The following is a 142,909-nucleotide window of genomic DNA, read 5'->3' on the forward strand; positions in this document are numbered from 1 at the left end:
TGCCCCTCCCCCCGCCCCGCTGTACACTCAAACTGCGTATTAACAATAATTTTCAGCATTACTGAGAAAAAATCCAGTTATGATTTTGGTGCACGAACAGTTATCAAACATAACCTCGAACAGCCAATTTTTTTTCAAAGCGATCGTGTTCACCGAACGGCTCGAACACCGCCCAAAACAGCTCGAATTTGAGATTGGCGAATAGTTCGATTCGAACACCGCTCATTTCTACTGTTTACTCATACTATAGCCTTGGAATAAGAGGTCGGCTCCAGAGCTTCTGTGAATCCAGACGAGGAAATGATCTGCACTGATGCCCAGAATCTTTGAGTCAGATCCAGGACCAGACGCAGAAGGTTCTGACCATAATGAAGACCTTCGTTCCCAAACTGTAACTCCTGTTGGTGGAGACAATGAGGAAGACGATGATGAGACTCAAATACCTGATTGGAGCGACAACTTGAGTTTTTTGTCAGGGCAGGAAGAGGTTGGCTCTGAGGACGATGTGTGTGAGAACACACAGGGTGATAATGACGAGGTTGGAGATCCCACTTACTGTCAACCCACAGTCAGCCAGTCGATGAGGTCAGCAGAGGAGGTGGAGGAGGATGCTATTGACGACGAGGTCAGGTTGCACCTTCCTGGACAGTGACGTAGTACTGGAAGCACGTCAACAACTGCATCCTCAAACATAACTCTGCCTCTGACCACAAGTCGTGGTGGCTCTTCAGGTCGCATGAGCGTTAAGCCTTGCATAGCCTGGGCATTTTTTCAGATCGATAAGGATGACCCAACTCATGTTATCTGTAACATTTGTCATCAAAAGCTAAGTAGAGGCCAAAAAATCCATAGTTTGAGTACTTCATACATGAACCGTCACATGGATATGAAGCATAAGTTGCAGTGCGAAGCTCACTGTGCTACAATGCGGCCTAGTGGGCCGGGCCAACCACCGTCTGCCCCATCTGGTGCATCCGCGGCCTCTTCATCCTCTGTGACTGGGGGGACAGCAGTCACACCTGTGTTGGGACGCAGACCTGCCACCTCTTTACCCGCAACAGCCAGCGTGATTGGCAGGTCATCATTTTATTTGGAGGTGGAAACACCAGCTGGTATTGAGCGCCCTCCGACACCGAGAGCACCACCTTTGGATCAAGGCAACCTAACATGTCCGCCTGCATAGACCGGCAGTTTGCCGGGGACACCCGTCTCAACCCCGTCTAAGCACAACAGCCAGCCATCGGTCCCTCAGATGTGGACAAGTAAAAGACCTTTTCCTCCTAGCCATGAGAAAGCTAAGAGGTTGAATTTCACCATCTGCAAGCTCTTGGATACAGAAATGCTGCCTTTCCGCTTGGTGGACACAGAGGATTTTCAAGACCTTATGTTCGTCGCAGTGCCCCAGTACCAGATGCCCAGTCGGCAATACTTCTCAAAGAAAGGTGTGCCTGGGCTCCACCAGCATGTCGCACACAACATCATCGCTTCTTTGAGAAACTCTGTGTGTGACAGGGTGCATTTCACCACAGACACTTGGATGAGTAGGCATGGACAGGGGCATTCTATGTCGCTGACTGGGCACTGGGTAACTATGGTGACAGCAGGAGAAGGGTCTGCTGTCCAAGTCTTGCCGTCCCCACGAGTTGTGCGTCAATCCTCTTTATCTCGAAGTTCCTCCACTGCTTCTGCCTCCTCAACCTCCTCTCGGTCCTCAACCTGCACCCAACGTCTGTCTGGTCATGCCAAACACTTTCTAACTGCGCAGAAGGGATCCTGCACACCTCCTTACTATGCTGGCAGCAGGGCTCAACGTCATCAGGCGGTTTTTACTTTGAAATGTCTGGGAAATGTGAGTCACACAGCTGAGGAGTTGTGGTCAGCTCTGGAGAACCAGTTTCATGAATGGTTGTCTCCACTGGACCTGAAACCAGGGAAGGCCGTGTGCGACAATGCTGCAAACCTCGAAGCGGCCCTTCGCCGGGCAATGTCACACACGTGCCTTGTATGGCTCACGTGTTGAACCTAGTTGTCCAGCAATTTTTAGGCTACCATCCTGGACTAGATGGCCTTCTGCAGAGCGCAGGGTCGCGGTGTGCTCACTTCCGCCATTCGCATCCCGCAGTTCAGCGACTTACATCTCTACAGAAGTCATTGGGCCTGCCACTTCACCGGCTAAAATGCGATGTGCCTTCCCGGTGGAATTCAACTCTGCACATGTTGCAGCGACTGTGGCATCACCGACAAGCCCTTGTGCAATATGTTCTAATGTATAGCCGGGGCCAACGGGATCTGCACAGATTTGAAATGGCGACGAAGAGGTTTAGTGCTGATGATGCCATTATCAGCATGACTATTCCGGTGATTTACATGCTGGAGCACATGTTAAACAGAATTCGGAGTCAGGTGGTGCGACAAGAGGAGGTGGAGGAAGTAGAGGAGGAGGAGTTGTATGCGGAAGGGCTAACATCTGCAAGGTCCAGATGGTCGGCAGCACCAAGGCGGCAGGCATGTGAGGGTGAGGGAGATGTATTTACCATGGCGCATGGTAGCAGCCAAACTAGTGAGGAAGGTGCAGGAGCCCAGGAAGAAGTGGAGGATGAACTGATGGAAGACTCATCAGATGAGGGAGACCTTGATCACATTTCTGTTGTGCGAGGTTGGGGGGAGAGGGCAGAGGAAGGAAGCATGATTGTTACCTCGCCACCAACACAACAGGGACTTGGTGCTCCTGGATGCGCAAGACACATGAGTGCCTTCTCGCTGCACTACCTGCAACATGACCCTCGAATTGTCAGAATTCGAAATAATCCTAACTACTGGGTTGCCACACTCTTAGATCCCCGGTACAAAAGTAAATTTGCCGAAATAATTCCTGCCGTAGAAAGGGATTCACGCATGCAGGAGTATCAGCAGAGACTGTTGCAGAATCTTACATGTGCTTTTCCACAAAACACCAGTGGTGCACGTAGTGAATCTCACAATTCTTACTTGCCAACCGTGGGACTGTCGAGTGTTCAGCCCTCAAACCGTAACAGAAACACAGTATCTGCTGGCAACAGCAATTTTGCGGAATCATTTCACAGCTTTTTTAGCCCATCCTTTGCAAGGCCACAGGAGACAAGAAGTCTGACACATAGTCAACGCCTAGAGACGATGGTACAGGAGTTCCTCCAAGTAAACATCGAAGCCATGACTGTGTCACTGGACCCTTGCTCTTTTTGGGCTTCCATTCTGGATAAATGTCCGGAGCTCGCCACTTACGCCTTGGAGATCTTGTCATGCCCCGCAGCCAGCGTTCTCTCTGAACGTGTGTTCAGCGCTGCTGGTGGTGTGCTGACAGATAAGCGCATGCGGCTGTCCAGTGAGAATGTAGACAGATTCACGTTCATAAAGATGAACAAATCATGGATCCGCAAGGACTTTTCTACCCCTGTGTCATCCTGGGGAGAGTAAAAGCTTGAGGATTTCATAAAATCACCTCACCAATCGTTTTAAGCTTTCAAATTACTAATAATTTTTAGCTGCCTCTTGTCTGGAAAATAATTTTGGGCCTGTAGCAGTGTGCGGTACTCATTCTATTATGCCATCTATACTAAGCTCCACCAGCTTTCAAATTACTAATAATTTTTAGCTGCATCTTGTCTGGAAAATAATTTTGGGCATAGTAGCAGTGTGTGGTACTCATTCTAACCAACTGTTTTAAGCAACTCTGGGGCAATTAATGCCACTTAAGTGGAAAAAATGGAGACTCTTTTTGGAGTTCCTTTGCTTTGTTTTACGTGACGTTGCCATCATCAATTAGAGGTGGGTTGGGTCTTCCCCCCACTTTTAACCGTAATAAAATGCATACACTATGGCTTGGGGTAACACAGATGGTTGAGTCTGAAGAGCTGTTTACTCAGAGGTCTGCTCCAAAGCTTCATTGTCTGCTAGTCAGCTTAGTAACCCAGCTGCGAAGCAAGCTCCACCGCCAGTGTATCTAATAATGATTTTTAAATGCATCTAGCCTAGGCAGACTGTGGGGACCCCCAACCAAACACAGACGATCTGCATCTAACCCAGCCAATCATTTGATAGTATTGCTAGTTGCAGAGTCGCATGGGCTCTAAACCTTGCATAGCCCGTGCATTTTTTCAGATCCCTAAAGATGACCCAACTCGTGTTATCTGTAACATTTGTCACCAAAAGCTAAGTAGAGGTAAAAAAATACATAGATTGAGTACTTCATGCATCAACCGTCACATGGATATGATGCATAAGTTGCAGTGCAAAGCTCACTGTGCTACAATGCGGCCTAGCGGGCCGGGACAACCACCATCTGCCCCACCTGTGTCATCCTGGGGAGACTAAAAACTACTGCGTAGCCTTTTCCAAAAATTTGAGGGAATTATCACGGGAATGGTTGGGAAGAGGTATAAGAGTTTAGGTAGGAGGTTCATTTTTAGTATTCTTATTCTGCCGAACCAGGAAAAATCCTTCACCGTCCAAGAAGTAAGATCTTTATGGAGTTGTTCAATAAAGGGCCCAAAATTAAGATAAAATAGACGGGAGAGGTCTCTATGAATACGAATTCCTAAGTATTTGATACTCTGTGAGAGCCAGGCAAAGGGAAAGTTGGACTGGATGGAATCCTGTATGGATTTGGGGAGGGAGACATCGAGGGCCTCAAGTTTCTCTGTATTGATTTTAAAATTTGACCATGTAACAAAGAGATCTATTTCAGCGATAACAAAAGGGATGGATATATGTGATTGAGTGATATATACTAGGACATCATCAGCAAATGCAGAGCACTTGTACTCGGTGCCTCCCACCTCAATCCACCTAATATTGGGGTTATCGCGAATTGATGAGAGCAGGTGCTCCATCACTAGGATGTATAAGAGAGGGGACAGAGGACATCCCTGCCTTGTGCCATTGGTGATTATGAAAGGTGATGAAAATGTTCCATTTATCTTCAGCCTAGCTGACGGATTGCGATACAGGGCCATGATTTTGGCTATAAAAGGGTCCAATAGACCCCTACACAAAGCTTTTTAAGAGAATAATATATGGCGTGCCAGGAGACTCTATGGAATGCTTTCTCAGCATCCAACGAGAGTATCTAATTACAAATTTTTAACTGCATATAGCCCAGGAAATACTTTGGACCTAGTAGCAGTGTCTGCTAGTCAACGGATTATCCCACCTGTTAAGCAAGCTACACCACCTGTAGTTTGGACACTTAATTTTTTCAAAGGAAATGGTTCTGGCCCCCGGGACACTCAGTGAAGAGCATTGGGGAGGCACCCCAAGTCACAGGGGCTGGGATTGGAGGTAGGACGCCTTGCGGTAGCCCGCCAAGCACGATCATTATAAAAGCTTTTTAACTACAGCAACTTTAGTGGACGCTACTGGAGCTGGAATTCCTGCAGCTGCTGGCATCAGACTTGCCCTACAATAGATCCTTGTAAAAGGATTTAAAGTGTACTCATTCAAATTACAGAGACAATTTAAATGAAAAAGCTTAGACCTGTCTCCACCCCAGGAGGGTTCGCTCGACCCACCAGTGGACAGGCACCAGTATTGGGAGAGGTGGGCTCGCCGTCAGGATCCACCGCGGCTCTGGCACAAATCCGGCGACACGGAGGTGGCACGGGCAGGAACGGACAGGCCATGTCAGCTTCGCACTTGCTTGGTTTTAGAAGGGCATGACATGCCTATATCTGTGTCTCCCCCTTCTTTAACTCCTCCACCTCTTTTCTTTTCGCATGACTATATGTACTTGTCACTTTTCCATGTGTTAGTTGTGTCTTCTGAGCAGTTTGTCAGCTTTTGGACACCTTTGAAGGTGTTTTCTATGTGTTTCTATGTGTATTTATTTTCCTGCCATTGGTTTTAACGGTGTCCGACGGTGTTCGACGAACAGTTCGACGAACATTTCGGCGAAGGGACCGAACTCGAACAGTACGGGGGTGGCTCAACTCTAGTCAGGATGGCCAAACGTTCTAAGGCGCTGCGTTCAGTTCGTAGTCTCTCCTGGAGGCATGGGTTTGAATCCCACTTCTGACATTAGCATTTTCTTTCAAGAAATTGTTCAGCTTCACTCCTGTTACTGATTAGTTGGGGGTCCGCTCTATTGGTGGCAATCTCAAACAGAAAACTAAGAGTGATGAGACTTAGCAAAACCAATTTTCAACGTTGGCACTTTGGCTGTATTCCTGCGGGTCCTTGAGGCAAATCTTAAATGTCCTGAATTTGTGCTTTCACAAAAGACTTCTGGGAACATCAAATAGTTTCTTTGTGCATATGTTAGTTGTTGTTTTGGCACCAGAAAAATACTGTGGATAGGAAAATGGGAGGGACTATTTCATCTCTATGTGTTCTCTGTCCCTATTAGGGCAGAGAGTGAACCTCCTAAGGTGCTGTCGTGGAAGATTCCTAGAAACCGTATTACCAGTAAGTCTCATTTCAGATTTTTCAACCTCAGGCATCAATAGACTATAAATATACTTAATAAACAAAAGCTAAAGGAGCAGATGAACATAGTTTAACAAGTCTGAAATGCGCATGTGATACTGACATCAAAGTTTCACCACATTTTGGGACAAATCTTTTCACTTTCAACATTAACAATCAGTAGAATATTTTCTCTAAATTTGCATCTCCTTTCTTCACTCCAATTGTTTGCAGCTAAGAAAAAATAAAGCTTGATGCAACATAATGCTTACAAATTGTGTTTTATGCTCTATCATCACCTGTCCTACAGAGACACAGTCAGAATTACCCTGGCAAATGGAGTAAAATTGAAAATGTAAAAAAAATGCAGAATTGCTGTTTTTTTCTATTCATTCACAAAGAGTTAATGAAAGTTCTTAAATATGTACTGCAAAATAGCGGGACATTCAAATATAGATTATTTTGCCAAAACCAGTCAAAGTAAAAATAAATACAACCAGTTGTGACATTTGCAGTGTGTTGATCATTCCTGAAATTAGATGTGTCCAACCGAAATAGATCATTTGGGAGAGCGTTAGACTGAAGATCTAAGGCTGCGTGCCCACGTTGCGGATTACAAGCGTTTTTGATGCGGAATTTTCGCAGCGGAAATGCTTGTAAAATGCTTGGTAATCCGCACCCCATGGTCCCCAAGGGGATTCCGCAAGTTCTATACACATGCTGCGGATTTTTCCGCAGCGTTTATGTTGCGTTCAAAAATCGGCAGCATGTCAATTAATTTTGCATTTCCGCAAGCGGAATTGCCTTTGTGCAATACATTAAAAAACGCAAGGCAAATCCGCATGTGGAAAACGCGCGATAAATGCACGAAAAACGCGCGATAAATGCGTGAGGAATTCCGCATGCTTTTTTCCGGGAGAGGACTTGCAGAAATGAAGCAGAAATTTTCTGCTTCATTCCTGCAACGTGGGCACATAGCCTAAAGGTCCCGGGTTTCGGCAAAAGTCTTCTTCTTCACCCATTAAATTTTAAGCAGAAAATAAACAAAGCATATGGACTGACTGCTTACAGAGAATGTAAAAGTCCTAATCATTATAACTATCTACAGGAAATAAAATGATAGAAACTTAAGAACTGAACACTTTTATTTTTTGAGAAAAATAATATTTTTTGTAATTTTTCCTTCATTCTGGATGTCATCATTTTGTTTTATTTTAGTTTGACTTAGCTGTATGAGGATTTAAAGGAAACCTGATAGCTAATACGGGCAGCATGTATCGGACACTAGCTGAATGATTTCAGCCATGTATGTTTGACTATGAATTGCTGTGGCATTAGTGAGAAAAATATGCTTCTAAAATATGCCAGGAACAAAGCTGTTTGGGGAAAAAGTCAGGAAGGCAAAAAACACAAGCCCCAACTCAGGACCGTCATCTTTCATTCTAAAAATAGGGGGTTTCCACTTTAATGGTAAGACAAAGAATCCACAGATTTGGCATTTCTCTAGCGAGGAGAGCCCACTTAAAATGTATGGGGTGCTTGTCTCCATAAGCACAAGCTGGGCACTAAACTGGCTTATTTGCAATTCTGGATGTTGCAGAGTGAAAACACCTGTTCGACAAAAATAGTAATTGCCGGTGTTGATGAATTCATTGTGAGGAGTAATTTATAAAATGGGATCACTTTGGAGGGGTTTCTGCTGTTTTGGTACTTTTGGAACTTCGCAAATGTCACCCGCAAAATATTTTCGCAAAATCTGCGTTCCCAAAACCCAAATAGCGCTCTTATTTTCAAAGGCCTGCTGTGTGACCAAACAGTAGTTTCTGAAGACATATGGGGCATCACTGCATTTCAATGAAATTGTGCAACTTTAGATATTTTCACAAGAAAAACTAAATATATATTGACCTAAATTTACCATTAATATAAAGTACAATGTGTTACAAAATAACACTATCAGAATCAAGGGGATATGTTAAGCATTGCCACATAAAGTGATACATGTCAGATTTAAAAAACGGTGCTTGGTCATCAAGCTCAAAATTGGCTGCAACTAGTGTTGAGCGAGCATGCTCGACACTGATCGGTACTCGCCCGTGCATCACGCTACTCGGGATGTTCGGCGAGCACCGAGCATTTCTGGGTTACTCGGGCCGGAGCTCGGGTCTCCGCCCTACATGTTTGGCTCTCTTTACAGAGCCAATGAACATGCAGGGATTGCCAGCCAGTCACTGTAATGCCGCAGCCTTGTTGTTTGTGGGCATTACAGTGATTGGTTGGCTGCACAGCGTCACCTCGAGTATTTAAAACCGGGCGCCGCCATCTTGGACACAGACGCTCCAGATCAGACAGTGTAGGGACAGCGCTGCTGAGCTAGGGAGAGATTTTTACTGTGAAATAGTTAGTGTAGGGTCTGTAAAGGCTGCCAGAACAAACAAACAGTCCTTCTAAGGACTAATATCCATTCCAGATATCAGACAGGCAGGCAGGCAAGCTGTATAGGAGATGCAGTGGTAATACCAGCAAATGCTGCATTACAGTCCTGTGTGCTCCACTTTCTGAAATTGCTGGACTTAGCTGCAGATCTCGGGGGCCAGTAAAAATCCTTTTTTTTCATCTAAATCCTCTTTTTTTTTCCTCCTACACACTGCACAAACACCCGTTTAATTAACCTATTGGTGTCCCTCCCCCCCCCCAAAAAAAAGTGTGTCTCTGATTTTTCAGACACAAATATATCTGTTGAAAATAGTCTGGTATAGGCCACTGAAACAGAAGTGTGGTTTTGCAGTTCCACGGGTAAAATCTCTGTAGTATCCAGTTTTGGGACTTTGGTATCTAAAAAAAAAACAAGTTGAGTGTGTTGCTCACTGTTCAGTCGCAAATCTTTATATTTTAAAAAGTGTGGTATACACCAGTAAACTAAAACTGTGGTTTTGCCATTTCACGGTAAAAAATCTCTATTATCCTGCTTTTCACATTTTTTGCAGTAAAAAAAAACAGTAGTGTCTACTGACTGTTCTGACACAAAAATATATCTGTTGAAAATAGTCTGGTGTACGCCTGACAAATCCCAGTGTGGTTTTGCAGTTCTACAGGTAAAATCTATGTAGTATCCAGTTTTAGGCCTTTGGTATCTAAAAAAAACAGTTTGAGTGTGTCGCTCACTGTTCAGCCGCAAATCTATATATTTTAAAAGTGTGGTATACACCAGTAAACAATGACTGTGGTGTTGCCATTCCACGTTAAAAAATCTCTATTATCCTGCTTTTCGCATTTTTTGCAGCAAAAAAAAACAGTAGTGTCTACTGACTGTTCTGACACAAAAATATATCTGTTGAAAATAGTCTGGTGCACGCCTGACAAAATCCCAGTGTGGTTTTGCAGTTCTATGGGTAAAATCTCTGTAGTATCCAGTTTTGGGCCTTTGGTATCTAAAAAAAAACAGTTTGAGTGTGTCGCTCACTGTTCAGCCGCAAATCTATATATTTTAAAAAGTGTGGTATACACCAGTAAATTAATACTGTGGTTTTGCTGTTCCACGTTAAAAAAGCTCTATTATCCTGCTTTTCGCATTTTTTGCAGTAAAAAAAAACAGTAGTGTCTCCTGACTGTTCTGACACAAAAATATATCTGATGAAAATAGTCTGGTGTACGCCTGACAAATCCCAGTGTGGTTTTGCAGTTCTACGGGTAAAATCTCTGTAGTATCCAGTTTTGGGCCTTTGGTATCTAAAAAAAAACAGTTTGAGTGTGTCACTCACTGTTCAGCTGCAAATCTATATATTTTAAAAAGTGTGGTATACACCAGTAAATTAAAACTGTGGTTTTGCCATTTCACGGTAAAAAATCTATATTATCCTGCTTTTCACATTTTTTGCAGTAAAAAAAAACAGTAGTGTCTCCTGAGTGTTCTGACTCAAAAATATATATGTTGAAAATAGTCTGGTGTACGCCTGACAAATCCCAGTGTGGTTTTGCAGTTCTACGGGTAAAATCTCTGTAGTATCCATTTTTGGGCCTTTGGTATCTAAAAAAAAACCAGTTTCAGTGTGTCGCTCACTGTTCAGCCGCAAATCTATATATTTTAAAAAGTGTGGTATACACCAGTAAACAATAACTGTGGTTTTGCCATTACACAGTAAAAAATTTCTATTATCCTGCTTTTTGCATTTTTTGCAGTAAAAGAAAACAGTAGCGTCTCCTGACTGTTCTGACACAAAAATATATCTGTTGAAAATAGTCTGGTGTACGCCTGACAAATCCCAGTGTGGTTTGCCATTACACGGTAAAAAATCTCTCTTATTCAGGCTTTGGTATTTTTTCCATAAGGAAAAACAGTAATAGTTTCTCCCTGATTGTTCTGATTGTTTAAAAGAGTCGGGTGAAGGCCAGAGAAATAGAACTGTGGTTTTCCTCTTCCACGGTTCTAATCTACTTTCTATTACTCTTTTTCCATTGATAGTGCGAGTGTAAGCTATTTTATTTCCTTTACAATGGGCAAGGCACGTGGCAAGGTACGTGGAACTGGACATTCTGGTGATGATGCGTGCAGAGGACGGGGCCGTGGCCAAGGTGAAAATGTGCCACAACCAACAGCCACATCTTCTCGCTCCCACTTCTTAACCGAATTTCTAGGGAAGCACAGTTCTATGGGAAGAGAACGAAAGAATGTATGTTATGCAAGAAGTGATAATAACATGATTTTAAAGCGAGTAGACAAAATGGAGTTTCTCTAGCATGAGTATCAATATGTCCTTTGCATTCCCCCCTAAAAATTATGTTATTATCAACAATAGAGGTGCTATCCCAGGGTCATGCTCTGAGGCTGAGGGACATTGGTCTTCACTCAATTAGTGCCCTTGTTACCAATTGAGGCTGTCGTGGCATGTCTATTCCCCCTTGTTAGTTGATATAATCATAAGCTCAGATCTGAGGTTGGTCGGGGAAAGCGGGTAAAGTTCATCATTCCCTTGTCATCCATGTCCTCAATGCTGGTTACATCTGGGAGGTCCGTGTATAGTCCGTGTATAGTAGCATGGATGTTGGTTGGCAGCGTCCTCCTTGCTCTCTGATGACTGGCAGGCTTTCCTCATGTAAAATGGAAAACAATAAAAGATTAGTTTTAGTAAAACATATTAAAAACAAGCAACAATATGCAACACTCTTTGGTCTTTAGTCCAGCACTAAAGTATGTTGATTAGCCATTATGATAAGCTGATTCTGCACCGCAACAGTAGTATTAATTACTTCCAATACACTCTAAATCTGGTCATCTAAGTAATTAGTGACCTCCACTAATTTGTCTCACATTTGTATTACCATAGGGTAGAGGAAGACAATACTGGCTATCTTATTGGGTATACGTATACTCATTTGTACTAAATGAGGTCTTCCTGATGTGCGTGGGGTGTTGTCTTTGGCACGTTTATAGATGGTATGAAGAGGGATGGTTCTCAACTCTACTTTACTATGGGGAATAAGATAAGTGGCTGAAGTTAGCCGGGCCAACGTACAAGTCCCCCCTACTCCGACTGGGAGCCATTTATACGCATTATTCCCACAGACCCAATATGTGGCTGATGGTAAATCCCATAAAGCAGAGTGCTGTAATACTAATTTATGTACCAAATCGATAAAAATGGTGTTATTTGAAAACATACATCATGAAGGCATTTGTCCCAGGGGGTTACAATATCAATATCCAACATTTGGATTGCCACATGTTGGATTACTAGGCTTATATTCAGAAAATTCATTACAAGGGACGTTACCAGATATTTTATAACATGTCATTGGTGCCTTTTATAAACAGATTTGTATGTACCCATGAATGATTATGAATATATCTTTCCAATAATGACAGTCTGGAAAGGGCATACTAGCGGCTGAAACTGGTGAGTGAGTACATATCCAACAGTCACTGATCTGGTTGTTTTCTAATTGTCTTAATTCTTGTACCAAAATCTGATAGTAAGTAATGAACTTATTATTAAAGGGGTCAGTACTCTGTTGTAGGCTTTTCTAGGTATTGACTAGTTTAACCATACATATTATCATAAAACATCTCAGCTTTTGGGATTGTCAGGAGCACTTGGTATGGTCCGTCATACAATGGTTCTAGTCCATGTTTCCGAACATGCCTCTTCACATACACATAATCTCCAGGCCTGAAGGTAAGACAACCTTCTGCATCAGCTGGATCTGGAATAGAAGATGATACTAACGCATGGGTGTTAGTTAAGGCTTTGGTAAGCTGAATCACATATTGCACAACATAATCTGTTTCTTCTGATAATTGTTGTGGGGTAAATCTAGCTGTGGCTGGTTGTGACCCAAACAGTATCTCATAGGGTGACAGTTTGTGTTTCCCTATGGGTGTGGTGCATATGTGATATAGTGCAATGGGAAGGAGCTCAGGCCACTGGGCCGTAGTCTCCTGCATCATTTTGGTTCACTGCCCTTTTAGTGTGCCATTCAATCTCTCCACCTTGCCACTTGACTGTGGATGGTAAGGAGTATGTATCGTCACTGTTGATCCGATCATGGTGCATATTTCTTGATATACGCATGAGGGAAAGGCTGGTCCTTGATCACTTTTGATAACTTCTGGGACTCCATACCGGCAAACAACTTCAGAGACCAGCTTCTTGGCGGTAGTCTTGGCAGTCATGTTTGGAACGGCGAATGCTTCTGGCCAACTGGAAAACATATCCACTACCACTGAGCAGTCCATGGCGCCAGGAGGCTGCAACGGCTGGATACAGGAGTCGAGGCAAACAGTACAGTTGTTTCTTCTTCCATAGCCCATCTATCAACTTAGCACCCGCCTCCTTCCACGACTGGCATTCTTATTTAGAGCATAGAGCATGTGGAGCGACAGCCAACTGTCTTGGTAGTTTCACCGCTTCCATCAATTGTCTGACGCTTTCAGCATTTTTCACAGGAGAACCTGCAGTCAGAGCTTTGAGCTCTGCTTCCTGTGCTGACATACTGGGAGGTAAGACTGCATCCTCTACCAATGTATCTTCAGTTGTGACAGCATATCCAGTATGAAACCTGCCAGAGGTGTCAGCATATCTGGATCATCCATCCGTATACAACGCAAGTTCTGGGTCATCCAAGGGTACTTCCCCCACTAGAGCAAGTGGAGTTGACTCCGCAGTAATTTGTTCCGGACAATCATGCGGTGGAGCCTCTTTCCCCTCTCCTTCAGGTGCTGGTAGCAGGGTGGCTGGGTTGATGGTGGTGAACCACCGGTGTAACTTCACATTTTCTGGCAAAATCAACGAAAATTGCAGCCACAGGTGTCTCTGTGTAGACAGATGTTTAGGTGGTTGCTGTGTGGCGTGAACCGCTCGTAGACAGCTGGGATTGTTGCAACAGTTCTTGGTGCTCCTTGTTGTTTACATCAGCCAGATTGTCTTCTCTTAATGCATCATACAGGGGCTGCATTAGACGTGAGGCGTCTGGGATCCATTGCCTTCAATGTGTACATAGTCCGAAAAACTGTTGCAGCTCTATGGAATCTTTTGGGAATGGTAGCAGGTAGATGGCCGTCTTCCTTTCTTCTGTGAGATGTCTGGCACCCTGAGTAAGGCAATGGCCTAAGAAGACCACTTGACAAAGGCAAAACTGAAGCTTCGAGGTTGAGACTTGACAATTCAGATTTGCCAGATGCTTGAGGAGGCTAACACTGGCCCTGATGGACACTTGCTCCGTGTAAATGTAATATGTAAATGCAAACAGAAACTGACAGTCTTTGTGTAGTGGAATGCTAATAAAAAACAAAACAAAAAAAAAAACAGACAACGTGTACGTGCATCTATTAGATGCTTAAGGATATATGACCATCTAGAAAATTAATTTAAATAAACACATATTTTGCTCTGTCACACACTGATCATGATGATCTTTCTCATACACATTCTGGGATTCTGGGTGTAGTGTGTATTGCGGCCTGTATTTCGGGTGTGCTGAGATGGCTACCACCAGAAGGAAGCATACTACAGGAAGGGTGCACCAAGATGGCCACCGCCAAAGGGACATGTGGTCAGAGGCTGGAGGTGATGCAATGGGTGTAGCAACATGGCCGCTACAGGAAGGGTTGGAACTTTGGGCGGACATAGGTATAACAGATGAGGATAGGAGAACTAGGAGTGACTTGGGTAGTGGCAAGGGGTGTGTCTCCTGGACGGGGCACGTGCCATGCAACACAATAATCTGCTGACAATGGATTCTGCTGGCCACAATTAGAACATTTCCACCAATTCATTACTCCGCCATTATCGGAGAGCAGTTGTTATGTTCTGCTACCAGAGCTAAGGAAAGAGAGGAGATCTGTCCCTACGATAGAACTCAGCTTAATCCCTACGATGTAACAGGGGACCTGATCCTGCGATCAGACCTGCTAAAGTCCTAAGCTAGTCTGTACGGAGACCTATAGATGTGGGGAAGGAATCCCTACAAGTACTAAGGACTGGGAGGAATATGGGACACCTCCTAACAGAAATAGTAGCAGACAGACGAACAAACAAAAATATATAGAACATAGAGGTCAGTAGACCAAGCAAACTAACAGAGCAAGACACAGAGCACAGGCTAGCTAGAAAGTAGATATACAATGAAGTCCAGCAAAGCCAGGAGGGCGGAGCAGGCTTAAATAGGCCAACAAGTTCAAGTGACCAGCAAAGGAAAAAAAAAAACTAAGAGCAAGGTTCTAACAGTACCCCCCCCTTCTAAGAGGATCCTCTGGATCCCCTAGGACCAGGCTTATCAGGAAATCTCCTGTGAAACGCTCTGATAAGTCTGGACGCGGAAACATCATCCGACCTCACCCAAGAGTTATCCTCGGGTCCAAAACCTTTCCAGGCCACAAGATACTGCAAACTACCTCTATACAGTCTAGAGTTAAGGATGCGAGAAATTTCATATTCCCCGTCCTCCACCACCGGAGGAACAGAGGCAGAGGCGTCACAATCCGATACAACAGCTTTTTTCAACAGAGAGACATGAAATACCGGATTAATTCTCCAGGAGGTAGGAACCTCCAACCTAACAGCAGATTGGTTGACAACCTGAAGCACCTTAAAGGGCCCTACAAACTTGGGACCCAATTTCTTAGAAGGAATCCTCAACCGCAGATTCCTAGAGGACAACCAAACCATGTCACCAACAGCGAACAAAACCTCCTGTCGTTTCCTATCAAAGTAGTCCTTAGATTTTCTGTTGGCCTCCTGAAGATTACCACGCACATCCGTCCAAACTCTCTCCAAATCACCAGAAAAATTCTCCTCCTCAGGCACGGCAGATCCCAACTTGGATAACGACCCAAACGACGGATGTCTCCCAGAACAACAAAAAAAAGGCGAACAACCAGCAGAAGAAGATGTATGATTGTTCAGAGCAAATTCAGCAAGTGGCAGAAACTCAGACCACCCCTCTTGATTGTCTGCCACAAAACAACGCAAGAACTGCTCAACATCCTGGTTTTTCCTTTCTGTCTGGCCATTAGATTCAGGATGATATCCGGACGAGAACGATAAATGAACTCCCAACCTGTCACAAAAGGCACGCCAAAAACGAGCCACGAACTGAGGACCCCTATCAGAAACAATGTCAGTAGGGACGCCATGAAGTCTGACAATTTCCTTGACAAAGGCCTTAGCGAGAGTTTTAGCGCAGGGCAGTTTGACAAAGGGAATCAAGTGACACATCTTGCTAAAACGGTCCACGACCACCCAGATGACAGTAAAACCCTCAGAGGGGGGAAGGTCAGTTATAAAGTCCATAGCCAAATGTGTCCAAGGAGCACTGGGAACCTCCAAAGGACAAAGCAACCCCGCAGCAGGAGTATGTGAGGACTTAGATCTAGCACATATAGTACATTGACGCACCCACTTAATGACTTCCTTCTGCCATCCAGGCCACCAAAAACTGCGACCCACCAGTCTCTTGGTCTCAGAGATTCCGGGATGACCTGCCAACCGAGATTCGTGACACTCAACAAACAAATCTCTCCTAAAGCTCCCAGGCACAAACAACCTCCCATGAGGAGTGTTAGAAGGGGCATTCTCCTGTGCTTTAAGAATCTCATTTTCCAAAACGGAGTCCAAAGCAGCTATCACAACACCTTCTTGTAAAATGTTCTCCTCTTTCTCAGCACCGACTATGGGAGAAAAACTGCGAGACAAGGCATCCGCCTTAACATTCTTAGTACCAGGGATGTAAGTAACGGAGAAATTAAACCGCGAGAAAAACAGTGCCCACCTAGCCTGACGGGCATTCAGGCGCTTGGCAGCATCAAGATATATCAGATTTTTATGATCCGTAAGAACCTGAACGGGAAATTCCGCACCTTCCAAGAAGTGGCGCCAGTGTTCAAATGCGAGTTTAATAGCCAATAATTCCCGATTACCAATATCGTAATTCAGTTCAGTCTCCGAAAATTTTTTTGAAAAAAAGGCACAGGGATGTAATCCATCCCCGTTATCCTGAGACAATACTGCGCCAACCCCCACAGAGGAAGCATCAACCTCAACCAAAAACGGCCTAGTAACATCAGGCTGCATAAGGATGGGAGCAGAGGTGAACCTCTCCTTGAGATACACAAAAGCTTCAATGGCCTCAGAAGACCACTGAACCGCATCAGCACCTTTCCTGGTGAGATCAGTCAGAGGTTTGACAATACTAGAAAAATTTTTTATGAATTTTCTGTAGTAATTGGCGAAACCCAAAAACCTCTGTATCGATTTCAAACCAATAGGCCTAGGCCATTCCTGCACAGCCTGAACCTTAACCGGATCCATCTCAAAACCTTTGCTGGAGATAATGTAGCCCAAAAAACTAATTCTCTGTACAGCGAACTCACATTTCTCCAGCTTAGCAAAAAGCGAATTGTCCATTAATAACTGTAATACCTCACGCACGCTCCGCCAATGAGACTCCAGATCCGGCGAATAAATCAAAATGTCATCCAAATACACAACCACATTTTTGCTGATCAAAGGTCTAAGGATGTCATTAATCAGATTCTGAAAAAATGCAGGAGCATTAGTAAGACCAAAAGGCATAACCAGATTCTCAAAATGACCCACAGGAGTGTTAAAAGCAGTCTTCCATTCGTCACCCTCCTTAATGCGCAACAGATTGTATGCCCCCTTAAGGTCAATTTTAGAGAACCACTTGGCCCCCATTAACTGGTTAAACAGATCAGGAATCAATGGCAGTGGGTAAGGATTGCGTACAGTAATTTTGTTAATCTCACGAAAATCCAGACAAGGACGTAAACCGCCGTCCTTTTTTTTTACAAAAAAAAATCCAACCACCACAGGAGACTTAGAGGGCCTAATGTGACCGGCGGCCAAACTTGTCTGTATGTATTCCTCCAAAGCCTTCCTCTCAGGAATAGTAAGGTTAAATAAACGACTTTTAGGAAGAGTCGCTCCAGGGACAAATTCAATAGAACAATCATAGTCTCTATGGGGAGGCAAAACCTGCGATTCCTTCTCAGAAAAAACTCTCCAAAAATCCTGAATAGGAACAGGCAATTCTCCCCTATCCAAAGCTGCAATACGCCCGTTACAACACTTGTCATAACATTTATGGCTCCAGGATTTAATTTCACTGGTAGACCAATCCAGTACAGGATTGTGAAATTTTAACCAGGGCAATCCCAATATTACTGGAGAAGGCAAGTTATTCAAAACTACCAAATCCAATTTCTCATGGTGAACACCATTAATAGTGAGAGGAAATTCACAGACCTTGAGAGTAATATTCTTCAAAGGGGAACCATCCACAGAAACCACAGCAATGGGGGATGATAAAGGTTCAGGTTTTAAATTGAGTCTTTCCACGAATCCCCCATCAATTACATTCAGAGTAGACCCACAATCCACAAACACCCGAAATTCCATTAATTTTTTCTGAGCAATCGTGGAAGCAGCTAAAAATATACCCTTGGAATTTAAACAGGCAATACGGGCGTGACTGACCATTTTTTTTTCTTTCTTCATACGAAGCTCACAGCCTTTAATCAAATGACCAGATTTTCCACAATAGAAACACAAGCCTTCAGAAAATCGACGGTCTTTTTCTTGAGAGCGAGGTGTCACCGATCCAATCTCCATCGGTTCACCACTGTTAGTACACACATTCTCATAACCAGAAACTGACATAGCAGAGGATTTGCTCTCATTAACCCTTGCACGCAGTCTTCTATCCACCCGTATAGCTAATTGCATAGCCTGTTGCAAATCTTCAGGTGTAGGATAAGCAATTAGCAGGTCTTTAACCCTTTCACTGAGCCCAGCAAGAAATAGACTTTTCAGAGCAGAATCGTTCCACCCTGTTTGAGTAGACCAACGACGGAAATGAGTACAATATTTTTCCACATTACCTGATCCTTGTTTTAAACGTCTCAACTCAGTCTCAGCAGATGCGACACGGTCAGGATCATCATATAATAGTCCCAAAGCAGAAAAAAAACTATCCACTGATCTGAAGCATGTATCACTAGGTTGCAAAGAAAAGGCCCACTCCTGAGGCTCTTTGCGCAAAAGTGACATTATTAACCCTACGCGCTGGGATTCATCCCCAGAGGACTTGGGTCTCAAACGAAAATACAATAAGCAAGCATTTTTAAATGAAAAAAATTCTCGGTGTTCACCAAAAAATAAATCCGGCAAACATACCTTAGGCTCCAAGAAATGTGCTCCAGGACAGTTACTCACGTGCTGACGGAGCTCGGCCACCTCCAGAGAGAGTCCCTGCAGGCGATGAGCCAAATCCTGAACCGACACCATGATGGAACAGAAAAATCTTTCCTTAGAGAATTTGCTGGCTGGACTTACTGTTATGTTCTGCTACCAGAGCTAAGGAAAGAGAGGAGATCTGTCCCTACGATAGAACTCAGCTTAATCCCTACGATGTAACAGGGGACCTGATCCTGCGATCAGACCTGCTAAAGTCCTAAGCTAGTCTGTACGGAGACCTATAGATGTGGGGAAGGAATCCCTACAAGTACTAAGGACTGGGAGGAATATGGGACACCTCCTAACAGAAATAGTAGCAGACAGACGAACAAACAAAAATATATAGAACATAGAGGTCAGTAGACCAAGCAAACTAACAGAGCAAGAGACAGAGCACAGGCTAGCTAGAAAGTAGATATACAATGAAGTCCAGCAAAGCCAGAAGGGCGGAGCAGGCTTAAATAGGCCAATAAGGTCAAGTGACCAGCAAAGGAAAAAAAAAAACTAAGAGCAAGGTTCTAACAGCAGTATCTTTGTAATACACATAACATAGCGTCTTTCCCTTATTTTCTGTATTTTCTTCCTCCATTCACCTTTTTTCCCTCTCTGCTCTGTATGAAGCCAAGGCCGTTCTGCTATGCTAGCAGCTGTAACTGGGCGCTTATCTGGCAGCGCGCATATTTCAGTTAACCATTTAAGTTCCTCCACATATCTACATACTTTTTCCTTCGGTCAACAAACTCAGTGCAACCTTTCCTCACATGTATTCACTACTTTCCAATATTTCAACATTCCATTGGTATCTGATATGTTACTCATAACCGTGGGTAGTGCCCCTAAGATGCAGACCTCCTCTATGTGTGCATCAGAGTTTGGATCTTTTAAAGTAAGGATCATCTGACCATTGTCCTGGAATTGGATTCTGGATTGGAATTTAGACAAGAGGTCTGCTCATAAAAGATTTACCTGGCAGATCGGGAATATGCCATTACTTCTGGAAATAGGCCAATTGGAATAGGTTTGGTGAAAGTGTGTTTGTTAGATCTGCCATCTACACCGATCAATATTAGATTATCGTTAGAAAATTGGACTGGGTCAGTTCAGTGGATTGATTTTAAAATGGAGTTGGCCGCCCCAGTGTCTACCATGAACTTAACCGGATGGATTCCCTCATTCCCTCCCACTGGGAGAACTACAGATGAACATAGCTCGGGGGTGATTACGGGCAGCATCACGATGGCAGACTCTGGTTGGCCTTCCTTTCAGAACGGGCGGTCCTGGGGAACATTTTCTCATGGCAAGTCCCGTGGGCCGGGTGTCCTCTTTCTGAATACGGGGACTTGCGTGGTGCACTGACCAGCAGGGGTGTGACAGTCTCTTTGGAAGTGTCCTGCTCGGCCACACCTCCAGTACTGAAGATGTGAATTCACTATTGGTCTTCTCTCGGGATACATTACTTGCTGATCAGGTACCACCATGAGGTAATAGTGGGGCTGTAAGGGAGGAGGATGATACCGGGGGAGCAAGGGGGGATACTGTGCTATGGGTACTGCGGGTGCAGCAATTACCATTGTACTGATTGTGGGGAGATCTTGGAGGTAGGGGAATACTGGAGGAGACCAGATTTCGGGTTTGATTGTGGGTTTGATTAATTGAGCAGCATAATCAACAAGATCCCTGTCGATGGCCAAGAGTCTTATCTCTCTCAATTTAGTTAGATGCATGGCAATACACTGCTTTATTGCTCCGACTATTATTTTGGCCGCAACCTCTTTTGGGCATCCAAAGATACCAGTGGAAATGAATGGCAGGGCTAGGGTTGGGGCCGCATGAAGCTGTGATGCGTATGCCAGGGTGTTTTGGATTGTTTCTTTAAGCAGGTGTTGTGACCTGGGTAAATCCAGGGGATCATATTTTGGTCCAACCGCATGTATAACAAACTGACATGATAGCTTTCCGGCTCTTGTAGCCACCACCTCTCCTTCTCTTAATGGTCCATGGTCACGGATGTAATCATTAGATGCAGCTTGTATTGTAGGTCCCACAATATGACATATCTGTGCAGCTAGCCCCCACCCATGCTGCAGTTTCGCATTTGCTGCGTTTACAATGATCCCAACCTGCTGTTGTGGTATACTCTCCATGCCTATTCTCAGTATAGTGGAGAAATTTGAAGGACTATTCAGTAAAACAGATGCCACTTCCTGATACTCGTGTCCATGTTCTATTTCCCCAGTTTGGGAGAGGGTGAATAGGGAAGAGTTCAGAGGACCCTGGGTCTCTCTGAATGGAGTATGGACCATGGCAGGGGCAGGTGGGGGTGGTGGTTTATAATACCCCCCGTCTACGTTAAGTAATGGGCAGGTTGGTGCTATAACACCGGGTTTACATGCTCCACAATTATAGCACGTCTTGCGCCATCCTGAATTAGTGACCCAACACACATTACAGAGCCAACCGTCTGGGTTATATGATGGTGGCTGACTCTCAGTGGGAAGTGCAGGGTATTTAATTTCATAAGGTATAAATTGCTCAGTTTCCGGATTCAGGGGCTGGGGTACTGCTACATTTGTGGGAGATGCTTCTTTTGGGGCTTTAGATTTGGATTGTGGACACATAATTTGGGAAGGGGGGGGGCTACTTCCTCCTGTACTTTTTCAACAGATCCTTCATCACAAATCTCATGTGCCACTTTCCTAAAGTTTTCAGCATCTTCCAACAATCCACAGTCAACTAATTTCCTCTATTGTGGCGAATTCCTTCGTCCCACAACACAGGCTGAAGCCTCCCCTCCACAGGAAAATGTAACACTTTAAACACTTTTGGCGCGTGCTTAAATTATCTTTTTCCCTTCTCGACTGATCATGATATTCTTCACATTCTCTCCCTCCCGTCTCTCTCTCTCCTCCTGGAGAGACAAATTCTTTCTGCTCCACAGAAACATTGATTATTCACTACAACTGACAAAAAGATCCTTAATTTGTGCACAGCAAAGTCTGGCCAGAGCTCTCAGCTGTTCCACTATTAACAACTCACCCCTCCCATTGGGGGAATTCTTTCACAGCACAATGAAAGGAGGAGCGCCTTTTGCATCAGCTTTGCAGCTCTTAGCAACTTAGCAGCGCTCCGGACACTCGATATACATATATCTACTTGCGTGTCCTACCCAATCTTCGATCACCTGCCGCAACTGAAGCTAACAATGTTCAGTCTCTTCTAAGGATTTTTGTCAGAAGCTGAGAAAGATTCACACAATATTCGCTTGTCAATCCGAGGTGATATTGCTTTGAAGTTAAATAATATCAGACTCCTAATGGGACTTCACCCCTTATAGTCTCACCTTTGACTACATCCAAAGAGGACATCCGGAGATACTGCAACAACCACACACCACGTGGAAACCACGCAAACGGTCAGTGTCACTAGTAAAGAACTTGTGCACTTACCATGGCTTTTTGTGGGGGATGATCAGTCCCAATTCCAGTGGGGGAGGCTGAAGGCAGGTCTCTCTTTGTGGACATCCAGAGGTGGAGGGGCGTCCCTGGTTAGGGATCCGAGTCACGGCACCAACTGTTAAGGGAGGGCAATAACCCTTCACGGTTGACCAAGTGAGTGTCAAATTATTAAATTATTATGTTGATTGCAATCCACAGAAAACCAAACGGAAACAATGTTCTGTATTGGGAGGTTTCAAAGAATCTCTGATCCCGTTTATTTTGCTAAGCATTTTATATTGTTTTGAGTATATCAAATAGCCAATCAACTCTACAGCCATACTACAATACTATAGGCTAACTGATGTGAGTACAATTATTACGGAAACACATATATGGTCATATTATCATTGTTAGTTTGAAGCACTATGGAAATTTTACAAGGTCAAACCTGGCCTAAACAAGTTAGATAACAGTGTCTGACAAAATGTCTCTTGAGAAAAAGTTAGTGTGAGATAAGTTCTATGCGAAGAGAAAGAAAGAATGTATGTTATGCAAGAAATGATAATAACATGATTTTAAAGCGAGTAGACAAAATGGAGTTTCTCTAGCTTGAGTATCAATATGTCCTTTACAAAATTAGTCTGGTGAACGCCTGACAAATCCCATGTGGTTTTGCAGTTCCACGGGTAAAATCTCTGTAGTATCCAGTTTTGGGCCTTTGGTATCTAAAAAAAAAACAGTTTGAGTGTGCACTCACTGTTCAGCCGCAAATCTATATATTTTAAAAAGTCTGGTAAACAATAACTGTAGTTTTGCCATTCCACGTAAAAAATCTCTATTATTAAGGTTTTGGTATTTTTTCCGTAAGGAAAAACAGTAATAGTTTCTCCCTGATTGTTCTGATTATTTAAGAAAGGGGGGTGTAGGCCAGAGAAATAGAACTGTGGTTTTCCTCTTCCACGGTTCTAATCTACTTTTTATTACCCTTTTTCCATTGATAGTGCAAGTGTAAGCTATTTTATTTCCTTTACAATGGGCAAGGCGCGTGGCAAGGTTCTTGGAACAGGACATTCTGGTGATGGTGCGTGCAGAGGACGGGGCCGTGGCTAAGGTGAAAATGTGCCCCAACCAACAGCCACATCTTCTCGCTCCCACTTCTTGACCGAATTACTAGGTAAGCACAGAACAACACCAGTATTGCGAACTGATCAGTGTGAACAGGTTATTAATTGGATAGCAGATAATACTTCCAGTTAACTGGGCACCACCACCTCCGGTCTGTCTTCCACACGGTCAACTCTTAGTAGCTGTGAGTCTCGACCGCATACTCCTACTCACCCTGATGCTCCTTCCTCCCATCATGCCGAGTGTCGTCAGCCAGCAATTGATCCCACACTTGGACACTCTGAAGAGCTGTACACTGGTCCATTTCCATATTTGTGCCCTCGCCTGCTACGCTTGAAGTAGTGGAAGAGGAGATCCCATGTAGTGATGCCCAAATATTTGAACAGCCACGGCCACAGGAAGTTGACGCTGGCAATTTGTCACAAGAGGTGGACGATGACGAGACACAATTGCCAGGAAGTGAGGAGGAGCATCGTGGTGAGCAAGTGGAAGTGGAGGAGGTGGTGGATGATCTAGTAACTGACCCAATGTGGCAGGAGGACATGCAGAGTGAGGCCAGCAGCACACAGGGGGAAGGAGGCAGAGTACCCCAACAGGCAGGAAGAAGCAGTGTGGTGGCCGCAGACAGAAGGCGGGCAACCGTTCCCTATAACACCAACACGAGGGATGTTGCCAGTACAAGCGGTAGGTCTTCCAGAGTCAGGAATTTTTTAAAGACTCTGCTGATAACCCCAAAAAGGCCATTTGTACCACCTGCCATGTCAGCATCAGCAGGGGTGACAAAACTACCCGCCTGACCACCACCAGCATGATCAGGCACATGGCAGCAAAGCACCACGACCAGTGTCAGCGGGTGTCACCACTGCTTCTTCCGCTGTTGTGCATGCAATAGAACCCCCTGTTGTGTGTGCAAGGCAATCCCTGTCCATACTGCATGTAAAGATGCCCCCTCCTCTCAGTCTTCACTTGTTATGGCAGTTTCTCAAGAAAAAGCATTAACGTCCACGTCCATGTCCCACCGCAGCATTCAATTGTCCATATCCCAGACCTTTGAACGAAAGCGGAAATTTGCAGCTAATGCCCCACAGGCCACAGTCCTAAATTCGCACATTTCAAGACTGCTTGAATTGGAAATGCTGCCTTTTAGCTGGTGGAGACGGAATCCTTCCGCAACCTTATGGCGGTGGCCGTCCCTCGGTACTCGGTCCCCAGCCGACACTATTTGGCCCGGTGTGCCATCCCCGCACTACACAAGCATGTGTCACAAAACATCTGCATTGCCCTCAACAACGCAGTTACTGGGAGAGTCCACCTGACAACGGACACGTGGACAAGTGCTTGTGGCCAGGAACGGTACAACTCCCTGATGGCACACTGGGTAAACATAGCGGAAGCCAGGACCCAGTCGGACCTTGGGACGGAACACATCCTCCCCACACCGAGGATTGCAGGCCCTATGTCAGTCAGAGTTGCCCCCACAGTGTACAGCTCCTGCGCATCATCCTCCTCCTCATGTTCAGCCTCCATCTCAGATATCACAACATCAGTTACAAGCTGGAAGCACTGCAGTACTGCCTCCGCCAAGCGGCAACAGGCTGTGCTGAAACTCATAAGCTTAGGTGATAAACCTCACACTGCTTGTGAGTAGTTTTGAGCCACCCCGGTAGTGTTCGAGTTCGGTTCGGTTCGTCGAACACCCGTATGTTCGCCGAACTGTTCGTCGAACTGTTCATCGAACACCTTCGAACACCGTTAAAACCAATGGCAGGCAAACAAAAACACATAGAAACACATAGAAAACACATAGAAAACACTTCAAAGGTGTCCAAAAGCCGACAAACTGCTCAGAAGACACAACTAACGAATGGAAAAATGACAAGTACATATAGTCATGCGAAAAGAAAAGAGGTGGAGGAGTAAAAGGAGGGGGAGACACAGATATAGGCATGTCATGCCATTCTAAAACCAAAAAAGTGCGAAGCCGACACGGCCAGTCCGTTCCTGCCCGTGCCACCTCCGTGTCGCCGGGTTTGTGCCAGAGCTGCGGTGGACCCTGACGGCCAGCCCCCCTCTCCCAATACTGGTGCCTGTCCGCTGGTGGGTCGAGCGAGCCCCCCTGCGGTGGAGGCAGGTCTAATCTTTTTAATTTAAATTGTCTCTCTAATTTGAATGAGTACACTTTAAATCCTTTTACAAGGATCTATTCGAGGGCAAGTCTCATGCCAGCAGCCGTGGTAATTCCAGCTCCAGTAGCGTCCACTAAAGCTGCTGCAGTTAAAAAGCTTTTATAAGGATCGAGCTTGGCGGACCACCGCAAGGTGTCCTACCGCCAGTCCCAGCCCCTGTGCCTTGGGGTGCCTCCCCGATGCTCTTCACTGAGTGTCCCGGGGGCCAGAACCATTTCCTTTGAAAAAATTAAGTGTCCAAGCTACAGGTGGTGTAGCTTGCTTAACAGCTGGGTTAATCCGCTGACTAGCAGACACTGCTACTAGGCACAAAGTATTGCTTGGGCTACATGCAGTTAAAAATTTGTAATTAGATACTCTCGTTGGATGCTGAGAAAGCATTCCATAGAGTCTCCTGGCACGCCATATATTATTCTCTTAAAATGCTTGGGGTTGGGGACCCTGCTATAGCCAAAATCATGGCCCTGTATCGCAATCCGTCAGCTAGGCTGAAGATAAATGGAACATTTTCATCACCTTTCATAATCACCAGTGGGACAAGGCAGGGATGTCCTCTGTCCCCTCTCTTATACATCCTAGTGATGGAGCACCTGCTCTCATCAATTCACGATAACCCCAATATTAGGGGGATTGAGGTGGGAAGCACCAAGTACAAGTGCTCTGCATTTGCTGATGATGTCCTAGTATATATCACTCAACCACATATATCCATCACTGCTGTTATGGCTGAAATAGATCACTTTGGTACATGGTCAAATTTTAAAATCAATGCAGCGAAGTCTGAGGCCCTCGATGTCTCCCTCCCCAAATCCATACAGGATTCCATCCAATCCAACTTTCCCTTTGCCTGGCCCTCACAGGGTATCAAATACTTAGGGATTCGTATTCATAGAGACCTCTCCGTCTATTTAATCTTAATTTTGGGCCCTTTATTGAACAACTCCATAGAGATCTTACTTCTTGAACGTTGAAGGATTTTTCCTCGTTCGGCAGAATAAATATACTAAAAATGAACGTCCTACCTAAACTCTTATACCTCTTCCAAACCATTCCTGTGGCAATTCCCTCAAATTTTTGGAAAAGACTACACAGTAGCTTTTGCAGATTTATCTGGGCAAGTGGGCGTCCACGCATTCGGGGGGACGTTCTGATCAGACACAAACAAAAGGGGGGCCTTAGCCTTCCGGATTGTAGAAGGTATTACATGGTAGGAGTAAGTAAGAAGTAGAATCCTGGACTTCTTCCATCATTCGGAGGGGAAATTGTGCTTCAAAATAGCTCAATCCATTTGTCCTAAAGCTCTTACCACTCTCCCATGGTGCGCCCATTTAATTGTCCCCTCTCTTGGTCTCATGTCATATATAGAGATGAGCGGTGTTCGACTAGAACTGTTCGCCAATCTCAAATTCGAGCTGTTTTGGGCGATGTTCGAGTTGTTCGACGAACCCGAACGATTTGCAAAAAATTCGGCTGTTCGAGGTTATGTTCGATAACTGTTCGTGCACCAAAAGCGTGTCCTGCATGTCTGGCGCTATTTAGAGCACCAATCATGCAGGGATTGTCTGCCACTCACTGTAATGCCACAGCCATGGTGGTTGTGGCATTACAGTGATTGCCCAAATCGATGGGAACAGTGCCAACAGTGAAACATGAAAAGCTGGCAATTCAGCAGCGGCATACACCGGTACCCGACAATTTAGAACCGAAAGAATAGAGCTTCACACATAGATTAGATAGATATAAACATGTCAGCCACATATATACGAAGTACAGTGAAAGTGCTGCTTACTGTACTTGTCATTTAGCGTAAAGGATTTATCAAAAAAAATAATAGTGTTTTCATGCACTGTCTCTTTAAAAAAGCCGGCCGGCAATTCAGCAGGGTACCCGACAATTTATAACAGACAGAATAGAGCTTCACACATAGATTAGATAGATAGAAACATGTCAGTCACATATATATGAAGTACAGTGATAGCGTTGGTTACTGTACTTGTCATTTAGTATTAAAATAAAGGATTTATTATTAAAAAAATTGGCGTGGGGTTCCCCTTAATTTTAGGCTCTAGCGGAGGTTAAGCAGACGGCTGGGGCAGATGTTTGAAGCCTGGGAAGGGGGTAATACCCACGGAGCTTCCCAGGCTACTAATATCAGCCCCCCAGCTGAATACATAGCCTTTACTAGCTATTAAAATGGGGGACCCCCCCAAAAAAATGACGTGGGGTCCCCCCTAATTTAATAGCTAGCAAAGGCTAGGCAGACAGCTGGGGGCTGATATTAATAGCCCAGGAAGGGAGCCATGAATATCGGCCCCCTCCCAGGCTAGAAACACCAGCCGTCAGCCGCCCCAGAAATGGCGCATTCATAGGATGCGCCAATTCTGGCACTTAGCCTCGCTATTCCACGCTGCCCTGGTGCGGTGGCAGGGGCTAATAGGGTTGGGGTTGATGTCAGCTTATAATGCCAGCTGACATCAAGCCCAGGTTAGTAATGGAGAGGCGTCTATAAGACACCCCCATTACTAACCCCATAGTCAAAGTTAAAAAAAACACAAACACCCAGAATAAAGTCCTTTAATTGAAATAAAGACACAATCCTTTATTGTTCTAAATTAAACCATACTTACCGTCACGCCCATTCCAGCTGAAGCCAACGATCTCCTGCAATAAAAGAAAAATAAAAAAGCAACCTCATCCTTACCTTTCCATGGTTCCCACGACAGCTTCAGCTCTGCTACATTGAGATGACAGGCTGGACCGCAGCAGAACGCTGCCATCCAGCCTGTCATCCCGCAGACACTGAGAAGCGCAGGCATGCTTGCGCTCTGCAGTGTCTGGCTGTGACGGCATCCAGATGAGCCGAGTTCATGTCCAATGAACTCGGCGCACCTCATGCACGTCACTGACAGCGTGGGAGAATTCTCCTGCACTCAGCACTTCAGCGTGAGAATTCTCCCACGCTGTCAGTGACGTACATGAGGTCAGCTGAGTTCATTGGACATGAATGAGCTCACCTCATGCACTTCACTGACAGCGTGGGAGAATTCTCACGCTGAAGTGCTGAGTGCAGGAGAATTCTCCCACGCTGTCAGTGACGTGCATGAGGTGCGCCGAGTTCATTGGACATGAACTCGTCTCATCTTTATGCCGTCACAGCCAGACACTGCAGAGCGCAAGCATGCCTGCGCTTCTCAGTGTCTGCGGGATGACAGGCTGGATGGCAGCGTTCTGCTGCGGTCCAGCCTGTCATCTCGATGTAGCAGAGCTGAAGCTGTCGTGGGAACCATGGAAAGGTAAGGATGAGGTTGCTTAATTATTTTACTTTTATTGCAGAAGACATTGGCTTCAGCTGGAATGGGCGTGATGGTAAGTATGGTTTAATTTAGAACAATAAAGAATTGTGTGTTTATTTCAATTAAAGGACTTTTTTCTGGGTGTTTGTGTTTTTTTTAAATACTTTACTAGAAATTCATGGCGGTCATGTCTAATATTGGCGTGACCCAATGAATTTCGGGCTTAGGGCCAGCTGATAATGCCAAGCTGGCCCTAACCCCTTTATTACCCAGTGAGCCACCGCACCAGGGCCCTGGATGAGTTGGGTACAGCGCCAGAAGATGGCGCTTCTATGAATGCGCCATTTTCCGGGGTGACTGCGGACTGCATTTTGCAGCGGGGGGGACCCAGAAAGCTAGGGCCTCCCTGCGCTGCAGATTCCAGCCCCCATCTGCCTAGTTGTACCTGGCTGGACACAAAAATAGGGCGAAGCCCCACGTATTTTTTTTTTAAATTATTTCATGAAATTCATGAAATAATTAAGAAGAAAAGGGCTTCCCTATATTGTTGTGTCCGGCCAGGTACAAATAGGCAGCTGGTGGTTGGGGGCAGCCTGTTCCTGCCTGCTGTACCTGGCTGGACACAAATATAGGGCGAAGCCCCACGTCAACTTTTTTTTAATTATTTCATGAAACTAGATGGTGGCCCGATTCTAACGCATCGGGTATTCTAGAATATGTATGCGGCAGACCCGACGCAATCAGCAGAGCGGTGTTTAAATTTGGCGCCAAAATCGCTGACTGGTCGCGGCCAGCAACCGCGACCAATCAGCAAAGCGGTGTTGAAATTTGGCGACTATATCGCTGATTGGTCACGGCCGGCGGTCACGACTAATCAGCAGAGCGGGGTTTAAATTTTGCGCCAATAATGCTGATTGGTCGCGGTCGCGACCAATCAGCAAAGCGGTGTTTACATTTTGCGTCAATAATGCTGATTGGTTGCCGTCACAACCAATCAGCAAAGCGGTGTTTAAATTTGGCGCAAATAATGGTGATTGGTCACGACCGCGACCATTCAGCAGAGCGGTGTTTAAATTTGGCGGCAACAATGTTGATTAGTCGCGGCCGGCGGTCGCGACCAATCAGCAGAGCGGGGTTTAAATTTGGCGCCAAAATCGCTAATTGGTCGCGGCCGGCAACTGTGACCAATCAGCAGAGCGGGGTTTAAATTTGGCGCCAATACTGCTGATTTGTCGTGGCCGGCAACCGTGACCAATCAGCCGAGCAGGGTTTAAATTTGGCGCCAATACTGCTGATTGGTCGCGGACGGCGACCGCGATCAATCAGCAGAGCGGTGTTTAAATTTGGCGCCAATAATGCTGATTAATCGCGGCCGGCATCCGCGACCAATTAGCAGAGCGGAGTTTAAATTTGGTGCCAATCTCGCTGATTGGTCGCGGCTGGAGTCCGCGACCAATCAGCAGAGCGTTGTTTAAATTTGGCGCCAAGCTCGCTGATTGGTCGCGGCCGCTATTTAAATGTGGCGCCCAAATCGGTGATTGGTCGCGGGCAGCGTCCGCGACCAATCAGCAGAGCGGTGTTTAACTTTAGCGCCAAGATCACTGATTGGTCGCGTGCGGAGAGCGCGACCAATCAGCTAATCGTATTGGTGAGGACCGGGGAGCGCCACTGCCTGGTTGGATACTTCCGCTGCGAGAACCCGGGACATGAGCGACTGGTCACAGCAGAAGTATCCCGACCCGCAGCGCAGCTCCCCGGTCCTCCCTTGACACCCTAGCCGCTGATGTCCCCACAGTATCCGCATGGTGTTACAAAGATCCGGACATTTGTGTTAAAAATCGCTTATTGGTCGCTGGCGCTGCCAGCGACCAATCACCGATTTGGGCGCCAAATTTAAATATCGGCCGCAACCAATCACCGATCTTGGCTCCACATTTAAACACCGCTGAGCTGATTGGTCGCCGACGCTGGGCGCGACCAATCACCGATTTTGGCGCCACATTTAAATAGCGTCCGCGACCAATCAGTACAGCGGTGTTTAAATGTGGAGCCAAGATGGGTGATTGGTCGCGCCCGATATTTAAATTTGGCGCCCAAATCGGTGATTGGTCGCGAGCAGTGCCAGCGACCAATCAGCGATTTTTAACACAAATGTCCGGACCTTTGTAACACCATGCGGATACTGTGGGGAGATCAGCAGCTAGGGTGTGAAGGGAGGACCGGGGAGCGGCGCTGCGGGTCGAGATACTTCTGCTGCGAGTACCCGCTCATGTCCTGGGTTCTCGGAGCGGAAGTATCCAACCAGGCAGCGCCGCTGACATCCATGCGGCTAGGGTGTGAAGGGAGGACTGGGGAGCGGCGCTGACATCCAATTGGTCGCGGCCGCTATTTAAATGTGCCGCACAAATCGGTGATTGGTCGCCGTCTTGACCGCGACCAATCACTGATCTTGCCGCCAAAGTTAAACACTACTGTGCTGATTGGTCGCGGACGCTGCCCGCGACCAATCACCGATTTGTGCGCCAAATTTAAATATCAGCCTCATGCACGTCACTGACAGCGTGGGAAAATTCTCCTGCACTCAGCGCGAGAATTCTCCCACGCTGTCAGTGACGTACATGAGGTGAGCCGAGTTCATTGTCGGCTCATCTGGATGCCGTCACAGTCAGACACTGAGGAGCGCAAGCATGCCTGCGCTTCTCAGTGTCTGCGGGATGACAGGCTGGATGGCAGCGTTCTGCTGCGGTCCAGCCTGTCATCTCGATGTAGCAGAGCTGAAGCTGTCGTGGGAACCATGGAAAGGTAAGGATGAGGTTGCTTTATTATTTTTTTTTTATTGCAGGAGATCATTGGCTTCAGCTGGAATGGGTGTGATGGTAAGTATGGTTTAATTTAGAACAATAAAGGATTGTGTCTTTATTTCAATTAAAGGACTTTATTCTGGGTGTTTGTGTTTTCTTTTAACTTTGACTATGGGGTTAGTAATGGGGGTGTCTTATAGACGCCTCTCCATTACTAACCTGGGCTTGATGTCAGCTGGCATTATAAGCTGACATCAACCCCAGCCCTATTACCCCACTGCCACCGCACCAGGGCAGCGTGGAAGAGCGAGGCTAAGTGCCAGAATTGGCGCGTCCTATGAATGCGCCATTTCTGGGGCGGCTGACGGCTGGTGTTTCTAGCCTGGGAGGGGGCCAATATTCATGGCTCCCTTCCTGGGCTATTAATATCAGCCCCCAGCTGTCTGCCTAGCCTTTGCTAGCTATTAAATTAGGGGGGACCCCACGTCATTTTTTTGGCAGGGTCCCCCATTTTAATAGCTAGTAAAGGCTATGTATTCAGCTGGGGGCTGATATTAGTAGCCTGGGAAGCTCCGTGGGTATTACCCCCTTCCCAGGCTTCAAACATCTGCCCCAGCTGTCTGCTTAACCTCCGCTAGAGACTAAAATTAAGGGGAACCCCACGCCAATTTTTTTAATAATAAATCCTTTATTTTAATATTAAATGACAAGTACAGTAACCAACACTATCACTGTACTTCATATATATGTGACTGACATGTTTCTATCTATCTAATCTATGTGTGAAGCTCTATTCTGTCTGTTATAAATTGTCGGGTACAGATGCTGAATTGCCGGCCGGCTTTTTTAAAGAGACAGTGCATGAAAACACTATTATTTTTTTTAATAAATCCTTTACACTAAATGACAAGTACAGTAAGCAACACTGTCACTGTACTTCATATATATGTGACTGACATGTTTCTATCTATCTAATCTATGTGTGAAGCTCTATTCTGTCTGTTATAAATTGTCGGGTACAGATGCTGAATTGCCGGCCGGCTTTTTTAAAGAGACAGTGCATGAAACCACTATTATATTTTTTAATAAATCCTTTACACTAAATGACAAGTACAGTAAGCAACACTGTCACTGTACTTCATATATATGTGACTGACATGTTTCTATCTATCTAATCTATGTGTGAGGCTCTATTCCTTCTTGTCTAAATTGTCGGGTACCTGTGTATGCCGCTGCTGAGTTGCCGGCCGGCTTTTTTAAAGAAAGCGTCTTCTGAGCAGTTTGTCAGCTTTTGGACACCTTTGAATGTGTTTTCTATGTGTTTCTATGTGTTTTTGTTTGCCTGCCATTGGTTTTAACGGTGTTCGACGGTGTTCTAAGGTGTTCGACGAACAGTTCGACGAACAGTTCCTCGAACATCCCGGTGTTCGACGAACCGAACCGAACCCGAACACTACGGGGGTGGCTCAACACTAGTCATATATTACTTATGCCACTGCTTTGGCTTTGAGATCCCAGAAAAAAGCTTATCCTCAATCGACCCCCAGGGCCCCTTGCTCCCGATTTCAGATAATCCAGATTTCCCACCAGGACTATCTGCAAATAGATTTCTCGGTTCCAATAAATCCCATCCGATATTATTTTCTCATGTCATCTCCAATACTTCGCTGCTCCCCCTCAATGACTTGTTACATGGAAGAGCCACTTCCCCGAAGGCTAATTTTGAATATAGCCAGTTGCAACACTTCTATTCAACTGTGAAGAAGCGCACACATCTTCATAGAGATCTCACAAACTTTGAAAAATTGAGCCTATCATTGTCACCCCCTACACACTCCATCTCCCTACTGTATAATCTCCTCATTGCCCAGGTAACTGACAATAGGCCAGGACTGCGGTGCATGGGAAAGGGAACTGGGGAAGTCCTTCTCTGACTCACAATGGGATAAATGTTTATTCCTAAAACATAAAACCTCAAAAGGGTCTAAAGCTCAGGAAACCTCCTTCAAAATTATCTCTAGATGGTACCGGGTACCAGCAGTCCTTCATAGATGGTATCCATTGGTCTCAGATAGATGTTGGAGATGTGGGGAGGGGGAAGGGACAATGTCACACATATGGTGGGCATGCCATATAATAAATGCATTTTGGGCAAAGGTGGTTCCCATGATTGAGAAAATAACTGGTTTGACTATCCCTAATACGCCAGAAGTCCTCCTTTTCTCAATGTTACCAATAAGTAAATGTAGCTATAAAAGGTCATCAATAGGCTACCTAATACAGGCGGCTAAGAATGTCATTCCACGACACTGGAAAAGCAGAGACCCACCCACTGTGGGCTGATGTTGATAGATACTGTGTGATTTGGAGGGATTGGATTGATTTTCAAAACTCTGACGCCTACCATCTAGCCCCCAACTAAAGTTATCCATGATGTCGGCACAACAATGATCATAATCACACTCTATTGATTGGTGGTCTGTCGTGGTCCGCTCCCTCTCTCTCTATCTTTCATATGGAAAAATACATGATTGATCTGGATATTGATGGAAAACCCTCCCTGTACCCCCCAATGTACTGTCGTTATGCATAGATTTATAGTTATACTACCCATTTTACTATGTATATTGTATTTTCTTGTACTTTTTCAACACAGAAATAAAAAAAAAATTTTATTTGAAAAAAAAATTGTAATTAGATCTACAGGCGGTGGCTACTCCGCTGACTAGCAGACACTGAAGCTTTGGAGCAGACCTCTGATTCCTAGGCTATAGTATGAGTAAACAGCTCTTCAGACTCAACCATCTGTGCTACCCCAAGCCATAGTGTATGTAGTTTCTTGCGGTTAAAAGGGGGGGGGAGACCCGACCCACCTGGAATTGACGATGGCAACGTCATGTAAAACACAGCAAGGGGACTCCAAAAAGAGTTTCCATTTTTTCCCAAAATTGTGGCACAGACACCACTTAAGTGGCATCAATTGTCCCAGAGTTGCTTAAAATGGTTGGTGAGGTCATTTTCCAAAATCCTCAAGCTTTTAGTCTCCCCAGAATGACACAGGTGGGGCAGATGGTGGTTGTCCCAGCCCGCTAGGCCGCATTGTAGCACAGTGAGCTTCGAACTGCAACTTATGCTTCATATCCATGTGACGGTTCATGCATGAAGTACTCAAACTATGGATTTTTTGGCCTCTATTTAGCTTTTGGTGACAAATGTTACAGATAAGACGAGTTGGGTCATCCTTATCGATCTGAAAAAATGCACAGGCTATGCAAGGTTTAGAGCCCATGCGACTCTGCTACTAGCAATACTATCAAATGATTGGCTGGGTTAGATGCAGAGCGTCTGGGTTGGTTGGAGGTCCTCACAGTCTGCCTAGGCTAGATGCAGCTAAAAATTATTATTAAATACACATGCGGTGCAGCTTGCTTCGCAGCTGGGCTAATATGCCCAAAGTATTGGTAGACTCTATACTAAATAAGGAAGGATTCACTGACTGTGGTGGCCCCTCCATGGGCCGTGGCGATTGGTGGAGATTTGGTGGATGATTAGAGGAGAAAGCTCCTTAATAGAGAAAGTTGGTGGATTTATACTTTAAATACATGTGTACCAGCGGGTTTAAACATCAGACATGATTTGAAGTATCATTATGAATGATCATTTATAGATTATTATTATTATTATATATGTTCCTTTTTTTTTCTTTTCTTTTTCTTTTGGATTATTTACATTTATATGCATTGTTTCTATGCTATACGATTTTAACATGGTATGTGTGTTTACATTTCTGATTAACTCAGCCTTGAACAGGTGCATAGCAGGACATGACATATAAATACCACTTCCTTGCTGTTTTTTTGCAATGCAATGATTAAGAACCTTTAGTTCGAAACGCGTTTGCTGTTCTTCTCCAAGGTGGACTTTTAAAATATTTTTTGTATGACCCAATAAAAAGTGGATTTTAGAAGATTTGTTCAGCTGGATCTTCCTAGTTCCTCATGTTCGTCTTGTAGCACTCCTGGCTCCGTGCTGTTGATCTTCTAGGTGGGTGAGCTGATTTTTTTCCTTTCTTTTCTACCATGTGGCGATTGGTCATCCACTTTCGCTGCCCCTTACTCAACGAATTCACAAACATCTCCTGTCGGTTTGGAGTCCCATTATGCCCAACCAAAAACATAGGCCCCACAACTAAAAAAAATCGTTCTTAGGCATCGAAATCGACACCACAGCAAGGTTGTTCCGCCTCCCATGGGAAAAAATACCAAAACATTACACCTGATCTAGGTTTTTTGCGCAGTATGGAAAGTAACACTACAGCAGATGCAAGTATTACTAGGTCTCCTCGTGTTTGCGAACCGGGTGATGCCAGTCGGAAGGGTTTTTTCTCTTCATTTATCGCCCGCAACAAAAGGGGCATCTAAACCGAGTCATACAATCAGAATCAGCAGGCAACTACGGGCGGACTTAGAGGTGTGGAAAACCTTCTTATAATCATTCAACAGTCTAACATTCAACTAAGATTATTCACCGGGGCGGCAGAATCAGGCGGATATGCAGCGATACTAAGTAACCAATGGTGCACAAGCTTATGGCCTCCGTATTGGGCAGAACAAGTGCTGACAAAAAATCAGACAGTCTTGCAACTGTTTCCTATAGTGGTAGCAATAGAAATATTGGGTGCGCGTCTGGCTAACAAAAATATACTCTTCATAACAAAAAACACCAGCCTAGCGCACTGCATTAATAATATGGCATCATCGTCTCTCCCAGTGCTAGGCCTACTATGCCCGCTAGCATTCCTGTGCCTAAAACACAATGTATGGGTCTGCGCTAGCCACGATGCTGAGGGGTCTAACGCTGCTGCTAACGCTTTATCAAAATTCAATTGGCAGATTTTCACAGAGCTCCTCCCCAACACCAACCCATCGGGCAACAGTTGCCCAGCCTCCCTATGGGATCTAGTGGAGAATAGTTGATGCCATTAATCAGAGCGTCAGTTGCCCCGTCAATGTGACAAGCATACAGTAAGGCATGGGAACAGTGGACACGATTAGTAGCAGGCAGACGGGTTGACCAATTTGAACAAGCCAGATTACAAGTCACCATAGAATTTCTCCACCAGCTAATGATGAGGGGCATATCAGGGGCGTCAGCGCAGCGGTGGCTGACCAGAGTAGCATTTCACTTCCAGCTACTGAATTGGGGATATGTGACAAAGAGATTCATCATCAGACAATCCATAAAAGGGTGGAAAAAGGGTCAGCCAAGTCAGGAGTGTAGACGTCCCATCCCGTGTCACTAAAACTGATTTCTCACATCATATCCCTAACACCATTAACATGATACTCACAATTCGAAGCAACACTACTGTCTACTGTATTTGCAATCGCCTTCTTTGGGGCGCTATGCATAAGCGAATTAGTCCCTCAATCCAAAATTAACACCAGTGGAGGCTTATTACACCAGGATGTTGTCATAGCCAATAATGCAATACGTCTACGCATACGCCAATTGAAAACGGTTCCAGCGGGCAGGGGCACTTGGGTACTTCTACAACCCACAAATGGTACGCTGAATCTGGTAACAATAGTAAAAACATATATAACCATCAGATCACAAAGTAATTTCTTCCTATCACACATTGATGGAACGCCATTATCAAGATAACAGTTCCAAGCTATATTTAATAAATGCATAACATCGGCAGGGAACCACCCCAAAGATTATGGGACACACTCATTCCGCATAGGCGCGGCCACGGAAGCAGCAAGAGCAGGACTGTCAGAAACGGAAGTTCAGAGGATAGGGAGATGGCGATCCACGTGTTTGGCAAGATACATAACACCGGACTTGTTATCCTAACGTTGTTTGTTTCATTTACAAGTGACGCTAAGCCAACAGTGTGGGTGATAGGCCACTCGTATATATATTGTGCAGAAAAAAGGGCGAAAATCTGCCCAGGAGGGAGGAAATTTGAGTTTAATAACACATATTTGAACAGGAGAGGTATTAGAGGCCTGCAATGGCCACATGTACTAATGGAGGTAATAAAGGTAGGGAGAGAGGCAAGAGGTCCGGTCATCTTAGTTATACAGGCCGGGGGAAACGACCTAGGTCATCACAAGAGCGCATAACTAATGGCAATAATGAAACTAGACACTAAGCGCTTCAGAAAATTTTTCACAAAAATAGTCAGAGATTGTGCCGAGCGCGGTATGGCAAGGTGCCCGAGACATCACGGCCATCAAACGGACAAGGCGGCTAATAAATATTTGGATGCCAAAATTTATAAGAGACAGAGGCGGACAACTGGAAGGAGATAAAGCAGGCCTCATACTGCCCGACTGTGTTCACTTAATGGATATTGGACTGGACATATTCCTGTCAGGACTCCAGGACGGAGTGGAACAAGCGTTAAGAGTGATGAATGGGGGTCAGAGTCCTGCATACGAGTATGCAGGATCCTCCGTGGCCTGGAAATAGAAAGGACATGTTGGAGAGTTACACTTGTTGGCCAACTTGCTGTTGTGGAGGCTGGAGACACAGGGCATGCTGCAACAAGCTGAATAATTTTAGAAATAAAATGTCTTTCTAATGTAATGAGTATAAACAGTTAATAAAGCTGTGACCGATCCTCACCTATCCAGTTGTAAGAGTTACATGATTGTATTGTCAATGAAAGGGGGGCGGTAGGGGGCTGAGCGTCTGGGTTTGGTTGGGGGTCAAAACAGTCTGCCTAGGCTAGATGCAGTTAAAAATCATTATTAGATACACAGGCGGTGCAGCTTGCTTCGCAGCTGGGTTACTATGCTGACTAGCAGACACTGAAGCTTTGGAGCAGACCTCTGAGTAAACAGCTCTTCAGACTCAACCATCTGTGTTACCCCAAGCCATAGTGTATGTAGTTTCTTACGGTTAAAAAGGGGGGGGGGGACCAACCCACCTGTAATTGTCGATGCCAACATCACGTAAAACTCAGCAAGGGGACTCCAAAAAGAGTCTCCATTTTTTCCCAAAATTGTGGCACAGACACCACTTAAGTGGCATCAATTGTCCCAGAGTTGCTTAAAATGGTTGGTGAGGTGATTTTACCAAATCCTCAAGCTTTTAGTCTCCCCAGGATGACACAAGGGTAGAAAAGTCCTTGCGGATCCTTGATTTGTTCATCTTTATCAACGTGAGTCTGTCTACATTGTCAGTGGACAGCCGCGTCCACTTATCTGTCAGCACACCTCCAGCAGCGCTGAACACACGTTCAGAGAGAACAAAAATTATTATTAATTTGAAAGCTGGTGGAGCTTAGTATAGATGGCCTAATAGAATGAGTACCACACACTGCTACTATGCCCAAAATTATTTTCCAGGCAAGATGCAGCTAAAAATTATTAGTAATTTGAAAGCTGGTGGAGCTTAGTATAAATGGCATTACAGAATAAGTACCACACACTGATACAGGCCCAAAATTATTTTCCAGGTTAGATGCAGCTAAAACTTATTATTAATTTCAAAGCTTAAAATGGTTGGTGAGGTGATTTTAACAAACCCTCAAGCTTTTACTCTCCCCAGGATGACACAGGGGTAGAAAAGTCCTTGCGGATCCATGATTTGTTCATCTTTATGAAAGTGAGTCTGTCTACATTGTCAGTGGACAGCCGCGTGCGCATATTTGTTAGCAAACCACCAGCAGCGCTGAACACACATTCAGAGAGAACGCTGGCTGCGGGTCATGACAAGATCTCAAAGGCGTGAGTGGCGAGCTCCGGCCATTTATCCAGATTGGAAGCCCAAAAAGAGCAAGGGTCCAGTGACACAGTCAAGGCTTCGATGTTCACTTGGAGATACTCCTGTACCATTGTCTCTAGGCGTTGACTATGTGTCTGACTTCTTGTCTCCTGTGGCCTTGCAAAGGATGGGCTAAAAAAGTGGTGAAAGGATTCCGCAAAATTGCTGTTACCAGCAGATACTGTGTTTCTGTTACGGTTTGAGTGCTGAAGACTCGACAGTCTCACGGTTGGCAAGTTAGAACTGTGAGATTCACTACGTGCACCACTGGTATTTTGTGGAAAAGCACATGTAAGATTCTGCAACAGTCTCTGCTGATACTCCTGCATGCGTGAATCCCTTTCTATGGCAGGAATTATTTTGGCAAATTTACTTTTGTACCGGGGATCTAAGAGTGTGGCAACCCAGTAGTCAGGATTATTTCGAATTCTGACAATTCGAGGGTCATGTTGCAGGTAGTGCAGCAAGAAGGCAATCATGTGTCTTGCGCATCCAGGAGCACCAAGTCCCTGTTGTGTTGGTGGCGGGGTAAGAATCATGCTTCCTTACTCTGCCCTCTCCCCCCAGCCTCGCACAACAGAAATGTGATCAAGGTCTCCCTCATCTGATGAGTCTTCCATGCCCATCGCCAGTTCGTCCTCCACTTCTTCCTGGGTTCCTGCACCTTCCTCACTAGTTTGGCTGCTACCTTGCGCCGTGGTTAATCCCTCTCCCCCACAATACCATGCCTGCTGCCTTGGTGCTGCCGACCGTCTGGACCTTGCAGATGTTAACCCTTCCGCATACAACTCCTTCTCCTCTACTTCCTCCACCTCCTCTTGTCCCACCACCTGACTCCGAATTCTGTTTAACATGTGCAGCTAAAAATTATTAGTAATTTGAAAGCTGGTGGAGCTTAGTATAGATGGCCTAATAGAATGAGTACCACACACTGCTAATATGCCCAAAATTATTTTCCAGGCAAGATGCAGCTAAAAATTATTAGTAATTTGAAAGCTGGTGGAGCTTAGTATAGATGGCCTAATAGAATGAGTACCACACACTGCTACTATGCCCAAAATTATTTTCCAGGTAAGATGCAGCTAAAAATTATTATTAATTTCAAAGCTGGTGGAGCTTGGTATAGATGGCCTAATACAATGAGTACCACACACTGCTACTATGCCCAAAATTATTTTCCGGGCTAGATGCAGCTAAAAATTATTAGTAATTTGAAAGCTGGTGGAGCTTGGTATAGATGGCCTAATAGAATGAGTACCACACACTGCTAATATGCCCAAAATTATTTTCCGGGCTAGATGCAGCTAAAAATTATTAGTAATTTGAAAGCTGGTGGAGCTTAGTATAGATGGCCTAATAGAATGACTACCACACACTGCTTTTATGCCCAAAATTATTTTCCAGTCAAGGTGCAGCTAAAAATTATTAGTAATTTGAAAGCTGGTGGAGCTTAGTATAGATGGCCTAATAGAATGACTACCACACACTGCTCATATGCCCAATATTATTTTACAATCAAGATGCAGCTAAAAATTATTATTAATTTCAAAGCTGGTGGAGCTTGGTATAGATGGCCTAAAACAATGAGTACCACACACTGCTACTATGACCAAAATTATTTTCCGGGCTACATGCTGCTAAAAATTATTATTAATTTCAAAGCTGGTGGAGCTTGGTATAGATGGCCTAATACAATGAGTACCACACACTGCTACTAAGCCTAAAATTATTTTCCGGGCTGAATGCAGCTAAAAATTATTAGTGGTTTGAAAGCTGGTGGAGCTTAGTATAGATGGCCTTATACAATGAGTACCACACACTGCTACTATGCCCAAAATTATTTTACAGGCAAGATGCAGCTAAAAATTATTATTAATTTCAAAGCTGTTGGAGCTTAGTATAGATGGCCTAATAGAATGAGTACCACACACTGCTAATATGCCCAAAAGGTTTTACTTGGCTAAGTGCAGTAAAAAATTTTGTATTACATACACAGGTGGTGTAGCTTGCAACACAGATAGGCTACTCCACTGACTAACACACACTGCAAGAGCCCCAGAAGGATTTGCTTAGCTAGATTTAGCCAAATGCTGTGAAAAACACTTGCACAGCACTTAAACAGACCTGCCTGGCAAAAAAGTGATAGGAACTGATGTTAACTAGCCCTCAAAAGGGCTGCAATTACAACTAGTCACTACTCCCAACCTATCTGTCTATTTAAGAGCACAGACCTGCCTGCTAAAAGTCGTAGGAAATGCTGGAACCTAGCCCTCAAAGGACTGCAATTAGAACTAGTTCCTACTCCCTAAAACTATCTGTCTGTTTAAGAGCAAATTCTCTTGCAATTCACACAGTTACATAATATAGCACCCACAGCAGCAGCGGTGCCGTCTAACACTCAGCTGCAGCAGTGAGAAAATGGTGGAGATGTGGAAAATGGCTGGGTCTTATAGGGCAAGGACATGTGACATACACAGCCAATGACACATGCCCTTGCTTGTGTGAAAAAATGCACTGATAGGCTGACAGACTGCAGCTCCCCACTGTAAATGCGGGAAAGAGAAAAAAAATGAAGATCTTCATTATTTCTGCAGAGATCCATCCCATGCCCCTCCCTCCGCACCGCTGTACGCTCAAACTGTGTATTAACATTTATTATCAGCATTACTGTGAAAAAATCCAGTTACGATTTTGGTGCACTAACAGTTATCGAACATAACCTCGAACAGCCTGATTTTTTTCAAATCGTTCGGGTTCGTCGAACGGCTCGAACACCGCCCAAAACAACTCAAATTTGAGATTGGCAAACAGTTCGATTCGAACACCGCTCATCTCTTCTTGTGAGCTGTGGACAGCTGTGAAAGAGCAGGCAGATCTGTGGCTGAGACCGCTGAACCTACATCCAGGCATGGTCGTGTGTGACAATGGCCGTAACCAGGTGGCGGCTCTGAGGCGAGGCGAGATCACACACGTACCATACCTGGCTCATGTGCTTAACCTCCTCGTTCAGCGGTTTCTTAAATCGTACCCTGAGTTGCCAGATCTGCTCGTCAAAGTACGCCGCCTGTCAGCTCATTTTCGCAAATCGGCTACAGCTTCCGCCGCCCTTGCTGTGTTGCAGCAGAGTTTGCAGCTTCCGGCACACCGACTGGTGTGTGATGTCCCCACACATTGGAACTCTACCCTCCACATGTTGCAAAGGATTTGTGAGCAGAAGAGAGCAGTTGTGGAGTACCAGCTGCAACAAGGCCGTCGATATTCAGGTCAGACTCCACACATAAGACCTCATGAGTGGACCTGGATGTCTGACATATGTACCATCCTGACAAACTTTGAGGAGGCCACCAAGATGGTGAGTGGCGATGACGCCATCATTAGTGTCAGCATCCCACTTGTCTGTCTTTTGCAACGCTCTCTGCAGAGAATTAAAGAGGAGGCATTGCAGCCAGAGTATGATGACATGGATCAAGAAGCCATAGTGGGCGATTACACACAGCCCAGCCTCTTCTCATCCCAATGTGCATTGGGGGACAATGAGGGAGAGGAGGAGAGAGAACAGGAGCAGTTATCATGCGCAGTAGACGGTAGTACCTGTACAAGTATCATACTGTCGGTTCAGCGTGGGTGGCCTGAGGACAGGGGGGAGGAGGAGGAGGAGGAGGAGGAGGAGAGCATGGTCAGTCGTCATCTTGGTGAGGACACGGAAATCTTGCCCGTTACCAGTTTGGCATGCATAGCTGACTTTATGTTACGCTGCCTTAACCGTGACCCTCGCGTTGTCAAAATGTTGGGTGACATTTATTACTGGTTGGTGACACTTGTAGACCCCCGCTACAAGGAGAACTTTCACTCTCTTATTCCTGAGGTGGAGAGGTCTACAAAAATGGGCCAGTACCAGAAGGGCCTTGCTGCAGAACTGTTAAAAAAATTCCCATCTGAACACGCTAGCGGCAGAGGTCACAGTTCGTTGACCAACCAAAGCGTACAAGCGAGAGACAGGCAACACCAATCCAGCAGAGGCAGTGGAACACTGTCAATGTTCTGGGACAGTTTTCTCAGACCCTCCCTTCGGACAGACCCTGAGGCGCTGGGTACTCTCACATAGAGTGGAAAGTTTCAAAAGATGGTTAGGGAGTACCTTGCCGACCGTACCAGCTTCCTCCGTGATTCCTCTGTGCCTTTTAATTATTGGGAATCCAAGCTGGACACTTGGAATGAACTCGCTCTGTACGCCTTGGAGGTCCTGGCCTGCCCTGCTGCTAGCGTGTTATCGGAGTGTGTTTTTAGTGCCGCTGGGGGAATTATAACTGATAAGTGCACTCACCTGTCAACTGACAATGCTGACAAGCTGACCCTTATCAAAATGAACAAGGGCTGGATTGGGCCAGACTTCTCATCACCACCAAATGACGACAGAGTAACATAAAGTCAAATCCACTCTGTTATTTCGGGAGGTGTAATAATATGCACCGCTTCACACCCACACATGGGTATAGGCTTCCTCATTTCGGCTGTTTTATGTTCTTCTCCTTATCCTCAGCCTCCACCACCACTATACCACCAGGGTGACCGTGGTCCATGTTGCCATTATTGAAAGTTCCTCCGTCCTTATTTTTGTCAGCTTTTGCTTGGAAGGCATAAGCAAAGACTGTGGGAGACCCACTCCCCAATAATGGGAATAATATTTTTAAGATGCTGTACTGTGTGGCTCTTGTAAGGGGCATTAAAACCGTCTTGTTATACGCCTCTGACCTCCACGTCTCTTCTGAGGGGCATTAAAACCGTCTTGTTATACCACTCTGACCTCCACGTCTCTTGTAAAGGGCATTAAAAGCATCTTGTTAAACCACTCTAACCTCCACGTCTCTTCTGAGGGGCATTAAAACCGTCTTGTTATACCACTCTGACCTCCACGTCTCTTCTGAGGGGCATTAAAAGCATCTTGTTATACTACTCTGACCTCCACGTCTCTTTTAATGGGCATTAAAAGCATCTTTTTATACCACTCTGACCTCCACGTCTCTTGTAAGGGGCATTAAAAGCATCTTGTTATACCACTCTGAACTCCACATCTCTTGTAAGGGGCATTAAAAGCGTCTTGCTATACCACTCTGACCTCCATGTCTCTTGTAAGGGGCATTAAAAGCATCTTGTTATACCACTCTGACCTCCACATCTCTTGTATGTGCAACATACCTGGCGGCGTCCTTGCATAGTGGTCCATCTCCCACTGTGCAGGAGCGCGCACTTGTTCTCCTGTCCAGAATGTCTCTCTGGCTTCCCTCCATGCTGTCTGTTTGTGTCTGTTTCTGCTGCTTAAGGGCGGCGCCCGATCACTTCCTGCTTTTTGTACCTGCTGTGGGTCACACCCCTTGTGCGTCCTCAGCCTATTGCTGTCTGACACTTGGTATATAGCTCAGCAGCTCCCTTCTATCCCTGCCTGAGCATAGTGTTTCCTTCAGTGTGTGCTTGCACTCTGAAGGTGCCAGGTCCCTTTCTTTGTTTCCTTGTCTGCCTTTCCTGGAGGCTGTATTTCCAGGCCTGTCTGAACTTAGTCCTGTATGTCTCCTGCTTTTCGGTATCAGCTCCCGTGTCTGAACTGAGTCCTGTATGTCTTCTGCTTTGCGGTATCAGCTCCCGTGTCTGAACTGAGTCCTGTATGTCTCCTGCTTTGCGGTATTAGTTCCCGTGTCTGAACTGAGTCCTTTCTGTGTTCTCTTGTATGTCCTGTCTGAACACGCTCCTAGCCTGTTCCTCCCGCCTTCTAGGGGCCGATTTCCTAGACCCGCTCCTGTATCTTGTCTGTCCTGTCTGAACACGCTCCTTGCCTGTTCATCCCGCCTCTCTGGGGGCAGTATTCCCAGACCCGCTCCTGTATCCCGCTGCAGTGTCGGTCTCCTCCGTACACTCAGTTCCAGTCTGAACTCTCTCCTATCCTTTACCTGTTTTGCCTCTATGTCCGTTCCCTTCCTTTTTCTGCAGAGTCTGAACTCGTACCTAACTCCTGCCTGTTGTCTCTGTACTCCCGTTTGTGAGTTTGTGGTCCACTCGCTACTTCACTGCAAGTACCCTGTGGGTGTCTGGCTCTGCCTTTCCCTTCCTGTCTGTTCCGTGTGAACAGAGCCCTGTCCTCCCTGCTCAGCCTTGTCTGCACTCTAGCTATGCTTGCCTGTACCCCTCTGCCTGTATTGTTCCTGAGTCCCAGAGTGTACTGGGTCCTATCCCGCCTGTGTTCCTACCTGCTAGTGCCTCCCTGTCTGCACTCTTGCTGTGCTTGCCTGTACCCCCCTGCCTGCTTACCCGCCTGCCTGCATACCATTCGTGCCTGCCTATACCCACCAGTCTGTGTGCCAGCCTACCAGCCTGTTCCAGTAATCCCTGTGTGGGTCAACCCCCGTGTCCGGAGTTTGACCTGGAGTAGCACCTGGTCCCTCTGCCCGGTTTCTCCCTGGTGCACTGGCGTCGTATGCCGTCGTGCCATCTTGGTCGGATCGGCCAGATACTTAGTCACGCCCCTCCAGGCACTCTCCGGTTCATGGTCCAGTGGAACCACAACAACCGCACACGCCAGTCAGTCCGGGCGTGTGCATAACAGCATGCTCAGGCCATGGTTCCCGTTGAGCCCCACGGCCTTCGCTCTCTGAGAAGTTTTTCCAGCGAATACATGCATTAAAATAAATAAATAAATTTTTTTTCCCTTAGCTGAGTTCCAGGCGAATTACGCACCGTCCAGATGGATCTATCAGCTCTCGTTCCTGCGGATCCGCCACGTTACTATGGGGATCCAAGACAGTGTCGTGCATTTGTGGAGCAATGCATGCTACACTTTAAGGCCTACCCTCTCTCTTTTCCTTCCGATTGGGCTAAAGTGGCCTTTATTATGTCTTACCTGGCGGGTGATGCCTTGGAATGGATCAACCCCCTATATGAAACACAGGATCCGATCCTCCTGGACCTAATGGCCTTCCTGGTGGCCTTTCTAATGGTCTTCGATGATCCTAACCCGGAGGCTCCTGCTGAAGCTTCACCTCCCAATATCCCGGAGCAGCCCCGATGGGTAATGTGTGTGGGTAGCGCAATAGTCCTCCAGCCCAATGAGACTACTGCCCACCCAGAATCCTCACAGGGTGACTACGCTTTCCGGAATACTTCTCTCAACCTCAAGAGGCAGTCCAGACATGCTAGACTTAGAGGCAAGCCGTCACGCCAGGGTCTGTCCTCCCTGAGACCTCCTGACCCCAACCTTGAAGTCCCTACTGAAGCTTCATCTCCCTGTATCCCGGAGAAACCCCAATGGGTAATGTGCGTGGGTAGTGCACCAGTTCTCCTGCCCGAAGAGACTTCTGCCCATCCAGACTCCACACAGGAGAACTTCCTGCACCCGGCATCAGATGCTTCTCTCTCTTTAACCGGTGTGCATGTCCAAGGATGCTCCAAAGCTGTGGTTACCTCAGAGTCTGTGCACCTCTACTACCTGGTGGAGGTCCCCCTGTTGCCTCCTGAATCCTCCGGGATACCACTCGATGACAAATGGAGAGAGACTTCTCTACACCCGGTACTCGATACTTTGTCCGCTTCGTCCTGTGAGCCTGACAATGGGTACCCCAAAGTGGTAGTTACCCCCAAGTCTCTACACCCCTCCGACCAGGCGGAGGACCTCCAGTTGTGTTCAGAACCCTTTGGGGTGCCACCTGGTGGTGAAAGGACAGAGACTCTCCTATACTCTGTACCTGATACCTCGCTTGCTTCGTCCAGTGAGTCCGACCTAGTGTACTCTGAAGCAGAGGTTACCCGTGAGTCTCTACACCCCTCTGACCAGGCGGAGGACTTCCAGTTGTGTTCAGAACCCTTCGGGGTGCCACCTGGTAGCGAAAGGACAGTGACTCTCCTATACTCTGTACCTGATACCTCGCTCGCTTCGTCCAGTGAGTCCAACCTAGTGTACTCCGAAGCAGAGGTTACTCCCGAGTCTCTACACCCCTCCGACCAGGCGGAGGACCTCCAGTTGTGTTCAGAACCCTTTGGGGTGCCACCTGGTGGTGAAAGGACAGAGACTCTCCTATACTTTGTACCTGATACCTCGCTTGCTTCGTCCAGTGAGTCCGACCTAGTGTACTCTGAAGCAGAGGTTACCTGTGAGTCTCTACACCCCTCTGACCAGGCGGAGGACCTCCAGTTGTGTTCAGAACCCTTCGGGGTGCCACCTGGTGGTGAATGGACAGAGACTTTCCTATACTCGGTACCCGATACCTCGCCTGCTTCCTCCAGTGAGTCCGACCTAGTGTACTCTGAAGCAGTTGTTTTCTCTGAGCCTCTGCACTCTTCTGACCCGGCGGAGGACCTCCAGTTGTTTCCTGAATCCTCCGGGATACCACCAGATAACAAAGAGACAGCGACTTTTCCTCATTATGTACCTGATAACCCGTCTATTTTTTCCTGTGAGCTTGACAAGATGTACCTCGAAGCAGAGATTACCCTCAAGTCTCTGTCCCCCTCCAACCCAGTGAACGACTGGTCCTCGAATTCCCTGCGGAAGATTCTGGCAGGCCTGAAGAAGAGGGGGCGTAAGGGGGGAGGTACTGTAACATACCTGGCGGCGTCCTTGCATAGTGGTCCATCTCCCACTGTGCAGGAGCGCGCACTTGTTCTCCTGTCCAGAATGTCTCTCTGGCTTCCCTCCATGCTGTCTGTTTGTGTCTGTTTCTGCTGCTTAAGGGCGGCGCCCGATCACTTCCTGCTTTTTGTACCTGCTGTGGGTCACACCCCTTGTGCGTCCTCAGCCTATTGCTGTCTGACACTTGGTATATAGCTCAGCAGCTCCCTTCTATCCCTGCCTGAGCATAGTGTTTCCTTCAGTGTGTGCTTGCACTCTGAAGGTGCCAGGTCCCTTTATTTGTTTCCTTGTCTGCCTTTCCTGGAGGCTGTATTTCCAGGCCTGTCTGAACTTAGTCCTGTATGTCTCCTGCTTTTCGGTATCAGCTCCCGTGTCTGAACTGAGTCCTGTATGTCTTCTGCTTTGCGGTATCAGCTCCCGTGTCTGAACTGAGTCCTGTATGTCTCCTGCTTTGCGGTATTAGTTCCCGTGTCTGAACTGAGTCCTTTCTGTGTTCTCTTGTCTGTCCTGTCTGAACACGCTCCTAGCCTGTTCCTCCCGCCTTCTAGGGGCCGATTTCCTAGACCCGCTCCTGTATCTTGTCTGTCCTGTCTGAACACGCTCCTTGCCTGTTCGTCCCGCCTCTCTGGGGGCAGTATTCCCAGACCCGCTCCTGTATCCCGCTGCAGTGTCGGTCTCCTCCGTACACTCAGTTCCAGTCTGAACTCTCTCCTATCCTTTACCTGTTTTGCCTCTATGTCCGTTCCCTTCCTTTTTCTGCAGAGTCTGAACTCGTACCTAACTCCTGCCTGTTGTCTCTGTACTCCCGTTTGTGAGTTTGTGGTCCACTCGCTACTTCACTGCAAGTACCCTGTGGGTGTCTGGCTCTGCCTTTCCCTTCCTGTCTGTTCCGTGTGAACAGAGCCCTGTCCTCCCTGCTCAGCCTTGTCTGCACTCTAGCTGTGCTTGCCTGTACCCCTCTGCCTGTATTGTTCCTGAGTCCCAGAGTGTACTGGGTCCTATCCCGCCTGTGTTCCTACCTGCTAGTGCCTCCCTGTCTGCACTCTTGCTGTGCTTGCCTGTACCCCCCTGCCTGCTTATCCGCCTGCCTGCATACCAGTCGTGCCTGCCTATACCCACCAGTCTGTGTGCCAGCCTACCAGCCTGTTCCAGTAATCCCTGTGTGGGTCAACCCCCGTGTCCGGAGTTTGACCTGGAGTAGCACCTGGTCCCTCTGCCCGGTTTCTCCCTGGTGCACTGGCGTCGTATGCCGTCGTGCCATCTTGGTCGGATCGGCCAGATACTTAGTCACGCCCCTCCAGGCACTCTCCGGTTCATGGTCCAGTGGAACCACAACAACCGCACACGCCAGTCAGTCCGGGCGTGTGCATAACAGCATGCAGCATTAAAACCGTCTTGTTATACCACTCTGACCTCCACGTCTCTTCTGAGGGGCATTAAAAGCGTCTTGTTATACCACTCTGACCTCCACGTCTCTTCTGAGGGGCATTAAAAGCATCTTGTTATACCACTCTGACCTCCACGTCTTTTGTAAGGGGCATTAAAACCGTCTTGTTAAGCTACTGGGACCTCCACGAGTCTTCGAATGGGCATTGCATTTCCTCCTAATTTTTTTAAGCTTTTGCTTGGAAGGCATAAGCAAATACTATGGGAGACCCACTCCCCAATAATGGGACTTATGTTTTTAATATGCTGTACTGCATGGCTCTTGTAAGGGGCATTGCAAGTTGCTCCGTCTTAATTTTTTGAAGCTTTTGCTTGGAAGGCATAAGCAAATACTATGGGAGACCCACTCCAGAATAATGGGACTTATGTTTGTAATATGCTGTACTGCATGGCTTTTGTAAGGGGCATTGCAAGTTGCTCCGTCTTAATTTTTGGAATCTTTTGCTTGGAAGGCATAAGCAAATACTATGGGAGACCCACTCCCAAATAATGGGACTTATGTTTGTAATATGCTGTACTGCATGGCTCTTGTAAGGGTTATTGCAAGTTGCTCCATCCTAATTTTTGGAAGCTTTTGCTTGGAAGGCATAAGCAAAAACTATGGGAGACACACTCCCCAATAATGGGAATAATGTTTGTAATATGCTGTACTACATGGCTCTTGTAAGGGGCATTGCAAGTTGCTCCGTCTTAATTTTTGGAAGCTTTTGCTTGGAAGGCATAAGCAAATACTATGGGAGACCCACTCCCCAATAATGGGACTTATGTTTGTAATATGCTATACTGCATGGCTCTTGTAAGGGGCATTTCAAGTTGCTCCGTCCTAATTTTTGGAAGCTTTTGCTTGGAAGGCATCAGCAAATACTATGGGAGACCCACTCCCCAATAATGGGAATAATATTTTTAAGATGCTGTACTGTATGGCTCTTGTAAGGGGCATTATAAGTGTCTTGTTAAGCTACTGTGACCTCCACGTCTATTCCAAGGGGCATTCAAACCATCTTGTTAAGCTACTGGGACCTCCACGTCTTTTCCGAGCAACATTAAAACCCTCTTGTTAAGCTACTGCGACCTCCACCACTTTTCCGAGGGGCATTAAAACCGTCTTGTTAAGCTTCTGTGACCTCCACGTCTCTTCAAAGGGGCATTAAAATCATCTTAGTAAGCAATTCTGAACTCCACAGCTCTTCCAAAGGCCATTGAAATGTTGTTTTTAATTACCTCTAACGTCCACGACTCTTCCAACGGGCATTGCATTTCCTCCTAATTTTAGTCAGTTTTTGCTTTTCAATGCAAAGGCGAAAACTAAGGGAGACCCACTCCCCAATAATGGGTAGAAGGTTTTTAGTAAGCTGTAATCCACGTCTGTTTCATGGGGCATTGCAGTTCCTCATAATTTTTGGAAAGCCTTCCATTCACTGCTTAGGCCAACAGTGTACAGGACATCCAGTTGCTATAAATGGAAAAAACGGTTTAGTTAGGGCCCTCTGACCTCCATGTCATTTCCAAGGGGCATTGGAGTGCCTCAAAATTTTTGGTAGGCATTGCACTCACTGTATGCCCTATAACTGTGTAGCCGAACTGCTCCTTTTGTTACTGAAACATATCCTACAAGACATATGTGGTTGACTGGCCTGATATTGATATGAATGGTCCCTGTTTCTCCTCCTCTTTCTCCTTTGCCACTACCTCATCCATCATTTATCACCTGAAGCTTTGTTTTAAAGGGAGTCATAGAACTGGAATAGTAGCAGGAAAACATCCAGCAATCCTCAGAGGAGGTAGGATATGCACCAAAACGCTGACCACCTCAGGCCTAGCCGCTACTACATACATGCGTTTGCATTCCAAAAAAACAAAGCAGATGCTAACTTGTATCATCATCATCATGGTCCTCACCTTGGCACTCTCAACTCCCCTGATGGAGAAGCCAGGGCCCACCGGAGTAGTCTGGTTCTCTGGTGGGCTTGTCCAATGCTGCCCTAAAGCAGGCCGGGCTAAGAAAAGTGTGTGGGGGGATGTTCCAAGGAGAAATAAGGGCGGCTGGGGACCGTTTATGGACACCCGGCTGCCCCCAGGCGGCTGGGGATCGTGTGTGGACAACCGGCTGCAGGGCGGCTGGGGACCGAGTGTGGACACCCGGGGATAGTTGCATGTCTGCATCTTCTGATGCGGTAAGGATGACTTCTGATGGGCACACTTTTAGGCAGTTACCTGGGTGTAAGAGATGCTTACAGGGGTCTTCCCCATGCTGTTCCCATGTCTTTTCAGCACTGTATGCATGTGTCACACAGCACATGGCCAGATAAGGTTGTAAAATGTTAAAATTACATTTCCCGGTGAATGCATTTGTCACGTTTGAAAGCAATACAAAAGTGCAAAAACGCATAAAAAATTATACTTGTGAACATAGCCCAAGGTGTGGAGGAGTATTTTTTTGGGGGGGGTTATTTATTTTACCTTATACACAAGTTTTTACCCTGGAAACGAAGTTCCTTAACATATTTCACAGGAAAGCAGTTTCAGTTTCGTTTTTGAATGTTTTATTGTGAGCCCTTAAAAGTGGCTTACTACCTCTGACCACGTTGTTGAGAGCAGTGACCTGGGCATCAGAAATGCTTCCTGGGGCGATCCCCATGCTGTCCCCATGTCATTTGAGCACTGTCACTATTGTTTTGGGCACTTGTTAGGCTTTTAAAAGACTGCCGGGGGTGTGATGCCAAAAATGCTCGGGTCTCCCTTAGACTAACATTGGGCTCGTTGCTCGGGATGAGCACCCGAGTATCACGGCGAGCTCGGCCCAAGCTTCGAGCACCCGAACATTTTAGTGCTCGATCAACACTAGCTGTAACTAATAGGTTACGAATCAATATTAAAATTAAAAAAATCATGGTATATTTCCTTTCATCACAAGTAATGCTCATCTTTCTACTGCTTAGCTTAGAAAGAGTTAAATCACAAAATGCCAGAAGAAGTCAGGTTGCTGAGCGGTCTAAAGCGCTGCGTTCAGGTCACAGTCTCAACTGGAGGCGTGGGTTCGAATAACACTTCTGACATTAGTATTTTCTTTCAAGAAATTGTACAGCTTCACTCATGTTACTGATTAGTTGGGGGTCTGCTTTATTGGCGGCAATCTCAAACCGAAAACTAAAAGTGACGGGGCTTAGCAAAACCAATTCTCAACGTTGGCACTTTGGCAGTATTCCTGGGGGTCCTTGAGGCAAATGTTAAATGTCCTGAATATGTGCTTTCACAAAAGAAAAATACTGTGGATATTGAAATGGGAGGGACTATTTCATCTCTATGTGTTCTCTGTCCCTATTACGGCAGAGAGTGAACCTCCTAAGGTGCTGTCGTGGAAGATTCCTAGAAACTTAATTACCTGTAAGTCTAATTTAAGATTTTTCTACCTCAGGCATAAATAGACTATAAATATACTTAATAAACAAAAGCTAAAAGAGCAGATGAACATAGTTTAACAAGTCTGAAATGCGCATGTGATACTGACATCAAAGTTTCACCACATTTTGGGACAAATGTTTTCACTTTCAACATTAACAATCAGTAGAATATTTTCTCTAAATTTGCATCTCCTTTCTTCACTCCAATTGTTTGCACCTAAGAAAAAATAAATCTTGATGCAACATTATGCTTACAAATTGTGTTTTATGCTTAATCATCACCTCTCCTACAGAGACACAGTCAGAATTACCCTGGCGAATTGAGTACATTTAAATATGTAAAAAAAATGCAGAATTGCTGTTTTTTTCTATTCATTCACAAACAGTTAATGTAAGTTCTTAAATATGTACGCAAAATAGCGTGACTTTCAAATATAGATCATCTTGCAAAAACAAGTCAAAGTAAAAATAAAAACATCCAGTTGTGACATTTACAGTGTGTTGAACATTCGTGAAGCTAAATGTGTCCAGCCGAAATAGCTCAGCTGGGAGAGCGTTAGACTGAAGATCTAAAGGTCCCAGGTTTCGGCAAAAGTTTTCTTCTTCACCCATTAAATTTTAAGCAGAAAATAAACAAAGAATATGGACTGACTGTTTACAGAGAATGTAAAAGTCCTAATCATTATAACTATCTACAGGAAATAAAATGATAGAAACTTGAGAACTGAACACTTTTAACTTTTGAGGAAAATAATATTTTTTGAAATTTTTTCTTCATTCTGGACGTCATCATTTTCTTTTATTTTAGTTTGACTTATCTGTATGAGGATTTAAAGGAAACCTGATAGCTAATACGGGCAGCATGTATCAGACACTAGCTGAATGATTTCAGCCATTTATGTTTGACTATGAATCGCTGTGGCATTACTGAGACAAATATGCTTAAATAATATGCCATGACCAAAGTTGTTTGGGGAAAAAGCCAGCAAGGCAAAAAACACAAGCCCCAACTCAGGACCGTCATCTTTCATTCTAAAAATAGGGGTTTCTACGTTAATGGTAAGACAAAGAATCCACAGATTTGGCATTTCTCTAGCGAGGAGAGCCCACTTAAAATGTATGGGGTGCTTGTCTCCATAAGCGCAAGCTGGGCACTAAACTGGCTTATTTGCAATTCTGGATGTTGCAGAGTGAAAACATATGTTGGACAATAATAGTAATTGCTGGTGTTGATGAATTCATTGTGAGGAGTAATTTATAAAATGGGATCACTTTGGAGGGGTTTCTGCTGTTTTGGTACTTTTGGAACTCCGCAAATGTCACCCTCAAAATATTCTTGCAAAATCTGCATTCCCAAAACCCAAATAGCGCTCTTACTTTCAAAGCCCTGCTGTGTGACCAAACAGTAGTTTCTGAAGACATATGGGGCATCACCGCATTTCAATGAAATTGTGCAACTTTAGATATTTTCACAAGAAAAACTAAATATATATTGACCTAAATTTACCATTAATATAAAGTACAATGTGTTACAAAATAACACTATCAGAATCACGGGGATATGTTAAGCATTCCAGTGTTATTGCCACATAAATTGATACATGTCAGATTTAAAAAACGGTGCTTGGTCATGAAGCTCAAAATTGGCTGTAACTAATAGGTTACAAATCAATATTAAAATAAAAGAAATCATGGCATATTTCATTTCATCACAAGTAGTGCTCATCTTTCTACTGCTTAGCTTAGAAAGAGTTAAATTACATAAGCCAGAAGTAGTCAGGATGGCCGAGTGTTCTAAGGCGCTGCCTTCAGGTCGCAGTCTCTTCTGGAGGCGTGGGTTCGAATCCCTCTTCTGACATTAGAATATTCTTTCAAGAAATTTTACAGATTCACTCCTGTTACTGATTAGTTGGGGGTCCGCTCTATTGGTGGCAATCTCAAATCGATAACTAAAAGTGATGGGGCTTAGCAAAACCAATTCTCAACGTCGGCACTTTGGCAGTCTTTCTTGGGGTCCTTGAGGCAAATCTTAAATGTCCTGAAATTGTGCTTTCACAAAAGACTTCTGGGAACATCAAATAGTTTCTTTGTGCATATGTTAGTTGTTGCTTTGGCATCGGAAAAATACTGTTGATAGGAAAATGGGAGGGACTATTTCATCTCTATGTGTTCTCTGTCCCTATTAGGGCAGAGAGTGAACCTCCTAATGTGCTGTCGTGGAAGATTCCTAGAAACCGAATTACCAGTAAGTCTAATTTCAGATTTTTTTACCTCAAGGCATGAATAGACTATATATATACTTAATAAACAAAAGCTAAAAGAGCAGATGAACATAGTTTAACAAGTCTGAAATGCGCATGTGATACTGACATCAAAGTTTCACCACATTTTGGGGAAAATGTTTTCACTTTCAACATTAACAATCAGTAGAATATTTTCTCTAAATTTGCATCTCCTATCTTCACTCCAATTGTTTGCACCTAAGAAAAAAATAAAGCTTGATGCAACATTATGCTTACAAATTGTGTTTTATGCTCAATCATCACCTGTCCTACAGAGACAGTCAGAATTACCCTGGCGAATTGAGAAAATTTGAAAATGTAAAAAAAATGCAGAATTGCTGTTTTTTCTATTCATTCACAAAGAATTAATGTAAGTTGTTAAATATGTACGCAAAATAGCGGGACTTTCAAATATTGATAATCTTGCAAAAACAAGTCAAAGTAAAAATAAATACATTACATTCCTGGATCTAAATGTGTCCTGCTGAAATAGCTCAGTTGGGAGAGCGTTAGACTGAAGATCTAAAGGTCCCTGGTTCAATCCCGGGTTTCAGCAAAAGTTTTTTTCTTCACCCATTAAATTTTAAGCAGAAAATAAACAAAGCATATGGACTGACTGTTTACAGAGAATGTAAAAATCCTAATCATTATAACTATCTACAGGAAATAAAATGATAGAAACTTGAGAACTGAACACTTTTAACTTTTGAGGAAAATAATATTTTTTGTAATTTTTCCTTCATTCTGGACGTCATCACTTTGTTTTATTTTAGTTTGACTTAGCTGTATGAGGATTTAAAGGAAACCTGATAGCTAATACGGGCAGCATGTATCAGACACTAGCTGAATGATTTCAGCCATTTATGTTTGACTATGAATCGCTGTGGCATTACTGTGACAAATATGCTTCAAAAATATGCCAGGAACAAAGCTGTTTGGGGAAAAAGCCAGGAAGGCAAAAAACACAAGCCCCAACTCAGGACCGTCTTCTTACATTCTAAAAATAGGGGTTTCTACGTTAATGGTATGACAAAGCATCCACAGATTTGGCATTTCTCTAGCGAGGAGAGCCCACTTAAAATGTATGGGGTGCTTGTCTCCATAAGTGCAAGCTGGGCACTAAACTGGCTTATTTGCAATTCTGGATGTTGCAGAGTGAAAACACATGTTGGACAATAATAGTAATTGCTGGTGTTGATGAATTCATTGTGAGGAGTAATTTATAAAATGCGATCACTTTGGAGGGGTTTCTGCTGTTTTGGTACTTTTGGAACTTCGCAAATGTCACCCTCAAAATATTCTTGCAAAATCTGCATTCCCAAAACCCAAATAGCTCTCTTACTTTCAAAGCTCTGCTGTGTGACCAAACAGTAGTTTCTGAAGACATATGGGGCATCACTGCATTTCAATGAAATTGTGCAACTTTAGATATTTTCACAAGAAAAACTAAATATATATTGACCTAAATTTACCATTAATATAAAGTACAATGTGTTACAAAATAACACTTTCAGAATCACGGGGATATGTTAAGCATTCCAGTGTTATTGCCACATAAATTGATACATGTCAGATTTAAAAAACGGTGCTTGGTCATGAAGCTCAAAATTGGCTGTAACTAATAGGTTACAAATCAATATTAAAATAAAAGAAATCATGGCATATTTCCTTTCATCACAAGTAATGCTCATCGTTCTACTGCTTAGCTTAGAAAGAGTTAAATTACGAAAGCCAGAAGTAGTTAGGATGGCCGAGCGGTCTAAGGCGCTGCGTTCAGGTCGCAGTCTCTTCTGGAGGCGTGGGTTCGAATCCCACTTCTGACTTTAGAATTTTCTTTCAAGAAATTTTACAGCTTCACTCCTGTTACTGATTAGTTGGGGGTCCGCTCTATTGGTGGCAATCTCAAATCGAAAACTAAAAGTGATGGGGCTTAGCAAAACCAATTCTCAACGTTGGCACTTTGGCAGTATTCCTTGGGGTCCTTGAGGCAAATCTTAAATGTCCTGAAATTGTGCTTTCACAAAAGACTTCTGGGAACATCAAATAGTTTCTTTGTGCATATGTTAGTTGTTGCTTTGGCATCGGAAAAATACTGTGGATAGGAAAATGGGAGGGATTATTTCATCTCTATGTGTTCTCTGTCCATATTAGGGCATAGAGTGAACCTCCTAAGGTGCTGTCGTGGAAGATTCCTAGAAACCAAATTACCAGTAAGTCTAATTTCAGATTTTTTTACCTCAGGCATCAATAGACTATAAATATACTTAATAAACAAAAGCTAAAAGAGCAGATGAACATAGTTTAACAAGTCTGAAATGCGCATGTGATACTGACATCAAAGTTTCACCACATCTTGGGACAAATGTTTTCACTTTCAACATTAACAATCAGTAGAATATTTTCTCTAAATTTGCATCTCCTTTCTTCACTCCAATTGTTTGCACCTAAGAAAAAAATAAAGCTTGATGCAACATTATGCTTACAAATTGTGTTTTATGCTCAATCATCACCTGTCCTACAGAGACACAGTCAGAATTACCCTGGCGAATTGAGTAAATTTGAAAATGTAAAAAAAAATGCAGAATTGCTGTTTTTTCTATTCATTCACAAAGTATTAATGTAAGTTCTTAAATATGTACGCAAAATAGCGGGACTTTCAAATATAGATAATCTTGCAAAAACAAGTCAAAGTAAAAATAAATACATCCAGTTGTGACATCTACAGTGTGTTGAACATTCCTGAATCTAAACGTGTCCTGCCGAAATAGCTCAGTTGGGAGAGCGTTAGACTGAAGATCTAAATGTCCCTGCTTCAAACCCTGGTTTCGGCAAAAGTTTTTTTCTTCACCCATTAAATTTTAAGCAGAAAATAAACAAAGCATATGGACTGACTGTTTACAGAGAATGTAAAAATCCTAATCATTATAACTATCTACAGGAAATAAAATGATAGAAACTTGAGAACTGAACACTTTTAACTTTTGAGGAAAATAATATTTTTTGTAATTTTTCCTTCATTCTGGACGTCATCACTTTGTTTTATTTTAGTTTGACTTAGCTGTATGAGGATTTAAAGGAAACCTGATAGCTAATACGGGCAGCATGTATCAGACACTAGCTGAATTATTTCAGCCATTTATGTTTGACTATGAATCGCTGTGGCATTACTGAGACAAATATGCTTAAATAATATGCCAGGAACAAAGCTGTTTGGGGAAAAAGCCAGGAAGGCAAAAAACACAAGCCCCAACTCAGGACCGTCATCTTTCATTCTAAAAATAGGGGTTTCTACGTTAATGGTAAGACAAAGAATCCACAGATTTGGCATTTCTCTAGCGAGGAGAGCCCACTTAAAATGTATGGGGTGCTTGTCTCCATAAGGGCAAGCTGGGCACTAAACTGGCTTATTTGCAATTCTGGATGTTGCAGAGTGAAAACATATGTTGGACAATAATAGTAATTGCTGGTGTTGATGAATTCATTGTGAGGAGTAATTTATAAAATGGGATCACTTTGGAGGGGTTTCTGCTGTTTTGGTACTTTTGGAACTCCGCAAATGTCACCCTCAAAATGTTCTTGCAAAATCTGCATTCCCAAAACCCAAATAGCGCTCTTACTTTCAAAGCCCTGCTGTGTGACCAAACAGTAGTTTCTGAAGACATATGGGGCATCACCGCATTTCAATGAAATTGTGCAACTTTAGATATTTTCACAAGAAAAACTAAATATATATTGACCTAAATTTACCACTAATATAAAGTACAATGTGTTACAAAATAACACTATCAGAATCATGGGGATATGTTAAGCATTCCAGTGTTATTGCCACATAAATTGATACATGTCAGATTTAAAAAACGGTGCTTGGTCATGAAGCTCAAAATTGGCTGTAACTAATAGGTTACAAATCAATATTAAAATAAAAGAAATCATGGCATATTTAATTTCATCACAAGTAGTGCTCATCTTTCTACTGCTTAGCTTAGAAAGAGTTAAATTACAAAAGCCAGAAGTAGTCAGGATGGCCGAGCGGTCTAAGGCGCTGCGTTCAAGTTGCAGTCTGTTCTGGAGGCGTGGGTTCGAATCCCACTTCTGACTTTAGAATTTTCTTTCAAGAAATTTTACAGCTTCACTCCTGTTACTGATTAGTTGGGGGTCCGCTCTATTGGTGGCAATCTCAAATCGAAAACTAAAAGTGATGGGGTTTAGCAAAACCAATTCTCAACGTTGGCACTTTGGCAGTATTCCTTGGGGTCCTTGAGGCAAATCTTAAATGTCCTGATTTTGTGCTTTCACAAAAAACTTCTGGGAACATCAAATAGTTTCTTTGTGCATATGTTAGTTGTTGCTTTGGCATCGGAAAAATACTGTGGATAGGAAAATGGGAGGGATTATTTCATCTCTATGTGTTCTCTGTCCCTATTAGGGCAGAGAGTGAACCTCCTAAGGTGCTGTCGTGGAAGATTCCTAGAAACCAAATTACCAGTAAGTCTAATTTCAGATTTTTTTACCTCAGGCATCAATAGACTATAAATATACTTAATAAACAAAAGCTAAAAGAGCAGATGAACATAGTTTAACAAGTCTGAAATGCGCATGTGATACTGACATCAAAGTTTCACCACATTTTGGGACAAATGTTTTCACTTTCAACATTAACAATCAGTAGAATATTTTCTCTAAATTTGCATCTCCTTTCTTCACTCCAATTGTTTGCACCTAAGAAAAAAATAAAGCTTGATGCAACATTATGCTTACAAATTGTGTTTTATGCTCAATCATCACCTGTCCTACAGAGACACAGTTAGAATTACCCTTGCGAATTGAGTAAATTTGAAAATGTAAAAAAAAATGCAGAATTGCTGTTTTTTCTATTCATTCACAAAGTATTAATGTAAGTTCTTAAATATGTACGCAAAATAGCGGGACTTTCAAATATAGATAATCTTGCAAAAACAAGTCAAAGTAAAAATAAATACATCCAGTTGTGACATCTACAGTGTGTTGAACATTCCTGAATCTAAACGTGTCCTGCCGAAATAGCTCAGTTGGGAGAGCGTTAGACTGAAGATCTAAAGGTCCCTGGTTCAATCCCGGGTTTCGGCAAAAGTTTTTTTCTTCACCCATTAAATTTTAAGCAGAAAATAAACAAAACATATGGACTGACTGTTTACAGAGAATGTAAAAATCCTAATCATTATAACTATCTACAGGAAATAAAATGATAGAAACTTGAGAACTGAACACTTTTAACTTTTGAGGAAAATAATATTTTTTGTAATTTTTCCTTCATTCTGGACGTCATCACTTTGTTTTATTTTAGTTTGACTTAGCTGTATGAGGATTTAAAGGAAACCTGATAGCTAATACGGGCAGCATGTATCAGACACTAGCTGAATGATTTCAGCCATTTATGTTTGACTATGAATCGCTGTGGCATTACTGAGACAAATATGCTTAAATAATATGCCAGGAACAAAGCTGTTTGGGGAAAAAGCCAGGAAGGCAAAAAACACAAGCCCCAACTCAGGACCGTCATCTTTCATTCTAAAAATAGGGGTTTCTACGTTAATGGTAAGACAAAGAATCCACAGATTTGACATTTCTCTAGCGAGGAGAGCCCACTTAAAATGTATGGGGTGCTTGTCTCCATAATCGCAAGCTGGGCACTAAACTGGCTTATTTGCAATTCTGGATGTTGCAGAGTGAAAACACATGTTGGACAATAATAGTAATTGCTGGTGTTGATGAATTCATTGTGAGGAGTAATTTATAAAATGTGATCACTTTGGAGGGGTTTCTGCTGTTTTGGTACTTTTGGAACTCCGCAAATGTTACCCTCAAAATATTCTTGCAAAATCTGCATTCCCAAAACCCAAATAGCGCTCTTACTTTCAAAGCCCTGCTGTGTGACCAAACAGTAGTTTCTGAAGACATATGGGGCATCACCGCATTTCAATGAAATTGTGCAACTTTAAATATTTTCACAAGAAAAACTAAATATATATTGACCTAAATTTACCATTAATATAAAGTACAATGTGTTACAAAATAACACTATCAGAATCACGGGGATATGTTAAGCATTCCAGTGTTATTGCCACATAAATTGATACATGTCAGATTTAAAATACGGTGCTTGGTCATGAAGCTCAAAATTGGCTGTAACCAATAGGTTACAAATCAATATTAAAATAAAAGAAATCATGGCATATTTCCTTTCATCACAAGTAGTGCTCATTTTCTACTGCTTAGCTTAGAAAGAGTTAAATTACAAGAGCCAGAAGTAGTCAGGATGGCCGAGCGGTCTAAGGCGCTGCGTTCAGGTCGCAGTCTCTTCTGGAGGCGTGGGTTCGAATCCCACTTCTGACTTTAGAATTTTCTTTCAAGAAATTTTACAGCTTCACTCCTGTTACTGATTAGTTGGGGGTCCGCTCTATTGGTGGCAATCTCAAATCGATAACTAAAAGTGATGGGGCTTAGCAAAACCAATTCTCAACGTTGGCACTTTGGCAGTATTCCTTGGGGTCCTTGAGGCAAATCTTAAATGTCCTGAATTTGTGCTTTCACAAAAGACTTCTGGGAACATCAAATAGTTTCTTTGTGCATATGTTAGTTGTTGCTTTGGCATCGGAAAAATACTGTGGATAGGAAAATGGGAGGGATTATTTCATCTCTATGTGTTCTCTGTCCCTATTAGGGCAGAGAGTGAACCTCCTAAGGTGCTGTCGTGGAAGATTCCTAGAAACCAAATTACCAGTAAGTCTAATGTCAGATTTTTTTACCTCAGGCATCAATAGACTATAAATATACTTAATAAACAAAAGCTAAAAGAGCAGATGAACATAGTTTAACAAGTCTGAAATGCGCATGTGATACTGACATCAAAGTTTCACCACATTTTGGGACAAATGTTTTCACTTTCAACATTAACAATCAGTAGAATATTTTCTCTAAATTTGCATCTCCTTTCTTCACTCCAATTGTTTGCACCTAAGAAAAAAATAAAGCTTGATGCAACATTATGCTTACAAATTGTGTTTTATGCTCAATCATCACCTGTCCTACAGAGACACAGTTAGAATTACCCTTTCGAATTGAGTAAATTTGAAAATGTAAAAAAAAATGCAGAATTGCTGTTTTTTCTATTCATTCACAAAGTATTAATGTAAGTTCTTAAATATGTACGCAAAATAGCGGGACTTTCAAATATAGATAATCTTGCAAAAACAAGTCAAAGTAAAAATAAATACATCCAGTTGTGACATCTACAGTGTGTTGAACATTCCTGAATCTAAACGTGTCCTGCCGAAATAGCTCAGTTGGGAGAGCGTTAGATTGAAGATCTAAATGTCCCTGCTTCAAACCCGGGTTTCGGCAAAAGTTTTTTTCTTCACCCATTAAATTTTAAGCAGAAAATAAGCAAAGCATATGGACTGACTGTTTACAGAGAATGTAAAAATCCTAATCATTATAACTATCTACAGGAAATAAAATGATATTAACTTGAGAACTGAACACTTTTAACTTTTGAGGAAAATAATATTTTTTGTAATTTTTCCTTCATTCTGGACGTCATCACTTTGTTTTATTTTAGTTTGACTTAGCTGTATGAGGATTTAAAGGAAACCTGATAGCTAATACGGGCAGCATGTATCAGACACTAGCTGAATGATTTCAGCCATTTATGTTTGACTATGAATCGCTGTGGCATTACTGAGACAAATATGCTTAAATAATATGCAGGAACAAAGCTGTTTGGGGAAAAAGCCAGGAAGGCAAAAAACACAAGCCCCAACTCAGGACCGTCATCTTTCATTCTAAAAATAGGGGTTTCTACGTTAATGGTAAGACAAAGAATCCACAGATTTGGCATTTCTCTAGCGAGGAGAGCCCACTTAAAATGTATGGGGTGCTTGTCTCCATAAGCGCAAGCTGGGCACTAAACTGGCTTATTTGCAATTCTGGATGTTGCAGAGTGAAAACATATGTTGGACAATAATAGTAATTGCTGGTGTTGATGAATTCATTGTGAGGAGTAATTTATAAAATGGGATCACTTTGGAGGGGTTTCTGCTGTTTTGGTACTTTTGGAACTCCGCAAATGTCACCCTCAAAATATTCTTGCAAAATCTGCATTCCCAAAACCCAAATAGCGCTCTTACTTTCAAAGCCCTGCTGTGTGACCAAACAGTAGTTTCTGAAGACATATGGGGCATCACCGCATTTCAATGAAATTGTGCAACTTTAAATATTTTCACAAGAAAAACTAAATATATATTGACCTAAATTTACCATTAATATAAAGTACAATGTGTTACAAAATAACACTATCAGAATCACGGGGATATGTTAAGCATTCCAGTGTTATTGCCACATAAATTGATACATGTCAGATTTAAAATACCGTGCTTGGTCATGAAGCTCAAAATTGGCTGTAACTAATAGGTTACAAATCAATATTAAAATAAAAGAAATCTTGGCATATTTCCTTTCATCACAAGTAGTGCTCATCTTTCTACTGCTTAGCTTAGAAAGAGTTAAATTACAAAAGCCAGAAGTAGTCAGGATGGCTGAGCAGTCTAAGGCGCTGCGTTCAGGTCGCAGTCTCTTCTGGAGGCGTGGGTTCGAATCCCTCTTCTGACATTAGAATTTTCTTTCAAGAAATTTTACAGCTTCACTCCTGTTACTGATTAGTTGGGGGTCCGCTCTATTGGTGGCAATCTCAAATCGATAACTAAAAGTGATGGGGCTTAGCAAAACCAATTCTCAACGTTGGCACTTTGGCAGTATTCCTTGGGGTCCTTGAGGCAAATCTTAAATGTTCTGAATTTGTGCTTTCACAAAAGACTTCTGGGAACATCAAATAGTTTCTTTGTGCATATGTTAGTTGTTGCTTTGGCATCGGAAAAATACTGTTGATAGGAAAATGGGAGGGACTATTTCATCTCTATGTGTTCTCTGTCCCTATTAGGGCAGAGAGTGAACCTGCTAAGGTGCTGTCGTGGAAGATTCCTAGAAACCGAATTACCAGTAAGTCTAATTTCAGATTTTTTTACCTCAAGGCATCAATAGACTATATATATACTTAATAAACAAAAGCTAAAAGAGCAGATGAACATAGTTTAACAAGTCTGAAATGCGCATGTGATACTGACATCAAAGTTTCACCACATTTTGGGACAAATGTTTTCACTTTCAACATTAACAATCAGTAGAATATTTTCTCTAAATTTGCATCTCCTATCTTCACTCCAATTGTTTGCACCTAAGAAAAAAATAAAGCTTGATGCAACATTATGCTTACAAATTGTGTTTTATGCTCAATCATCACCTGTCCTACAGAGACACAGTCAGAATTACCCTGGCGAATTGAGTAAATTTGAAAATGTAAAAAAAATGCACAATTGCTGTTTTTTCTATTCATTCACAAAGAATTAATGTAAGTTGTTAATTATGTACGCAAAATAGCGGGACTTTCAAATATTGATAATCTTGAAAAACAAGTCAAAGTAAAAATAAATACATTACATTCCTGAATCTAAATGTGTCTTGCTGAAAAAGCTCAGTTGGGAGAGCGTTAGACTGAAGATCTAAAGGTCCCTGGTTCAATCCCGGGTTTCGGCAAAAGTTTTTTTCTTCACCCATTAAATTTTAAGCAGAAAATAAACAAAGCATATGGACTGACTGTTTACAGAGAATGTAAAAATCCTAATCATTATAACTATCTACAGGAAATAAAATGATAGAAACTTGAGAACTGAACACTTTTAACTTTTGAGGAAAATAATATTTTTTGTAATTTTTCCTTCATTCTGGACGTCATCACTTTGTTTTATTTTAGTTTGACTTAGCTGTATGAGGATTTAAAGGAAACCTGATAGCTAATACGGGCAGCATGTATCAGACACTAGCTGAATGATTTCAGCCATGTATGTTTGACTATGAATCGCTGTGGCATTACTGAGACAAATATGCTTAAATAATATGCCAGGAACAAAGCTGTTTGGGGAAAAAGCCAGGAAGGCAAAAAACACAAGCCCCAACTCAGGACCGTCATCTTTCATTCTAAAAATAGGGGTTTCTACGTTAATGGTAAGACAAAGAATCCACAGATTTGGCATTTCTCTAGCGAGGAGAGCCCACTTAAAATGTATGGGGTGCTTGACTCCATAAGCGCAAGCTGGGCACTAAACTGGCTTATTTGCAATTCTGGATGTTGCAGAGTGAAAACACATGTTGGACAATAATAGTAATTGCTGGTGTTGATGAATTCATTGTGAGGAGTAATTTATAAAATGGGATCACTTTGGAGGGGTTTCTGCTGTTTTGGTACTTTTGGAACTCCGCAAATGTCACCCTCAAAATATTCTTGCAAAATCTGCATTCCCAAAACCCAAATAGCGCTCTTACTTTCAAAGCCCTGCTGTGTGACCAAACAGTAGTTTCTGAAGACATATGGGGCATCACTGCATTTCAATGAAATTGTGCAACTTTAGATATTTTCACAAGAAAAACTAAATATATATTGACCTAAATTTACCATTAATATAAAGTACAATGTGTTACAAAATAACACTTTCAGAATCACGGGGATATGTTAAGCATTCCAGTGTTATTGCCACATAAATTGATACATGTCAGATTTAAAAAACGGTGCTTGGTCATGAAGCTCAAAATTGGCTGTAACTAATAGGTTACAAATCAATATTAAAATAAAAGAAATCATGGCATATTTCCTTTCATCACAAGTAATGCTCATCTTTCTACTGCTTAGCTTAGAAATAGTTAAATTACAAAAGCCAGAAGTAGTCAGGATGGCCGAGCGGTCTAAGGCGCTGCGTTCAGGTTGCAGTCTCTTCTGGAGGCGTGGGTTCAAATCCCACTTCTGACTTTAGAATTTTCTTTCAAGAAATTTTACAGCTTCACTCCTGTTACTGATTAGTTGGGGGTACGCTCTATTGGTGGCAATCTCAAATCGAAAACTAAAAGTGATGGGGCTTAGCAAAACCAATTCTCAACGTTGGCACTTTGGCAGTATTCCTTGGGGTCCTTGAGGCAAATTTTAAATGTCCTGAATTTGTGCTTTCACAAAAGACTTCTGGGAACATCAAATAGTTTCTTTGTGCATATGTTAGTTGTTGCTTTGGCATCGGAAAAATACTGTGGATAGGAAAATGGGAGGGATTATTTCATCTCTATGTGTTCTCTGTAACTATTAGGGCAGAGAGTGAACCTCCTAAGGTGCTGTCGTGGAAGATTCCTAGAAACCAAATTACCAGTAAGTCTAATTTCAGATTTTTTTACCTCAGGCATCAATAGACTATAAATATACTTAATAAACAAAAGCTAAAAGAGCAGATGAACATAGTTTAACAAGTCTGAAATGCACATGTGATACTGACATCAAAGTTTCACCACATTTTGGGACAAATGTTTTCACTTTCAACATTAACAATCAGTAGAATATTTTCTCTAAATTTGCATCTCCTTTCTTCACTCCAATTGTTTGCACCTAAGAAAAAAATAAAGCTTGATGCAACATTATGCTTACAAATTGTGTTTTATGCTCAATCATCACCTGTCCTACAGAGACACAGTCAGAATTAACCTGGCGAATTGAGTAAATTTGAAAATGTAAAAAAAAATGCAGAATTGCTGTTTTTTCTATTCATTCACAAAGTATTAATGTAAGTTCTTAAATATGTACGCAAAATAGCGGGACTTTCAAATATAGATAATCTTGCAAAAACAAGTCAAAGTAAAAATAAATACATCCAGTTGTGACATCTACAGTGTGTTGAACATTCCTGAATCTAAACGTGTCCTGCCGAAATAGCTCAGTTGGGAGAGCGTTAGACTGAAGATCTCAAGGTCCCTGGTTCAATTCCGGGTTTCGGCAAAAGTTTCTTTCTTCACCCATTAAATTTTAAGCAGAAAATAAACAAAGCATATGGACTGACTGTTTACAGAGAATGTAAAAATCCTAATCATTATAACTATCTACAGGAAATAAAATGATAGAAACTTGAGAACTGAATACTTTTAACTTTTGAGGAAAATAATATTTTTTGTAATTTTTCCTTCATTCTGGACGTCATCACTTTGTTTTATTTTAGTTTGACTTAGCTGTATGAGGATTTAAAGGAAACCTGATAGCTAATACGGGCAGCATGTATCAGACACTAGCTGAATGATTTCAGCCATTTATGTTTGACTATGAATCGCTGTGGCATTACTGAGACAAATATGCTTACATAATATGCCAGGAACAAAGCTGTTTGGGGAAAAAGCCAGGAAGGCAAAAAACACAAGCCCCAACTCAGGACCGTCATCTTTCATTCTAAAAATAGGGGTTTCTACGTTAATGGTAAGACAAAGAATCCACAGATTTGGCATTTCTCTAGCGAGGAGAGCCCACTTAAAATGTATGGGGTGCTTGTCTCCATAAGCGCAAGCTGGGCACTAAACTGGCTTATTTGCAATTCTGGATGTTGCAGAGTGAAAACATATGTTGGACAATAATAGTAATTGCTGGTGTTGATGAATTCATTGTGAGGAGTAATTTATAAAATGGGATCACTTTGGAGGGGTTTCTGCTGTTTTGGTACTTTTGGAACTCCGCAAATGTCACCCTCAAAATATTCTTGCAAAATCTACATTCCCAAAACCCAAATAGCGCTCTTACTTTCAAAGCCCTGCTGTGTGACCAAACAGTAGTTTCTGAAGACATATGGGGCATCACCGCATTTCAATGAAATTGTGCAACTTTAGATATTTTCACAAAAAAAACTAAATATATATTGACCTAAATTTACCATTAATATAAAGTACAATGTGTTACAAAATAACACTATCAGAATCACGGGGATATGTTAAGCATTCCAGTGTTATTGCCACATAAATTGATACATGTCAGATTTAAAAAACGGTGCTTGGTCATGAAGCTCAAAATTGGCTGTAACTAATAGGTTACAAATCAATATTAAAATAAAAGAAATCATGGCATATTTCCTTTCATCACAAGTAGTGCTCATCTTTCTACTGCTTAGCTTAGAAAGAGTTAAATTACAAAAGCCAGAAGTAGTCAGGATGGCCGTGGGGTTTAAGGCGCTGCGTTCAGGTCACAGTCTCTTCTGGAGGTGTGGGTTCGAATCCCTCTTCAGACATTAGGATTTTCTTTCAAGAAATTTTACAGCTTCACTCCTGTTACTGATTAGTTGGGGGTCCGCTCTATTGGTGGCAATCTCAAATCGATAACTAAAAGTGATGGGGATTAGCAAAACCAATTCTCAACGTTGCCAATTTGGCAGTATTCCTTGGGGTCCTTGAGGCAAATCTTAAATGTTCTGAATTTGTGCTTTCACAAAAGACTTCTGGGAACATCAAATAGTTTCTTTGTGCATATGTTAGTTGTTGCTTTGGCATCGGAAAAATACTGTTGATAGGAAAATGGGAGGGACTATTTCATCTCTATGTGTTCTCTGTAACTATTAGGGCAGAGAGTGAACCTCCTAAGGTGCTGTCGTGGAAGATTTCTAGAAACCAAATTACCAGTAAGTCTAATTTCAGATTTTTTTACCTCAGGCATCAATAGACTATAAATATACTTAATAAACAAAAGCTAAAAGAGCAGATGAACATAGTTTAACAAGTCTGAAATGCGCATGTGATACTGACATCAAAGTTTCACCACATTTTGGGACAAATGTTTTCACTTTCAACATTAACAATCAGTAGAATATTTTCTCTAAATTTGCATCTCCTTTCTTCACTCCAATTGTTTGCACCTAAGAAAAAAATAAAGCTTGATGCAACATTATGCTTACAAATTGTGTTTTATGCTCAATCATCACCTGTCCTACAGAGACACAGTCAGAATTAACCTGGCGAATTGAGTAAATTTGAAAATGTAAAAAAAAATGCAGAATTGCTGTTTTTTCTATTCATTCACAAAGTATTAATGTAAGTTCTTAAATATGTACGCAAAATAGCGGGACTTTCAAATATAGATAATCTTGCAAAAACAAGTCAAAGTAAAAATAAATACATCCAGTTGTGACATCTACAGTGTGTTGAACATTCCTGAATCTAAACGTGTCCTGCCGAAATAGCTCAGTTGGGAGAGCGTTAGACTGAAGATCTAAAGGTCCCTGGTTCAATCCCGGGTTTCGGCAAAAGTTTCTTTCTTCACCCATTAAATTTTAAGCAGAAAATAAACAAAGCATATGGACTGACTGTTTACAGAGGATGTAAAAATCCTAATCATTATAACTATCTACAGGAAATAAAATGATAGAAACTTGAGAAATGAACACTTTTAACTTTTGAGGAAAATAATATTTTTTGTAATTTTTCCTTCATTCTGGACGTCATCACTTTGTTTCATTTTAGTTTGACTTAGCTGTATGAGGATTTAAAGGAAACCTGATAGCTAATACGGGCAGCATGTATCAGACACTAGCTGAATGATTTCAGCCATTTATGTTTGACTATGAATCGCTGTGGCATTACTGAGACAAATATGCTTACATAATATGCCAGGAACAAAGCTGTTTGGGGAAAAAGCCAGGAAGGCAAAAAACACAAGCCCCAACTCAGGACCGTCATCTTTCATTCTAAAAATAGGGGTTTCTACGTTAATGGTAAGACAAAGAATCCACAGATTTGGCATTTCTCTAGCGAGGAGAGCCCACTTAAAATGTATGGGGTGCTTGTCTCCATAAGCGCAAGCTGGGCACTAAACTGGCTTATTTGCAATTCTGGATGTTGCAGAGTGAAAACATATGTTGGACAATAATAGTAATTGTTGATGAATTCATTGTGAGGAGTAATTTATAAAATGGGATCACTTTGGAGGGGTTTCTGCTGTTTTGGTACTTTTGGAACTCCGCAAATGTCACCCTCAAAATATTCTTGCAAAATCTGCATTCCCAAAACCCAAATAGCGCTCTTACTTTCAAAGCCCTGCTGTGTGACCAAACAGTAGTTTCTGAAGACATATGGGGCATCACCGCATTTCAATGAAATTGTGCAACTTTAGATATTTTCACAAGAAAAACTAAATATATATTGACCTAAATTTACCATTAATATAAAGTACAATGTGTTACAAAATAACACTATCAGAATCACGGGGATATGTTAAGCATTCCAGTGTTATTGCCACATAAATTGATACATGTCAGATTTAAAAAACGGTGCATGGTCATGAAGCTCAAAATTGGCTGTAACTAATAGGTTACAAATCAATATTAAAATAAAAGAAATCATGGCATATTTCCTTTCATCACAAGTAGTGCTCATCTTTCTACTGCTTAGCTTAGAAAGAGTTAAATTACAAAAGCCAGAAGTAGTCAGGATGGCCGAGGGGTCTAAGGCGCTGTGTTCAGGTCACAGTCTCTTCTGGAGGCGTGGGTTCGAATCCCTCTTCAGACATTAGAATTTTCTTTCAAGAAATTTTACAGCTTCACTCCTGTTACTGATTAGTTGGGGGTCCGCTCTATTGGTGGCAATCTCAAATCGATAACTAAAAGTGATGGGTATTAGCAAAACCAATTCTCAACGTTGGCACTTTGGCAGTATTCCTTGGGGTCCTTGAGGCAAATCTTAAATGTTCTGAATTTGTGCTTTCACAAAAGACTTCTGGGAACATCAAATAGTTTCTTTGTGCATATGTTAGTTGTTGCTTTGGCATCGGAAAAATACTGTTGATAGGAAAATGGGAGGGACTATTTCATCTCTATGTGTTCTCTGTCCCTATTAGGGCAGAGAGTGAACCTCCTAAGGTGCTGTCGTGGAAGATTCCTAGAAACCGAATTACCAGTAAGTCTAATTTCAGATTTTTTTACCTCAAGGCATCAATAGACTATTTATATACTTAATAAACAAAAGCTAAAAGAGCAGATGAACATAGTTTAACAAGTCTGAAATGCGCATGTGATACTGACATCAAAGTTTCACCACATTTTGGGACAAATGTTTTCACTTTCAACATTAACAATCAGTAGAATATTTTATCTAAATTTGCATCTCCTATCTTCACTCCAATTGTTTGCACCTAAGAAAAAAATAAAGCTTGATGCAACATTATGCTTACAAATTGTGTTTTATGCTCAATCATCACCTGTCCTACAGAGACACAGTCAGAATTACCCTGGCGAATTGAGTAAATTTCAGACTTGTTAAACTATGTTCATCTGCTCTTTTAGCTTTTGTTTATTAAGTATATATATAGTCTATTGATGCCTTGAGGTAAAAAAATCTGAAATTAGACTTTAATGATTAGGATTTTTACATTCTCTGTAAACAGTCAGTCCATATGCTTTGTTTATTTTCTGCTTAAAATTTAATGGGTGAAGAAAAAAACTTTTGCCGAAACCCGGGACCTTTAGATCTTCAGTCTAACGCTCTCCCAACTGAGCTATTTCGGCAGGACACGTTTAGATTCAGGAATGTTCAACACACTGTAGATGTCACAACTGGATGTATTTATTTTTACTTTGACTTGTTTTTGCAAGATTATCTATATTTGAAAGTCCCGCTATTTTGCGTACATATTTAAGAACTTACATTAATACTTTGTGAATGAATAGAAAAAACAGCAATTCTGCATTTTTTTTTACATTTTCAAATTTACTCAATTCGCCAGGGTAATTCTGACTGTGTCTCTGTAGGACAGGTGATGATTGAGCATAAAACACAATTTGGTCACAAAGCCCTGTAAAAAAAATGCAGAATTGCTGTTTTTTCTATTCATTCACAAAGAATTAATGTAAGTTGTTAAATATGTACGCAAAATAGCGGGACTTTCAAATATTGATAATCTTGCAAAAACAAGTCAAATTAAAAATAAATACATTACATTCCTAAATCTAATTGTGTCCTGCTGAAATAGCTCAGTTGTGAGAGCGTTAGACTGAAGCTCTAAAGGTCCCTGGTTCAATCCTGGGTTTCGGCAAAAGTTTTTTTCTTCACCCATTAAATTTTAAGCAGAAAATAAACAAAGCATATGGACTGACTGTTTACAGAGGATGTAAAAATCCTAATCATTATAACTATCTACAGGAAATAAAATGATAGAAACTTGAGAAATGAACACTTTTAACTTTTGAGGAAAATAATATTTTTTGTAATTTTTCCTTCATTCTGGACGTCATCACTTTGTTTTATTTTAGTTTGACTTAGCTGTATGAGGATTTAAAGGAAACCTGATAGCTAATACGGGCAGCATGTATCAGACACTAGCTGAATGATTTCAGCCATTTATGTTTGACTATGAATCGCTGTGGCATTACTGAGACAAATATGCTTAAATAATATGCCAGGAACAAAGCTGTTTGGGGAAAAAGCCAGGAAGGCAAAAAACACAAGCCCCAACTCAGGACCGTCATCTTTCATTCTAAAAATAGGGGTTTCTAAGTTAATGGTAAGACAAAGAATCCACAGATTTGGCATTTCTCTAGCGAGGAGAGCCCACTTAAAATGTATGGGGTGCTTGTCTCCATAAGCGCAAGCTGGGCACTAAACTGGCTTATTTGCAATTCTGGATGTTGCAGAGTGAAAACATATGTTGGACAATAATAGTAATTGCTGGTGTTGATGAATTCATTGTGAGGAGTAATTTATAAAATGGGATCACTTTGGAGGGGTTTCTGCTGTTTTGGTACTTTTGGAACTCCGCAAATGTCACCCTCAAATTATTCTTGCAAAATCTGCATTCCCAAAACCCAAATAGCGCTCTTACTTTCAAAGCCCTGCTGTGTGACCAAACAGTAGTTTCTGAAGACATATGGGGCATCACCGCATTTCAATGAAATTGTGCAACTTTAGATATTTTCACAAGAAAAACTAAATATATATTGACCTAAATTTACCATTAATATAAAGTACAATGTGTTACAAAATAACACTATCAGAATCACGGGGATATGTTAAGCATTCCAGTGTTATTGCCACATAAATTGATACATGTCAGATTTAAAAAACGGTGCTTGGTCATGAAGCTCAAAATTGGCTGTAACTAATAGGTTACAAATCAATATTAAAATAAAAGAAATCATGGCATATTTCCTTTCATCACAAGTAGTGCTCATCTTTCTACTGCTTAGCTTAGAAAGAGTTAAATTACAAAAGCCGGAAGTAGTCAGGATGGCCGAGCGGTCTAAGGCGCTGCGTTCAGGTCGCAGTCTCTTCTGGAGGCGTGGGTTCGAATCCCTCTTCTGACATTAGAATTTTCTTTCAAGAAATTTTACAGCTTCACTCCTGTTACTGATTAGTTGGGGGTCCGCTCTATTGTTGGCAATCTCAAATCGATAACTAAAAGTGATGGGGCTTAGCAAAACCAATTCTCAACGTTGGCACTTTGGCAGTATTCCTTGGGGTCCTTGAGGCAAATCTTAAATGTTCTGAATTTGTGCTTTCACAAAAGACTTCTGGGAACAATCATTATACCTATCTACAGGAAATAAAATGATAGAAACTTGAGAACTGAACACTTTTAACTTTTGAGGAAAATAATATTTTTTGTAATTTTTCCTTCATTCTGGACGTCATCACTTTGTTTTATTTTAGTTTGACTTAGCTGTATGAGGATTTAAAGGAAACCTGATAGCTAATACGGGCAGCATGTATCAGACACTAGCTGAATGATTTCAGCCATTTATGTTTGACTATGAATCGCTGTGGCATTACTGAGACAAATATGCTTAAATAATATGCCAGGAACAAAGCTGTTTGGGGAAAAAGCCAGGAAGGCAAAAAACACAAGCCCCAACTCAGGACCGTCATCTTTCATTCTAAAAATAGGGGTTTCTACGTTAATGGTAAGACAAAGAATCCACAGATTTGGCATTTCTCTAGCGAGGAGAGCCCACTTAAAATGTATGGGGTGCTTGTCTCCATAAGCGCAAGCTGGGCACTAAACTGGCTTATTTGCAATTCTGGATGTTGCAGAGTGAAAACATATGTTGGACAATAATAGTAAATGCTGGTGTTGATGAATTCATTGTGAGGAGTAATTTATCAAATGGGATCACTTTGGAGGGGTTTCTGCTGTTTTGGTACTTTTGGAACTCCGCAAATGTCACCCTCAAAATATTCTTGCAAAATCTGCATTCCCAAAACCCAAATAGCGCTCTTACTTTCAAAGCCCTGCTGTGTGACCAAACAGTAGTTTCTGAAGACATATGGGGCATCACCGCATTTCAATGAAATTGTGCAACTTTAGATATTTTCACAAGAAAAACTAAATATATATTGACCTAAATTTACCATTAATATAAAGTACAATGTGTTACAAAATAACACTATCAGAATCACGGGGATATGTTAAGCATTCCAGTGTTATTGCCACATAAATTGATACATGTCAGATTTAAAAAACAGTGCTTGGTCATGAAGCTCAAAATTGGCTGTAACTAATAGGTTACAAATCAATATTAAAATAAAAGAAATCATGGCATATTTCCTTTCATCACAAGTAGTGCTCATCTTTCTACTGCTTAGCTTAGAAAGAGTTAAATTACAAAAGCCAGAAGTAGTCAGGATTAGAGATGAGCGGTGTTCGACTAGAACTGTTCGCCAATCTCAAATTCGAGCTGTTTTGGGCGGTGTTCGAGTTGTTCGACGAACCCGAACGATTTGCAAAAAATTCGGCTGTTCGAGGTTATGTTCGATAACTGTTCGTGCACCAAAAGCTGTCCTGCATCTCTGGCGCTATTTAGAGCACCAATCATGCAGGGATTGTCTGCCACTCACTGTAATGCCACAGCCATGGTGGTTGTGGCATTACAGTGATTGCCCAAATCGATGGGAACAGTGCCAACAGTGAAACATGAAAAGCCGGCAATTCAGCAGAGGCATACACCTGTACCCGACAATTTAGAACCGAAAGAATAGAGCTTCACACATAGATTAGATAGATATAAACATGTCAGCCACATATATACGAAGTACAGTGAAAGTGCTGCTTACTGTACTTGTCATTTAGCGTAAAGGATTTATCAAAAAAAATAATAGTGTTTTCATGCACCGTCTCTTTAAAAAAGCCGGCTGGCAATTCAGCATCTGTACCCGACAATTTAGAATAGAAGGAATAGAGAATCACACATAGATTAGATAGATAGAAACATGTCAGCCACATATATATGAAGTACAGTGACAGTGTTGCTTACTGTACTTGTCATTTAGCGTAAAGGATTTATCAAAAAAAATAATAGTGTTTTCATGCACCATCTCTTTAAAAAAGCCGGCCGGCAATTCAGCAGCGGTACCCGACAATTTAGAATAGAAGGAATAGAGAATCACACATAGATTAGATAGATAGAAACATGTCAGCCACATATATATGAAGTACAGTGACAGTGTTGCTTACTGTACTTGTCATTTAGCGTAAAGGATTTATCAAAAAAAATAATAGTGTTTTCATGCACCATCTCTTTAAAAAAGCCGGCCGGCAATTCAGCAGCGGTACCCGACAATTTATAAAAGACAGAATAGAGCATCATACATAGATTAGATAGATAGAAACATGTCAGCCACATATATACGAAGTACAGTGACAGTGTTGCTTACTGTACTTGTCATTTAGCGTAAAGGATTTATCAAAAAAAATAATAGTGTTTTCATGCACCATCTCTTTAAAAAAGCCGGCCGGCAATTCAGCAGCGGTACCCGACAATTTATAACAGACAGAATAGAGCTTCACACATAGATTAGATAGATAGAAACATGTCAGTCACATATATATGAAGTACAGTGATAGTGTTGGTTACTGTACTTGTCATTTAGTATTAAAATAAAGGATTTATTATTAAAAAAATTGGCGTGGGGTTCCCCTTAATTTTAGGCTCTAGCGGAGGTTAAGCAGACGGCTGGGGCAGATGTTTGAAGCCTGGGAAGGGGGTAATACCCACGGAGCTTCCCAGGCTACTAATATCAGCCCCCAGCTGAATACATAGCCTTTACTAGCTATTAAAATGGGGGACCCCCCCAAAAAAATGACGTGGGGTCCCCCATTTTAATAGCTAGTAAAGGCTAGGCAGACAGCTGGGGGCTGATATTAGTAGCCTGGGAAGCTCCGTGGGTATTACCCCCTTCCCAGGCTTCAAACATCTGCCCCAGCCGTCTGCTTAACCTCCGCTAGAGCCTAAAATTAAGGGGAACCCCACGCCAATTTTTTTGATAATAAATCCTTTATTTTAATACTAAATGACAAGTACAGTAACCAACACTATCACTGTACTTCATATATATGTGACTGACATGTTTCTATCTATCTAATCTATGTGTGATGCTCTATCTTTCTGTTCTAAATTGTCGGGTACCGCTGCTGAATTGCCGGCCGGCTTTTTTAAAGAGACAGTGCATGAAAACACTATTATTTTTTTAAATAAATCCTTTACACTAAATGACAAGTACAGTAAGCAACACTATCACTGTACTTATTATATATGTGACTGACATGTTTCTATCTATCTAATCTATGTGTGAAGCTCTATTCTTTCTGTTCTAAATTGTCGGGTACAGATGCTGAATTGCCGGCCGGCTTTTTTAAAGAGACGGTGCATGAAAACACTAATATTTTTTTTAATAAATCCTTTACACTAAATGACAAGTGCAGTAACCAACACTGTCACTGTGCTTCTTATATGTGTGACTGACATGTTTCTATCTATCTAATCTATGTGTGATGCTCTATTCCTTCTTGTCTAAATTGTCGGGTACCGGTGTATGCCGCTGCTGAATTTGCCGGCCGGCTTTTTTAAAGAGAGTGTCTTCTGAGCAGTTTGTCAGCTTTTGGACACCTCTGCAGGTGTTTTCTATGTGTTTCTATGTGTTTTTGTTTGCCTGCCATTGGTTTTAACGGTGTTCGACAGTGTTCTAAGGTGTTCGACGAACAGTTCGACGAACAGTTCCTCGAACATCCCGGTGTTCGACGAACCGAACCGAACCCGAACACTACGGGGGTGGCTCAACACTAGTCAGGATGGCCGAGCGGTCTAAGGCGCTGCGTTCAGGTCACAGTCTCTTCTGGAGGCGTGGGTTCGAATCCCTCTTCTGACATTAGAATTTTCTTTCAAGAAATTTTACAGCTTCACTCCTGTTACTGATTAGTTGGGGGTCCGCTCTATTGGTGGCAATCTCAAATCGATAACTAAAAGTGATGGGGCTTAGCAAAACCAATTCTCAACGTTGGCACTTTGGCAGTATTGCTTGGGGTCCTTGAGGCAAATCTTAAATGTTCGGAATTTGTGCTTTCACAAAAGACTTCTGGGAACATCAAATAGTTTCTTTGTGCATATGTTAGTTGTTGCTTTGGCATCGGAAAAATACTGTTGATAGGAAAATGGGAGGGACTATTTCATCTCTATGTGTTCTCTGTCCCTATTAGGGCAGAGAGTGAACCTCCTAAGGTGCTGTCGTGGAAGATTCCTAGAAACCGAATTACCAGGAAGTCTAATTTCAGATTTTTTTACCTCAATGCATCAATAGACTATATATATACTTAATAAACAAAAGCTAAAAGAGCAGATGAACATAGTTTAACAAGTCTGAAATGCGCATGTGATACTGACATCAAAGTTTCACCACATTTTGGGACAAATGTTTTCACTTTCAACATTAACAATCAGTAGAATATTTTCTCTAAATTTGCATCTCCTATCTTCACTCCAATTGTTTGCACCTAAGAAAAAAATAAAGCTTGATGCAACATTATGCTTACAAATTGTGTTTTATGCTCAATCATCACCTGTCCTACAGAGACACAGTCAGAATTACCCTGGCGAATTGAGTAAATTTGAAAATGTAAAAAAAATGCAGAATTGCTGTTTTTTCTATTCATTCACAAAGAATTAATGTAAGTTGTTAAATATGTACGCAAAATAGCGGGACTTTCAAATATTGATAATCTTGCAAAAACAAGTCAAAGTAAAAATAAATACATTACATTCCTGAATCTAAACGTGTCCTGCTGAAATAGCTCAGTTGGGAGAGCGTTAGACTGAAGATCTAAAGGTCCCTGGTTCAATCCCGGGTTTCGGCAAAAGTTTTTTTCTTCACCCATTAAATTTTAAGCAGAAAATAAACAAAGCATATGGACTGACTGTTTACAGAGAATGTAAAAATCCTAATCATTATAACTATCTACAGGAAATAAAATGATAGAAACTTGAGAACTGAACACTTTTAACTTTTGAGGAAAATAATATTTTTTGTAATTTTTCCTTCATTCTGGACGTCATCACTTTGTTTTATTTTAGTTTGACTTAGCTGTATGAGGATTTAAAGGAAACCTGATAGCTAATACGGGCAGCATGTATCAGACACTAGCTGAATGATTTCAGCCATTTATGTTTGACTATGAATCGCTGTGGCATTACTGAGACAAATATGCTTAAATAATATGCCAGGAACAAAGCTGTTTGGGGAAAAAGCCAGGAAGGCAAAAAACACAAGCCCCAACTCAGGACCGTCATCTTTCATTCTAAAAATAGGGGTTTCTACGTTAATGGTAAGACAAAGAATCCACAGATTTGGCATTTCTCTAGCGAGGAGAGCCCACTTAAAATGTATGGGGTGCTTGTCTCCATAAGCGCAAGCTGGGCACTAAACTGGCTTATTTGCAATTCTGGATGTTGCAGAGTGAAAACATATGTTGGACAATTATAGTAATTGCTGGTGTTGATGAATTCATTGTGAGGAGTAATTTATAAAATGGGATCACTTTGGAGGGGTTTCTGCTGTTTTGGTACTTTTGGAACTCCGCAAATGTCACCCTCAAAATATTCTTGCAAAATCTGCATTCCCAAAACCCAAATAGCGCTCTTACTTTCAAAGCCCTGCTGTGTGACCAAACAGTAGTTTATGAAGACATATGGGGCATCACCGCATTTCAATGAAATTGTGCAACTTTAGATATTTTCACAAGAAAAACTAAATATATATTGACCTAAATTTACCATTAATATAAAGTACAATGTGTTACAAAATAACACTATCAGAATCACGGGGATATTTTAAGCATTCCAGTGTTATTGCCACATAAATTGTTACATGTCAGATTTATAAAACGGTGCTTGGTCATGAAGCTCAAAATTGGCTGTAACTAATAGGTTACAAATCAATATTAAAATAAAAGAAATCATGGCATATTTCCTTTCATCACAAGTAGTGCTCATCTTTCTACTGCTTAGCTTAGAAAGAGTTAAATTACAAAAGCCAGAAGTAGTCAAGATGGCCGAGCGGTCTAAGGCGCTGCGTTCAGGTCGCAGTCTCTTCTGGAGGCGTGGGTTCGAATCCCTCTTCTGACATTAGAATTTTCTTTCAAGAAATTTTACAGCTTCACTCCTGTTACTGATTAGTTGGGGGTCCGCTCTATTGGTGGCAATCTCAAATCGATAACTAAAAGTGATGGGGCTTAGCAAAACCAATTCTCAACGTTGGCACTTTGGCAGTATTCCTTGGGGTCCTTGAGGCAAATCTTAAATGTTCGGAATTTGTGCTTTCACAAAAGACTTCTGGGAACAATCATTATACCTATCTACAGGAAATAAAATGATAGAAACTTGAGAACTGAACACTTTTAACTTTTGAGGAAAATAATATTTTTTGTAATTTTTCCTTCATTCTGGACGTCATCACTTTGTTTTATTTTAGTTTGACTTAGCTGTATGAGGATTTAAAGGAAACCTGATAGCTAATACGGGCAGCATGTATCAGACACTAGCTGAATTATTTCAGCCATTTATATTTGACTATGAATCGCTGTGGCATTACTGAGACAAATATGCTTAAATAATATGCCAGGAACAAAGCTGTTTGGGGAAAAAGCCAGGAAGGCAAAAAACACAAGCCCCAACTCAGGACCGTCATCTTTCATTCTAAAAATAGGGGTTTTTACGTTAATGGTAAGACAAAGAATCCACAGATTTGGCATTTCTCTAGCGAGGAGAGCCCACTTAAAATGTATGGGGTGCTTGTCTCCATAAGCGCAAGCTGGGCACTAAACTGGCTTATTTGCAATTCTGGATGTTGCAGAGTGAAAACATATGTTGGACAATAATAGTAATTGCTGGTGTTGATGAATTCATTGTGAGGAGTAATTTATAAAATGGGATCACTTTGGAGGGGTTTCTGCTGTTTTGGTACTTTTGAAACTCCGCAAATGTCACCCTCAAAATATTCTTGCAAAATCTGCATTCCCAAAACCCAAATAGCGCTCTTACTTTCAAAGCCCTGCTGTGTGACCAAACAGTAGTTTCTGAAGACATATGGGGCATCACCGCATTTCAATGAAATTGTGCAACTTTAGATATTTTCACAAGAAAAACTAAATATATATTGACCTAAATTTACCATTAATATAAAGTACAATGTGTTACAAAATAACACTATCAGAATCACGGGGATATGTTAAGCATTCCAGTGTTATTGCCACATAAATTGATACATGTCAGATTTAAAAAACGGTGCTTGGTCATGAAGCTCAAAATTGGCTGTAACTAATAGGTTACAAATCAATATTAAAATAAAAGAAATCATGGCATATTTCCTTTCATCACAAGTAGTGCTCATCTTTCTACTGCTTAGCTTAGAAAGAGTTAAATTACAAAAGCCAGAAGTAGTCAGGATGGCCGAGCGGTCTAAGGCGCTGCGTTCAGGTCGCAGTCTCTTCTGGAGGCGTGGGTTTGAATCCCTCTTCTGACATTAGAATTTTCTTTCAAGAAATTTTACAGCTTCACTCCTGTTACTGATTAGTTGGGGGTCCGCTCTATTGGTGGCAATCTCAAATCGATAACTAAAAGTGATGGGGCTTAGCAAAACCAATTCTCAACGTTGGCACTTTGGCAGTATTCCTTGGGGTCCTTGAGGCAAATCTTAAATGTTCGGAATTTGTGCTTTCACAAAAGACTTCTGGGAACATCAAATAGTTTCTTTGTGCATATGTTAGTTGTTGCTTTGGCATCGGAAAAATACTGTTGATAGGACAATGGGAGGGACTATTTCATCTCTATGTGTTCTCTGTCCCTATTAGGGCAGAGAGTGAACCTCCTAAGGTGCTGTCGTGGAAGATTCCTAGAAACCGAATTACCAGTAAGTCTAATTTCAGATTTTTTTACCTCAATGCATCAATAGACTATATATATACTTAATAAACAAAAGCTAAAAGAGCAGATGAACATAGTTTAACAAGTCTGAAATGCGCATGTGATACTGACATCAAAGTTTCACCACATTTTGGGACAAATGTTTTCACTTTCAACATTAACAATCAGTAGAATATTTTCTCTAAATTTGCATCTCCTATCTTCACTCCAATTGTTTGCACCTAAGAAAAAAATAAAGCTTGATGCAACATTATGCTTACAAATTGTGTTTTATGCTCAATCATCACCTGTCCTACAGAGACACAGTCAGAATTACCCTGGCGAATTGAGTAAATTTGAAAATGTAAAAAAAATGCAGAATTGCTGTTTTTTCTATTCATTCACAAAGAATTAATGTAAGTTGTTAAATATGTACGCAAAATAGCGGGACTTTCAAATATTGATAATCTTGCAAAAACAAGTCAAAGTAAAAATAAATACATTACATTCCTGAATCTAAATGTGTCCTGCTGAAATAGCTCAGTTGGGAGAGCGTTAGACTGAAGATCTAAAGGTCCCTGGTTCAATCCCGGGTTTCGGCAAAAGTTTTTTTCTTCACCCATTAAATTTTAAGCAGAAAATAAACAAAGCATATGGACTGACTGTTTACAGAGAATGTAAAAATCCTAATCATTATAACTATCTACAGGAAATAAAATGATAGAAACTTGAGAACTGAACACTTTTAACTTTTGAGGAAAATAATATTTTTTGTAATTTTTCCTTCATTCTGGACGTCATCACTTTGTTTTATTTTAGTTTGACTTAGCTGTATGAGGATTTAAAGGAAACCTGATAGCTAATACGGGCAGCATGTATCAGACACTAGCTGAATGATTTCAGCCATTTATGTTTGACTATGAATCGCTGTGGCATTACTGAGACAAATATGCTTAAATAATATGCCAGGAACAAAGCTGTTTGGGGAAAAAGCCAGGAAGGCAAAAGACACAAGCCCCAACTCAGGACCGTCATCTTTCATTCTAAAAATAGGGGTTTCTACGTTAATGGTAAGACAAAGAATCCACAGATTTGGCATTTCTCTAGCGAGGAGAGCCCACTTAAAATGTATGGGGTGCTTGTCTCCATAAGCGCAAGCTGGGCACTAAACTGGCTTATTTGCAATTCTGGATGTTGCAGAGTGAAAACATATGTTGGACAATTATAGTAATTGCTGGTGTTGATGAATTCATTGTGAGGAGTAATTTATAAAATGGGATCACTTTGGAGGGGTTTCTGCTGTTTTGGTACTTTTGGAACTCCGCAAATGTCACCCTCAAAATATTCTTGCAAAATCTGCATTCCCAAAACCCAAATAGCGCTCTTACTTTCAAAGCCCTGCTGTGTGACCAAACAGTAGTTTATGAAGACATATGGGGCATCACCGCATTTCAATGAAATTGTGCAACTTTAGATATTTTCACAAGAAAAACTAAATATATATTGAACTAAATTTACCATTAATATAAAGTACAATGTGTTACAAAATAACACTATCAGAATCACGGGGATATGTTAAGCATTCCAGTGTTATTGCCACATAAATTGTTACATGTCAGATTTATAAAACGGTGCTTGGTCATGAAGCTCAAAATTGGCTGTAACTAATAGGTTACAAATCAATATTAAAATAAAAGAAATCATGGCATATTTCCTTTCATCACAAGTAGTGCTCATCTTTCTACTGCTTAGCTTAGAAAGAGTTAAATTACAAAAGCCAGAAGTAGTCAGGATGGCCGAGCGGTCTAAGGCGCTGCGTTCAGGTCGCAGACTTTTCTGGAGGCGTGGGTTCGAATCCCTCTTCTGACATTAGAATTTTCTTTCAAGAAATTTTACAGCTTCACTCCTGTTACTGATTAGTTGGGGGTCCGCTCTATTGGTGGCAATCTCAAATCGATAACTAAAAGTGATGGGGCTTAGCAAAACCAATTCTCAACGTTGGCACTTTGGCAGTATTCCTTGGGGTCCTTGAGGCAAATCTTAAATGTTCGGAATTTGTGCTTTCACAAAAGACTTCTGGGAACAATCATTATACCTATCTACAGGAAATAAAATGATAGAAACTTGAGAACTGAACACTTTTAACTTTTGAGGAAAATAATATTTTTTGTAATTTTTCCTTCATTCTGGACGTCATCACTTTGTTTTATTTTAGTTTGACTTAGCTGTATGAGGATTTAAAGGAAACCTGATAGCTAATACGGGCAGCATGTATCAGACACTAGCTGAATTATTTCAGCCATTTATGTTTGACTATGAATCGCTGTGGCATTACTGAGACAAATATGCTTAAATAATATGCCAGGAACAAAGCTGTTTGGGGAAAAAGCCAGGAAGGCAAAAAACACAAGCCCCAACTCAGGACCGTCATCTTTCATTCTAAAAATAGGGGTTTTTACGTTAATGGTAAGACAAAGAATCCACAGATTTGGCATTTCTCTAGCGAGGAGAGCCCACTTAAAATGTATGGGGTGCTTGTCTCCATAAGCGCAAGCTGGGCACTAAACTGGCTTATTTGCAATTCTGGATGTTGCAGAGTGAAAACATATGTTGGACAATAATAGTAATTGCTGGTGTTGATGAATTCATTGTGAGGAGTAATTTATAAAATGGGATCACTTTGGAGGGGTTTCTGCTGTTTTGGTACTTTTGAAACTCCGCAAATGTCACCCTCAAAATATTCTTGCAAAATCTGCATTCCCAAAACCCAAATAGCGCTCTTACTTTAAAAGCCCTGCTGTGTGACCAAACAGTAGTTTCTGAAGACATATGGGGCATCACCGCATTTCAATGAAATTGTGCAACTTTAGATATTTTCACAAGAAAAACTAAATATATATTGACCTAAATTTACCATTAATATAAAGTACAATGTGTTACAAAATAACACTATCAGAATCACGGGGATATGTTAAGCATTCCAGTGTTATTGCCACATAAATTGATACATGTCAGATTTAAAAAACGGTGCTTGGTCATGAAGCTCAAAATTGGCTGTAACTAATAGGTTACAAATCAATATTAAAATAAAAGAAATCATGGCATATTTCCTTTCATCACAAGTAGTGCTCATCTTTCTACTGCTTAGCTTAGAAAGAGTTAAATTACAAAAGCCAGAAGTAGTCAGGATGGCCGAGCAGTCTAAGGCGCTGCGTTCAGGTCGCAGTCTCTTCTGGAGGCGTGGGTTCGAATCCCTCTTCTGACATTAGAATTTTCTTTCAAGAAATTTTACAGCTTCACTCCTGTTACTGATTAGTTGGGGGTCCGCTCTATTGGTGGCAATCTCAAATCGATAACTAAAAGTGATGGGGCTTAGCAAAACCAATTCTCAACGTTGGCACTTTGGCAGTATTCCTTGGGGTCCTTGAGGCAAATCTTAAATGTTCGGAATTTGTGCTTTCACAAAAGACTTCTGGGAACATCAAATAGTTTCTTTGTGCATATGTTAGTTGTTGCTTTGGCATCGGAAAAATACTGTTGATAGGACAATGGGAGGGACTATTTCATCTCTATGTGTTCTCTGTCCCTATTAGGGCAGAGAGTGAACCTCCTAAGGTGCTGTCGTGGAAGATTCCTAGAAACCGAATTACCAGTAAGTCTAATTTCAGATTTTTTTACCTCAATGCATCAATAGACTATATATATACTTAATAAACAAAAGCTAAAAGAGCAGATGAACATAGTTTAACAAGTCTGAAATGCGCATGTGATACTGACATCAAAGTTTCACCACATTTTGGGACAAATGTTTTCACTTTCAACATTAACAATCAGTAGAATATTTTCTCTAAATTTGCATCTCCTATCTTCACTCCAATTGTTTGCACCTAAGAAAAAAATAAAGCTTGATGCAACATTATGCTTACAAATTGTGTTTTATGCTCAATCATCACCTGTCCTACAGAGACACAGTCAGAATTACCCTGGCGAATTGAGTAAATTTGAAAATGTAAAAAAAATGCAGAATTGCTGTTTTTTCTATTCATTCACAAAGAATTAATGTAAGTTGTTAAATATGTACGCAAAATAGCGGGACTTTCAAATATTGATAATCTTGCAAAAACAAGTCAAAGTAAAAATAAATACATTACATTCCTGAATCTAAATGTGTCCTGCTGAAATAGCTCAGTTGGGAGAGCGTTAGACTGAAGATCTAAAGGTCCCTGGTTCAATCCCGGGTTTCGGCAAAAGTTTTTTTCTTCACCCATTAAATTTTAAGCAGAAAATAAACAAAGCATATGGACTGACTGTTTACAGAGAATGTAAAAATCCTAATCATTATAACTATCTACAGGAAATAAAATGATAGAAACTTGAGAACTGAACACTTTTAACTTTTGAGGAAAATAATATTTTTTGTAATTTTTCCTTCATTCTGGACGTCATCACTTTGTTTTATTTTAGTTTGACTTAGCTGTATGAGGATTTAAAGGAAACCTGATAGCTAATACGGGCAGCATGTATCAGACACTAGCTGAATGATTTCAGCCATTTATGTTTGACTATGAATCGCTGTGGCATTACTGAGACAAATATGCTTAAATAATATGCCAGGAACAAAGCTGTTTGGGGAAAAAGCCAGGAAGGCAAAAAACACAAGCCCCAACTCAGGACCGTCATCTTTCATTCTAAAAATAGGGGTTTCTACGTTAATGGTAAGACAAAGAATCCACAGATTTGGCATTTCTCTAGCGAGGAGAGCCCACTTAAAATGTATGGGGTGCTTGTCTCCATAAGCGCAAGCTGGGCACTAAACTGGCTTATTTGCAATTCTGGATGTTGCAGAGTGAAAACATATGTTGGACAATTATAGTAATTGCTGGTGTTGATGAATTCATTGTGAGGAGTAATTTATAAAATGGGATCACTTTGGAGGGGTTTCTGCTGTTTTGGTACTTTTGGAACTCCGCAAATGTCACCCTCAAAATATTCTTGCAAAATCTGCATTCCCAAAACCCAAATAGCGCTCTTACTTTCAAAGCCCTGCTGTGTGACCAAACAGTAGTTTATGAAGACATATGGGGCATCACCGCATTTCAATGAAATTGTGCAACTTTAGATATTTTCACAAGAAAAACTAAATATATATTGAACTAAATTTACCATTAATATAAAGTACAATGTGTTACAAAATAACACTATCAGAATCACGGGGATATGTTAAGCATTCCAGTGTTATTGCCACATAAATTGTTACATGTCAGATTTATAAAACGGTGCTTGGTCATGAAGCTCAAAATTGGCTGTAACTAATAGGTTACAAATCAATATTAAAATAAAAGAAATCATGGCATATTTCCTTTCATCACAAGTAGTGCTCATCTTTCTACTGCTTAGCTTAGAAAGAGTTAAATTACAAAAGCCAGAAGTAGTCAGGATGGCCGAGCGGTCTAAGGCGCTGCGTTCAGGTCGCAGAGTTTTCTGGAGGCGTGGGTTCGAATCCCTCTTCTGACATTAGAATTTTCTTTCAAGAAATTTTACAGCTTCACTCCTGTTACTGATTAGTTGGGGGTCCGCTCTATTGGTGGCAATCTCAAATCGATAACTAAAAGTGATGGGGCTTAGCAAAACCAATTCTCAACGTTGGCACTTTGGCAGTATTCCTTGGGGTCCTTGAGGCAAATCTTAAATGTTCGGAATTTGTGCTTTCACAAAAGACTTCTGGGAACAATCATTATACCTATCTACAGGAAATAAAATGATAGAAACTTGAGAACTGAACACTTTTAACTTTTGAGGAAAATAATATTTTTTGTAATTTTTCCTTCATTCTGGACGTCATCACTTTGTTTTATTTTAGTTTGACTTAGCTGTATGAGGATTTAAAGGAAACCTGATAGCTAATACGGGCAGCATGTATCAGACACTAGCTGAATTATTTCAGCCATTTATGTTTGACTATGAATCGCTGTGGCATTACTGAGACAAATATGCTGAAATAATATGCCAGGAACAAAGCTGTTTGGGGAAAAAGCCAGGAAGGCAAAAAACACAAGCCCCAACTCAGGACCGTCATCTTTCATTCTAAAAATAGGGGTTTTTACGTTAATGGTAAGACAAAGAATCCACAGATTTGGCATTTCTCTAGCGAGGAGAGCCCACTTAAAATGTATGGGGTGCTTGTCTCCATAAGCGCAAGCTGGGCACTAAACTGGCTTATTTGCAATTCTGGATGTTGCAGAGTGAAAACATATGTTGGACAATAATAGTAATTGCTGGTGTTGATGAATTCATTGTGAGGAGTAATTTATAAAATGGGATCACTTTGGAGGGGTTTCTGCTGTTTTGGTACTTTTGAAACTCCGCAAATGTCACCCTCAAAATATTCTTGCAAAATCTGCATTCCCAAAACCCAAATAGCGCTCTTACTTTAAAAGCCCTGCTGTGTGACCAAACAGTAGTTTCTGAAGACATATGGGGCATCACCGCATTTCAATGAAATTGTGCAACTTTAGATATTTTCACAAGAAAAACTAAATATATATTGACCTAAATTTACCATTAATATAAAGTACAATGTGTTACAAAATAACACTATCAGAATCACGGGGATATGTTAAGCATTCCAGTGTTATTGCCACATAAATTGATACATGTCAGATTTAAAAAACGGTGCTTGGTCATGAAGCTCAAAATTGGCTGTAACTAATAGGTTACAAATCAATATTAAAATAAAAGAAATCATGGCATATTTCCTTTCATCACAAGTAGTGCTCATCTTTCTACTGCTTAGCTTAGAAAGAGTTAAATTACAAAAGCCAGAAGTAGTCAGGATGGCCGAGCGGTCTAAGGCGCTGCGTTCAGGTCGCAGTCTCTTCTGGAGGCGTGGGTTCGAATCCCTCTTCTGACATTAGAATTTTCTTTCAAGAAATTTTACAGCTTCACTCCTGTTACTGATTAGTTGGGGGTCCGCTCTATTGGTGGCAATCTCAAATCGATAACTAAAAGTGATGGGGCTTAGCAAAACCAATTCTCAACGTTGGCACTTTGGCAGTATTCCTTGGGGTCCTTGAGGCAAATCTTAAATGTTCGGAATTTGTGCTTTCACAAAAGACTTCTGGGAACATCAAATAGTTTCTTTGTGCATATGTTAGTGGTTGCTTTGGCATCGGAAAAATACTGTTGATAGGACAATGGGAGGGACTATTTCATCTCTATGTGTTCTCTGTCCCTATTAGGGCAGAGAGTGAACCTCCTAAGGTGCTGTCGTGGAAGATTCCTAGAAACCGAATTACCAGTAAGTCTAATTTCAGATTTTTTTACCTCAATGCATCAATAGACTATATATATACTTAATAAACAAAAGCTAAAAGAGCAGATGAACATAGTTTAACAAGTCTGAAATGCGCATGTGATACTGACATCAAAGTTTCACCACATTTTGGGACAAATGTTTTCACTTTCAACATTAACAATCAGTAGAATATTTTCTCTAAATTTGCATCTCCTATCTTCACTCCAATTGTTTGCACCTAAGAAAAAAATAAAGCTTGATGCAACATTATGCTTACAAATTGTGTTTTATGCTCAATCATCACCTGTCCTACAGAGACACAGTCAGAATTACCCTGGCGAATTGAGTAAATTTGAAAATGTAAAAAAAATGCAGAATTGCTGTTTTTTCTATTCATTCACAAAGAATTAATGTAAGTTGTTAAATATGTACGCAAAATAGCGGGACTTTCAAATATTGATAATCTTGCAAAAACAAGTCAAAGTAAAAATAAATACATTACATTCCTGAATCTAAATGTGTCCTGCTGAAATAGCTCAGTTGGGAGAGCGTTAGACTGAAGATCTAAAGGTCCCTGGTTCAATCCCGGGTTTCGGCAAAAGTTTTTTTCTTCACCCATTAAATTTTAAGCAGAAAATAAACAAAGCATATGGACTGACTGTTTACAGAGAATGTAAAAATCCTAATCATTATAACTATCTACAGGAAATAAAATGATAGAAACTTGAGAACTGAACACTTTTAACTTTTGAGGAAAATAATATTTTTTGTAATTTTTCCTTCATTCTGGACGTCATCACTTTGTTTTATTTTAGTTTGACTTAGCTGTATGAGGATTTAAAGGAAACCTGATAGCTAATACGGGCAGCATGTATCAGACACTAGCTGAATGATTTCAGCCATTTATGTTTGACTATGAATCGCTGTGGCATTACTGAGACAAATATGCTTAAATAATATGCCAGGAACAAAGCTGTTTGGGGAAAAAGCCAGGAAGGCAAAAAACACAAGCCCCAACTCAGGACCGTCATCTTTCATTCTAAAAATAGGGGTTTCTACGTTAATGGTAAGACAAAGAATCCACAGATTTGGCATTTCTCTAGCGAGGAGAGCCCACTTAAAATGTATGGGGTGCTTGTCTCCATAAGCGCAAGCTGGGCACTAAACTGGCTTATTTGCAATTCTGGATGTTGCAGAGTGAAAACATATGTTGGACAATTATAGTAATTGCTGGTGTTGATGAATTCATTGTGAGGAGTAATTTATAAAATGGGATCACTTTGGAGGGGTTTCTGCTGTTTTGGTACTTTTGGAACTCCGCAAATGTCACCCTCAAAATATTCTTGCAAAATCTGCATTCCCAAAACCCAAATAGCGCTCTTACTTTCAAAGCCCTGCTGTGTGACCAAACAGTAGTTTATGAAGACATATGGGGCATCACCGCATTTCAATGAAATTGTGCAACTTTAGATATTTTCACAAGAAAAACTAAATATATATTGAACTAAATTTACCATTAATATAAAGTACAATGTGTTACAAAATAACACTATCAGAATCACGGGGATATGTTAAGCATTCCAGTGTTATTGCCACATAAATTGTTACATGTCAGATTTATAAAACGGTGCTTGGTCATGAAGCTCAAAATTGGCTGTAACTAATAGGTTACAAATCAATATTAAAATAAAAGAAATCATGGCATATTTCCTTTCATCACAAGTAGTGCTCATCTTTCTACTGCTTAGCTTAGAAAGAGTTAAATTACAAAAGCCAGAAGTAGTCAGGATGGCCGAGCGGTCTAAGGCGCTGCGTTCAGGTCGCAGTCTCTTCTGGAGGCGTGGGTTCGAATCCCTCTTCTGACATTAGAATTTTCTTTCAAGAAATTTTACAGCTTCACTCCTGTTACTGATTAGTTGGGGGTCCGCTCTATTGGTGGCAATCTCAAATCGATAACTAAAAGTGATGGGGCTTAGCAAAACCAATTCTCAACGTTGGCACTTTGGCAGTATTCCTTGGGGTCCTTGAGGCAAATCTTAAATGTTCGGAATTTGTGCTTTCACAAATGACTTCTGGGAACAATCATTATACCTATCTACAGGAAATAAAATGATAGAAACTTGAGAACTGAACACTTTTAACTTTTGAGGAAAATAATATTTTTTGTAATTTTTCCTTCATTCTGGACGTCATCACTTTGTTTTATTTTAGTTTGACTTAGCTGTATGAGGATTTAAAGGAAACCTGATAGCTAATACGGGCAGCATGTATCAGACACTAGCTGAATTATTTCAGCCATTTATGTTTGACTATGAATCGCTGTGGCATTACTGAGACAAATATGCTTAAATAATATGCCAGGAACAAAGCTGTTTGGGGAAAAAGCCAGGAAGGCAAAAAACACAAGCCCCAACTCAGGACCGTCATCTTTCATTCTAAAAATAGGGGTTTTTACGTTAATGGTAAGAAAAAGAATCCACAGATTTGGCATTTCTCTAGCGAGGAGAGCCCACTTAAAATGTATGGGGTGCTTGTCTCCATAAGCGCAAGCTGGGCACTAAACTGGCTTATTTGCAATTCTGGATGTTGCAGAGTGAAAACATATGTTGGACAATAATAGTAATTGCTGGTGTTGATGAATTCATTGTGAGGAGTAATTTATAAAATGGGATCACTTTGGAGGGGTTTCTGCTGTTTTGGTACTTTTGAAACTCCGCAAATGTCACCCTCAAAATATTCTTGCAAAATCTGCATTCCCAAAACCCAAATAGCGCTCTTACTTTCAAAGCCCTGCTGTGTGACCAAACAGTAGTTTCTGAAGACATATGGGGCATCACCGCATTTCAATGAAATTGTGCAACTTTAGATATTTTCACAAGAAAAACTAAATATATATTGACCTAAATTTACCATTAATATAAAGTACAATGTGTTACAAAATAACACTATCAGAATCACGGGGATATGTTAAGCATTCCAGTGTTATTGCCACATAAATTGATACATGTCAGATTTAAAAAACGGTGCTTGGTCATGAAGCTCAAAATTGGCTGTAACTAATAGGTTACAAATCAATATTAAAATAAAAGAAATCATGGCATATTTCCTTTCATCACAAGTAGTGCTCATCTTTCTACTGCTTAGCTTAGAAAGAGTTAAATTACAAAAGCCAGAAGTAGTCAGGATGGCCGAGCGGTCTAAGGCGCTGCGTTCAGGTCGCAGTCTCTTCTGGAGGTGTGGGTTTGAATCCCTCTTCTGACATTAGAATTTTCTTTCAAGAAATTTTACAGCTTCACTCCTGTTACTGATTAGTTGGGGGTCCGCTCTATTGGTGGCAATCTCAAATCGATAACTAAAAGTGATGGGGCTTAGCAAAACCAATTCTCAACGTTGGCACTTTGGCAGTATTCCTTGGGGTCCTTGAGGCAAATCTTAAATGTTCGGAATTTGTGCTTTCACAAAAGACTTCTGGGAACATCAAATAGTTTCTTTGTGCATATGTTAGTTGTTGCTTTGGCATCGGAAAAATACTGTTGATAGGACAATGGGAGGGACTATTTCATCTCTATGTGTTCTCTGTCCCTATTAGGGCAGAGAGTGAACCTCCTAAGGTGCTGTCGTGGAAGATTCCTAGAAACCGAATTACCAGTAAGTCTAATTTCAGATTTTTTTACCTCAATGCATCAATAGACTATATATATACTTAATAAACAAAAGCTAAAAGAGCAGATGAACATAGTTTAACAAGTCTGAAATGCGCATGTGATACTGACATCAAAGTTTCACCACATTTTGGGACAAATGTTTTCACTTTCAACATTAACAATCAGTAGAATATTTTCTCTAAATTTGCATCTCCTATCTTCACTCCAATTGTTTGCACCTAAGAAAAAAATAAAGCTTGATGCAACATTATGCTTACAAATTGTGTTTTATGCTCAATCATCACCTGTCCTACAGAGACACAGTCAGAATTACCCTGGCGAATTGAGTAAATTTGAAAATGTAAAAAAAATGCAGAATTGCTGTTTTTTCTATTCATTCACAAAGAATTAATGTAAGTTGTTAAATATGTACGCAAAATAGCGGGACTTTCAAATATTGATAATCTTGCAAAAACAAGTCAAAGTAAAAATAAATACATTACATTCCTGAATCTAAATGTGTCCTGCTGAAATAGCTCAGTTGGGAGAGCGTTAGACTGAAGATCTAAAGGTCCCTGGTTCAATCCCGGGTTTCGGCAAAAGTTTTTTTCTTCACCCATTAAATTTTAAGCAGAAAATAAACAAAGCATATGGACTGACTGTTTACAGAGAATGTAAAAATCCTAATCATTATAACTATCTACAGGAAATAAAATGATAGAAACTTGAGAACTGAACACTTTTAACTTTTGAGGAAAATAATATTTTTTGTAATTTTTCCTTCATTCTGGACGTCATCACTTTGTTTTATTTTAGTTTGACTTAGCTGTATGAGGATTTAAAGGAAACCTGATAGCTAATACGGGCAGCATGTATCAGACACTAGCTGAATGATTTCAGCCATTTATGTTTGACTATGAATCGCTGTGGCATTACTGAGACAAATATGCTTAAATAATATGCCAGGAACAAAGCTGTTTGGGGAAAAAGCCAGGAAGGCAAAAAACACAAGCCCCAACTCAGGACCGTCATCTTTCATTCTAAAAATAGGGGTTTCTACGTTAATGGTAAGACAAAGAATCCACAGATTTGGCATTTCTCTAGCGAGGAGAGCCCACTTAAAATGTATGGGGTGCTTGTCTCCATAAGCGCAAGCTGGGCACTAAACTGGCTTATTTGCAATTCTGGATGTTGCAGAGTGAAAACATATGTGGGACAATAATAGTAATTGCTGGTGTTGATGAATTCATTGTGAGGAGTAATTTATAAAATGGGATCACTTTGGAGGGGTTTCTGCTGTTTTGGTACTTTTGGAACTCCGCAAATGTCACCCTCAAAATATTCTTGCAAAATCTGCATTCCCAAAACCCAAATAGCGCTCTTACTTTCAAAGCCCTGCTGTGTGACCAAACAGTAGTTTATGAAGACATATGGGGCATCACCGCATTTCAATGAAATTGTGCAACTTTAGATATTTTCACAAGAAAAACTAAATATATATTGACCTAAATTTACCATTAATATAAAGTACAATGTGTTACAAAATAACACTATCAGAATCACGGGGATATGTTAAGCATTCCAGTGTTATTGCCACATAAATTGTTACATGTCAGATTTATAAAACGGTGCTTGGTCATGAAGCTCAAAATTGGCTGTAACTAATAGGTTACAAATCAATATTAAAATAAAAGAAATCATGGCATATTTCCTTTCATCACAAGTAGTGCTCATCTTTCTACTGCTTAGCTTAGAAAGAGTTAAATTACAAAAGCCAGAAGTAGTCAGGATGGCCGAGCGGTCTAAGGCGCTGCGTTCAGGTCGCAGTCTCTTCTGGAAGCGTGGGTTCGAATCCCTCTTCTGACATTAGAATTTTCTTTCAAGAAATTTTACAGCTTCACTCCTGTTACTGATTAGTTGGGGGTCCGCTCTATTGGTGGCAATCTCAAATCGATAACTAAAAGTGATGGGGCTTAGCAAAACCAATTCTCAACGTTGGCACTTTGGCAGTATTCCTTGGGGTCCTTGAGGCAAATCTTAAATGTTCGGAATTTGTGCTTTCACAAAAGTCTTCTGGGAACAATCATTATAACTATCTACAGGAAATAAAATGATAGAAACTTGAGAACTGAACACTTTTAACTTTTGAGGAAAATAATATTTTTTGTAATTTTTCCTTCATTCTGGACGTCATCACTTTGTTTTATTTTAGTTTGACTTAGCTGTATGAGGATTTAAAGGAAACCTAATAGCTAATACGGGCAGCATGTATCAGACACTAGCTGAATGATTTCAGCCATTTATGTGTGACTATGAATCGCTGTGGCATTACTGAGACAAATATGCTTAAATAATATGCCAGGAACAAAGCTGTTTGGGGAAAAAGCCACAAAGGCAAAAAACACAAGCCCCAACTCAGGACCGTCATCTTTCATTCTAAAAATAGGGGTTTCTACGTTAATGGTAAGACAAAGAATCCACAGATTTGGCATTTCTCTAGCGAGGAGAGCCCACTTAAAATGTATGGGGTGCTTGTCTCCATAAGCGCAAGCTGGGCACTAAACTGGCTTATTTGCAATTCTGGATGTTGCAGAGTGAAAACATATGTTGGACAATAATAGTAATTGCTGGTGTTGATGAATTCATTGTGAGGAGTAATTTATAAAATGGGATCACTTTGGAGGGGTTTCTGCTGTTTTGGTACTTTTGGAACTCCGCAAATGTCACCCTCAAAATATTCTTGCAAAATCTGCATTCCCAAAACCCAAATAGCGCTCTTACTTTCAAAGCCCTGCTGTGTGACCAAACAGTAGTTTATGAAGACATATGGGGCATCACCGCATTTCAATGAAATTGTGCAACTTTAGATATTTTCACAAGAAAAACTAAATATATATTGACCTAAATTTACCATTAATATAAAGTACAATGTGTTACAAAATAACACTATCAGAATCACGGGGATATGTTAAGCATTCCAGTGTTATTGCCACATAAATTGTTACATGTCAGATTTATAAAACGGTGCTTGGTCATGAAGCTCAAAATTGGCTGTAACTAATAGGTTACAAATCAATATTAAAATAAAAGAAATCATGGCATATTTCCTTTCATCACAAGTAGTGCTCATCTTTCTACTGCTTAGCTTAGAAAGAGTTAAATTACAAAAGCCAGAAGTAGTCAGGATGGCCGAGCGGTCTAAGGCGCTGCGTTCAGGTCGCAGTCTCTTCTGGAGGCGTGGGTTCGAATCCCTCTTCTGACATTAGAATTTTCTTTCAAGAAATTTTACAGCTTCACTCCTGTTACTGATTAGTTGGCCGTCCGCTCTATTGGTGGCAATCTCAAATCGATAACTAAAAGTGATGGGGCTTAGCAAAACCAATTCTCAACGTTGGCACTTTGGCAGTATTCCTTGGGGTCCTTGAGGCAAATCTTAAATGTTCGGAATTTGTGCTTTCACAAAAGACTTCTGGGAACAATCATTATAACTATCTACAGGAAATAAAATGATAGAAACTTGAGAACTGAACACTTTTAACTTTTGAGGAAAATAATATTTTTTGTAATTTTTCCTTCATTCTGGACGTCATCACTTTGTTTTATTTTAGTTTGACTTAGCTGTATGAGGATTTAAAGGAAACCTGATAGCTAATACGGGCAGCATGTATCAGACACTAGCTGAATGATTTCAGCCATTTATGTTTGACTATGAATCGCTGTGGCATTACTGAGACAAATATGCTTAAATAATATGCCAGGAACAAAGCTGTTTGGGGAAAAAGCCAGGAAGGCAAAAAACACAAGCCCCAACTCAGGACCGTCATCTTTCATTCTAAAAATAGGGGTTTCTACGTTAATGGTAAGACAAAGAATCCACAGATTTGGCATTTCTCTAGCGAGGAGAGCCCACTTAAAATGTATGGGGTGCTTGTCTCCATAAGCGCAAGCTGGGCACTAAACTGGCTTATTTGCAATTCTGGATGTTGCAGAGTGAAAACATATGTTGGACAATAATAGTAATTGCTGGTGTTGATGAATTCATTGTGAGGAGTAATTTATAAAATGGGATCACTTTGGAGGGGTTTCTGCTGTTTTGGTACTTTTGGAACTCCGCAAATGTCACCCTCAAAATATTCTTGCAAAATCTGCATTCCCAAAACCCAAATAGCGCTCTTACTTTCAAAGCCCTGCTGTGTGACCAAACAGTAGTTTATGAAGACATATGGGGCATCACCGCATTTCAATGAAATTGTGCAACTTTAGATATTTTCACAAGAAAAACTAAATATATATTGACCTAAATTTACCATTAATATAAAGTACAATGTGTTACAAAATAACACTATCAGAATCACGGGGATATGTTAAGCATTCCAGTGTTATTGCCACATAAATTGTTACATGTCAGATTTATAAAACGGTGCTTGGTCATGAAGCTCAAAATTGGCTGTAACTAATAGGTTACAAATCAATATTAAAATAAAAGAAATCATGGCATATTTCCTTTCATCACAAGTAGTGCTCATCTTTCTACTGCTTAGCTTAGAAAGAGTTAAATTACAAAAGCCAGAAGCAGTCAGGATGGCCGAGCGGTCTAAGGCGCTGCGTTCAGGTCGCAGTCTCTTCTGGAGGCGTGGGTTCGAATCCCTCTTCTGACATTAGAATTTTCGTTCAAGAAATTTTACAGCTTCACTCCTGTTACTGATTAGTTGGGGGTCCGCTCTATTGGTGGCAATCTCAAATCGATAACTAAAAGTGATGGGGCTTAGCAAAACCAATTCTCAACGTTGGCACTTTGGCAGTATTCCTTGGGGTCCTTGAGGCAAATCTTAAATGTTCGGAATTTGTGCTTTCACAAAAGTCTTCTGGGAACAATCATTATAACTATCTACAGGAAATAAAATGATAGAAACTTGAGAACTGAACACTTTTAACTTTTGAGGAAAATAATATTTTTTGTAATTTTTCCTTCATTCTGGACGTCATCACTTTGTTTTATTTTAGTTTGACTTAGCTGTATGAGGATTTAAAGGAAACCTAATAGCTAATACGGGCAGCATGTATCAGACACTAGCTGAATGATTTCAGCCATTTATGTGTGACTATGAATCGCTGTGGCATTACTGAGACAAATATGCTTAAATAATATGCCAGGAACAAAGCTGTTTGGGGAAAAAGCCAGGAAGGCAAAAAACACAAGCCCCAACTCAGGACCGTCATCTTTCATTCTAAAAATAGGGGTTTCTACGTTAATGGTAAGACAAAGAATCCACAGATTTGGCATTTCTCTAGCGAGGAGAGCCCACTTAAAATGTATGGGGTGCTTGTCTCCATAAGCGCAAGCTGGGCACTAAACTGGCTTATTTGCAATTCTGGATGTTGCAGAGTGAAAACATATGTTGGACAATAATAGTAATTGCTGGTGTTGATGAATTCATTGTGAGGAGTAATTTATAAAATGGGATCACTTTGGAGGGGTTTCTGCTGTTTTGGTACTTTTGGAACTCCGCAAATGTCACCCTCAAAATATTCTTGCAAAATCTGCATTCCCAAAACCCAAATAGCGCTCTTACTTTCAAAGCCCTGCTGTGTGACCAAACAGTAGTTTATGAAGACATATGGGGCATCACCGCATTTCAATGAAATTGTGCAACTTTAGATATTTTCACAAGAAAAACTAAATATATATTGACCTAAATTTACCATTAATATAAAGTACAATGTGTTACAAAATAACACTATCAGAATCACGGGGATATGTTAAGCATTCCAGTGTTATTGCCACATAAATTGTTACATGTCAGATTTATAAAACGGTGCTTGGTCATGAAGCTCAAAATTGGCTGTAACTAATAGGTTACAAATCAATATTAAAATAAAAGAAATCATGGCATATTTCCTTTCATCACAAGTAGTGCTCATCTTTCTACTGCTTAGCTTAGAAAGAGTTAAATTACAAAAGCCAGAAGTAGTCAGGATGGCCGAGCGGTCTAAGGCGCTGCGTTCAGGTCGCAGTCTCTTCTGGAGGCGTGGGTTCGAATCCCTCTTCTGACATTAGAATTTTCTTTCAAGAAATTTTACAGCTTCACTCCTGTTACTGATTATTTGGGGGTCCGCTCTATTGGTGGCAATCTCAAATCGATAACTAAAAGTGATGGGGCTTAGCAAAACCAATTCTCAACGTTGGCACTTTGGCAGTATTCCTTGGGGTCCTTGAGGCAAATCTTAAATGTTCGGAATTTGTGCTTTCACAAAAGACTTCTGGGAACAATCATTATAACTATCTACAGGAAATAAAATGATAGAAACTTGAGAACTGAACACTTTTAACTTTTGAGGAAAATAATATTTTTTGTAATTTTTCCTTCATTCTGGACGTCATCACTTTGTTTTATTTTAGTTTGACTTAGCTGTATGAGGATTTAAAGGAAACCTGATAGCTAATAAGGGCAGCATGTATCAGACACTAGCTGAATGATTTCAGCCATTTATGTTTGACTATGAATCGCTGTGGCATTACTGAGACAAATATGCTTAAATAATATGCCAGGAACAAAGCTGTTTGGGGAAAAAGCCAGGAAGGCAAAAAACACAAGCCCCAACTCAGGACCGTCATCTTTCATTCTAAAAATAGGGGTTTCTACGTTAATGGTAAGACAAAGAATCCACAGATTTGGCATTTCTCTAGCGAGGAGAGCCCACTTAAAATGTATGGGGTGCTTGTCTCCATAAGCGCAAGCTGGGCACTAAACTGGCTTATTTGCAATTCTGGATGTTGCAGAGTGAAAACATATGTTGGACAATAATAGTAATTGCTGGTGTTGATGAATTCATTGTGAGGAGTAATTTATAAAATGGGATCACTTTGGAGGGGTTTCTGCTGTTTTGGTACTTTTGGAACTCCGCAAATGTCACCCTCAAAATATTCTTGCAAAATCTGCATTCCCAAAACCCAAATAGCGCTCTTACTTTCAAAGCCCTGCTGTGTGACCAAACAGTAGTTTATGAAGACATATGGGGCATCACCGCATTTCAATGAAATTGTGCAACTTTAGATATTTTCACAAGAAAAACTAAATATATATTGACCTAAATTTACCATTAATATAAAGTACAATGTGTTACAAAATAACACTATCAGAATCACGGGGATATGTTAAGCATTCCAGTGTTATTGCCACATAAATTGTTACATGTCAGATTTATAAAACGGTGCTTGGTCATGAAGCTCAAAATTGGCTGTAACTAATAGGTTACAAATCAATATTAAAATAAAAGAAATCATGGCATATTTCCTTTCATCACAAGTAGTGCTCATCTTTCTACTGCTTAGCTTAGAAAGAGTTAAATTACAAAAGCCAGAAGTAGTCAGGATGGCCGAGCGGTCTAAGGCGCTGCGTTCAGGTCGCAGTCTCTTCTGGAGGCGTGGGTTCGAATCCCTCTTCTGACATTAGAATTTTCTTTCAAGAAATTTTACAGCTTCACTCCTGTTACTGATTAGTTGGGGGTCCGCTCTATTGGTGGCAATCTCAAATCGATAACTAAAAGTGATGGGGCTTAGCAAAACCAATTCTCAACGTTGGCACTTTGGCAGTATTCCTTGGGGTCCTTGAGGCAAATCTTAAATGTTCGGAATTTGTGCTTTCACAAAAGACTTCTGGGAACAATCATTATAACTATCTACAGGAAATAAAATGATAGAAACTTGAGAACTGAACACTTTTAACTTTTGAGGAAAATAATATTTTTTGTAATTTTTCCTTCATTCTGGACGTCATCACTTTGTTTTATTTTAGTTTGACTTAGCTGTATGAGGATTTAAAGGAAACCTGATAGCTAATACGGGCAGCATGTATCAGACACTAGCTGAATGATTTCAGCCATTTATGTTTGACTATGAATCGCTGTGGCATTACTGAGACAAATATGCTTAAATAATATGCCAGGAACAAAGCTGTTTGGGGAAAAAGCCAGGAAGGCAAAAAACACAAGCCCCAACTCAGGACCGTCATCTTTCATTCTAAAAATAGGGGTTTCTACGTTAATGGTAAGACAAAGAATCCACAGATTTGGCATTTCTCTAGCGAGGAGAGCCCACTTAAAATGTATGGGGTGCTTGTCTCCATAAGCGCAAGCTGGGCACTAAACTGGCTTATTTGCAATTCTGGATGTTGCAGAGTGAAAACATATGTTGGACAATAATAGTAATTGCTGGTGTTGATGAATTCATTGTGAGGAGTAATTTATAAAATGGGATCACTTTGGAGGGGTTTCTGCTGTTTTGGTACTTTTGGAACTCCGCAAATGTCACCCTCAAAATATTCTTGCAAAATCTGCATTCCCAAAACCCAAATAGCGCTCTTACTTTCAAAGCCCTGCTGTGTGACCAAACAGTAGTTTATGAAGACATATGGGGCATCACCGCATTTCAATGAAATTGTGCAACTTTAGATATTTTCACAAGAAAAACTAAATATATATTGACCTAAATTTACCATTAATATAAAGTACAATGTGTTACAAAATAACACTATCAGAATCACGGGGATATGTTAAGCATTCCAGTGTTATTGCCACATAAATTGTTACATGTCAGATTTATAAAACGGTGCTTGGTCATGAAGCTCAAAATTGGCTGTAACTAATAGGTTACAAATCAATATTAAAATAAAAGAAATCATGGCATATTTCCTTTCATCACAAGTAGTGCTCATCTTTCTACTGCTTAGCTTAGAAAGAGTTAAATTACAAAAGCCAGAAGTAGTCAGGATGGCCGAGCGGTCTAAGGCGCTGCGTTCAGGTCGCAGTCTCTTCTGGAGGCGTGGGTTCGAATCCCTCTTCTGACATTAGAATTTTCTTTCAAGAAATTTTACAGCTTCACTCCTGTTACTGATTAGTTGGGGGTCCGCTCTATTGGTGGCAATCTCAAATCGATAACTAAAAGTGATGGGGCTTAGCAAAACCAATTCTCAACGTTGGCACTTTGGCAGTATTTCTTGGGGTCCTTGAGGCAAATCTTAAATGTTCGGAATTTGTGCTTTCACAAAAGACTTCTGGGAACAATCATTATAACTATCTACAGGAAATAAAATGATAGAAACTTGAGAACTGAACACTTTTAACTTTTGAGGAAAATAATATTTTTTGTAATTTTTCCTTCATTCTGGACGTCATCACTTTGTTTTATTTTAGTTTGACTTAGCTGTATGAGGATTTAAAGGAAACCTGATAGCTAATACGGGCAGCATGTATCAGACACTAGCTGAATGATTTCAGCCATTTATGTTTGACTATGAATCGCTGTGGCATTACTGAGACAAATATGCTTAAATAATATGCCAGGAACAAAGCTGTTTGGGGAAAAAGCCAGGAAGGCAAAAAACACAAGCCCCAACTCAGGACCGTCATCTTTCATTCTAAAAATAGGGGTTTCTACGTTAATGGTAAGACAAAGAATCCACAGATTTGGCATTTCTCTAGCGAGGAGAGCCCACTTAAAATGTATGGGGTGCTTGTCTCCATAAGCGCAAGCTGGGCACTAAACTGGCTTATTTGCAATTCTGGATGTTGCAGAGTGAAAACATATGTTGGACAATAATAGTAATTGCTGGTGTTGATGAATTCATTGTGAGGAGTAATTTATAAAATGGGATCACTTTGGAGGGGTTTCTGCTGTTTTGGTACTTTTGGAACTCCGCAAATGTCACCCTCAAAATATTCTTGCAAAATCTGCATTCCCAAAACCCAAATAGCGCTCTTACTTTCAAAGCCCTGCTGTGTGACCAAACAGTAGTTTATGAAGACATATGGGGCATCACCGCATTTCAATGAAATTGTGCAACTTTAGATATTTTCACAAGAAAAACTAAATATATATTGACCTAAATTTACCATTAATATAAAGTACAATGTGTTACAAAATAACACTATCAGAATCACGGGGATATGTTAAGCATTCCAGTGTTATTGCCACATAAATTGTTACATGTCAGATTTATAAAACGGTGCTTGGTCATGAAGCTCAAAATTGGCTGTAACTAATAGGTTACAAATCAATATTAAAATAAAAGAAATCATGGCATATTTCCTTTCATCACAAGTAGTGCTCATCTTTCTACTGCTTAGCTTAGAAAGAGTTAAATTACAAAAGCCGGAAGTAGTCAGGATGGCCGAGCGGTCTAAGGCGCTGCGTTCAGGTCGCAGTCTCTTCTGGAGGCGTGGGTTTGAATCCCTCTTCTGACATTAGAATTTTCTTTCAAGAAATTTTACAGCTTCACTCCTGTTACTGATTAGTTGGGGGTCCGCTCTATTGGTGGCAATCTCAAATCGATAACTAAAAGTGATGGGGCTTAGCAAAACCAATTCTCAACGTTGGCACTTTGGCAGTATTCCTTGGGGTCCTTGAGGCAAATCTTAATTGTTCTGAATTTGTGCTTTCACAAAAGACTTCTGGGAACAATCATTATACCTATCTATAGGAAATAAAATGATAGAAACTTGAGAACTGAACACTTTTAACTTTTGAGGAAAATAATATTTTTTGTAATTTTTCCTTCATTCTGGACGTCATCACTTTGTTTTATTTTAGTTTGACTTAGCTGTATGAGGATTTAAAGGAAACCTGATAGCTAATACGGGCAGCATGTATCAGACACTAGCTGAATGATTTCAGCCATTTATGTTTGACTATGAATCGCTGTGGCATTACTGAGACAAATATGCTTAAATAATATGCCAGGAACAAAGCTGTTTGGGGAAAAACCCAGGAAGGCAAAAAACACAAGCCCCAACTCAGGACCGTCATCTTTCATTCTAAAAATAGGGGTTTCTACGTTAATGGTAAGACAAAGAATCCACAGATTTGGCATTTCTCTAGCGAGCAGAGCCCACTTAAAATGTATGGGGTGCTTGTCTCCATAAGCGCAAGCTGGGCACTAAACTGGCTTATTTGCAATTCTGGATGTTGCAGAGTGAAAACATATGTTGGACAATAATAGTAATTGCTGGTGTTGATGAATTCATTGTGAGGAGTAATTTATAAAATGGGATCACTTTGGAGGGGTTTCTGCTGTTTTGGTACTTTTGGAACTCCGCAAATGTCACCCTCAAAATATTCTTGCAAAATCTGCATTCCCAAAACCCAAATAGCGCTCTTACTTTCAAAGCCCTGCTGTGTGACCAAACAGTAGTTTATGAAGACATATGGGGCATCACCGCATTTCAATGAAATTGTGCAACTTTAGATATTTTCACAAGAAAAACTAAATATATATTGACCTAAATTTACCATTAATATAAAGTACAATGTGTTACAAAATAACACTATCAGAATCACGGGGATATGTTAAGCATTCCAGTGTTATTGCCACATAAATTGTTACATGTCAGATTTATAAAACGGTGCTTGGTCATGAAGCTCAAAATTGGCTGTAACTAATAGGTTACAAATCAATATTAAAATAAAAGAAATCATGGCATATTTCCTTTCATCACAAGTAGTGCTCATCTTTCTACTGCTTAGCTTAGAAAGAGTTAAATTACAAAAGCCAGAAGTAGTCAGGATGGCCGAGCGGTCTAAGGCGCTGCGTTCAGGTCGCAGTCTCTTCTGGAGGCGTGGGTTCGAATCCCTCTTCTGACACTAGAATTTTCTTTCAAGAAATTTTACAGCTTCACTCCTGTTACTGATTAGTTGGGGGTCCGCTCTATTGGTGGCAATCTCAAATCGATAACTAAAAGTGATGGGGCTTAGCAAAACCAATTCTCAACGTTGGCACTTTGGCAGTATTCCTTGGGGTCCTTGAGGCAAATCTTAAATGTTCGGAATTTGTGCTTTCACAAAAGACTTCTGGGAACATCAAATAGTTTCTTTGTGCATATGTTAGTTGTTGCTTTGGCATCGGAAAAATACTGTTGATAGGAAAATGGGAGGGACTATTTCATCTCTATGTTTTCTCTGTCCCTATTAGGGCAGAGAGTGAACCTCCTAAGGTGCTGTCGTGGAAGATTCCTAGAAACCGAATTACCAGTAAGTCTAATTTCAGATTTTTTTACCTCAAGGCATCAATAGACTATATATATACTTAATAAACAAAAGCTAAAAGAGCAGATGAACATAGTTTAACAAGTCTGAAATGTGCATGTGATACTGACATCAAAGTTTCACCACATTTTGGGACAAATGTTTTGACTTTCAACATTAACAATCAGTAGAATATTTTCTCTAAATTTGCATCTCCTATCTTCACTCCAATTGTTTGCACCTAAGAAAAAAATAAAGCTTGATGCAACATTATGCTTACAAATTGTGTTTTATGCTCAATCATCACCTGTCCTACAGAGACACAGTCAGAATTACCCTGGCGAATTGAGTAAATTTGAAAATGTAAAAAAAATGCAGAATTGCTGTTTTTTCTATTCATTCACAAAGAATTAATGTAAGTTGTTAATTATGTACGCAAAATAGCGGGACTTTCAAATATTGATAATCTTGCAAAAACAAGTCAAAGTAAAAATAAATACATTACATTCCTGAATCTAAATGTGTCCTGCTGAAATAGCTCAGTTGGGAGAGCGTTAGACTGAAGATCTAAAGATCCCTGGTTCAATCCCGGGTTTCGGCAAAAGTTTTTTTCTTCACCCATTAAATTTTAAGCAGAAAATAAACAAAGCATATGGACTGACTGTTTACAGAGAATGTAAAAATCTTAATCATTATAACTATCTACAGGAAATAAAATGATAGAAACTTGAGAACTGAACACTTTTAACGTTTGATGAAAATAATATTTTTTGTAATTTTTCCTTCATTCTGGACGTCATCACTTTGTTTTATTTTAGTTTGACTTAGCTGTATGAGGATTTAAAGGAAACCTGATAGCTAATACGGGCAGCATGTATCAGACACTAGCTGAATGATTTCAGCCATTTATGTTTGACTATGAATCGCTGTGGCATTACTGAGACAAATATGCTTCAAAAATATGCCAGGAACAAAGCTGTTTGGGGAAAAAAGCCAGGAAGGCAAAAAACACAAGCCCCAACTCAGGACCGTCATCTTTCATTCTAAAAATAGGGGTTTCTACGTTAATGGTAAGACAAAGAATCCACAGATTTGGCATTTCTCTAGCGAGGAGAGCCCACTTAAAATGTATGGGGTGCTTGTCTCCATAAGCGCAAGCTGGGCACTAAACTGGCTTATTTGCAATTCTGGATGTTGCAGAGTGAAAACATATGTTGGACAATAATAGTAATTGCTGGTGTTGATGAATTCATTGTGAGGAGTAATTTATAAAATGGGATCACTTCGGAGGGGTTTCTGCTGTTTTGGTACTTTTGGAACTCCGCAAATGTCACCCTCAAAATATTCTTGCAAAATCTGCATTCCCAAAACCCAAATAGCGCTCTTACTTTCAAAGCCCTGCTGTGTGACCAAACAGTAGTTTCTGAAGACATATGGGGCATCACCGCATTTCAATGAAATTGTGCAACTTTAGATATTTTCACAAGAAAAACTAAATATATATTGACCTAAATTTACTATTAATATAAAGTACAATGTGTTACAACATAACACTATCAGAATCATGGGGATATGTTAAGCATTCCAGTGTTATTGCCACATAAATTGATACATGTCAGATTTAAAAAACGGTGCTTGGTCATGAAGCTCAAAACTGACTGTAACTAATAGGTTACAAATCAATATTAAAATAAAAGAAATCATGGCATATTTCCTTTCATCACAAGTAGTGCTCATCTTTCTACTGCTTAGCTTAGAAAGAGTTAAACTACAAAAGCCAGAAGTAGTCAGGATGGCCGAGCGGTCTAAGGCGCTGCGTTCAGGTCGCAGTCTCTTCTGGAGGCGTGGGTTCGAATCCCTCTTCTGACATTAGAATTTTCTTTCAAGAAATTTTACAGCTTCACTCCTGTTACTGATTAGTTGGGGGTCCGCTCTATTGGTGGCAATCTCAAATCGATAACTAAAAGTGATGGGGCTTAGCAAAACCAATTCTCAACGTTGGCACTTTGGCAGTATTCCTTGGGGTTCTTCAGGCAAATCTTAAATGTTATGAATTTGTGCTTTCACAAAAGACTTCTGGGAACATCAAATAGTTTCTTTGTGCATATGTTAGTTGTTGCTTTGGCATCGGAAAAATACTGTTGATAGGAAAATGGGAGGGACTATTTCATCTCTATGTGTTCTCTGTCCCTATTAGGGCAGAGAGTGAACCTCCTAAGGTGCTGTCGTGGAAGATTCCTAGAAACCGAATTACCAGTAAGTCTAATTTCAGATTTTTTTACCTCAAGGCATCAATAGACTATATATATACTTAATAAACAAAAGCTAAAAGAGCAGATGAACATAGTTTAACAAGTCTGAAATGCGCATGTGATACTGACATCAAAGTTTCACCACATTTTGGGACAAATGTTTTCACTTTCAACATTAACAATCAGTAGAATATTTTCTCTAAATTTGCATCTCCTATCTTCACTCCAATTGTTTGCACCTAAGAAAAAAATAAAGCTTGATGCAACAATATGCTTACAAATTGTGTTTTATGCTCAATCATCACCTGTCCTACAGAGACACAGTCAGAATTACCCTGGCGAATTTAGTAAATTTGAAAATGTAAAAAAAATGCAGAATTGCTGTTTTTTCTATTCATTCACAAAGAATTAATGTAAGTTGTTAATTATGTACGCAAAATAGCGGGACTTTCAAATATTGATAATCTTGCAAAAACAAGTCAAAGTAAAAATAAATACATTACATTCCTGAATCTAAATGTGTCCTGCTGAAATAGCTCAGTTGGGAGAGCGTTAGACTGAAGATCTAAAGGTCCCTGGTTCAATCCCAGGTTTCGGCAAAAGTTTTTTTCTTCACCCATTAAATTTTAAGCAGAAAATAAACAAAGCATATGGACTGACTGTTTACAGAGAATGTAAAAATCCTAATCATTATAACTATCTACAGGAAGTAAAATGATAGAAACTTGAGAACTGAACACTTTTAACTTTTGAGGAAAATAATATTTTTTGTAATTTTTCCTTCATTCTGGACGTCATCACTTTGTTTTATTTTAGTTTGACTTAGCTGTATGAGGATTTAAAGGAAACCTGATAGCTAATACGGGCAGCATGTATCAGACACTAGCTGAATGATTTCAGCCATTTATGTTTGACTATGAATCGCTGTGGCATTACTGAGACAAATATGCTTAAATAATATGCCAGGAACAAAGCTGTTTGGAGAAAAAGCCAGGAAGTCAAAAAACACAAGCCCCAACTCAGGACCGTCATCTTTCATTCTAAAAATAGGGGTTTCTACGTTAATGGTAAGACAAAGAATCCACAGATTTATCATTTCTCTAGCGAGGAGAGCCCACTTAAAATGTATGGGGTGCTTGTCTCCATAAGCGCAAGCTGGGCACTAAACTGGCTTATTTGCAATTCTGGATGTTGCAGAGTGAAAACATATGTTGGACAATAATAGTAATTGCTGGTGTTGATGAATTCATTGTGAGGAGTAATTTATAAAATGGGATCACTTTGGAGGGGTTTCTGCTGTTTTGGTACTTTTGGAACTCCGCAAATGTCACCCTCAAAATATTCTTGCAAAATCTGCATTCCCAAAACCCAAATAGCGCTCTTACTTTCAAAGCCCTGCTGTGTGACCAAACAGTAGTTTCTGAAGACATATGGGGCATCACCGCATTTCAATGAAATTGTGCAACTTTAGATATTTTCACAAGAAAAACTAAATATATATTGACCTAAATTTACCATTAATATAAAGTACAATGTGTTACAAAATAACACTATCAGAATCACGGGGATATGTTAAGCATTCCAGTGTTATTGCCACATAAATTGATACATGTCAGATTTAAAAAACGGTGCTTGGTCATGAAGCTCAAAATTGGCTGTAACTAATAGGTTACAAATCAATATTAAAATAAAAGAAATCATGGCATATTTCCTTTCATCACAAGTAGTGCTCATCTTTCTACTGCTTAGCTTAGAAAGAGTTAAATTACATAAGCCAGAAGTAGGCAGGATGGCCGAGCGGTCTAAGGCGCTGCGTTCAGGTCGCAATCTCTTCTGGAGGCATGGGTTCGAATCCCTCTTCTGACATTAGACTTTTCTTTCAAGAAATTTTACAGCTTCACTACTATTACTGATTAGTTGGGGGTCCGCTCTATTGGTGGCAATCTCAAATCGATAACTAAAAGTTATGGGGCTTAGCAAAACCAATTCTCAACGTTGGCACTTTGGCAGTATTCCTTGGGGTCCTTGAGGCAAATCTTAAATGTTCTGAATTTGTGCTTTCACAAAAGACTTCCGGGAACATCAAATAGTTTCTTTGTGCATATGTTAGTTGTTGCTTTGGCATCGGAAAAATACTGTGGATAGGAAAATGGGAGGGACAATTTCATCTCTATAAGTTCTCTGTCCCTATTAGGGCAGAGAGTGAACCTCCTAAGGTGCTGTCGTGGAAGATTCCTAGAAACCGAATTACCAGTATGTCTAATTTCAGATTTTTCTACCTCAGGCATCAATAGACTATAAATATACTTAATAAACAAAAGCTAAAAGAGCAGATGAACATAGTATAACAAGTCTGAAATGCGCATGTGATACTGACATCAAAGTTTCACCACATTTTGGGACAAATGTTTTCATTCAGTAGCGGACAACCCCTTTAACTTTAACTGCAGGGTAGTGATGAGTGAGCGTGCTCGTTTAACCCTTTCGCCGAGCTCGCTCGGGTGCTTACCTAGTATCTTCTGCAAGCTCGTATATTAAGTTCAAGTCCCGGGCGTCTGCATGATTTATGGCTGTTAGTCAGCTTCACCACATGCAGAGATTGCCTGTTTGTTAGGGAATCCTCACTTGTTGAGGCTGATTATCAGTCACAAATCATGCAGGCAACTTAATAAACGAGCATGCCAAAGATACACGAAAGCACCCAAGAGTGCTCGGTGAAAGCGTTAAATGAGCATGCTCGCTCCTCACTACTGCAGAGTCATCACAAGGAACATTTAAAGATTTTCACCTATTGACATCAATGGACTGCATTTGTATTAAACAGATTGTATTGCGTCTTCTAGAGATGTTTTGTAGGTGCTGTTTTCTTTGGCAAATAGATGAGAATCAAGCAAGGGACTCCCCTCAAATAACAGGAAATGTCCTAACAGCATATTGAAAATTAGAAAAACCCTTTAATATTTCTCTATCAGTCAATGGATGTCTACTTTCTACATGGGCAAACACAAAAGTGACCAATAGAAAAAAATGTTCTACCAAAACTCATTGAAAAATATAATCAAAATCATCAAGATCAACTATAGCTAAGAGCGTATAAACATCAAGGCCAACTACCACCAAGGGTGTATCACCATCAAGGCCAACTGCAACCAAGGGTATAAAATATCTAAGGCCAACTACCACCAAGGGCATAAAAACATCAAGGCCAACTACCGCCAAGGGTATAAAAATATCTAAGGCAAACTACCACCAAGGGCATAAAAACATCAAGGTCAACTGCTACCACCAAGGGTGTATGAATATCAAGGCCAATTACCTCCAATGGTGTATAAACATCAAGGTGAACTACGACCAAGAGCACAAAAACATCAAGGCCAACTACCACCAAGGGCGTATCTACAGACATGCCAACCATTAACTTTTCAGGGCATATATATGTTTATGGTCACAATAACCCATCTTTTACACACATTAAACACAAGTATTATGAATGACACATGTTAGGTTGGGGGAGCTGTGACAAAATTTGCATCTGATTGACCCAATATATGATATTTACTTTACACAATTTTCCACCTGAATGTAGAGATTACCTCCAGATTACTGTTGTAATAACTGTCCCTGTGTTACTCTGTTATAGTTGGATTGGTGCAGCAGTGGCTAATGCCTTCTATTCCCCTAATTGCAATCAGATTGGTGAGTTACTCAGAAAAAGGGTTCAAATTGGTGATGAACTATAGTTTTGGTTGGGTTACCATAGTGTCAGGTATGCCAAACCCAATGTTACTCACCCAATTCATCTCTTGTCTATATCATTAGATCAATTACAGCTAATAACTATTTTATTCTGTGCTTTACAGTATTTCCTGCTGGGATCCTTCAGCCTCCATTTTTCAGCAAACAACAGCCGCAAGGATTGAACTTTGGTGGAATCGGTATGGTCATTGGTCACGAAATCACTCACGGCTTTGATGATAATGGTAATGATGAGAAGTAACTGATGCTTTACTACTACGTCATTGAGGTTCCAGTGGTACATTTATGGAATAAGTAAATAGTAGTTCTGTATGTTTTTTTTTTCCTTTTATAGAAACTTTATTGCAAAAATAAGAAAAACAAAAACAAGTCTTCCACATCCTTGAGGCCAGCTCTAAGGGGTAGATACAAAGGAGTTTCTGTTAGTCACGTTGGACAAACAGGTCTAGATTCAGAAATTAGCCGTTATTCATAACTGTCATAGCTGTCTCTGTATGAGCCTCCGGACCTATCCCCGTAACTGCCTTGGCTTCTGCCACTTCCATAGTAGTCACAAGATCCACCACCATATCCTCCACTCCTGTTGTCAAACCTGCTGTTTCCATATTAATCCAAAAAGTGAAAAGCCTATTTGGGACAATACTTCTATTCAACAAACACCCGATCAGGTCAAAAAAGTATAGATGCACAAATTCGATAAAAAGATTTTGAAACTTTTATTGAATTATTTTAAAAGAAACACTACTGTCCCTGAAGAAGCTGATTGTGAAATGCGCATTGGGGCAGTCCTTAACTGCAGTTGAAAGGTTGTATTGTCTCTATTTACATTCTGTTTATCTCTATGCCTGATGATAACATCTGTTTATTTCCATGCTTGGTGATACCATCTATATTTTGTGGGCCATGATTGACTTTGCCCTATATTGTCACTTCTCTACCATTTGTGGGCTTTATGGCTTCTTTCTATATGACCTATTGACATATTTATAGATATATACCTTTACGGCATTTTGACTACATTTTTTATGCTGGATACTTTAAGGTGGGTACTTGTAATCCACTAATGCTTACTAGATGAATGAATTTTGGATACTGATCCTTTATTTATTTATTTATTTATTTATTTATTTAATTCTTCATATATTTATCACTGGGTTCATTGATATGATCTACTTTTGTTAGTCTTGTTAAACAGAATAAATGATTGATTACCCTTGTTATTAGCACTGCAGGTACCTTCATTGGTTCACTTCTCCTTTATGTGTGTTTTTTAAATTTCTTTTAAAATAATTCAATAAAAGTTTCAAAATCTTTTTATCGAATTTGTGCATCTATACTTTTTTGACCTGATCGGGTGTCTGCTGTTTCCATAACCTCGGTCTCCACCACCATGTCCTCTACCACCATGGAAGAATCCTCTGCCACCTGAAGAGCCTCCTCTGTAAACCCCACGTCTTTCACCAGACGACTTGCCAGCCTGGTCTACATGAATCTGACGCCCATCCACAGACTATATACAACTTTCAAAAGCTGATGAAACTCTGATGGCAAAAACTGACACTTTAACCAAATACTGATCAAACACAGATCAAAATCATTGATGAAACTTGCACCGTTTTTTTGCATACGATAAAAAACTCTGACCTCTGAATGAGCTCTAACAGTTATAGTCAGTGAAGCTCAGCATCATGTATATGGATTATGCTCAATGATGGTTGTTATGTAACAGGAAGGAATTTTGACAATGACGGAAATATGTTTGATTGGTGGAGTAACTTCTCTGCAATGCATTTCAAAGAGCAGTCCCGATGCATGGTCTACCAATATGGCAATTACACCTGGGAATTAGCTGGGGGGCAAAATGTGAGTATGTTTTTCTCTTTTTGTAAATATGCCATCAGAGATATATCTCCCAGTTGACTGAAAACACCAGTGAAATGGATGAGATGACCAGACTGACTGAATAAGATGTCTGCATGGGCAAACACTTGACAGACGAGGTTTAATGTTGATAAGTGTAGAGTAATGTACCTCGGCCGGAGTAATCCTATTGCTACATATATGTTAAAGGTAAATATACTCAGGACTATAGAACAGGGCAAGGACTTGGGTATTCTGATTACAAGTAAGCTGAGCAGCAGTACTCAATGTCAGGCTGCAGCTGCAAAAGCAAACACGATTTTAAGATGTATAAACAGAGAGAGAAAATCCAGCGATCCAAGTGTATTGTTACCCCTTTATAAATCACTGGTGAGGCCACATCTAGAATATGGGATCCTCACATTTTAAAAAGGATATTCAGAAGTTAAAGTCAGTTCAAAGACGGGCAACTGGATTATTACAAGGGACGGAAGGCCTCTCATATGATGAGAGGTTGGAAAAGTTGGGCTTGTTTTGCTTAGAAAAAAGACGTCTCAGGGGAGATTTCATTTATATGTATAAATACATTTGTGGTCAATAGAGAGGACTGGCACATGACTTATTCCTTCCAAAAACCTTACAAAGGACCAGGGGGCACTCATTAAGGGTGGAAGAAAGGCAATTCCGGCAGCTAAATAGGAAAGGGTTCTTTACAGTTAGAGCAGTCAGAATGTGGAATGCCGACCACAAGAGGTAGTAATGGCAGACACTATAACAGCTTTTAAAAAAGGGCTAGATGATTCCCTCAGTACAAATAATATTGTGGGTGTAGGGCTACTGCCAGATTCCCTGCATGGTGTCCCTTCCCCTTCCATGCAGGGACGCTGACTCAATCACTGCCAGGTCCTCAGCATGGACTCTAGCATGCTCCTGCTTCTGTGTGTGCCGCACTGTGTCTCAGAGGCACACCTAGTATGCGCTCCCCTGCTCTTAAAGAGGCAGCGTGCGCACATCGTAAATGTCCCCAGCTATCAGCTGGGAGGCATTTAGTTAATGTGATTAACTGCAAGGTGTCTCCCAGCCATTAGCTAAGAGGCATCTTGTATAAAAGCCACCATCCCCAATTGGGAGGTGCCTGAGCAACCCCTATAGTTATGGTAGGTGGTTTGGTGTGTGTAACTGTATGTTGCCAGGTCCTTCGTCCTTATTCTGTTAAAACTATTTCTGTATCCTGTGTCCCTTTAGTCCAGTATAGTTTGTCCGTGTTCCTGTCACCGCTTCGGCGGTGTCCATATCCTGAAAATGACTATGCAGTACCTGTCTGCTACTCTGGGGCCTGAAGGCTCAATACCCAGGCCTGAACCCTTAACCTGTCCCAGTGGCCATCTTGTCTGCACAGTCTGAATATGTCCCAGTGGCCGTCCTGTCTGCACAGTCTGAACCTGTCCCAGTGGCCATCGTGTCTGCAGTCTGAATCTGTCCCAGTGGCTGTCCTGTCTGCACAGCAGAACCTGTCCCAGTGGCCATCCTGTCTGCACAGCAGAACCTGTCCCAGCAGCTGTCCTGTCTGCACAGTTTGAACCTGTCCCAAGTGGCTGTCCTGTCTGCACAGTTTGAACCTGTCCCAGTGGCAGTCCTCTCTGAACAGTTTGTACCTGTCCCAGTAGCTGTCCTGTCTGCACAGTTTGAACCTGTCCCAAGTGGCTGTCCTGTCTGCACAGTTAGAACCTGTCCCAGTGGCTGTACTGTCTGCACAGTTTGAACCTGTCCCAGTGGCAGTCCTCTCTGAACAGTTTGAACCTGTCCCAAGTGGCTGTCCTGTCTGCACAGTTTGAACCTGTCCCAGTGGCTGTCCTCTCTGAACAGTTTGAACCTGTCCCAAGTGGCCGTCCTGCCCTGTTGAGAATCTGAATTAATGTTATTTACCCTTGGGGTCAGCTGCTACTGCAGAAAGCCGCCCTGAAGTGTCACCTTACAGCTATCTGCCGCGCAAGCCTGACCTCACCACTACAGGCTCCTGCGAACATCAAGGTAGCTGCATAGTTACGCCCCTCCAGGGCAAATCTGCTTTGTGGCATAGTGGGTCCACGAATTACGTGCTACACCTATATAAATAATCTAGTGATACAGAATGTATAACTGGTGGAGAAAGGTGGAACTTGATGGACCTTAGTATTTTTTCAATCTATGTAACTATGTAATATAAAACTAAATCAATAGTGCAAGGTAGTTGGGCACTTCTGTATTGTCTTTATTGACAGGTTTATCCCACTGGAGCATGTGCTATAAGTAGAGAATATGAAGAGGGTGGTCTCAGATGCTTTTATATTTATGGTAATCTACATGGAATTAAAAAGATTAACAGATAATGTTTACTAATTGAGACAAATGGATTCTGGAGGCGCTCCCATGGAAGGTTTAGTAACCAAAAAAAATTGTTGAATCTTCCAATTGTGGTGCAATCACATGGAGGATATTCCACCATATTTTTTTATCCAGGGATTAATATTTGTAGGTTTATTAAAAAAATCATAAAACCATGAATACACATAAGGGACATGGATGTGCAAAAGGGAAAGGGAGAAGGAAGTCTTTAAAAAGGATCACACAACGCGTTTCTGCTCATAGAGCCTTCATAAAGGAAGCCTATAACATACTGTCTGACACCAAATATTACAAACCAATTACATCTGACCCCACTGATGTCTTTGAAAAAGAATATAATAAGCTGATACATGAAGCCTTTCAAGCTAAGATATTGAATAAAAGAGAAAAGCGTTATCTAACAAATAATAGCCCAAATCAAGCTTTCTTTTACCACCTACCAAAAATACTCAAAGACACAAAGAATCCCCCCGGAAGACCCATCATATCAGGGATAGGCTCTCTCACTAGCTCTCTATCCCATTTTATTGATCTTTTTCTTCAGACTTATGTCCTTAACTTACCATCCTTTTTAAGAGACTCATCCCAACTCATTCTGGAGACAAAGGATCTACAATGGGGAGAAAACTATATGTTTCTCACCCTAGATGTATGTGCTCTATATTCCAACATAGAACACAGTTTAGGTCTTGATGCAGTAGACCACTTTCTATCAGGGGACAAAAATATACCACCGGGACAAAAAACATTCCTGTTGAAAGGTCTAAGATTCATTTTGGAGCATAACCTTTTCTCCTTTCAAGATAAGATGTACCTCCAGCAGTTCGGGACCGCGATGGGGACTCGGGTCGCACCCAGTTTTGCAAATCTTTTTATCGGGCGATTCGAGTCCCTATCGCCTATTACATCTCCAAAATATACCGAACATATATGTTATTATCATCGATACATCGACGATTTATTCCTCATATGGAATGGTACAGAAGAGGAAGCGTCTTCCTTCATCAACGAACTAAATCAGAACAACTGGGGAATCTCATTCACAAGCAATATGTCCAGAGAAAGAATTATTTTTCTGGACTTGGAATTATTTACTAAAGATCAAACCGTTCAGAGCAAAACCCATTTTAAACCAGTTGACACCAATGGTTATTTCGATTTCTCCAGCGCTCATTACCCCAGATGGAAACATAACATTCCATCCAGTCAATTTCACCGGATCAGGCGCAACTGCACTTCCACAATAGATTATATTGAACAATCTAAAATCAAAATATCCAGATTCGAAGATAAAGGTTATCCAAAAGAATTGATCCAGTCCTCCTACCGAAAAAACCTGACACTTCCACAAAATATTTGCTTAGAAAATTCACAAAAAGATTCGGTAAAGGATATATCAAAGTGGAGGTACAGTTTTATCACTGCATTTAACAGTGGTAATTCAAACATCCGTAGAATACTAAAGAAGTACTGGTATCTTATCAAAAAAGATCCAATTCTGAAAGGGATGGTACCCTCTAGACCCAGCATAGTTTTCAGAAGAGGTAATACTCTAAAAAATAACATAACACCCAGTCTTTTAAGAGATAAGGAGGTAAACGACAGGAATGCTAAACATCAGAAAAAAAGAGAAAATGGGAATATCTAAATGTGTAAATACAAGATGTCACTGTTGTAAGATTATCAATTGGGATATGAGGAAGAGTATCCACACTAAGAATCCCAAGATGACCTTAAAACCCACCCAAGAGCTCACATGCAGCTCGGAATTTGTCATCTATGTGGTAACATGTAGTTGTGGGTTACATTATGTAGGACGGACCACCCAAACACTACGAAGCTGTATGAATGGCCACAGGCATAACGTTAAAAATGGGTTTCTCAAACAGAGCCTTTCCAAACATATCACTCTTGTGCACAACAAGAACTTTGACTCCATAACAGTTACACCCATAGAGCAAATTCCACCACTCACCAAGAACAGAAAATCGGTCCTCAATGCGTAAGAATCCTACTGGATCTACAGACTTGGTAGTCTGTATCCAGATGGATTAAATGACACAGTTGAGACATTATAAGAGATATGTAGTTAGCTGAATAACACCACTTTTTCCATGGCAATTAACATCATGACACTTACAGTAAAGTCCTGTATCAAAACTAAGGACCTGTGGCATCTATCTGGCAATCCTTGATATCTCTCCAATACATCATATGTCTTTGACCAGTTGGTCTCATTTGACCTCCTTCTCATATAACCTGTTTATATGTGCAAATCATTCCATCTGAGGATTAACATTAACGTTGTAGTGGCAAGTAACATCAATATACGCGTCATTGGTTTTTATTTTTCTTTCAAATTTTTTTTTGTTTTTGTTTTTTTTATTTTTATTATTTTTTTTAATTATTATTATTTATGTTTTTATTTATTTATTTATTTTTATTATTTTCATTTTTATTACTTTTTATTAATTTATTTTTGTAATTATTATTATTATTATTTTTTATCTTATTTTTTTTTGTTTTTGTTTTTTTTTTTGTTTTGTTTTGTTATTTTTATTTTATTTTATTTTTATTTATTTATTTTTTTTGCTACCCATCATATCAGTCCAATGCCTCCCTAAATCAATTTTTAGATTTCTTGTAGGAACTCCACACGGTAGATAATTATAGATTTTGACAAAATAGTTATTTGGTTAACATAGGCTTCCAGCTCACATTTGGGTGATGATTTTTAAAATTTGAGCAATGACACTATTGGTAAGAAATATATGTATACAAGAGTCCACCTATATTCATCAATTAGACTCCAGACTCCACAACAGAGAGGAAGAGTAGATTTGAGTTGGATGTTACCTCTGAGGGTGACCCCACCCACAAGTAAAGATGCTGGGTATAAGAGTTCAGTCAAACCTAAGGTCTCATACACACCTGAAGGCTCTATGAACAGAAACGCGTTGTGAGATCCTTTTTAAAGACTTCCTTCTCCCTTCCCCATTTGTACATCCATGTCTCTTATGTGTATTCATGGTTTTATGATTTTTTCATAAACCTACAAATATTAATCCCTGGTGGAATATCCTCCATGTGATTGCACCACAATTGTAAGATTCAACAATTTTTTTTGGTTACTCTTTCTTCCACGGGAGCGCCTCCAGAATCCATTTGTCTCAATTTGTTCACGTGGTGGCTGTCTGTCAGGTAGAACAAATATACCTCCACCGTCTATGGAAGAGCTGCAAACCGTGGTCTGAGAACCCTAATAACGGACAAATTCCTCAAATAGAGTTGTGCCTATCAGAACAACTTGCTCAGGTGAGCATAAAAGATTTTATATTTTTTTTTAGTTTCAAGTCTCTACTTCCTACGCTCAGGTAGCGCTCTCTTTCCCTTTTTCCTCCACTTCTTTCTACCCAGGAACCATCAGATAATGTTTACTGGAAGTTTCAATGATATCATTCACATATAGTGTACAACACTAGACCATAATACATCTAATAAAAGAGAAAAAGGAAGGAAGGAGGAAAGGGAAAAGAGACAAAGTTTAAATGGGTTAAAATGTAAATAAAATACAAATTTTAATCACATTTCTTTAAAAAAATACTATATTAGTGTGATTTATTCCTTAGTCATTTATGAAATTAATCCAGACCAAAAGTTTCACAAAACCAATAGTTGGGTAGTGAAAGGGAGTGGAAAACCTAGACTACTATTACTGGAATAAAAATAATATTTGTCAATTAAAATGTTATTTGAGGAGATAATCACACAGAGCTAGTAAGAACTCCAGTAAAACCATGGTGTATTAAACCTACTGTATGATTAGTCCAATTTTTTTAAGACGTCTTATTTCAGACAATTTCTGCCACGGCTGTAGTTTGTTAAAACATGACAAACTGAGCTGTAATCGCCTTCCCCGGGTCCAACGGCGAGTCTCAACCACTGCTTCTGGTGCCTTGGATTGGCTGCAGCGCTGACGCCACATCCACAGTGTGGTAGTCAATCAGTGAGCTTAGCGGCTCTGAATAGGGTGCTTCACCTACACAACCAGAGCAGCCGAGCTCATGATTGGCTGTTACGCTATTGACATAACTTCAGCACCGCATGCTGGACATCAGTGCAGCGGCAGAGACTCATCATTGGACCTAGTGAAGGTGAGTTCAGTGTAGTTTATGGTTTAAAAAGCTGTAGCAGAAATTGCCTGAAAGGAGATAACCCCTTTAACCTATGGTGTGACTAAGTAGATCCAGTTGGTCCACTTCAAGTTCCTTCTCTTTGCTTTGTCTGTTTACTGATCCGTTGACCAGAAACCTCTCATTAAAGCATTCATATAAGGTGTGATTTTAGAAAGAAGACAAGTCCCTTTAGAAGACCACATAAATTATATAAATTCATGATTTCTCATTTTTTAGGTAAGTGGTATCATTACCCTAGGAGAAAATATTGCAGATAATGGCGGAGTCCGACAGGCTTACAAGGTAAACTATTATGAGGTGTTTTTTTCTTCAAACTTGTTATTGTCAGTGGAAATGAATGGAGGATTACAACATTCTGACATTGAAATGTCAAAATAATTAATGTCCTTCATGGTTTTTAGGAAGCGACTCAGTATTTAATGTGGTCAAATCTGCAATCTTTCATGACGAGTTAGTTACAGCGTCAGCCTAAACATGCAGCCGTCGAGCTCGGGTCTCTGTATACTGGTGTTTTTCATTTTTTTAAATTTAATTTTAACAACAGTTAATCTCCTGAGAGAGTCTTCTGTCTCCTTTGTATATTAAGGACTTAAGTATTTAGGGTAGAGGTATTACTTGAAGCTCCTGGACCCCAATACAAAACACAACTTAGGTCTATTGCACTCCCGAGAGTTATTGCTCTAAATATTAATCAAAATACAAGACAACTACTCACCAAAAGCATAAATGTCTACTGATGGTTTGGCCATAATTGGCCCCGGTTCTAGAGTCTTGAGATTTGATGGTTATGGTGAAGATTTTTTTTGGTTGACTTATAGGCATATCTGAAATGGGTGGAGAGACACGGAAAAGAGCCCAGGCTCCCCGGATTGGACCTGACGCACAAGCAGCTCTTTTTCCTGAACTTTGCACAGGTGAACTTTATAGGCTTTTTGCAATACTGTTAGTCTAATATACAGTAGGTTATAGATATTATCATTTAGCAAAATAGTGCTGGTTAGAGGTACTTATTTCATATTACAAGAGAGTACTATTAGTATAATACAAGGTATTGATGCCTATTCCATATTACCAGGCAGTACAGTTACTATAATATGGATACTAGCTTGTTATTCCATATTGCTAGGCTGTAGTGTTACTACAATATGGGTTATACTTATTCCATATTCCTAGGCTGTAGTGTTACTATAATATGGGTTATACTTATTCCATATTACTAGGCTGTAGTGTTGGGATAATATGCGTTTTAGATACTTTTTTCCATATTGTAAATGAATGAGAGCTATTGGTAGAATTTCAGATATTGTTACTTATTTTATCTTATGCTCAGTATTGTTGGAGCAATGTAGGTAATTGAGATATATATATACAGTACAGACCAAAAGTTTGGACACACCTTCTCATTTAAAGATTTTTCTGTATTTTCATGACTATGAAAATTGTACATTCACACTGAAGGCATCAAAACGATGAATTAACACATGTGGAATTATATACTTAACACAAAAGTGTGAAACAACTGAAAATATGTCTTATATTCTAAGTTCTTCAAATTAGCCACCTTTTGCTTTGATGACTGCTTTGCACACTCTTGGCATTCTCTTGATGAGCTTCAAGAGGTAGTCACCAGAAATGGTCTTCCACCAATCTTGAAGGAGTTCCCAGAGATGCTTAGCACTTGTTGGCCCTTTTGCCTTCACTCTGCGGTCCAGCTCACCCCAAACCATCTCGATTGGGTTCAGGTCTGGTGACTGTGGAGACCAGGTCATCTGGCATAGCTCCCCATCTCTCTCCTACTTGGTCAAATAGCCCTTACATAGCCTGGAGGTGTGTTTGGGGTCATTGTCCTGTTGAAAAATAAATGATGGTCCAAATAAATGCAAACCGGATGGAATAGCATGCCGCTGCAAGATGCTGTGATAGCCATGCTGGTTCAGTATGCCTTCAATTTTGAATAAATCCCCAACAGTGTCACCAGCAAAGCACCCCCACACCATCACACCTCCTCCTCCATGCTTCACTGTGGGAATCAGGCATGTAGAGTCCATCTGTTCACCATTTCTGCGTCGCACAAAGACACGGTGTTGGAACCAAAGATCTGAAATTTTGACTCATCAGACCAAAGCACAGATTTCCACTGGTCTAATGTCAATTCCTTGTGTTCTTTAGCCCAAACAAGTCTCTTCTGCTTGTTGCCTGTCCTTATCAGTGGTTTCCTAGCAGCTATTTTACCATGAAGGCCTGCAGCACAAAGTCTCCTCTTAACAGTTGTTGTAGAGATGTGTCTGCTGCTAGAACTCTGTGTGGCATTGACCTGGTCTCTAATCTGAGATACTGTTAACCTGCGATTTCTGAGGCTGGTGACTTGGATAAACTTATCCTCAGAAGTAGAGGTGACTCTTGGTCTTCCTTTCCTGGGACGGTCCTCATGTGAGCCAGTTTCTTTGTAACGCTTGATGGTTTTTGCAACTGCCCTTGGGGACACTTTCAAAATTTTCCCAATTTTTCGGACTGACTGACCTTCATTCCTTAAAGTAATGATGGGCAATCATTTTTCTTTACTTAGCTGCTTTTTTCTTGCCATAATACAAATTCTAACACTCTATTCAGCTGTGTATCCACCTGACTTCTGCACAACACAACTGATGGTCCCAACCCCATTTATAAGGCAAGAAATCCTACTTATTAAACCTGACAGGGCACACCTGTGAAGTGAAAACCATTTCCGGTGACTACCTCTTGAAGCTCATCAAGAGAATGCCAAGAGTGTGCAAAGCAGTCATCAAACAAAAAGGTGGCTACTTTGAAGAACCTAGAATATAAGACATATTTTCAGTTGTTTCACACTTTTTTGTAAAGTATATAATTCCACATGTGTTAATTCATAGTTTTGATGCCTTCAGTGTGAATGTACAATTTTCAAAGTCATGAAAATACAGAAAAATCTTTAAATGAGAAGGTGTGTTCAAACTTTTGGTCTGTACTGTGTATATGTGGTGCCCCTGAGGGTTTAGTCACCACAGGGGTACTGCACCTCTGAACGAGGTATGGTATCTCCTCTCCAAGGTAAGGATGGAGTACCACACAGGACCCCAACCACACACTCAACACTACACCACTCCAGTTCTGAAGGGGGCCTAAAAGCACCATAGTGCTGCCCCGGGCCGGAATGGAGGAGTTGGGGGGAACCAAAGTTAGGGGGAACCACGTAGTGAGTGAGGGTGGAGGAAGCACTTTACTTTAGCACTTAATAGAATCATATATAACTGGAGGCCATTTTAATAACCGGGTCTTTGTTCGTGGGTCTTTGGGACGGCAAGTTAGCACAAAGCTGCAGCCGGCTTAGGGGTCCACGGTTCTCGGTCTCAGGCCTCAAGACGGGGGATTGGGGCAGAGTATAATCAGCTCTGTCCCCGGTCTTAGTCCAACCAAGAAGGCCCAGGAGGGGAGCAGAGGAGTTAGGCTCCACAGGCGAAAGGATCTCCGGGGGTGCGGAGGGAGCGCAGTCTCCACCTGTATTCCCTAATCTGAGTTCATCCAGAGGGACCCGGCCTTACGCCACGTTCTCACCACTAGTAACCAAGAAAGGCACCCAGTCGGTCCGGGAGCTACACGCTACCCATCAAGGACATCGCAGTACCCGTATGGGACGCAGTGGGGGACACAAGGCGGGAGAAGTTCAACTAGATAGGAACACACTAGAGCGGAGGTCCTGTCAAGTGCCCCTGAACTACCTGGAGCATGCTGAACCCCACCCTGGCGGCCGCAGCTCGCCGTGTGACAGCAGAGAGGAGCTCTCAGCTGAGAAAACACTACCGTGAGTAAAAGACTTGGATGACTTCAACTACTGCCTCTGTTTGTTCTTTCCTCCGTGGCTCTGCACCCACCACTGCTCTACTCTGCATCCCCCTCTCTAACTACACTGCCTTGAGGCCCTGCTCCATCTGTGGGGAGCAGCACCAACTAAGCACCAACACCTGCCTCAGAGGACTGTCGCAGCGCTGGTGGTCCTCACCAGATACCACGGGTGGCATCACGAACATTCCCCTCTCCCATACACCTTTTCCCCCATTCCTTGCTTTTAAGAGTGACCCCAGGGTACGGGCCCGGGAGCCGGCCACCGCGACATCCCCCCCCCCAAAACTAACAGCAAGGCCCGGGCGCCGAGTCGTCCCCATCCCCTGGGCGCATCATATATATATAAAGTATAAATAGTAGACAGCTGGCAGAATCCTGGAAAGCGCTGAGGGGGTTAATAGGAAAAATATATGGGTCCAGGTTTGTTAGGAATGATTAGTTGAGATGGGCAGAACTAGCCATTCCCACCCTCCAATCCAAGAGGTGCAGCTGGTTTAAAAGGGCAGCTGAGCTGTTCATTCCTTGTCTGGGAGTAGAGATGCGAACACCTCTCGTATTTGGATCTGGGTATGCACGGTGGAGGACCTGTGTAAGTTGTTTAGACTCTGCAAGAGCCCAAGTATTGGGCTTTGAATATTGAGCAGCTGAACTGCTCTGTTTCTCATACTGCTGTATGGACTCTTTGTTTTGTTATTACTTTTTGTGGAAGTTTTTGGAGTTCTGTGTGGACAAAAATCTGTGTGCCTGTGTGAACACTACCAACGAGCTGAATCCCTACTATATATACAGTATATATGTTCTATACTACTAGGCAGCACTATTATTCTAATATTAGTCATCATTTTTTTTCAAAATTACTGCACAGTACTGTGGTATAATATGGGTTAATGGGTTGTAAACACCTAATAATGCAACGCAGTACCACTGGTATAGTATAAAGTATTGTATTACTTATTCCATATTACTGGGTAGTACTGTAGGTATAACATAGGGTATTTTTACTTCTTCCATATTAGTAAGCAGTACTGCTGGTATAATATAGTATTTTGTTACTCATACAGTCAAGGTCGAAAGTGTTGGCACCCTTGAAATTGTTCCAAATAATGAGGTATTTCTTCCAGAAAATTATTGCAAATCACATGTTTTGTTATACACATGTTTATTTCCATTGTGTGTGTTGAAACAACACAAAAAAAAACAGAAAAAAGGCAAATTGGACATAATTTCCCAAAGTGGACAGGACAAAACTGTTTGCACTCTCAACTTAATATTTGGTTGCACACCCTTTGGAATAAATAACTGCAATCAATTGCTTCCTATAACTATCAACAAGCTTCTTACACCTCTCAACTGGAATTTTGGACCACTCCTCATTTGCAAACTGCTTCGGGACTCATATTTGAAGGGTACCTTCTCCCAACAACAATATTAATACCTCTCCACAGGTGTTCAATGGGATTTAAATCCGGACTCATTGCTGGCCACTTCAGAACTCTCCAGCACTTTGTTTCCATCCATTTCTGGGTGCTTCTTGAAGTATTTTTGGGGAGTATTTCCTGTTGTAAATCCCCTGACCTAGGATGCAAACCCAGCTTTCTGACATTGGGCACTACATTGCAGCCCAATATCCTTTGGTAATCTTCAGATTTCATGATGCCTTGCACACAGTCGAGGCACCAAGTGCCAGAGGCAGCAAAACAACCCTAAAACATCTTTGAACCTCCACCACATTTGACTGTAGGTACTGTGTTCTTTTCTTTTTAGGCCTCATTCCATTTTCAGCAAAAAGTAGAATGATGTGCTTTAACAAAAATCTTTATCTTAGTCTCAGAAGACGCTTTCAAGAAAGATTTTGGCTTACTCACATACATTTTGGCAAACTGCAGTCAAGCCTTTTTATGTCTCTGTGTCAGCAGTTCAGTCCTCCTGGGTCTCCTGCCATAGCATTTCATTTCATTCAAATGTCGACAGATCGTTTGCACTGACACTTATGCACCCTGAGCCTGCAGAACAGCTTGAATTTCTTTGGAACTTGAATGGGGCTACTTATCCACCATCCGGACTATCCTGCGATGCAAACTTTCATCAATTTTTCTCTGTCGTCCACATCCAGGGAGATTAGCTATAGTGCCATGGGATGTGAACTTCTTGATTATGTTGCGCACCGTGGACAAAGGAACATCTCTGGAGATGGAGTTGTTACCTTGAGATTGTTGATATTTTTCAACAATTTTGGTTCTCAAATCCTCAGGCAGTTCTATTCTCCACTTTCTGTTCTCCATGCTTAGTGTGGCATACACAGACACACAATGCAAAGTTTTAGTCAACTTCTCCCCTTTTTCTCTGGTTTCAGGTGTGATTTTCATATTGCCCACACCTGTTACTTACCACAGGTGAGTTTGAAAAAGCATCACATGCTTGAAACAAAGTAGTTTATCTAAAATTTTGTAAAGGTGTCAACAATTTTGTCCGGCCCACTTTTGGGATTTTGTGTGAAATTATGTCCAATTTGCCTTTTTTTCAGTTTTTTTTTCTGTTGCTTCAATAAACAGACAGGAAATAAACATGTGTATAACAAAATATGTGTAATTGCAATAATTTTCTGGGAGAAACACTCAATTTTCTGGAACAATTTCAAGGATGTCAAAACTTTTGGCCATGGCTATATTACTTGGAAATATCGTTGACATAATATTAGTTATTGTTACTTATTTCGTATTAGTAGGCAGTACTGATGGCATAACATGCGTTATTGTTACTTATTCCCTATTACTAGGCAGTATTGTTTGTATAATATGGGGCATAGCTACTTATTTTAAATTAATTGCGGTATTGTTGGCATAATGTGGTTTTAATATTTATTCCATATTGCTAGGCAGTGTAGTAGTACTTTAGTAAATGTACTGTAGTAAAGGGATAGATCTTAGCCCCTGTAAAATGTCTTGTACACACAGGTATGGTGTGGATCTTATCGACCAGAGTATGCCAGGCACTCGATAAAGACAGATGTACACAGTCCATTTAATTACAGGTGAGTTATTTTCTTACTATCTCACTGATTTTAAGCTTTTTTTGGTAAGTGACCATGTGTATCACAGTCATCTATTTATTTCCTCCATCCTTTGATCTGTCCTCTGTTTCTTTTTCCTCTTTCTTTCCTTCTATTTCACATTTTTATATCGTTATTTATTTCCGTCTTCTGGTGGTTCTTCTTTCAGTTCTCTCTTACCTTCTACCTTTTTGTCCTTCTATCTTCTATTTTTCTTCCTTTCCTCCTGTTTCTTTGCATCCTCCTCTTTCTGCTGCTTCTTCTTTTGCTTCTTTTTCTTCTCCTTCTTTTACTTTTTCTTCTTTCTTTTGCATGTAGTCTTCTTTTTTGTCTTCTCCATACAGTCTACTCTTTACCTTTTATCACCTCGTTTGCTTTTTTCTTGTGTATATCTTTTTATATCTTCATTATTCTACACCTTATTCTTCTTTTCCTTCTCTTCCTTTGGATTCCTCTTCTTTTCTTTCTTTTCTCTTCTACCCCCTGATTGTTGTTCTTTCTTAAATCTTTTTCCACTAATTAGTTGTTTTCCTCTTGCTCCTATTCCTTATCCTTCACTTTTCCTTCATTTTTTTTTCTTACGCATTTTCTTCTATCATTTGTTTGCTTCTTTCCCCCTCCTTAATATTCCTTTCTTACTTCCCTATTTTCTTCTATTGTCCCATTCAATGCCCTTCTTTGGCATCTCTATATATTCTTCTTCCTTAACTTTTTCAGTTTCTTTTCCTTTTCTCCATCCTCTTTTTTTACATCTCCCTTTTCTTTATGACATAGGCTTAAGAAATAAACTTTTACTTCCATTAAAATTACATTTTTTCTTGTTGTTTCTCATAGCAACATCTTTAGACGTGAGTCATTTAAAATGTTTGAATTATAAAGTTCTGCTTTAAAGGAGTTGTCAACCTTTTTCCTTTTAAAACCTTGCTCATTATCATAAAAAGATGTTAAAGAAACTTCACTCGAGGACCAATCTCACACACTTCTCCACAGCACTGCCCTGGTCTCCTCGCTTCCTCATTCTGCAGGATGATTCGTGACCACTGCATCCAGATAGTAATCACTCCTGCAGTCACTGAATGGCTGCAGTGGTCATGAGCCGTTCCCACCAGAAGTGAAAGTGATGAGACAAGCAAGGGACCTGAGAAGCGCTACAGTGGAATAAAGGGCGATTGGTAGTGAGCAGAGATGATCAAATCTGTTAAGATTCAAATTTGACAAATCATGCAAATTTAACAGGGAATTTTCATTTGCATCAAAGTTATTCGATGTGCATTGATTTTCCTTATTATGCTCTGTGGGCTCTTCAGAACACAGAATGTAAGCATAAAATAATAATACTGTAGCCCACCATCTGGTCCACCCCGTTTCTTCTTTTTGCCATAGCTCTATTGCATGCATCCTCTTTGGCCTGTTTCATTCTATGCCGGGGCTTCCGGCACCGGCTAGGCCTCTGACGTCAGTATGCGTTGTGCCATCAAGGTGCACATTAGATAGTACTACGTGCGTCTTCAGTGGCTCTGACTACATCATTCAACACGTCTCACGATGGCACGGAGTGCAGTGATCTCAGAGGTCTAGTCAGTGGCGGAAACCCCAGCATAGAGTGAAGCAGGTTGAAGATGATGAATGCGACAGGGAAAGGAAAAAGGAAGAGGTACAGAAGACCAAACAGTAGTTTGCAAGGCAAGGGTGGCAGAACAGATAAGGTAACTATTTTTTTTTAACCTGTTGCTCGTCAAAATGGTAGCCGCGTGGAAGAAATTTCAAAAGATCCATATTATGCAAAATAGGAATTTTGTAACCTTTTAAGAGAAATCAATTCCAGGTGAATAAATTTGCTCATCTCTAGTAGTAAGCACAGTTGTTTGTTTTTCATTTTTTGGACCATTACTCTTAACCATTCATGTTTGTAAATCATGTTCTCATTATCATTACAGGGTGATGGGATCCTTACAAAACTTTGAAGCTTTCTCTGAAGAATTTAACTGCAAGAAAGGCACCACAATGCACCCTGTAGAAAGATGCCGAGTTTGGTAGTCTCAAGTCTTGATCTTCAAAAATCAATCTAAAAATGTCTACTGGGCTGGCTTATACATTTTGCCAATGATGTGCCTGGTATTTCCCTCTGATTCGGTCAGAGCCATGGTGTGTGTAGCGAGTCAGGGACAAGCAAGGCAGCAGGCATACTGGTTTAGGGTTTCTATAACGCAAGTGTAGAATTTTATGCCGTATGTCGCATGGAGAAAGTTATGATAGAAAAGACTGTTTTAATGGCTTGACTGTTATAAAAAAAAATTCTGCTGTCAGGTTTCAAAGACTAGTTCCAAGAAGATGTATTTTTTTCTCAAGTTATCTTGGCTTTTGATATTATGTAGTATGTCTGTGCTGCTCTCATTTCACATTTTCAGAAACATTTAAAACAAAATATTCATGGGAAAATTACAGAGGAGAAAGCAAAAGCAACTCTTTTATAAACTCCCCAGTAAGGTTAGCCACTAGAACAGGACACAATTTAAAAGTTACTTCCTAACTTTGTCATCATCCCTTCCTGTGACCTTTAGGTGGCGTGTTTTATTCTACCACTGCATAGCAGTTATTCAATAGAATTTTCATAATTGTTACTATTTTTTTATTAGATGCAAGGTTAAATAATGCAGAATGCAATTGTAAAGTTTTTTTGGAAAGTTCTTCACTTGACACGCCACAGCATAACAGCTTTGCCTGAAGTGTTTCTTTAGTCCAATTAATCGGAGCAAAAACTGAAAAATGGAGTTCCTCTTGTTCTAATGCTAAAAAAGACACCAATTATAGAATTAGGAATATATCCTTCAGAGTGGACTCGCTTTATATTTTTGCAGTTTACGCAACTGGAGCACAGTAATGTGATCACCGGACATTTTATGCCCCTCCAAACTATTCAGTAGTGCTCCCAAAAAATACCGAAATGCCAATTTTTACTTCAAATTTCTATTTAACTTCAATTATTACAGGATATTAAGGGGTGTTGGCAAGTAGGTTTAATGCAGATCGTGTTTAATGAAGTCAATGAACGCATAGATGACATGATATAAATATATATATATATAGACTTAATATTGGCATCTGTTTTGTCTAAAAATCTACGCAAAGCTCATTATTTTTTTACAGAAACTATTAAAATTTCAGAACTTGTCATTGACACACATCAGATGGTTGCTTGAAAGTGATTCGTTTTAGAGAACTATATATACAAAGGCTATGTAATTTTGTTAAAGAAAAATAAAAGTATATATAAATATATATATAAATTTAAATCTACATAAATGTGCTGCGTGTCGTCTCAGGCTTTCTGTAGGAGAGAAATAATTATATTGCAATGTATGTTCTTTTCAGATTGCTATGATGTCATGTTTCAATGGTATATGGTGTCATTATTGTATGTCGATAATTATTTCTGATTAAAATGACATGTTAATGGCATTCACGACCTGTCTTATTGTCAGTTTGCTTGTGGCTGCAGCCAGTACAAAATAGGAGTTGTTGCTGTGGCGTAACAAAAGGCTACCCAAATTTTTACATGCCCTCCCTTCAATTTTTTCTTCATTCATTATGAAATTTAAAGGCAAGGTAAAGGGGACCTGTCATCCCTTGAAAAGTTTTCAATTTTTGTTCTTATTTTATTCCTGCTACATCCTTGAGTATTCTGTTTTTTTGTTTTTGTTTTTTTATAAATCTGCCATACAGTTTTTGAAATATGACCCTTTTTATTTATTGCTAATTCATATGGTTTTTACCATGAGGGTGTGGCTCACATGATCCTCTGGGGAATGTCTTTGGACTGGGCATCAATACCCTGTAAGAAAAGGGTATGTAGTGTGTAGAGGATGTGCCGTGCAGTGTGATCTGCAATAAGTAACGTGCTTCTTAGTGTGATCTGCTGTAGATGTAGTGTCGTGCGACTTAAAGTAGAAGGTCATCTTTTGCAGGTCAAGCTATGCAACACATCATCTGTTTTGTGTAACCTGCAATAGATGACAGGCCGTTTTGTGTGATCTGCAATAGATGACATGCTGGGTAGTGTAAGCTGCTGTACATGATGGGCGGTGTAGTGTGAGCTGCAGTAGATGTGCTGTGTAGTGGGATCTGCAGTAGATGGCGCGCTGTGTAGTGTGATCTGCAGTAGATGATGTGCTATGTAGTGGGAGCTGCAGTAGATGATGTGCTGTGTAGTGGGAGCTGCAGTAGATGGCGCGCTGTGTAGTGTGAGCTGCAGTAGATGATGTGCTGTGTAGTGTGAGCTGCAGTAGATGATGTGCTGTGTAGTGGGAGCTGCAGTAGATGGCGCGCTGTGTATTGTGAGCTGCAGTAGATCAAGTGCTGTGTAGTGGGAGCTGTAGTAGATGATTTGCTGAGTATTGTGAGCTGCAGTAGATGATGTGCTTTGTAGTGGGAGCTGTAGTAGATGACATGCTGTGTAGTGTGAGCTGCAGTAGATGATGTGCTTTGTAGTGGGAGCTGTAGTAGATGACATGCTGTGTAGTGTGAGCTGCAGTAGATGATGTGCTTTGTGGTGGGAGCTGTAGTAGATGACGTGCTGTGCATTGTGAGCTGCAGTAGATGATGTGCTTTGTAGTGGGAGCTGCAGTAGATGGCGCGCTGTGTATTGTGAGCTGCAGTAGATTATGTGCTTTGTAGTGGGAGCTGTAGTAGATGACGTGCTGTGCATTGTGAGCTGCAGTAGATTATGTGCTTTGTAGTGGGAGCTGTAGTAGATGGCACGATGTGTAGTGTGAGCTGCAGTAGATGACATGCTGTGTAGTGGGAGCTGCAGTGGATGACCTGCTGTGTATTGTGAGCTTCAGTAGATGATGTGCTGTGTAGTGTGAGCTTTGAGAGAGAAATATGCTTTCTTACTTATACAGGGAACGAGGCGCATGGGAGGCTAGTCGGACGGGCCGGTCCTAAATAGCTTCTTCAAACCTGCTCCCCATGAGTGATGAGTCTATCCCTGAATATGTGTATAGGGAAAAACCTGTCATCATTGGTAGCAGGCATGGAGAAGCTCCAGAGACTCAGCTGTCTGATTAGTCTACCATGTGGCTAGGTTTGCGGCAGCTCTTAAAATGTGTTTTTCTCTGGCAGCTCTTAAACTATGTTTTTCAGAGTCAAACTTACCTGGCTGACATCATGAAGCCAGTGTCTGATACTAGATGCCTGTGTATATGTTGTCAGGTTCCCTGTGAAGAGTAATCACTGTTTTAACCCCCCCAACCCGTCCCCACCATAAATCAACAGTACAATAAATATTAAACTTTGTAATATGTCTTATTAGAAAAATCTGCTTCTTTCTGCTTCTGGACGAATCCTTCATTCTCAATCACAAGTAAAATGTGTATTCAGTGAACACAGATTTTCCCATTAATGATAGGAGATGACAGTTGGTGCTAATAAAGGTCTATAGAGCAGTGTAACTGTCATTTCAGGAGAACTTGCTTCAATATCTGTGTCTGCCTTTAGCTCCTCCCTCCTCCCCTCTCCATAGAATTTTAAAAGTACCAACTGTGATCTCCTATCTCAGCAATGGGAAAATCTGTCTTCAATGAATACAGATTTTACCCATGAATTGAGAGTAAAAGCTTAGTCTAGGGGGAGAAATAATCAGATTCTCTGATAAGATATATTACAAAATTTCTTATTTCCGTGTTTTAATTTTTATTTATTAAATACAACAGTTTCTAAGAGAGGGAGATACAGTGGATATTGTAGTGTATGGACTTAAGAAGCAAAAGAAGGCAGTAATAGCACAAAAGGACAGGCAGAATATCATAATAATCCAAACCTTTGCATTTAAACAAATCTCCATAATACTAATATCCCCAGGAGTTACAGAAGTGATAATCCTAAATATAAAAAAATAACTTGTCAAAGAAAAGTAAACATGGCTGCAATCTTACCTAAGGCAAATACTTGGAAAAAGAAGAAAAAACAAGAAAGCTGGATATAATTAGTATCAATAAAGGTACTTTGGTTAATGGCATTCTCCCAACTATTCTAAGGGAACTGAGCTCAGTTTTGGCCAGACAACATTTTTAATCTTCAAAGACATTGTTTCCTCGGGTTCAATGTGTCACAATCAAAATTATATTTGTTTCCAATGTTTTATAAATTCTCCCGAAAAAATATTTCTAACTGGCATATGATTCTACAACATACAGTTGTCCAAAATACCTAGAGTCTCTCAACAATCATTACAGGGAATGGCTCATTTGTAATGTGATGTTTAGGTCCAAACATTCTTGGTCAATTAATTCTGTAATATATTCCTTTTGAAGTTGGAGCTTTATTGATCTTATACAGAGCTCCAAATCCACTGTGAAGACCTAGATAAGACTAAAAAATTCTTACTGACTGCAGTCACCACTAGGAGAAGCTTAGAGGCTGACTCCATACTGTTCCATTACTGCAGTATAATAATAGATGACGCTTGGAAATAATAAAAACAGCTGTAGCCTTCCATTCTGAATCCTAGGGCCGACCTGTTTTGAAGAAGGGATTTCAAATGTCACAGGTGAGTGACACTAGTTTCTTCTACTGATACACTTGGATGAACATTGGCATTACAACTGCATGTAAGATGACCTCAGAAAAGTCTAAGGGTGTGTTCACTTAGAGGTTTTTTCACATGGATATTTAACTGTTTTAAAATCTGCATCAAAGTGCATTAAAATAGTATCCAAAACTGTTTTAGATGTAGAATTTGTAAAGGAACATACCATTAAATTGACTAGTAGCCGTGCCAATCGTTTCTATGTCATTGGACTTTTCTATTATTGAGTTTTTTATTGTCTATATATGGAATTAAGAGCACTGTAGGATAAAACATACACAGACATATTGAGAAATGAATTCAACTTTATTTTGGACCTATTAATGGTCATCAGTCATTTTACAACAAGAATGACTTAAATTCCTATTGATTTGCATTCAACGCAGAGTCCCGATGATGTCACTAAGATGCCCGGGCACAAAGACAGAAATTTCTCTTATGTGGTTACCAGGGCATCAAATATACTTCAATGGGAATACATGTTTTCATAGTTTTATAACAAAAAAAAACTTCTGGAAGTTATTCTTCAAATTATCTGACAGTGAGATCTAGAGCAAACATTGGAAGGAAAGCATGATATGAATTCTTATTAATGGATTTAGAAGCCAGACCTGATGCTACTCATTTGGCCTTCAGTACAAATCTTCTATGGTTTCAAAAATGTGTAAGGGTTAGGCCCCCTTCACACGTCCGTGTTTCCAGTACGTGTGGCGTCCGTTTTCACCAGAGACAAGTACACACATCATAATCTCTGGGGCTGCGTTCATGTATGTGTTTCCACAGTTACCATACGTCCATGTGAACCACACCGAGACATGTCTGTTTTTAACCAGCAGCATGGATCATACGGACCCATACAAGTCTATGGGTCCGTGTAAAACAAGAATCGCTCATGGATAATATCCTTGTCACACATACCAGAATAGAATGCAGAATAGAAATTACAGATTTTTAAGTGATGTGCAATGATGATAGATAGATAGATAGATAGATAGATAGATAGATAGATAGCTTGCAGTGTTTTCTATTAAGCCACATAAATTAATAATTAAATGAAAAAAAATACATGGGGTTGCAAAGGTAAAGCAGACAGCTGTGAGCTGTTATTATCAGGCTGGGAAGGTCCCTTCCCAGCCTAAAGGTATCAGCTCACAGCCGCCCCACAAGAGGAGCATCACATGAGATGCTCCAAGTTTGGCTCTTTGCCTGGCTGTTCCCGACTGCCCTGGTGCAGTGTCAATTGGGGTAATGGCTTTTGGGGTTGATATCAGCTGTGAATTGTCTAAAAACACAGATGGCATCAATCCCTGGTGTTAGTAATGGAAAGGTGTCTATTATACAACCCCATTACTAACCGAGTAATAATAAAAAAAAAACAACACACAAAAAAATACTTAAATGAAATAAGGACTCCCTGACACTTTCCTTCATTCACCACTTAATTCAAAATGGAAAAAAATCCCATACAGGTCTGCCATAGCACTGCGTAGCAGGACCCGAAAGTGGCTGGCTGTAGGCAAGGCTATGGAGGGTCAGAGCGAGGCTCAATAGCCTCTGTTCGTCAGAATTGCAGGACTATGTTGGATTTGGTGGACTACGGCGGACCTCTGTGTGATTTTTGTCCTTTTTGAATAAAGTGGTGAATGAAGGAAAGTGCCGGGGAGTCTTTATTTCATTAAAGTATTTTGGTGTGTGTGGTTTTTTTTTTTATTACTGGCTTAGTAGTGAGAGCAGTGTCTGACTGGGTTGTCTGGGGCCCACAGGAGGAATTGATCCTCAGGGAGTTTGAACCCTCCTGTTTGTTTTTTCCATCTTGTGTTTTGCGGTCACGTGACCATCTGCCTTTATATTCCAGCTCCACCCTTTTGGCTGTGCTGGACTTCAGTGTTTGACTGTTTCTCTAGCCAGGTGCTTCTGTGCCTTTCTCTGTCAGTTCGTTTTGTCCTTCTGGGAGCTCTAGTACCTTTTTTTGCTCTACAGCAACTTCTCTGTTTAGGAGGTGACCCATTTTTTGTCCATAGTTCTTTTAGGGACCCCTCCCCTAATGCTATAGGTCTTTGTTCAGACTAGCCGAGGACTAAGGCGGGTCTGTTCGCTAGGAACAGGCAGCCGGCTACATCATAGGGATTCAGCTTAGTTTTACTGTAGGGACAGTTTTCCCTTATCTTTCCTTAGTACTTGTTGCAGATCATAACAGTAAGTCCAGCCCCCCAAAAAAACTAAAAGGAAAGAAATTCGGGTATCAGTATGGTTTCTGTCCAGGATTTTTCTCAACACCTGCAGGGATTGTCTCTGGAGGTAGCCAAGTTACAGCAACACGTGAGTAGCTGTTCTGAAGCGAATTTTGTGGAAACCAAGGTAGGACTGCCTGATGTTTTTTTATGGTAAACAGCAAGATTTTTTTTCCTTTAAAAATGCTTGTTTGTTATATTTTCGTTTGAGACCAAGGTCCTTTGGGAATGAATCACAGCGCATTGGTTTTATTATGTCACATTTGCGCAAAAAACCACAGGGGTGGGCCTTTTCTCTCCAACCTAATGATCCATGCTTAAGGTCTGTAGAAGAATTTTTTTCTGCTATGGGGCTATTATATGATGATCCTGATCGAATCTCATCTGCTGAGGCAGAACTCAGACGTTTGAATCAGGCGTCAGGTGATGTTGAAAATTATTGCACACACTTCAGAAGATGGGCCTCAGAAGTTAAATGGAATGATCCTGCTCTGAAATGTCTATTTCTTGCTGGTCTGAGTGAAAGGGTTAAGGATTTGCTAATTGCATTCCCCGCACCTGAGACTCTGCAGGATGCCATGCAATTAGCTGTTTGTGTGGATAGGAGACTGAGATTTAGACAGAATGAGGTAAAGACTCCTGTAATGACAGGTCCTAGTCCCCAGAAAATCTGCTCTGATGGCGGAGAACCGATGGAGGTTGGGGCGAAGTCGTTCCCCTCTCAGGAAAGAGACCGGAGGTTCGACGAGGGATTGTGTCTTTATTGTGGTAAAGCTGACCATTTGATTAAGTATTGTGAGCTTTGTTTAAGTAAAGAAAAAAAAAAGGTCAGTTACGCCTGTATAGCTTGTTTACTCTCTGCAGGAGTATTTCTTTCTGGGAGTACTACTTTGCATGAAAATTTGATTGAATTTTAGGTATTTGTGAATTGTGGTTCAACACTTAATGTGATTGATAAAGGGTTTTTGGAAAACCTTAAATTGAAATCCAAACCTTTGTCATCACCTATTTCTGTGATTGCAATTGATAACACTCCCTTGAAATGCATTACTCACAAGGCTGCTGCATTCCCCCTCACTATCAATGGAGTTCACCAAGAAATTTTGGACTTGGTTGTATTAGATAATATACCCTCTCCGGTCGTTTTAGGTTTGCCTTGGTTAAAACTGCACAATCCTTTGCTGGACTGGTCTACTAATGTGATTAAGTCTTGGAGTCCGAAGTGCTATGATAAATGTTGTAATGTTCGCATTGCGGATGTGGAAAAAGGGGAATTACCTGTACCTATTCAAGATTTTTGGAGGGTTTTTTCAGATGAGGAGTTGCAAGTTTTACCTCCTCATAGGGATTACGATTGCGCCATTGAGTTTTTTCCGGGAGCTACTCTTCCCAAGAGTCGCTTGTTTAATCTGACTATCCCTGAAAGAAAGGCCTTGGAGGAGTACATACAGACTAGCCTGGCTGCTGGTCACATTGGACCTTCTAAGTCGCCTGTGGCAGTTGGATTATTTTTTGCTAAAAAAAAGGACGGGGGTTTACGTCCATGTCTGGATTTTCGTGAAATTAATAAGATTACCGTACGCAATTCCTACCCATTGCAGTTAATTCCTGACTTCTTTAACCAGTTGGCAGGGGCCAAGTAGTTCTCTAAAATTGATCTCTGGGGGGCATACAATTTGTTACAAGTGAAGGAGGGTGATGAATGGAAGACTGCTTTTAACACTTCGGTAGGTCATTTTGAGAATCTGGTGATGCCTTTTGGTCTTACCAATGCACCTGCATTTTTTCAGAACCTTATTAATGACATCCTGAGACCTTTGATTGGTAAGAATGTGGTTGTGTATTTGGATGACATTTTGATTTATGCACCAGATCTAGAGTCCCATTGGCAGAGTGTACGTGAAGTTTTGCAGTAATTGAGTGATAATTCACTCTTTGCTAAGCTGGAGAAATGTGAGTTTGCTGCGCAGAAAATTATTTTTTGGGGCTACATTGTCTCCAGCGAGGGCTTTGAGATGGACTCGGTGAAGGTTTAGGCTGTGCAGGAGTGGTCTAGGCCTATTGGTTTGAAGTCTATACAGAGATTTTTGGATTTTGCCAATTACTACAGGAAATTCATTAAGAATTTTTCTGTAATTGTTAAGCCTCTGTCCGATCTCACCAGGAAAGGTGTGAATACGGTCCAGTGGACTACTGAGGCCATTGAAGCGTTTGAGTATCTCAAAGAGAGGTTCAGTTCTGCCCCTATCCTTATGCAGACTGATGAGACCAAGCCTTTTTTGGTCGAGGTCGATGTTTCATCAGTGGGGGTCGGAGCAGTTTTGTCTCAGGAGAACAGGGATGGAGTACATCCTTGTGCCTATTTTTTGAAAAACATTTCGGAAACCAAACTGAATTATGATGTTGGAAATCGAGAGTTGCTGGCTATTAAACTCGCGTTTGAACATTGGCGTCATTTTTGGAAGGCGCTTGATTTCATAATCAGGTTTTCACAGATCATAAAAATTTGATCTATCTGGATGCTGCCAAGCACTTGAATGCCCGTCAAGCCAGGTGGGCACTTTTTTTTTCTCGGTTTCATTTTTCTGTTACCTATATCCCTGGTACTAAGAATGTTAAAGCCGATGCTTTATCTCGCAGCTTCTCTCCTACGGTCAGTACCGAGGAAGAGGAGAGCATTTTACAGAAAGGAGTTGTGGTGGCGGCATTGGACTCCATTTTGGAGAATGGGATTCTGAAATCTCAAGATGATGCTCCATCTAACACTCCCCATGGGAGGTTGTTTATGCCTAGAGCCTTTAGGATACATTTGTTTGTGGAGTGTCATGAGTCTCGGTTGGCAGGTCATCCAGGAATTTCAGAGACTGAGAGACTTATCAGTCGCAGTTTTTGGTGGCCTGGATGGCAGAAGGAAGTCATCAAGTGGGTGCGTCAATGTACTGTGTGTGCTAGGTCAAAGGCTTCACATACTCCTGCTTTGCCCACTGGAGGTTCCTTGGACGCATCTCACAATGGATTTTATTACTGATCTTCCTGTGTCCAAGGGTATTACTGTCATCTGGGTGGTCATGGACCGTTTTAGTAAGATGTGTCATTTGGTTCCATTCATTAAGTTGCCTTGCGCCAAGACACTCGCTAAAGCGTTTGTTAAGGAGATTGTCAAGCTCCATGGCATTCCCACGGATATTGTTTCTGATAGAGGACCTCAGTTTGTGGCTCGCTTTTGGCGTGCTTTTTGTGACAGGTTGGGAGTCCATTTGTCATTTTCGTCTGGGTATCATCCTGAGTCTAATGGACAGACTGAAAGAAAGAACCAGGATGTTGAACAGTTTTTGCGTTGTTTTGTGGCGGACAATAAAGAGGTGTGGTCTGAGTTTCTGCCTCTCGCTGAATTTGCTCTTAACAATCATACATCCTCCTCTGCTGGGTGTTCTCCTATTTTCTGTTGTACTGGGAGACATCCGTCTTTTGGTTCGTTCTTCAAATTGGGGTCGGCGGTGCCGGAGGAAAATTTTTCCGGTGATTTGTAGATGATTTGGAGAGAGTTTGGACTAATTTATGTTGCAACCTTCAAGAGGCTAACAAGAAGTCCAAGAAGTATTTTGACAGGAAACGTAAGGAGGTTTTGTTTACTGTTGGTGACATGGTTTGGTTGTCCTCAAAGAACCTGCGGTTGAGGATTCCCTCTGAAAAACTGGGTCCTAAGTTTGTGGGTCCATTTAAAGTGCTTCAGGTTGTTAACCCGTCTGCTGTTAGGTTGGATGTCCCTACTTCCTGGAAGATTAATCCTGTGTTTCATGTTTCCTTGTTGAAAAAGGCTGATGTATCAGATAGGGATGCCACTGTCACAGTTCCTCCTGTGGTGGAAGACGGCGAATATGAAATTTCTCGTATCTTTAATTATAGATGGAATAGAGGGAGATTACAGTATCTTGTCTCCTGGAATGGTTTCGGTCCTGAAGACAACTCCAGGGTAAGGACGGATGATGTCTCTGCTCCTAGTCTTGTTAAAGCTTTCCACAAGAGGTTTCCGGATAGGCGTGGGCCTGGAGGATCCAGAGGATCCTCATAAAAGAGGGGGTACTGTTAGAACCCTCCTTTTTTCCATCTTGTGTTTTGCGGTCACGTGACCATCTGCCTTTATATTCCAGCTACTCCCTTTTGGCTGTGCTGGACTTTATTGTTTGACTGTATCTCTAGCCAGGTGCTTCTGTGCCTTTCTCTGTCAGTTTGTTTGGTCCATCTGGGACCTCTTGTACCTTTTTGTCTGTTTGTCTTTTTGTGTTCTGCTACAACTTCTCTGTTTAGGAGGTGTCCCATTTTTTGTTCCAGTCCTTAGGTCTTTTAGGGACCCCTCCCTTTATGCTATAGGTCTCCGTTCAGACTAGCCGAGGACTAAGGCGGGTCTGTTCGCTAGGAACAGGCAGCCCGCTACATCATAGGGATTCAGCTTAGTTTTACTGTAGGGACAGTTTTCCCTTATCTTTCCTTAGTACTTGTTGCAGATCATAACACAGGGCCCACCCTACAGTAATATGAAAAATACCTGTTAGCCGTTATCCTTGTTATAGTGGAGCGTCGACTGTAAATCACAGGCGGATCCTGCACATATACTGTGCATACACTGTAACTGGGATGTACAATTACGCTAGTTTGAATTAACAGGGTTCTTTGGTTTAAACAAGTTATCACCGATCCATGGGCTCCACAAAATAGGTAATATCTTATTGATCGTTTGGGTCCTAACATTTGAAGGACACTAAGTTATCCCCATTTTAAAATGCAGCAGCAGGTGGGACGTCTGACCGCAGCTCCATTCATTCTATTTGGGGCTATCAGAAAAAGACAAGAACAGCCACTGAGTGAATGAATGGATCAGTGGTCAAGTCGCACATGAGCTCCAATCTAATGGGATAAAAACTCCACATTCTACCAATCGGTGCGGGTCCCAGCATTCAGATCCCCAATAATCAATAATTTATCACTTATCCTGTGGAGAGGTGATTATTTGTTTTCCCCGGCGAACCCCTGTAAGTGCATCTTGTTCCAAGTATTTAATCACTAATGGAAATAAAGAATCTTGTAATTAATATCAGAGAGAACAAATGACCGCCATACACAATACAATTCACTATACATACCAATAGTACCGCATACAAGGGAGAAATACTGTCACACCATGACTGGACTATATATTACCACCCCATAGTGACCGAATAATACCACATACGAGGGAGAAATACCACCACACTGTGACCAGACCAGATATTAACAGCATATAGCATCCAAATAATTCCCCATCATTGCTCTCCCTCACCTCTGTCATTCCTCTCCCCCATCATTGCTCTCCCCACCTGCTCCATCATTGCTGTCTCCCACCTCCTCCATCATTGTTCTCCCACCTTCTCCATCATGGTTCTCCCCCACCTTCTCCATCATTGTTCTCCCCCACCTCCTCCATCATTCTTCTCCCCCACCTCCTCCATTATTGTTCTCCCCACCTCCTCCATCATTGTTCTCCCCCACCTCCTCCATCATTTTCATATCTCCTCCACATCCTCCATCGTCATTGCCATATCTCCCCATCATCATTGCCATATCTTCCCCACCTCCTCCATCATCAATGCCATATCTCCCCCCACCTCCACTATCATTGCCATATCTACCCCACCTCCTCCATCATCATTGCCATATCTCCCCCACACCTCCTCCATCATTGCCATAACTCTCCCACACCTCCATCATTGCTATATCTCTCCCCCACCTCCTCCATCATCATTGCCATATCTCTCCCACCTCCTCCACAATTGCCATATCCCCCACCTCCTCCATCATTGCCATATCCCCACACCTCCTCCATCATTGTCATATCTCCACCCATCTCCTCCATCATCATTGCCATATTTCCCCCACCTCCTCCATCATCATTGCCATGCCATATCTCCCCCCACCTCCTCCATCATCGTTGCCATATCTCCCCCATCTCCTCCTTCATTGCCATATCTCCCGCACCTCCTCCATCATTGCCATATCTCCCCCACCTCCTCCATCATTGCCATATCTCCCCCACCTCCTCCATTATCATTGCCATGCTATATCTCCCCCACCTCCTCCATCATCATTGCCATATCTCCCCTACCTCCTCCATCATTGCCATATCTCCTGACCCCTCCTCCATTATCATTGCCATATCTCCCCCCACCTCCTCCATCATCATTGCCATGCTTTCCCCACCTCCTCCATCATCATTGTCATGCTTTCCCCACCTCCTCATCACCATTGCCATGCTATATCCCCCCCCACATCCTCCATCACCATTGCCATGCTATATCTCCCCCCACCTCCTCCATCACCATTGCCATGCCATATGTCCCCTTACTTCCTCAATCACCATTGCCAAGCCATATCTACCCCCACCTCCTCCATCACCATTGTCATATATCCCCACCTCCTCCATCATCATTGCCATATCTCCACCACCTCCTCCATCATTGCCATATCTCCCCCCATCTTCTCCATCATTTTACATATCTCCCCCCGCCTCCTCCATCAATATATCTCCTCCCACCTCCTCCATCACCATATCTCCCCCACCTCCTCCATCACCATTGCCATGCCATATCCCCCCACATCCTCCATCACCATGCCATACATATTTCCCCCCACCTCATCCATCACCATTCCCATATCTCCCATACCTCCTCCATCACCATTGCTCTACCTCTTCTCCCTCCACCTCCTCCATCACTGTTGCTCTCCCTCATCTCCCCCCCTCCTCCTCCATCACCACTGTATTAGTTAAAAAATAAAAAAAACCACTTACCCTTTTGCTCGTTCCCCCCAGCATCGTCCTTGGCTTCCTGCCCAGCATCTTTCTCCCTGACACAGGCCCGCGTTGCATGGTGAGGTCATCAAGCAGCGCAAGCCTGTGTCAGGGAGAAAGCAGCGGGCAGGAAGCACAGGATGGATCCCTCCGCTCCGCTGCCATTTTCCTCCCGTCAGCAGTGGAGGGGGAGGGATCGCATTGCTCCCTACCTGCTGCACACTATGAGGGCAATCTGGCCATAGGCCCCCCGTAGCCTGGGGGTCCACAAAGCAGGCCAGATTGCCCTCATCAGCCACACTGCAAGGGCCCCCCCCTCCACCATCGGGCCCCAGTACAGGTGCACCGGCAGCCATGTTAACCAGCAGGCCCTGTGCGTCCTGCTCAGGGACCCGCCGGGGACCTGGGCCCACCGGAGAATTCTCCGGTGTCCCGGTGCCCCAGTCCGACCCTGAGTGGAGGTGTACGATAGACATCTCTCCATTACTAATACCTGGGCTTGATGCCAGCTGTGTTTTTGGACACCAACCCCAGAAACCATTACCCCGATTGGCAATTGGGTAGAGTCACGGCGAAGCGCTCGATTTGGAGCATCTCATGTGATGCGCCACTTCTGGATCGGCTAGGAAAACTAAGGGAAAAGGATGCACAACCTATATAATAAATTAGGGTGACATAATGTACCAATTGCAAGTAATCACAAAAGAACAGATGGTACATATACAAATGCGCACACCTTCAATCCACAAATTGTATAAAAATGCAAATTTTATTAGAACTTACTTTAAAAACATTAAAAACATATATATTTACTAATACCCAAAAAGACACAATAAATATACAACATGGGTGAAAAAAAAACTACGATCAAAGTAGCAGAATATATTTAGCGAAATAGCAATGCACACTGTGTTTACCAATTGGTGCCCCTAATTCATATATGGAAATATAACATATAAACCCACGTCCAACTATATATACTGTAAATGAAAGGAGAGAGGGGGGATTTTTGTTGGAGTGGTTCTAACAACAAAATCAATAATTGGATGGCACATAAAATGTAGTGTGCAAAACCAACCCATTCACAAATCAATATAATACAAAATCTGTCATAAAGCATCAACAGCTAGGTGGTAAGCATAACAACACCTATACCAAGCAGGCCACTAAAAAGACCATATCATAGTATGTATAAGGCTGCCTAAATGATCCAATGTATCAAGCCATATCACCCATGAGATAGTATCAGGGATCAGTGCAGGGACCCATGCGTATCACTGTGGAACACAGCTTCATCAGGGAGGGTAAG

The 142,909-nt window shown here is 41.2% G+C and overlaps 39 non-coding genes across 39 annotated transcripts; all 39 read left to right on the forward strand.

Annotated features, from left to right (window-relative positions):
* The first annotated feature begins 56,040 nt into the window (after positions 1 to 56,040).
* On the forward strand, positions 56,041 to 56,113 carry TRNAF-GAA (transfer RNA phenylalanine (anticodon GAA)). The gene has a single exon. It is a non-coding gene; the product is annotated as a tRNA-Phe (tRNA).
* A 1,184-nt stretch (positions 56,114 to 57,297) lies between these two features.
* TRNAL-CAG (transfer RNA leucine (anticodon CAG)) lies at positions 57,298 to 57,380 on the forward strand. Its single transcript has one exon. It is a non-coding gene; the product is annotated as a tRNA-Leu (tRNA).
* Positions 57,381 to 58,315: 935 nt separating this feature from the next.
* Positions 58,316 to 58,388, forward strand: TRNAF-GAA (transfer RNA phenylalanine (anticodon GAA)). The gene has a single exon. It is a non-coding gene; the product is annotated as a tRNA-Phe (tRNA).
* Positions 58,389 to 59,572: 1,184 nt separating this feature from the next.
* Positions 59,573 to 59,655, forward strand: TRNAL-CAA (transfer RNA leucine (anticodon CAA)). The gene has a single exon. It is a non-coding gene; the product is annotated as a tRNA-Leu (tRNA).
* A 935-nt stretch (positions 59,656 to 60,590) lies between these two features.
* TRNAF-GAA (transfer RNA phenylalanine (anticodon GAA)) lies at positions 60,591 to 60,663 on the forward strand. The gene has a single exon. It is a non-coding gene; the product is annotated as a tRNA-Phe (tRNA).
* Positions 60,664 to 61,846: 1,183 nt separating this feature from the next.
* TRNAL-CAG (transfer RNA leucine (anticodon CAG)) lies at positions 61,847 to 61,929 on the forward strand. Its single transcript has one exon. It is a non-coding gene; the product is annotated as a tRNA-Leu (tRNA).
* A 935-nt stretch (positions 61,930 to 62,864) lies between these two features.
* On the forward strand, positions 62,865 to 62,937 carry TRNAF-GAA (transfer RNA phenylalanine (anticodon GAA)). The gene has a single exon. It is a non-coding gene; the product is annotated as a tRNA-Phe (tRNA).
* A 1,183-nt stretch (positions 62,938 to 64,120) lies between these two features.
* Positions 64,121 to 64,203, forward strand: TRNAL-CAG (transfer RNA leucine (anticodon CAG)). The gene has a single exon. It is a non-coding gene; the product is annotated as a tRNA-Leu (tRNA).
* A 908-nt stretch (positions 64,204 to 65,111) lies between these two features.
* On the forward strand, positions 65,112 to 65,184 carry TRNAF-GAA (transfer RNA phenylalanine (anticodon GAA)). The gene has a single exon. It is a non-coding gene; the product is annotated as a tRNA-Phe (tRNA).
* A 1,184-nt stretch (positions 65,185 to 66,368) lies between these two features.
* On the forward strand, positions 66,369 to 66,451 carry TRNAL-CAG (transfer RNA leucine (anticodon CAG)). Its single transcript has one exon. It is a non-coding gene; the product is annotated as a tRNA-Leu (tRNA).
* Positions 66,452 to 67,386: 935 nt separating this feature from the next.
* TRNAF-GAA (transfer RNA phenylalanine (anticodon GAA)) lies at positions 67,387 to 67,459 on the forward strand. The gene has a single exon. It is a non-coding gene; the product is annotated as a tRNA-Phe (tRNA).
* A 2,202-nt stretch (positions 67,460 to 69,661) lies between these two features.
* Positions 69,662 to 69,734, forward strand: TRNAF-GAA (transfer RNA phenylalanine (anticodon GAA)). The gene has a single exon. It is a non-coding gene; the product is annotated as a tRNA-Phe (tRNA).
* A 2,710-nt stretch (positions 69,735 to 72,444) lies between these two features.
* On the forward strand, positions 72,445 to 72,517 carry TRNAF-GAA (transfer RNA phenylalanine (anticodon GAA)). Its single transcript has one exon. It is a non-coding gene; the product is annotated as a tRNA-Phe (tRNA).
* Positions 72,518 to 73,701: 1,184 nt separating this feature from the next.
* On the forward strand, positions 73,702 to 73,784 carry TRNAL-CAG (transfer RNA leucine (anticodon CAG)). Its single transcript has one exon. It is a non-coding gene; the product is annotated as a tRNA-Leu (tRNA).
* A 3,755-nt stretch (positions 73,785 to 77,539) lies between these two features.
* Positions 77,540 to 77,622, forward strand: TRNAL-CAG (transfer RNA leucine (anticodon CAG)). Its single transcript has one exon. It is a non-coding gene; the product is annotated as a tRNA-Leu (tRNA).
* A 909-nt stretch (positions 77,623 to 78,531) lies between these two features.
* TRNAF-GAA (transfer RNA phenylalanine (anticodon GAA)) lies at positions 78,532 to 78,604 on the forward strand. The gene has a single exon. It is a non-coding gene; the product is annotated as a tRNA-Phe (tRNA).
* Positions 78,605 to 79,788: 1,184 nt separating this feature from the next.
* Positions 79,789 to 79,871, forward strand: TRNAL-CAG (transfer RNA leucine (anticodon CAG)). Its single transcript has one exon. It is a non-coding gene; the product is annotated as a tRNA-Leu (tRNA).
* Positions 79,872 to 81,184: 1,313 nt separating this feature from the next.
* Positions 81,185 to 81,267, forward strand: TRNAL-CAG (transfer RNA leucine (anticodon CAG)). The gene has a single exon. It is a non-coding gene; the product is annotated as a tRNA-Leu (tRNA).
* A 909-nt stretch (positions 81,268 to 82,176) lies between these two features.
* Positions 82,177 to 82,249, forward strand: TRNAF-GAA (transfer RNA phenylalanine (anticodon GAA)). The gene has a single exon. It is a non-coding gene; the product is annotated as a tRNA-Phe (tRNA).
* Positions 82,250 to 83,433: 1,184 nt separating this feature from the next.
* TRNAL-CAG (transfer RNA leucine (anticodon CAG)) lies at positions 83,434 to 83,516 on the forward strand. Its single transcript has one exon. It is a non-coding gene; the product is annotated as a tRNA-Leu (tRNA).
* Positions 83,517 to 84,829: 1,313 nt separating this feature from the next.
* Positions 84,830 to 84,912, forward strand: TRNAL-CAG (transfer RNA leucine (anticodon CAG)). Its single transcript has one exon. It is a non-coding gene; the product is annotated as a tRNA-Leu (tRNA).
* Positions 84,913 to 85,821: 909 nt separating this feature from the next.
* Positions 85,822 to 85,894, forward strand: TRNAF-GAA (transfer RNA phenylalanine (anticodon GAA)). The gene has a single exon. It is a non-coding gene; the product is annotated as a tRNA-Phe (tRNA).
* Positions 85,895 to 87,078: 1,184 nt separating this feature from the next.
* Positions 87,079 to 87,161, forward strand: TRNAL-CAG (transfer RNA leucine (anticodon CAG)). Its single transcript has one exon. It is a non-coding gene; the product is annotated as a tRNA-Leu (tRNA).
* A 1,313-nt stretch (positions 87,162 to 88,474) lies between these two features.
* Positions 88,475 to 88,557, forward strand: TRNAL-CAG (transfer RNA leucine (anticodon CAG)). Its single transcript has one exon. It is a non-coding gene; the product is annotated as a tRNA-Leu (tRNA).
* Positions 88,558 to 89,466: 909 nt separating this feature from the next.
* Positions 89,467 to 89,539, forward strand: TRNAF-GAA (transfer RNA phenylalanine (anticodon GAA)). Its single transcript has one exon. It is a non-coding gene; the product is annotated as a tRNA-Phe (tRNA).
* Positions 89,540 to 90,723: 1,184 nt separating this feature from the next.
* TRNAL-CAG (transfer RNA leucine (anticodon CAG)) lies at positions 90,724 to 90,806 on the forward strand. The gene has a single exon. It is a non-coding gene; the product is annotated as a tRNA-Leu (tRNA).
* A 1,313-nt stretch (positions 90,807 to 92,119) lies between these two features.
* Positions 92,120 to 92,202, forward strand: TRNAL-CAG (transfer RNA leucine (anticodon CAG)). The gene has a single exon. It is a non-coding gene; the product is annotated as a tRNA-Leu (tRNA).
* A 909-nt stretch (positions 92,203 to 93,111) lies between these two features.
* Positions 93,112 to 93,184, forward strand: TRNAF-GAA (transfer RNA phenylalanine (anticodon GAA)). The gene has a single exon. It is a non-coding gene; the product is annotated as a tRNA-Phe (tRNA).
* Positions 93,185 to 94,368: 1,184 nt separating this feature from the next.
* Positions 94,369 to 94,451, forward strand: TRNAL-CAG (transfer RNA leucine (anticodon CAG)). The gene has a single exon. It is a non-coding gene; the product is annotated as a tRNA-Leu (tRNA).
* Positions 94,452 to 95,764: 1,313 nt separating this feature from the next.
* TRNAL-CAG (transfer RNA leucine (anticodon CAG)) lies at positions 95,765 to 95,847 on the forward strand. The gene has a single exon. It is a non-coding gene; the product is annotated as a tRNA-Leu (tRNA).
* Positions 95,848 to 97,160: 1,313 nt separating this feature from the next.
* Positions 97,161 to 97,243, forward strand: TRNAL-CAG (transfer RNA leucine (anticodon CAG)). Its single transcript has one exon. It is a non-coding gene; the product is annotated as a tRNA-Leu (tRNA).
* Positions 97,244 to 98,556: 1,313 nt separating this feature from the next.
* On the forward strand, positions 98,557 to 98,639 carry TRNAL-CAG (transfer RNA leucine (anticodon CAG)). The gene has a single exon. It is a non-coding gene; the product is annotated as a tRNA-Leu (tRNA).
* Positions 98,640 to 99,952: 1,313 nt separating this feature from the next.
* TRNAL-CAG (transfer RNA leucine (anticodon CAG)) lies at positions 99,953 to 100,035 on the forward strand. The gene has a single exon. It is a non-coding gene; the product is annotated as a tRNA-Leu (tRNA).
* A 1,313-nt stretch (positions 100,036 to 101,348) lies between these two features.
* TRNAL-CAG (transfer RNA leucine (anticodon CAG)) lies at positions 101,349 to 101,431 on the forward strand. The gene has a single exon. It is a non-coding gene; the product is annotated as a tRNA-Leu (tRNA).
* A 1,313-nt stretch (positions 101,432 to 102,744) lies between these two features.
* Positions 102,745 to 102,827, forward strand: TRNAL-CAG (transfer RNA leucine (anticodon CAG)). The gene has a single exon. It is a non-coding gene; the product is annotated as a tRNA-Leu (tRNA).
* Positions 102,828 to 104,140: 1,313 nt separating this feature from the next.
* TRNAL-CAG (transfer RNA leucine (anticodon CAG)) lies at positions 104,141 to 104,223 on the forward strand. The gene has a single exon. It is a non-coding gene; the product is annotated as a tRNA-Leu (tRNA).
* A 909-nt stretch (positions 104,224 to 105,132) lies between these two features.
* TRNAF-GAA (transfer RNA phenylalanine (anticodon GAA)) lies at positions 105,133 to 105,205 on the forward strand. Its single transcript has one exon. It is a non-coding gene; the product is annotated as a tRNA-Phe (tRNA).
* A 1,185-nt stretch (positions 105,206 to 106,390) lies between these two features.
* On the forward strand, positions 106,391 to 106,473 carry TRNAL-CAG (transfer RNA leucine (anticodon CAG)). Its single transcript has one exon. It is a non-coding gene; the product is annotated as a tRNA-Leu (tRNA).
* A 909-nt stretch (positions 106,474 to 107,382) lies between these two features.
* Positions 107,383 to 107,455, forward strand: TRNAF-GAA (transfer RNA phenylalanine (anticodon GAA)). The gene has a single exon. It is a non-coding gene; the product is annotated as a tRNA-Phe (tRNA).
* Positions 107,456 to 142,909: the final 35,454 nt, after the last annotated feature.

This window comes from Phyllobates terribilis, unplaced genomic scaffold (genome assembly GCF_046119375.1).
Source record: "Phyllobates terribilis strain yellow unplaced genomic scaffold, ASM4611937v1 Scaffold_65__1_contigs__length_7625178, whole genome shotgun sequence".
In the NCBI taxonomy this organism is placed as follows: domain Eukaryota; kingdom Metazoa; phylum Chordata; class Amphibia; order Anura; family Dendrobatidae; genus Phyllobates; species Phyllobates terribilis.